Source organism: Scyliorhinus torazame, chromosome 2, assembly GCF_047496885.1.
Source record: "Scyliorhinus torazame isolate Kashiwa2021f chromosome 2, sScyTor2.1, whole genome shotgun sequence".
Lineage (NCBI taxonomy): Eukaryota > Metazoa > Chordata > Chondrichthyes > Carcharhiniformes > Scyliorhinidae > Scyliorhinus > Scyliorhinus torazame.
This window is the reverse complement of record NC_092708.1, coordinates 153,088,035-153,212,206: the sequence shown is the minus strand read 5'-3', so window position 1 is coordinate 153,212,206 and position 124,172 is coordinate 153,088,035. Positions and strand designations below refer to the sequence as shown.

At 48.6% G+C, this 124,172-nt stretch overlaps 1 protein-coding gene and 1 long non-coding RNA gene across 2 annotated transcripts; one reads left to right on the top strand and one right to left on the bottom strand.

Annotated features, from left to right (window-relative positions):
- Positions 1–2,748: 2,748 nt before the first annotated feature.
- On the bottom strand, positions 2,749–20,760 carry nabp1a (nucleic acid binding protein 1a). The gene is made up of 6 exons (XM_072478575.1): positions 20,006–20,760; positions 19,522–19,660; positions 11,936–12,007; positions 9,667–9,751; positions 9,422–9,488; positions 2,749–4,022 (listed from the first exon to the last, which is right to left on the bottom strand). The coding sequence occupies exons 1-6, from the start codon at positions 20,094–20,096 to the stop codon at positions 3,814–3,816; spliced, it is 663 nt and encodes a 220-aa protein (XP_072334676.1). The 5' UTR covers positions 20,097–20,760; the 3' UTR covers positions 2,749–3,813.
- Positions 20,761–22,540: 1,780 nt separating this feature from the next.
- On the top strand, positions 22,541–109,903 carry LOC140392852 (uncharacterized). The gene is made up of 4 exons (XR_011935441.1): positions 22,541–23,498; positions 25,471–25,604; positions 32,927–33,011; positions 109,264–109,903. It is a non-coding gene; the product is annotated as an uncharacterized lncRNA (long non-coding RNA).
- Positions 109,904–124,172: the final 14,269 nt, after the last annotated feature.

The following is a 124,172-nucleotide window of genomic DNA, read 5'->3' as shown; positions in this document are numbered from 1 at the left end:
CTGCAATCAGGAAAAAATACCAGTCGGTATTCCCCAGGGGAAGCAAGGACGCGATCAAAGAAAATTGAGCTTTAATATTAGTAACCGAGAAAGGGGAAGTTAGAACGGTTTAGCATTAACGCCGGCCATTCAGCCCCTTGAATCTGCTCCACCATTCAATTAGATAATTCAAGCCTCGACTCTGCCTGCTGAATTAAATCGCAAGGAGCTCCCCACCAAATGGTGAGGGTTTCATTCACATTTCCGGCGCAAACATTACTTCAGAGCAAGCGCGGCTGCATCGTCCCCGTGCTAGTTGTACTTTCGCCACCCAGTCCTCTCATTGCAATTTCGTTGAGCTATCTTGGCTTAAATATTTTCAGAGGTGAATGAGTAAAAGGCTCGGGGAAGAAAAAGACTGTCTCTCCCTTCAACTGAAGTACCCCCTCCTCCTCAGTATTGTCATTGCCAGGTTTGTCAACAAACCTGGCACCCAATGGTGAGTTTGGATACAAGTTTGTAAAGGTTCAAACACTGAAATTCCAGTCTGTATAAACCCAGTGCCTAGCTCTAATGATAAATATGTATCCACGCGTTTGGCCCCTCCCTCACGACGCACACCCTCCTCCAGTTTTCCTATCCCGCCAGGGGTCACTGCCTCCACTTCTGGCCTGTCAAACACGCCCTATTTGCGCTGCCCCACTATGGGCAGCCCCGCCTTCGGCTGCCTCGGCCCCCAATTCCCTCCCCGAACCGTCCGCCTCGCCCCTCTTTTAAGTTGCGATTTGAAATCTACCCTCTCACTTAAGGTTTTGCTTATATGGATCCATGCCGCTTTTTTGTCTGATCGTGCTCCTGTGAAGGGTGTTGCCCGAGGCATTTTACTCCGGCTAAACCTACATGTGGAAAATGTAACTGGGCCAAGATTGCTCTTTAAAAACAGGGGGGGGGGGAGAGAGAGAGAATGGCATGCTCGTTGTTGTGACTTGTAAAATTGTCATACAATAAGGAAGCGTGAAGTGACAGGAAAGATCATCAGCCCTCTTTGAGGTGCAACTTGAAAAACATTGCGTTTTGCGTCAAGAATCATGAAGCAATGACTGCCGATCCACCAGAATCTATTGGCTGCACTGCGTTTCGCATTTAAAGAACAAGTGCTCCCTACAGAAAGTGACTGATACGTCCAACTGTAAAAAAGAAACACAGATTAAATATTCCGTTGGACAAGTAGCAGGCACTAAAATGTCACCCTTTAAGCAATGTGACGGTGTTTCAGCTGTTCGTCGCTTGTATGGCCGCATTCCCTTGGTATTGGCACAAAGAAAATTGCTGCAACTTTTTTGAGTGATCACCAGCAATGCTCGCCCCGAGCACAACAGAATCAACCAGGATAGCACGGTCACATCTACGTTATTGATGGTGGGTGGGGGGGGGGGGGGGGGGAAAGAGAGGGATAAATGCATAAAAGACGTAGAGGGAACTAAAATGCTGCAAATACCCAGTAGCTCAGTCGCCACCTAGTAGAGAACACAACACTCGGGGTGGGTAGATAGATAGAAGCTTCTCGCTCCCCGATCGGCCTTTCCAGCACTTCCCCGTGTTGCTTCCAATTGCCAACGTAATTAAAACTGTAATTCAACTGTTATTACAGGACTTCCCACAACTTACAGGAAGAAGCACTTCATCAGTAAATCAGTAGAGGGAGCAGGGGTGGGTAAAAATCCCTAACCGATGAGGAAGATAAACATTTAGTAGTAACTAAGGACTCCTGCATTACAGTCTGTACCTTTCAACATCAGTCCTTTCTACGCAAGTGTCTGCTAGTACCAGAAACACTGTACTTCAAACCAACCCAGAGCAGTTGCAGGATATATTGACTTGATATTGCTGACCATTGGAGAATTCCCTTATTAATCATTAACAAATTGAATGTGTAATCCAGACCCTTCAATTTGCAAGATGTTGGGAGGTAATGGCACCAAACGCACATCAGAGGAGCAGAAATGTAAAATACACACGTTTCCAAACAACCTCCCTATCTTGAGCATTGTAATTTAGTGATAAGTAAGGGACTTACTGACTAAACCGATATTGTAAAGCAAAACTCATTAAGTATGAAGAATCAGGCTGGTACATAGAATTCCCATTTCTAATCACCACAGCAATTCAAAAAGTCCATTTGCTGCAATGCATAATTGTAACAGATTAATTGTTTTAAAGAAAAACATTAACATTCATTCAAACTAACTTTTCACCAACTTAACTTGGCGTTTTCATCATGCCAATTTCCCCAGCCACCCACTAGTTTTAACAGCTTCCATAGAAAATCATTCCCAGCAGTTGCTGTAGACTTAGAGCTATTCCAAATTTAGGATTGGTTGATATGGGTTTTATAAGTCAGTCGGGAAAGGTTAGAGGCCTGTTGTGATGTTTGTGCAAATAAGTATAGAACAAACCTGAACTTGGATAATACTGTTTACATCTTCAGAACAGCCATCAAGCTGTAGTCACTGCTGTAATGCAGGCAAGTGTGGTAGCTAATTCACACAAAAATGTAATATTTTGGTTGAGGGACAAGTGCAGTAGGAGCATCACCCAAGGGAATAGTCTTGGCTTCAATTTAGCATCTTAGCTGAAAGATAGTGATGGTGTAATCATGTAATCAAAGTGTAATCATGTAATCAAATATATAGAGTAGGACTTGGATCATAGCTTAAAACTGGACATATGAAAACATTGAGAAAGGCAGCATGGTCTGGAGACAAACAATCATTTCTACAACTAAGCACATTGTAATATCTAAGCATTGTAAATTGCCCACAGGATGTCAGTGTGTGCACATTAAACTAGTGTAAAAACAGACATTTAAATCTGACCTATAAATGAGCAGTTGTACATGCACTGACAGTGACAAACATTTGTGCAATAGTTAAAAGCCTTGCTGTCAGTTCAGCACCAACATTAGAAGTTTCAAAATACCTTTCCTCTTGTGCTTTGAACTAGGACCGTCTTTCTCCTCCTCCCACCACCCAACATATTAAATAAAGGGATTTATGATAGATAAGGTAACAGATGACAGCTAGTTGTGTCTTGGTGGCCATTCCTCAATTTATTTTAGCAGGCTACTCAACAATGATAGATGGGGCAGGATATTCCAACCAAACTCCATCCTGTACCCCTTTCCATCCTGTACTCCTCCAGCAAGGGTCTTTGCTCAGCAGCCAGGAGCAGGAAGCATGTATTTGCTTTCCCGCCTCCTTTTAAACCCAGGAAACAAATCAATTACACCAGCAGATGGACATTATGGTTGAATTCAAAACTATAGATGAAACCAGAGCTCCTCCTCATTCTGTACAGTTAGCAATAGATTTTTTCCAATCACTCACCATATCATGGCAACTTCCACAATGACATTGAAGAAAATCATTCTTAAAAAATTAGTTAAGGATACATGAGCAAGGTTCAACTTATCAAAACTCCTGATGACGGTAAAGGTTACATAATACCTTTCACTACATGCTATCAGTAACATTTGTAATTTTATTGACATTTTTAACCTAAAGTAACTTTTTCCCCACTGCTCTCAAACACATCACCTCTACTTTCACAACTCATTTCAAACCATAAACTCGTAAGTTTTGTGCAGCTTGAACACTGCAAGACATCTCAACTATTGAGGCAATGTTTTACAGTTCAAAACACCACCTTAAATAAGAAGAGGGTTAAAACAAAACAATACATTCAAATTCAGTTATGTAAAAAATCAAAGTGCATCAAGTGGGTTCAAGTAGGGTGTAGAGTTGAACAAGGCTTGATATATACATATGGCACACATCATCTTTTGAATGTTCTACGTGGGTCTCTTCCATTGCTAACAGTGGCGACAGCTGCAGATCCTTGAGCTAGAGTAATTTGAGGCTGACTTATTGGTCCCCGTCCATTGCTTCTTCCACCACCTACAAAGCTGGAATTCTGTTGCTGCTGATGGTTATTGCTGGATGGGGGAAGCCCCCCTTGCAATGACCCACTTTGTGAGCCATTTCCTAAACAAAAATGTTTAACAAAATCCTTTACATATTGAAAATACTGTACATTTTAAACAACTCACTTAAAAAAAGCTATATAAAAATATTAAGGACAAGGTAGCATTGTACTTGAAAAAGCAACATATAATCAGACTGTCAACACTACAGGAAAGTGGATTTCACAATCTATCTTGCTGGTTACATCTTCAATAACTAATAAAGGAAAACCAGTGGATTATATTTGAATATTCCGAAGGAATTAATTAAAGTGCTGGTCATGAGCTTATTCCACAAGATCGGGTGTAGTACCTTTGCAGAGTCTGAGGATTGGTTAGTAACAAGACAGTACAAGTTGGTAATTTGAGATGGCAGGATATAACTTTTGGGATGCTGCCAAGGATCAGTGCTGGGGTCTCAACTATTTACAATCTATATCCATGAGAGAGAAGGAGGGCATTTTCTGACTGCAAGGGATGGAGATCAGTTCAGTGATTGGCACAAGTGGTAGACAATGTATAATGTTGCAAAATATGATTATTTTTGCAGGATGAAAAGCAAATATTTTTTAAACAGAAGAGAATATTAAATAATAGAACTCATTAGAGGGAATCTAAGGTTCATAGATCACAAAGTTAATATGCAGGTTCAGTCAATTAGTAAGTCAAAGGCGGGGTGGAGGGCATGATAGTGAAATGCCATTTGCCACAATTATATTGTCGCTTCAGCAAGACCACACCTGGAGTAGTATGTACGATTTTGGTGTCCACACAAAAAAAAAAGCTATTCTTGGCCAGGAGAGGGATATAACCAAGGTTTGACTTCTTGAATTAAAGCATTGTCCTATGAGCCGATAAAAATACGTGACCGTATTGGCGGAACAATCCATCGTGCAAGTTCGTAATCTGTCTTCCTCCTGCCAAGGCTTGTAGTACACTCATCTTAAGTCACAATGTTGTGGGTTCAAACTCCCAGGTGTTTAGGAATGATGATGCCATTAAATTGTATAAAAATGAGGGGGTCCAACTGAGTAAATGCTGAAAGACTGTTTCCCATGGCTGGATGGTCTGCAACTAAGGGTTCAGGATAAGGGGTCATACATTTTAGGACCGAGGTGCGGAGATAGTTATTCATTCAAAGGGTTGAAACTCTTTGGAGTTCTCTAACCAAGAGTACTGTGGATGCTCAGCTGATGTGTATATTCAGCACAGAGATTGAGACGATTTGGGGAATTCAGTTATGGGGAAAAGTAGAATTTCTGTAGAAGTTCAGCCATGAACTTATTGAATTGCAGGCTCAATGAGGCGGCATGGTGCCACAGCGGTTAACACTGCTACCTCACAGCTCCAAAATCCTGTTGTTCAATTCTGGCCTCGGGTGACTTGTGGAGTTTTCACTTTTCCCGTGTCTGCATGGGTTTCCTCCGATAATCCAAAGATGTGCAGGTTAGGTGGATTGGACACAATATGATCAATTGCCCCTTAAGTGTCCAAAAGATTAGGCGGGGTTACTGGGTTAAGGGGATGGGGCGGGGGCATGACCCTAGGTAGGATACCCTTTCAGAGGATCGGTGCAGACTAGATGGGCCGATTGGCCTCATTCTGCACTGTAGCGATTCTATGCAATGTAATAGGGTTTACTTGTGCTTCTATTGCTTATGCTATTTTAAATATGTTCTACTCAGATTTGTCACTACAAGAGTGAGTAACTTTTTTTTTTTTTAAATCATGTTTTCCCAAATCAAACAGTTTAATCAAGAAAGATGTTCAAAAGCTTACCACATTCAACCGGACACCAAATATTGTACAGAACAAATAAAATTATACCATTTCAGTATGCAGGTAAACAAATATCCAACAGAATCTCACCAGCTTCACATTAAGCAAACTGTTGCACAGTAATGCAGGATAGTTGGTGTAAGGATTCTGCCCAACAAGGGCAATAAAATGAATGGTTGGAGGTTTTTTATTTTTTTAAATTCAGAGTACCTAATTCATTTTTTCCAATTAAGGGGCAATTTAGCGTGGCCAATCCAACTAGCTTGCACATTTTTGGGTTGTGGGGGCAAAACCCACGGAAAAACGGGGAGAATGTGCAATCTCCAGAGCTGGGATCGAACCTGGGACCTTGGCCCTGTGGGAACGCAGTGCTAACCCACTGCGCCACCGTGCTGCCCTAGTTGGAGGTTTTTTTTATACTTCCACAAGTTTAAAAACAACCTGAATATTGATTTGACTGGTTTTTCAAAGAAATGAAGACTTGGTTTTATATATTATACAAATTATGACTGCCGGTTGTCTTTTACAGTTAACGGGAGTACATTTTAAAAGTATTATTTTTGTAATGCAGGAAAATATAATAGCTAATTAGCTACACAGCACACACTCACAAATAACAACCACCCCTCTCAAAATAGGATATTTTACATCCAAGAGAAGGCCTCAGTTTAAGGTCTCATCTGAAAGATGCGTTTATGTGGAGATGCCAGCGTTAGACTGACAGTAAGAAGTCTTAAGACACCAGGTTAAAGTCCAACAGGTTTATTTGGAATTACTATTTGGAAGATGCATTGCAGCACTTCCTCAATATTGCACTGGGATGTCAGCCTTGTTTGTGCGCTCAGGTCCTGGATTGGGATTTGAACCCAAAACATTGACTTAAGATGTGTACTATTAAACCAGCCTTGTCAGGAGAAAGACAGATTACAAACTTGCACGATGGATTGTTCCTCCAAAATGGGCAGGTACCCCTTCATTCAGGTAGGTTTATAGTGGTCACAAACAGGATCACTGTGCTACTTGAGGCACTGAACAGAGGATAGTTATGGTACATAAAAATGGATGACAACTCAACTCCTGATTTAGGACAGCATACCAAGCATATACTCTCCTCCTCCCCATGACAGTAACACAATCAGAAGACTAACTTTCCTCATTGTATTTTTTTTTTTAAATTAGAGTACCCAATTCATTTTTTCCAATGAAGGCACAATTGAATATGGGCAATCCATCGATCTTGCACATTTTTGGGTTGTGGGGGCGAAACCCACAGAAACGGAGAGAATGTGCAAACTCCATACAGACAGTGACCCAGAGCCAGGATCGAACCTGGGACGTCGGCACCGGGAAGCAGCACTGCTAACGACTGTGCTACCGTGCTGCCCTAAGTTTCCTCATTTTGATCAAAAATTGTCAAGTATTATTTTCCATAGCAAGTCACTTGCATGACTCCTTCATAAAGCTCAAAAACCAGTTGATTTACATACCATGAAAAGTGAACCCTGCAGATCAAGATGCACTGACCAGAACCATGATACCAGGAAGTGGTCTACCTGAACGCTTGATAATCAGCAAATGAAACATTAAAGTTTACCACACTACCAAAACAGTGCAGCAGATTTCTACAGAGTTCTTCCTCTTGCCACGAGAGCTGATGACATGTGTCTTTGAGTTTCCTTTGACCTTCCAAAGTTATGATAGAAGATTGGAATAAACCTCAAACAATACAACCTTATTTTAAAAAATTAATGGGGGGGGGGGGAGAAATAGAATGATTCTTCAGTATTTATTTTGTGGCATCTATTTGGGGGACAGGACAGAAATAGAGATAGAGATAATGAAATGTTAGCTATTATGGTTACCAAATTTCCACTGGTCTTAATGGACAATTTTATACAATTACTTCTAAACTTGTAATGTGTTTAATGTTTTCACACCTCAGGAAAGTGAGCATTTTGCAGCATGGGTGTAGCTCCAGCAACACAAGAAACTCAACACCATCCAGGACAAAGCAGCCCGCTTGAGTGCTACCACTTCCACAAACGAGGGATCTCAAGATTCAGCATAACTTGTGTTTGCATGGCAGCATGGTGGTGCAGTGGTTAGCACTGCTGCCTCAAAGGGCTGAGGACCCGGATCACTGTCCATGTGGAGTTTGCACATTCTCCCCATGTTTGCATGGGTCTCATCCCCACAATGATGTGCAGGGTAGGTGGACTGACCACGCTAAATTGCCTCTTAATTGGAAAAAAAAGAATTGGGTACTCAATTTTTTTTTTTTTTTTTTATAAACTGGTTTGCATTTGATGCCCCCATTTCCAAACCCAAGTGCCCCATTTTCTCCCTCAACACATCTACTGCACTATCATCTCATTTAAAATCAAACTTAACCAAGTTAGTTGGACAATGACTTCTTCAATTAGCTCCCCCCACTCCCCACAGCCTTGCATGTTCCCTAAAGTTCTTTTTGAAATCTTTCATTTCCTATCAGAATGATGGAAATGGAGTCCCAGTCATCCCCACTTGCTGCAATTCTTCCTCATTCACCCGTATCGCTTACCCAGAACCATAAGTGTCCACTAGTCCTTCTACTATCAGCTAATGGGAACAGCTTTTGTCTACCCGATCTAAAATCGGTCAGAATTTTGTACTCAAATCTCCTTGCACCAAGGAAAACAACCCCAGCTTCGCCAACCCATATTCAAATAAAACATCCCCCACCCCTGGAATTATTCTGGTAAATCCCCTCTGTACCTTAGAGAAGCCCCACATCTTTCCTAAAGAGTAGTGACCAGAACGGTGCTAATACTCTAGTTCTGGCCTAACAAGAGCTTTTATAAATATTCAAACAAAACTTCACAGCTTTTGTATTCACTGCCTCTATTTATGGCAGCCAAGATCTCATTCTTTGCTAACTACTCAATATATCCTGCCACACTAAGTTTATGCATATGAAATTCCAGCTCCCTGCTGACTTTAGAACAATATAGCCATTTAGTATATACTGCCTCTCCCTATCCCTACAGCCAAAATCTATCACCTCTCACACCTCATGTTAAATTCTCTGTCCCTTGTCTGCCCACTCAGCTAACCAATATCATGCTGCAGTCAATTGGTAAGCTCCTCAATCAGCCATATCTCCAAATTTAGTATCACCAGCAAATTTTGAAATGTTACAGTTTTCAAGTATCCCATTTAGTTATATCAAAAAGCATTAGTTCCAACACTTAAGAAATAACATGGTCTGCCATCTACTAGTCAGAAAACCAACCATTCACTGGAACTTTCAGTTTTTAAATCATTTATTCCAAGTTGACATTGTCCCATCCCAATTTCATGTGCCTCAACTTTGTTAAACAGCCTTGTGCTACTTTGTCAAACACTTTAAAATCCATAGACAACATCCCTTCCTTTCCCTTAAAAATTCAATTAGATATTTTCATAACTTATATTAAAATATATACTTTAAATTGCTCAGTTTACCTAGAACAAATATTTTAGGAGCAAAAAAAAAATACACATTTTAGCACAGATGGAAAGCTTTACTGCAGGACAGGCGAATTCAGAATGTGACAAGACTGAAAGAGGAACATACACAAGTATGTCAGTTTTATTCAAGAGTGATCTGCATTACAAGCTTACCTGTTTGTATCTGTCCATTTGCAGTCAGTTGACTAGGAGGAGAATTGTTTCTATGTTCACTTTGTGCCTTGATAAAACATTTAAATATTAATAGAACATAGAATCACAGAGACAATGGGGAATAAAAGCCCCACAATAAAATAAAAAAGTTGAATTAAATTAATATCCCCCGTATTTTTAAAAGTTAAGAAACAAGGACTGTTAAGCCAACTACACATGCTTTCAACAGTCCTGATGCCACTTACAACTTTGTTTGTTTGGTTCAGCTGGTTGAGGTAGTCTGGATTTGGTTCACTAAAGTTGGGTACTTCTGAATATACCATACAAAACCTAACAGCAAAGTAAAGAAAATATTAAAATATTAACTCTGCTCAGTGAAATATCCATCTTCGTTTAAAATAATTCAAAAATATATTTGTGAAAATAGTTGAGCGATACAGAGATGGTTAGTATCACTGCAATTGATTGTATTGACCAGACAGGGAATGAAGTGGAAACGAAACACATCAAGATACTGTGACAAAGATGTGGTCAGAGAAGCACCGACAAAGTAGCATAATTGTTCAGCCCCTTAACCAGCACCTCCGGAGCCTCGCGTGGCCAGAACTAGGAATGGAACGGGTCAGATGTGTTCTCACCAACAAAGCAGATAGAGGCACCAGTCACTTCCTGCTCCTCATTCATTTGCACTATTGTCCAATCTCTACATCCTCCCCCACTCAACATGCCTGGTGAAAATGGGAGCTGGACAGCTTTCCTCAGATTACAAATTATACAAATATGACTTGTAGCTATTATATGGAGATGAAAATATTCACCTCCATGAGAACACATCTTTGGCAGTTAAATAGAATAATTCAATGGGGTGGGGGAACGCTCAAAACAATTCGCCAAAACATCCGCATTCCTACAGATCAAATCAAATTCTACTTTAGCTCCTTAATCTATTACAGGAAAAGTTCAGATTCCACAGGATTAAAATCTGCATCATGTAATATGATCCCAACACCAATGGAGAAAATGATTCAGACTTGTCTGATGTTTTATTACTAGCCTTGCCTATTGCCTCTTTCACAACGGGGGGGGGGGCGCGCAATATATTAACATGGATAGGGGATTAGCCAACAGAACAGTCAGGATAAATGGACCATTTTCAAGTTGGCAAGCTATGACTTGTGGGAGTGCCACAGGGATCAATGCTGGGTCCTCAACTATTTACTATCTATACCAAATGATTTAATTGAAACGACGGGAGTGCATTGTCGTCAGATTTGATGATAGAAGGACAGGTGGGAAAGCAAGTTGTGAGGAAAAGAAAGAATAAGAGACACTATAGAACGCTGCAATACAGAGGGATCTGGGTGCCCTCATACAAGAAACAAAAGGTAGCATGAAGGTGAAGACAATAGGAAGGTAAATACAATGTTAGCCTCTATTGTTAGGGGAGGGTGAAGTATGAAAGTAGGGTAGCCTTGCTACAACTTGAGGCTTGTCTCAGAATTAAATTGCAGAACAAGGGTTGATAAAATAATAATATGGGTTATTTGCAGATAGAACCGTGTACAGGCAAGGTTAACTCGGCAGCTAAGTATAGTACATCGGATCTCAACTGCTGGTGCTCGGCAACATTCCTCTTGAGGTGGCAGTAATTAACAGTAGTACAAGATATGGTCCCTTAGTACATATACCTCTTAACACAGGACCACACCTAGTGTACTGTGTGCAGATTTGGTCTCTTAATTCAAGGAGGGAGATACTTACATGGAAGGCAGTTGAGTAGGTTCATTAGATTGATCCCCGAGATGAAGGGTCTTTGAGGAAGGGTTGAGACTATTTTCACATGAATTTAGGAGAGGTGATCTGAATGAAGCATACAGAATTCGGAGGGGACTTGTCAGGGAAAGTGCTTTTCCCCTCATGGGGGGCAACCTAGAACTAGGGGACATAGTTTCAGAACAGGTGTTGCCTATTGAGGCGAGGAGGAATTTCTCCAAGCGATTTGGAGTTTGAGCCACCAAATATATTCAAGGCTAAGTTAGACAGGTTTCTCAATGACAGGGGAGCTGAGGATTTACAGGGAATTGGCAGGAAAGCAGAACTGAGGCAAGACCAGAGCAACAATAATACTGAATGACAGAACAGGCATGAGGGGAGAACAACTTATGTTCTCAATAATATTATATTGTATAGAATTCTCTTGTCAAACAATAAGCCTTTCTGGCAACCCAAGTTGATGTAAGAACAGATTGCAAAAATGCAACAGCAGGAGCACTATGGGGAACAAATGTGTGAAGGAATTCTTTAGTCTCCTCAATCTTTCCTATCCCAATTCCATGCACTCTCCTGAAGAAACTATAATCTTGCAGGTAAATCTATACTCTACTCTTATTATACACCCAAGAGCTGACTGTTGAGAGCATCACAAGATTGATGCTGGCCCTCACCAGTCCATAAGAATGAATTGGAGCTGAGCTATTTTCCTTGAATTTCCTTATGCTGTGTCATTATACTTACTCTCCTATTTTTTGAAGATCACCACCTCTCCCAGTATACAGCGTCAGGCAATTTTTCCACATTGAAGCATAACTGAACAAAGAAAGGTCATGGAGAAAGTTTGCAAATTAAAATTATTTTTCAAATTCAGATACGCCGTACAACTGTAAAGGAAAACATTTAGCAGCATCACTATATACAGAAGGCTTTTCAGTGAAGCCAGTGACTAAAATAAAGTACTTTTCTCCCACTACAATTTATACGCAGTTACATAATTAAGTGCATACTATTACCACCTCCTGCCACAGGATGGCAGGATAGTCTAATCGAAAAACTCAAAATTACAGTCCAGGCCTAATCTTGTCTTTTTTTCCCAAATCCTCTTCAAGATACAGCTTCAAGAAACAGATACAGCTTCAAGAAACAGATAGATGTAGTAAAATTCAGCCCAAGCTCAAACCATTTTTTGTTTTAGATTGAGCTGTAGCCTTAGAATAAAAAATGCTTTAAGGGCAACATGGGTCATTGAATGTTCCTGTATGCTTTAGTAGCCTGTCATTTCAATTGTGCAGCTAAACAACATATTATCCATAGCTAACGTAATCTTATCACAAAATAAAAGACTCATTTTGGTTTAATATTCTACATTCTCAAACCTGTTTAATGTGCATAATGTCTTCAGTCTATTATTGAGCTAAGCTTCCTAATAGCAATGAACACAAATGGATGAATAAACACAAAAGATTTTAAAATGCCCACCTGCAAACGGGTCAGAATTACCATGTCAGTCAATAATTTTAATACTTCAAACCAATACTTCAATGTTCTATGTTCTATAGTGTAGATGGGCTTTAGAGTGGTTTCACAGGTCGGCGCAATATGGAGGGCCGAAGGGCCAGTACTGCGCTGTAATGTTCTATGTTCTAATATATTTTTGTGCTGACCAAGGCAAGGATTGATTTTTTGGATCTGTGCTACACAATCTTATGTACACTGCCTGTAGGAGGAAACACCATTTTTTTGCACCCAATGCCAAAGATTCAGACAATTTGTCGCCAGTCCTTTAAAAGATGGAATTCCTTATCGCAAGCTGTGGCAGGTTTGTAAGGACCAGAGAAGCGTTCGAAAAATAGGAAACGGGGACAGGTCAGTGACTAAGCTCTAGTTAAGGATTACGACTAGAATATACAGATTGGACCACACTGTAACCTTCTACACCATAATTTCCATTGGTGCAGTTCTACCAGCACCCTCAGATGGTCGTTCTTCAGGTATACACTTGAATCCAGCGGCTAATCTTCTTGTTGGGATCACAGGTTATCGTGTCCTTGACCATTTATGGCCTGCACCTAAAGTTTGAAGAACAGGCCAGGTACATCCTTCGACTTTAAAATACTTATTTGTTTGGAACTCAAGATCAGCTAGTCATCGGATCAATATGGCTTGTTTGTTTCAGTAGCTTCAAGAAATTTGTAAATGTACAGCAGTCTTACTGCAGCCCAGATATATGAGAGTTGACATTTGTGAACTCAAATAATTTAATCAGTTTCACTTGGAATCTGAAAAGCCTCATCAGGTACAAACTACAGACAGGTCCACATTTAAAATCATTAAATCAAAGCATTCTAAAAATTAGAAATCTTAAAATAAATACACACAATCAACCACTTTCAATTTTGTTGCATATGTGTATTATCCGATCTGCTAAGCCCCTTCACTGAAGCACAGTGGCTATAAACCTTCCTCCAAATGTTGACATAAGTACTACCTTCATAGTAAGGGCAGCTGAAACACCCAAATCAATGATAACCACAGTACTGATCAATGAAGATTCCTTCTTTGAAGGCATAATCTTAAAAGTCCTCTCTTCCCCCAACAGTAGAATAAAATGAGACTTGCATCAAAATCTGGTATAGAAATTAGCTCTGGTCATTAAAGTCATTCACAAGTTTAACTCGAGTAGTAGTTTAACTCGAGAAGTAGAGAACCTAACATTATTAACCGCCTACTTTAACCATGCAATTTTCTTTTGGGACTTGAAAAGCTGCCAAACATCAGAAAGACTAATGTGCCAAATTGAAGGGCAGTGAGATAGGAAACATTGTGACTTGTTAACACTGAGACGTGTAAACCACACACTCACCAAGTGACGTCAGGAAGTATCATTTCCTGCTTCTCCCACACATCTTGCCTCATGCTAAGAGATATGGCCTTCCCCATTCAGACTAAAAAGGTTGAAAGTAGATTAGTACAGGAAAACAAACCTCAAATGCTGACACGGATCCCACTGATGTGGAATCTGCCAGGTGTATTGCACAGTAACAACTGGCACTAGAACAAAAAAAACCTGATCATAGGCTGCTGATTTCAAGCTGCGTTGGTGAATGATTGATGTACTTTCCTCATGACCTGTCACAAGGCAAACCATCAATGATAAGAGGAGAAATATGTAGATCCTACAAGCATAAAAGTACTGCCTTATACACCGGATACAACAATGACTGAAGGGAAAATGGCCCAGTGCACCATCCAGCTTAGCCAGTGATGCCAGGTTCATTACAATATATATGCACCCCCGACCTCACTTGAGCCACTAGATCCAGGGAGAGACAAAAAAAAAAAAAAAAAAAAACAGGCTAATTGGATGGGGTAGGGAGAGAACTGGTCTGCAATGTTGCTCAAATGGTGGCCTCTGCAGCAAGGCACATCACAAAAGGATACTTCTGCCCCTAGACAGAGCTTTTTTATATTTTTTACAAAAAGCGGATGACTGTATTAAACCTATATACGCACAGAGCCGAGATTATAACTGCAGTGATAGCTGGTGCTTTCACGTTTATGCAAACAGTTGAAGTCTGTGAACTCATTTGCCAATATTTTCTATTAGAAAGACATAGCAGCTGGTGGAGAAATATTATTCTCATTCTGAAGTTACAAACAAGTCAGAACAAAATGCTGGCAAGTATTTGTCAGATGGCCAACCATTCACTTCTAGATCAGAACAAATTTGTACTGGAAAGTACTGGAAGTTAACCAAACGGTAAAATCAACTTTAGAAATTATTGTGATTGTTCACTGATTTGGCAGAATATCTGAATGCTTAAACACGTGGTTTGATAATCTATAATCACACATTCATCTCAGAATGGGACAGATTTATATTCCAGCATGTTTTCATTCAATATAGATTTCAGGTGCTTCAATTTCTCAACTGAATTTATTATCAAGTAATCTGTGCCCCAGAAGTCCCTGTGCTTGGGGCCAAACATTATAGAGCAGCTTCTGCCACTCAATTTGTACAGTTTCAGTTGCAAGAACAGCTTCGGTAGTGTTTTCAAATGGGGGTGCAACATGTTTCAGGAATGGATGATGCACTCCTTTGACATACTGACCGGTCACATCTGGATCCGGGGTTTGAATGAGCTCATTTATCCACAAATTCTCCTTTACGATGCTAAGGTGTCATGTGAAATGTGTTTGCAATCTCAACAGTTGACTAGCTACAAGACTTGGCACAAACCACCTAAAGTTCAGTATGTTTTGACCACCTCAGGGATATAAAGATTAGTGTGAGAAAGATCTCTTAAACTTGGTTAAGTTACTTTTAGCACAAGTCTGAACATCGATGGGCCGATGACACGGTAGCACAGTGGTTAGAACTGTTGCTTCACAGCATCAGGGACCCAGGTTAGATTCCCGGCTTGGGTCACTGTCTGCGCAGGGTCTGCATGTTCTCCCCGAGGGATTCCTTCAGGTGCTCCGGCTTCCTCCCACAAGTCCCGAAAGACACGCTTGTTAGGTGAATTGTTAATGTAAGGCTAAGATTATAAAATGGACACCTAATAATACTTACCTTTATTAGTGTCACTAGTAGACTTACATTAACACTGCAATGAACACAGTGGCACTGTGGTTAGCACTGCTGTCTCACAAGGTCCCAGGTTCGATCCCGACTCTGGGTCACTCATTGTGCAGTTTGCACATTCTCCCCATGTTTGCGTGGGTTTCACCCCAACACAAAGATGTGCATTGTAGGTCGATTGGCCACGCCAAATTCCCTTAATTGGAAAAAAATGAATTGGGTACTCTAAATTTATTTTTAAAAACATTAGAATGAAGTTAGTGAAAATCCCCAAGTCGCCAGGCTCCGCGGGCCTGTTTGGGTACACCGTGGAAGAATTCAGAATGTCCAATTCACCCAACAAGCACATCTTTCAGGACTTGTGGGAGGAATCTGGAGCACCCGGAGGAAACCCACGCAGACACGGGGAGAACGTGCAGACCCCGCACAGACAGTGACACGTGCCTGCAATCGAACCCGGGGCCCTGGCGCTGTGAAAAAACAGTGCTAACCACTGTGCTAGCACGCAATTCTATGATCAATCTTGTATAGTGCTTTCCATGCAATTCAAAACAAAGTGGGAAAGAAATGTTATAGTAGGCAGTACAAAAAATTCAGGGACAGTGCTAGGTGGTCAAAGGGTTCAGAGTATGGGTCACGATGGGTGATGGTGGATGCAAGGAGGCAGCACAAGTAGATCAGTATCAGAACAAAGATAAATGCCACTACTTAAGAGATTGAAACGGCCGGGTGAAATTGGATGGCTTCCATCCTACCAAGAGAAAGATAGTGTTCACCCAAGATATGATAAGGCAGGTAGCAATTCAGTGCAACACAGGCTGTGGTTCAAACCTTGTTGACAAAATAACACTTAACTTCACAATGCAGAAATTGGCCATCCAGTTGAGGCAGAATTGCAAATAGCCATAACTCTTTCGCCCCTTAGTGTCCAAAAAGGTTAGGTGGGGTTACGGGGATAGAGCAGGCGTGTGGGCCAGGTTGGGTGCTCTTTTGAAGGGTCGGTGCGGACTTGATGGGCCAAATGGCCTTCTTCTGCATTGTAGAGATTATATGATTCTAAGTTTATTCCACTGTTTATGTTACACAAACAGCATTGCATCCTGAGCTTCAATTTGTGTTTGGAACTTGCTGGATTCGCACATCAAACACAAATTAAGCACAGCGGAAAGAGTACTTAACAGCATATGGACCCCTTTTCATTATGGCATAATTCCAGCCAACCCCTCAGTTCAGAAAACAAGAAACGTTCGAGTCTCATTTAACCATGATGCATGTTCTTCAGTTTTTCAAACAAAAAGTTAATTTCTTACTTTTACCTTGTCTCACAATCTAATCTTTTGTTCCTTCTCCTTCCCTTTCTGGACCCAATTTGATTAATTCACCCTACCCATCCAATCTGTCAGTCCTGTTGTTTTCCCCCTCAATCATTATTTCTCAAGGAGATAGATCTTTGGTCCCATCATTCGATGAGATCCTAGATGCCCTTGCCCTCACCATGTTCGAGTCAGCTTGAACTTCCAGCAACTTGGGAGCTAACTGGAATCAATTCCCCACTCCAGCATGATCTGGGGACTTGTAATCAAGGTGGGAGATAAGGTTACACATTATCGGTAACATGGAAGTCACAAAGAGAAGAAAGGGGCTTGGTAGTTAGCTAGAGATGATAATGGAAAGAAGTGGTCATCATTTGAGATGCATTTTCTACATTGGGATATGTAGGAATAGAACCAGCATTGACACAGGCAGACCACACAAGACAAGAGTCGCAGAGAAATTAGACAAGGTGGGACTTCATGCAACACATCAGATATTGAAGGGTACAGCGCAACCACCAGGTTGAGGAATTCAATAGAGTGCTACCAGTGTCGCAGAAAGAGCTAGGTGATGTGACATAGGACTCTAAGAGAAGATTAGAAAATGTTAGATCTATTACCCCTCTCTTCAAAATAAATCATTTAATCCCCTACCATCCCATCCCCAACTTCACTCATTTTTAGCCAAAGTTCTTAAATCCATTGCCTTTTTGTTTTAAATTCCTCCAGTCAGGTTTCTGCCCCATCACAGTATAGAAACAGCTCTTACCAGTCACAAATGACATTGTGTGTGACCATGGCAAAGGCAAACTTCCCTTCTCATCAATTTGAGATGGATGGCCACACCATCCTCTTCCAATCATCCAACTAGCTCTCACCTAGTTCAATTCTTATCCACTCATAACCAGAGAGAATCACCTGGAGTGGCAGTTCTTCCTGCACTACACCATCATCTCTGGTGTCTTCACCACCACCCCAATCTGTCTCCCCCACCCCACCCCCCACCTTCACAAGGGTTCCCCTCCATTTCTCATCTACATGCTGCACCACGACATCCAAAAGAATAGCAGTAATTTTCACATGTACACTGACACCCAGGTCTGCGTCATCACCACCTCCGATCTTCACTTTTGCTAAATTAGAAGACTACTTATCTGACACAGTGAGTATGTTATCTCCCCACTTGACTACTGCAATGCATTCCTGGCTTATCTCCCTCCATCTACCATCTCAACTGGAGATTATCCAAAACTCTACTGCTAGTTGTGTTAACTCGCACCGAATCGAATCCAGATGCACTAACCTAACTGCCCCATCAGCAGTGTTCACTGACAATGATTTTTAAAATGTTCATCCAGTCTTCAAATCCCTAAATAGTCTCATCCTTCCCCATCTCTAATCTCCTTGTTTCCTAATGCCCCTCAAGATTCTCTTCTAATTCAGGCCCCTTATGCACCCCCAATGGTAATGACACAACTATCAGTGGAAACACCTTCCGTTGCCTCGGCCCAAGTTCTGGAATTCTTTCCCTATAAACCTGCATTTTCTCCATCACAATTCGGTAATTTGACCGAATATCTCGGTGGCATTGTAATGCGCCCATGAAGCACTTTGGAATGTTTAATTACATTTAAGGAGCTTTGTAAATAAAAATTATTGAAGGAGCAGCTGGAGGGGCAGAGATCAAAATTCATGGCATGGCACATTAAGTCACAGTTCAGTTCCCAAAATAACACTATTCAGCAGGAAGTTATGACAACCTAGTCAGAGTTGACTGATCACCAGTGACTGGCAGTAAAAAAAAATCACTTCAGTTCGCAAGTTAAGACTTGCTCATAGTAGCTCACAACCCATGACTAAAAGTTGCACTGGAATGGGAAAACATCTGTCTGTGCTGCGATGCCCATTAAACAGTCTGCCACAGTTGAAGGCATCACTGTTGAATATCTGTACAAAACTGATTCTGGTCACTTGGTATTGTTCAGTTATAAGCTGTTAGCAGCCTAACTTAACTGGATCAAATTGTCATTGGAAATCCCTATTCGTGTTGTGCAAGCCAATGCCATATGATCAAATTCAAAACAATTTTAAACACACTTTCTTCACATGGGTGTCAATTCTAGCCCAATATCTAAAAGGGACTCTATTCTGGAGGGAGTCATATAATACTCAGCCAGCAAAATGACACCTCACCCCACTGGGTGCAGCTGAACCTGCAACACCTACAAACCAGACAGGATTGATCAATTATCTGGTTTTTAAATACATATTTTAAAACGTTTCCCCGAGGTGCCATTACGACTCAACTTCCCTGCTAGTTTGCAACCGTTATTTTTTTTTAATTTACACACACACACATCGAACCATACTGGCCAAGCCCTGTTATTCAGGCACACACTATGCCGCTCGTCAGTTGGCCACAGTCGACGTACCCTCTGGTCAAGCGAATGATATCCCCGGGCTGTATGAGACCTCCAACCTCATCCCACACTGAAATTGTGATGCTGCCAGTTTTGTCGGCTACTTTGCACGACCTCACTTCATGTCCATCTTTAGTTTTGGTAACTCGACCTGTACGGAGCGAATAAAAACCTATAATTAGTTCCAGCAGCATTACATTCAGGAACCTGTCTAGAAGCGGATGCACTTAACTGCACTAGAAGTAAAACTCACAGATAAAATAAAATTGAAGGCGTCCCTTTGACGGGAAACTGATCTCTACCTCCCTAGCACTTTAAGGGGGCTTAAACTGGCTTGGTTCACTTCCCACCGATTAAAAAAACCTCCCATGATCATACTTCCAGAGTGTTGGTTTTTTTTTCTTAGTAAACTTGGATAGAGAACTTGTCATTATTTAAACGATTACATGGTAACTTATTTCTGCTGTTTCAGGGCTACAGCCCCTACCTAACTTACCTATTTCCAGAACAATAAAGATGACATTTAAATTTTTCATTCCTGGCTTAATGTCTTTTACAAATGCGTATGTGTCGTTGGTCATGCTCATGGTGATTGGAAAATACTGCGGGCAGACAGCACAACACAAAGCATCACTCGAGGAGAGGGGGGAAAACAGAGCCTGGCTGGCTGGAGTCCCGGGCTCGGTGTGCGGGAAAGGTAGCCGCTGCTGCCCCGTTTCTCTCACACAGACAAAAAAATGCAACTTCCGCAGATTGCAAGTCCCTTTGGTGACACTACTCGTTAATGCTTCCTACTGACTCATAAAAAACTTCGTTGGTTCCGAAAAAAATAAAGTTAGGGATTTGCATTTAAAATAAAAAGGGAAACTAAGCCTCCAGCTCCTGCTTTTCCCCTAATAACTCCCACGCTTTTTTGTGTTGCGGCGATGAAGCAAACTCGCTCACATATACAGGGATATATACACACACATATGTATACACACTCTTTTAAACTCTTATCTGTGAACTGGCAGCAACTGTTTTTTAATTAACTGGTTAAAATCATGATTAAGCCCGGTGATCAGAAAATTATGAGCCGGGAAGCTGTTGGGACTGCGCCCTGCTCCCACTGTAAGCTGCCTTTTCCCGTCTCACTAGCCCAGCTTCCCGCTACAACTGCCTCTCACACAAAAGCCCACACTACGCAAACACGCGCTCCCAGCGCCTTTTATAGGCCCACGGGCGCATTTACGGCAGTCGTGAAACGTCCCTTGTCGCTACGTGACCCATCGCCCCCTCGGAAAAGGAGGGGCTGAATAATGGCGACCTTTTTAAAAATTAAATGTTGAATATTTTGTCCTGATATCAGCTCCATTGGCATAGTGTCTTTGCTTGTTTCCGACCCCCGGCATCAAAGTATCAGTTCTGGGGAAATACACTTTGTTCCAGAGGGCGCGCTCCCAACAGTTACCAATCAGAGATGGAATACCAGCGGGGCTGCTGATTGGTTACTGAGTGTCCGGATGTTCCAAACCATTGTCTCCGGATTCCAATCGCCTTGGCTGACGTTGCAGAGCCTGACACGTCCCCTGCGGCACAGGCACAGGCTGCCAGCGCTATATGTCCCAGTGCCTCACTCTGCTTATTATTGCAGAGTGCGGGGAGGGGTGGTAAGTCTCTGTACAATGGAAGGGTTGTGTAAGAATCAGCGTTTACCAGAGTAGCCAAACGTTTTAGGTGGACAATAAAGTTCTCTGCGCTGTCATCAGAAAAGATTCATTTTCTCCCTGCTCGGTCGTACGCTTTCCGTAACATTTTTAAGTGGTTAAGTTGGATAGATGTCGCTGCCACATTACAGAACAGACACACACAAAAGACCAAATTATAAGGACCAGGGTTGGCAAGTGACATGAGATCTGTGCAACTTTCCACTGACCATTTTTCATTTTTTAAGATGTGTAATTTCTGATTTTCCTCTATTTTTAGCAGTGTTTCTCTTTCATCAGTTTACTCCGCCCTTTTTCTGAGACATCGGGTTTAATATTCCTCCCCCGCCCCCAGGTGGTTTCTGATGCAGAAAATGTGGCAGGGACATTGAGGATTTCTGGGATTTACCTACTGGGGTAAATATTTTATATTTTCAATATTAAAAAATGCATTTTGGCAGAATACAACCCCTTGAATTAAGTAATTAAGCTGGATAGATGTAAAGATAAAGTCTCCTACCATTCTCTGGGGTGGCAAAGCGGCACAGTGGTTAGCACTGTTGCCTACAGTGCCAACAACCCGGGTTCAATTCCGGCCTCTGGTGACTGGAATTTGCACTTTCTCCCCATGTTTGCATGGCTTTCCTACAGGTGCTCCTGTTTCCTCCCACAGTCTGAAGATGTACAGGTTAGGTGGATTGGCCATACTAAATTGCCCCTTAGTATTCTAAGGTTACGTAGGTTACTGGATTACAGAGATAGGGTGGGGGTGTAGGCCTAGGTGGGGTGCTCTTTCCAGGGGTCGGTGCAGACTTAATGGACCAAATGGCCTCCTGCACTGTAGGGATTCTATGGTTCTTCAGGTTACTTGGGAGCATTGGGTCTGCAGCAGTGGGAATGGTCTGCAGCCCATTAATTTTGGTGTGTAAATAAATGAGGGGGGTAGCTTGACTTGTCCTTTCTTTTCACTGGCCTGTTGTGTGTTCAGAGGGGTGCATTCTGAAGTTATGTTCAGCTTAGCACCATGATCCCGAGAGGAAGAAGAAGCCTGGGAACCTTATGTAGTTCAAACCACTTTCAAATATAGCAACTTGAGAGATTTCACCCTGCTGTTTGCCAAAGATCTTACATTTATGGATAGGTAATTAGTCACAGTCCACAAGGGACCGTAGATGTCCCTTCCCTCTCTATCAGAGAGAGACAATTGTGATATAGCTTATGGAGCACACATCAAGCAAGGGACAGGTGGGGAGGCAGGTACCAACCCCCAAACAGGCATTGAACCCAAGCTATTGGCATTATTCTAAATCACACACCAGCTGAGCATCTGCCCTCCCCCCCCCCCCCCTCTTGTATTTGTATTTCTTTAATATATTCGTTCGTGGGGATATGGGTATTGCTGGTAGGTCAACATTTGTTGCTATTCCTAATTGCCTTTTAGAGTACTCCCCATTATTTTAACTGCTCAAAAAGAATCACATGTCTATCATCTTCAGTTCCAAAGCAAAGTCATATTGGGCTTAAAACATTAACTCTGTTTCTGTCTTCACAGATGCTGCTGACCGGCTGAGCTTTTTCAGCACTTTCTGTTTTTATTTCAGATCTCCAGCATCCTCAGGTTTTTTTACTTTCATTATGCCCTTGGGAAATGTCTGATATAGTGCCCTTCAAAAACTCAAAACACTTAATGACTAGTTAATCATTTTGGGAGTGTAGTCATTGCTGTAATGTAGGAAACATGGCAATCAATTTGCGTATAGCAACATGTCGCAATCAGCAATGGGATGATGACCAAATAACCTGTTCCCTTCTAGTGAAATAGGTTGCGGGATAAATATTTGCCGGAACATTGTGGAGTTCAAAAACTGATGGGAGCATTTACTTCAATATGAGGCAGACAGATAAACGTCTCATCCAAAAATACAGCATGTCAGACAATGCAGCACCCTCTCACTGAAATGCTCAGATCAAAAATTATGTGCTCATGTCTTTGGCTTGGGACTTGAACCCACAAGCTTCTGACTCAGCTACCACTCAGTTGCAACTGATATTTCTCTGGAAGAAGGCTTCAAGGTCAGAGGCCAGGAATGCGGCCACACAAGATGCTTTTCGCCTTTGCTGGTGTTAGATGCCATCATAGGGCAGTCTTTCCAGCCCCCAAGTCATGTTAATGGCTGTGGTGTGCCTAGAATGGTGAGAAGGCCATGTCGATTGTTGGTGGGCCAGCTCTGAAAGCAGACCGTGGCGAGGGAAATCGTGTGGATCCGGGATGGAACGGACGGGTTGGTGGTGGCATCGGAGCAGGTGAACAAAGTGTTTGAGGACTTTTATAGGGATTTATATAAGTGGGAGCACCAGAGAATGAGTCGGATATGAGGGAGTTTCTGGAGCGACTGGAGTGGCCGAAGAGGAGGAGAGGGCCGGGTTAACGGAGCCTTTGGGGGTGGAGGAATTGAAGGTAGTGATGGGGAAGATGCAGTCAAGTAAGGATCCCAGTGGAGTTTTATAAGAAGTTTAAGGACAAGGTGGCGCTGCTGATGGTGGAAATGTTTGAGGATCGTAAGGGAATGATTGCCGGAGGCTATGAGGCAGGCATCTGTTTCATTGTTACTTAAAAAGGAGAAGGATCTGGTGGAATGTGGGTTGTATAGGCCCATTTCTCTGCTGAATGTGGATGCCAAGATACTGGTGAAGGTTTTGGCTGTGAGGCTGGAGGAGTGTCCCCAAAAGGTGGTGAAGGAAGATCAGATGGGGTTTGTCAAGGGCAGGCAGCTGTCGATGACCGTGTGGCGAGCGACTGAATGTGGTGCTTTCTCTGGCAGAGGAAAGGGAGTTAGAGATGGTGTTGTTGTTAGATGCGGAGAAGGCATTTGACAGAGTGGAGTGAAGTTATTTGTGGTCCTGAAGAGGTTTGGGATTGGGCCTAAGTTTGTGGCTTGGTAAAAATTGTTTTACAGGTGGGCTGCACGGTGGCACAGTGGTTAGCACCTCATAGCCCCGAGGTCCTGAGTTCGGTCCTGGCCGAGGTCACTGTCCATGTAGAGTTTGCACATTCTCCCCGTGTTTGTGTGGGTCTCAACCCCACAACCCAAAGATGTGCAGGGTAGGTGGATTGGTCACACTAAAGTGCTCCTTAATTTAAAAAAAATATTATACAAGGACCCAACAGCTTGCATGCAGACGAATGATACGCAGTCGGAGGACTTCCCACTATTCCGGGGAACGAGGCAGCAGTGCCCCATGTCCCCCCTCTTGTTCGCATTGGTGATTGAGCCTTGGCAATTGCGCTGAGGGGTTCGGACCTATGGAGGGGAATAGTGAGGGGGTGGGGTGGAGCATTGGCTGTCTCTGTACGCAGATGATTTGCTGCTGTACATTTCAGACCTGGGTTCATTGGAGAGAGACATAATGAGGTTGCTAGGGAAATTTCTGGTGTCTTCAGGGTATAAATTGAATTTAGTGCAGAGTGAGTGTTTTGTTGTGTCCTCTCCAGGTGTAGGGGCGGGAGTGGAAGGGTTGCCATTTAAGGTAGCGACAACTCACTTTAGGTATTTGGGGTGCGGGTATTTTGCACCAAAGCAAAAGGGACAGCAGCCGGGGATCTTGGCCCTTCTGAACTTGTTGCACTGGGCAGCGAATGCGGAGAAAGTGTGGGGTTGGAATAGGGAGATTGGGGCTCTGAGGGTGCGGATGTAGGCAGGTTCCTTTAAGGGTGCAAGGTTGCAGGCGCCGGCGACAGCGCCATTACGGTTCGCCCCGGGAAAGTACTCAGGTAGTCCGGTGGTGGTAGCCACGCTGAAGGTTGGGGGCAATTCCAACAGCACTTCAAGTTGAGGGCAGGGTCGCAGGTGATGCCGATGAGGGAATCATAACTTTGAGCAAGGGAGGATGGATGCGCGATTCAAGGGATGGGAGGAGAAAGGGGTAAAAGAGATGAGGGACCTGCTTCTGGAATGGAGATTTACTAGTTTGGAGGAGCTGGGGTGATGTTTGGGCCACAGTGTGAGGAGGGCTTCAGCTATATGCAGGTGCGGAATTTTGCTAGAAAGGCTTTCCCGAGCTTTCCGGTGGCACCGTCGTTCGTACTCGTTGTTGAAGGAGGTGCTGTCGGTGGGGGAGCTGGAGAGTGGGTTTGTTTCAGTGATCTAAAGCATAGATACATAGAAGATAGGAGCAGAAGGAGGCCTTTTGGTCCTTCGAGCCTGCTCCACCATTCATCACGATCATCTCTGATCATTCAACTCAATAGCCTAATCCTGCTTTCTCCGTTGTTCAGCACCATCTCCGAGATTCTACATATGGAACTGGAACCGGGTCCGCTGGAGGCCATATTCAGGGTGTCGGACATGCTAGAGCTGCAGATGGGAGCGGGGGCAGATGGTCAGCCTTCACTTCGCTGATTGCTCGCAGGTGGGTTCTGTTAGGGCGGTGGTCAGCTTCTCCCCCCAGTACCTCAGCATGGCTGAGGGACCTATTGGAGTTCCTGTATTTGGAGAAGGTGAAATTTGTCCTGAGGGATGGATGAGGGGTTCCACCAGAGATGAGGTTTGTTTGTTTTACATTTTAGAGATATGGCTGCTGTTGTGGGGTGGGTGGGAGTTAGGTGGGGAGGGATGTCTCAGATTTTGTTGTTAAAATGTTGAATAAAAATACTTTTTTAAAAAAGAAAATGGTGTGTCGTCTAAGCCTGAACAAGAGGAGGAGGAGGAGAATGATGGGAGGAAATCGGCCTAATTGATTTCTTGCTAAGTTATGGTTTTATGGTTACTAATTATCTAAGTGGCATTACATTTGTTTCATTTACCCATAACTGTGCCCAGAATTAACCACCGCATTGAGTTCGCCACCTCCAAGCTCTTCCTTGTGTCTCACTATCCAGATCTCATCCTTGCTACCCTCTGTTTTCAAATTCCACCTCAGGGAAGCAATATCCCCAACTTCCTTCACAGCATCATTTCTAGCCTTCACCTCCATCTCCACTCTACCTCCACTTGCCTGATATTTTGATCGCTGTTGACCTGCCCAGTTCTCCAGCATTTTTCCTTTGATGCCCTCAACCTCACATCATATATCATGGGCTTCCATCTCCACTCTTCTCCAATTCAATCTCCCACCACTGAATTCCCAAAGGGAAGCAGCGAAGTCTAGAGTGCACATGATGCATAACTGGCTTTTTAAAAAATGTATTTTGTTACAAACATGTATCAAAACAGGTTACAGCAAATAAGCACCCTGGGAAACATACTTCCCAGCAATCAACTATACAGTCTGTACAGATTTTCCCCCTTTTTCACCCTCCCCCCTCCGCCAGCGCCGAACAGCTCCTCAAACACAGTCACAAACATCCCCCACCTTTTCTCAAACCCCCCTGCTGAGCCCCTTAACTCATACTTTACCTTCTCCAACCACAAGAAGACAGGTCACCCAACCAGGCCGCTACCCCCGGTGGCGATACCGACCGCCACTCCAGCAAAATTCGCCGCCATGCATTCAGAGAGGCAAAGGCCACGACATTGGCCTTCCTTCTCTCCATGAGCTCCGGCTTCTTTGAAACCCCAAATATCAGCACCAAAGGAGGAGTCCACCTCCTCCTCCACTATCCTGGCTAAGACCGTGAACACTCCAGCCCAGAATCTTCCCAATTTTTCGCAACCCCAAAACATGTGTGCGTGATAGGCTGGCCCCCGCCCACATCTCCCACACCCATCTGCTACCCCTGAAAGAACCCACTCATTTTTGTCCGAGTCATATGCACCCTGTGCAGCACTTTAAACTGTATCAGACTCATCCTTGCACAGGAGGAGGTCCCGTTTACCCTACGCAGTGCCTCACTCCATACTCCCCAATTGATCTCCCCTTCCCATTTCTCCTTGATCGCCACCACCCACTCGCCTCCCTGCTCCCCCAGCCACTTGTATCTATCCCCAATTCTTCCCTCCCTTTTCACATCCGGAAGCAGCAGTTGCTCAGCAGAGTATATCCCGGCAACCTAGAGAACCCCCTCCAAACCTTTTGGGGAAAGTCCCTAACCTGCAGATACTTGAACTCACTCCCACTCGGCAGCTCTACCCTCTCCCTTAGCTCCTCCAGACTGGCAAATCCTTCCTCCAAATACAGATTCCTCACCTTGACCAGCCCCACTTTCCTCCACCTCCTGTATACACGATCCATCTCCCCCTGGCTCAAACCCATGATTCTTGCACAGCGGCGTTAACACCGACATCCCTTACACCCTAAAATGCCTCCTCAACTGTTTCCATATCTTCACTGTGGACTGCACCACTGGGCTCCCTGAATACCTACTCAGAGCCATTGACAACGCTGCCATCACCATCACCCTCAAACTAGACCCCTTACAAGATTTCTCCTCCAACCTAACCCACTCTACTCCTTCTCCTTCCCACCACCGCTGCATCTTGTCCACATTCGTGCCCAACAATAAAGAAGCAAGTTTGGCAATGCCAACCCCACCTGCTGCCTCTGCCTCTGTTGCATGGTTCTTCCCACCCTCGGCACCTTCCCCACCCATGCAAAGTCCCAAATGATCGTGTCCGCTTTCCCCAAAAAAGGCCTTTGGTATAAAGATCGGGAGAGCCTGAAAAATAAACAAGGACCTCGGCAATGTTAAGTGCAGTGTATCCCGTCTCACAGGATCCTCCCTGGCCTCCTCCACCAGCTTTGTTAAGTTCCACTTATGGAGCCGCGCCCCTTCCCTCGCTACCTGAATCCCCAAATACCTAAACCTATCCCTCGTTACTGTAAATGGCATCCCCCTAAATTAGCCCGCTGTCCCAGCTCATTCACTGGGAAAACCTCACTTTTCCCTACATTCAGTTTGTATCCTGAGAAGCCTCAAAACTTCCCATAGTCCCTCCATACTCCAACAGATCCAAAACATACAGCAAGAGGTCATCGGCATAGAGCGACATCCGATGCTCCCTCTGTCTCCTCATAATCCCCCGCCACTCCGCCGAACCCCTAAGAGCCATCGCCAACAGCTCTATGGCCAGCGCAAACAGCAACAGCGACAATGGGCACCCCTGCCTCGTACCCCTGTGTAAGTCAAAGCTTCATGAGCTCATATCATTCATCCTCACCCTCACTCTTGGTGCCACATACAGCAACCGCACCCATGCCACAAATCTCGGGCCAAACCCAAACTTTCCCAAAACTTCGAACAAGTACCGCCACTCCACCTGATCAAATGCTTTCTCCAAGTACATTGACAGCACCACTTCCAGTACCAGAGCCCCCGACAGATTCATCACCACATTCAACAGCCGTCTTATATTACTCACAAGCTGCATGCCCTTCACAATGCCTGTTTGATCCTCTGCAACCACCCCTTGGACACAATCCTCCCTGCCAACAACTTAGCCAATACTTCTACATCTGTGTTCAATAGTGATATGGGCCACATTCCACTGGGTCCTTCCCGTTTCTCGGGATTAGTGTGATTACTGCCTGCGTCATCATCTGCGGCAACTCCCCCTACAGTGTTTCATTAAATGAGCCCAACAGATGCGGTGCCAGGTCCGGCACAAATTCCTTATAAAATTCCGCTGGGTACCCATCCGGCCCAGGGGCCTTCGCTGACTTCATACCCCTGATACTATCCTGCACGATGCATAACTGTCTTGGTCACCAACTATGAGCTCTGGCTTAACTACTGTAAATATTCCTACCACTCTATCTCCGCAGTCAAATCCCTTGAGAGGAAAAGGACAATTTTAATCTCCTCCATCACAAATCACTTATTCTGAACTCCTTTCTCAACATAAAAAAAAATACAAATTCTCAAGAGTTCCAAAGCCAATGAGCAGAGTGGACAGAGCACGCCCCTAATCCATCTCCTTGCTTGCTCCAAAAAACAATTCAAATTCGAATTGAATCCAACTCATCGTCCCCACAAGAGAGACGTACTAGATCCCAGCTGACAAGAAGAGGCATTGCACCTGTGGGCTTGATCCTCCACATGATCTTAGCCAAAAGGCTAAGAAGTAAATTCCTTTCTCAACTGCTATCACTTTTTAAACCACGCTAATTATTTTCTTTGTTTCCAAAACTGTACCTATAACCTCAATTATCTCAACCTCTCCCTCCCCACCATCTTTGAAGCTCTGCCCCCAAAGTACTTTGTAGCTTGTCTCCCAGCTGGTTAAGGAAGATCAATCATGATTTTATTGAATGGTGGAGCAGGCTTTGGGATGGTTGGGGCGGGGGGTGGTAGAAGCAGAGGGGGCAAAGGGGGTGATGGCATTTGGCCTATTCTTGTTCCTATTTCTTATGTTATTATCTCTACGCTAGATAGAAACATAGAATATAGTTGCAGGAGCAGGCCATTCCGCCCTTTGAGCCTGCACCACCATTCAATGTGATCATAGTTAATCATGCAAATTCAGTATCCCACTCCTGCTTTCTCTCCATACTCCTTAATGCCTTTAGCCGCAAGGGCCATGTCCAGCTCCCTCTTGAATGTATCCAACGAACTGGCCCCAACAGCTTTCTGTGGTAGAGAAGTCCACAAGTTCACAACTCTCTGAGAGAGGAAGTTCTTCCACATCTCAGGCTGTGACCCCTAATTCTGGACATCCCAACATCGGGAACATTCTTCCCACATCTAGCCTGTCCAGTCCCATCAGCATATTATATGTTCATATGAGATCCCCTCTCATTCTTCTAAACTCCAGTGAGTGCAAGCCCAGTCGATCCAGTCTTTCTTCATAAGTCAGTCCTGCCATCCCAGGAATTAGTCTGGAGAACCTTCGCTGGACACCCTCAATAGCAAGAATGTCATTCCTCAAACTAGGAGACCAAAACTGCACACAATACTGAAGGTGTGGCCTTAAGATTTTGAACTCATTATTGAGTTTGGAAGGCTGTAAAGTGCCGATTCGAACATTGAAGCGCTGGTCCTCAAACTTGCACTGAAATTCACGGAGGCAGTCTAGAAGTTAAGAATAAAAAACGTCCGAGTAGCAGCAGTTCGGGAATTCAAATGACAAGAGACTGCTTGCAGAGGTGTTGCACAAAGTGGTCAGCTAGTCTGCGCTTGGCCTCTCCAATGTAGAGGAGGCCAAATTGTGAACAGTGAATACTGTCTGCTAAGTTGAAAGAAGTACAAGTAAATCACTGCTTCACTTGGAAGGAGTGTTTGTGGCCTTGCAGTGTGAAAAAGGAGATGGTAAAAGTGCAGGTTGAGGAGAAAAGAAGACATGTCCTAAGCACTGGTACAGAAGGTTACACTGGCTAAAGGGATGTGAGGAGATAAAGAAACTGGGGGAATGGAATAGAATCTTTACAGGAGGTAGGATGTGAGGAAGTGTAGTCAAGGCAACTGTGGCTGTCTGTGGGCTTGTAGTGAATATTGGTTGGGAGCCTATCCCCAGAAATGGAGATAGAGAAGTCAAGGAAGGGAAGAGATGGAATATGTGATGATGAGGGAAGAGTAGAAATGGAAGCAAAGACAATGGCATTTTCCAGTTCAGGATAAGAACAGGATGAGGCAATACCACAATCATCAATGTACTGGAGGAAGAGGTGAGGGACAGAGCCTGAATAGGAGAGGAATGGAAAATGCTCCACATATCACACATAAAGCAGGCATTGCTTGGGCCTTTGCAGGTAACCATAGCAACATCTTTAATTTGGAGGGAGTAAGTGGAGTTGAGGAGAAGTTGTCCAATGTGAAAATCAGCCAGATGGAGGAAGGTAGTGTTACGACACCTTTGGCAAGTGCATGGTTAATTTTAGCCCCACTCGTCCCAGGATCGTAACACAAGGCGTATGGTTTGTTGGCTTTCATTAACAGGGGGATTGAGTTTAAGAGCCGCAAGGTTTTGCTGCACCTTTATAAAATCCTAGTTAAACCACACTTGGAATATTGTGTCCAGTTCGGGTCGCCTCATTATAGGAAGGATGTGGATGCTTTGGAGAGGGTACAGAGGAGATTTACCAGGATGCTGCCTGGACTGGAGGGCATGTCTTATGAAGAAAGGTTGAGGGAGCTAGGGTTTTTCTCACTGGAGTGAAGAAGGCAGAGAGGTGACTTGATAGAGGCGTACAAGGTGATGAGAGGCATGGATAGAGTGGATAGCTAGAGACTTTTCCCCAGGGTGGAAATGGCTGTCACGAGACAACATAATTTTAAGGTGATTGGAAGAAGGTATAGGGGAGATGTCAGGGGTAGGTTCTTTACACAGAGAATGGTGGGTATGTGGAATGCACTGCCAGCAGAGGTGGTAGAATCAAAGTCATTAGGGACATTTAAGCGACTCTTAGACAGGCACATGGACAGCAGTAAATTGAAGGGGTGTAGGTTAGGTTGACCTTAGATTAGGATAAATGGTCGGCACAACATCGTGGGCTGAAGGGCCTGTACTGTGCTGTACTCTATGTTCTATGTGAATTAACTGATAATTCATATAAAAATACCTGAAATCTTTGGCCCACGGCTGCCCAATTACTACAGTCACCAGGTTTGTAAGTTTAAACCTAATTACTGCTTATTTATAACTAGAAAACATATGAAATATGCAGGGAATACATTTGGTTAAATATCTTTTAATTTCTGACTACCCTTAACAGCCTCACATCCACCCACACACACAAGACCGACAAACACAGAGGGGAAGGAAAAAGGTGAAAAATAATAACGATTAAAGTCAAAAGATTCCTATTTCAGTCCTTTTTTCAGATGATGAGTTACTTAGTGCACTCTCTTCGTAGTATGAGTGTGGTCTAAAGTTTCTGGCCTGCAACCCATAATGATCTTCCTTGCAGTTAGCAATATTTTACTCATAGCTTTTCCAGGAAAGATTCAGACCAGTATGTTCTGAAAAGAAAGTTATCAGAATCTTGTCGCTGCTTGCATTAATTATTTCTGGAGAGAGTGAGGTATCAGATTCTGAAGAGAAAGGTGGTTCTCACAGTGGGTTATTCGGTGAGAATTAACTGGATATTCCTGGGGTGATTTGGTCAGATTCCTCCATCCAGCCTGCAGAATTGAAATTAAATTGAATGCAAGCATTGTGACTCTGAGAAACATTCCAGAAAAATATCCAATCACCTTCAGTTGCTGGGCAGAACACTGCTTTTTGGGCCACCAGCCAAATCAATCAAAGTGAGTCATCACTCATGCCTTCTGGATTTTCCCTGCTTGAATTAAAGGCACAGGCCATGGCTTCTGCTTGAGTTAAAGTTACAGGTTGCATTAATGTCACAAGACCATTACTCATCCATGGATTAAAATGGCAATAGCAAAAATAAAAGAAAGGGGAAATAGGGGAATAAATAGGAAACAAGCAGGAGGGACCCTTACAGTAGTGGTGGATGGGAAGTTTTCACTGACGTCCATTTACACATAACACTTATGGCTGAACAACAATGGGTGGGATTTTCCAGCCCTTCCTGTCATTTAGGTCTTCCTGTCCCGCTGAAGGCAGGTTCCCCGGTGTCACGGCGAGTGAACAATGCTCATGGCTATTGACTTTGGCCTGATCGGATGTTCCTGCTGGCTGCCAATGGTGAGCCACCTCGGCCACGCATAAACCTGCCACGGGGAGGCGTGGCGGGCGGAGCAGAAAATCCTGGCCAATGTATTTTATTTACATATAGTGGGGGAAGCTATGGCGTGAAGGTCTTCGGTTCATGTCTGCATTTCTAAATGTAGAACATTGCTACTCTCTATCACCTTTCGTAGAAAGTGCAGAACAGAATCTGTTTTCCCGTAGAAATGACAAGAAGATTCCAGGGTAAGCACCCCGGACTGCTATTGCATGCCTCCCGGTGACTGAATGAAGACCAATACTAGAAAAGGTAAGCAAAAGAATATTAACTGGGGTTGGAAATTGAAGAAATGTTTTGGGTGAGCATGGAAAAAATGGCAACAAATGATAATACAGATGATTCAGTGTGGTGGACTATTGCTTCATACTCACAATCCTCTATGCTGTTGACTTGCATATCAAATCAACATCACTGTGGTGAGACGATGCCCAAAACAGGAAACAAAGTTAGAGGGAGAACACTTGTTCAAACCTGTTAGCGGCTGGTTTAGTATGACTTTGGCAAAACCTTGGAACAAGTCATCCATTTATGTTCTTGACTCTAATTGGAGCAGACTCCGAGGAATAGAAGCGAAAGCAAGAATAACAATGGCAAAGCTATCAGAATTTGACATTATTATACGGTAAACCTGACAGCAACGTTTGGTTTTGAGAAAATCTGTAGCTAATCACAGACATCCAGAACTTGCTGTCAGAGATACTTTGCTCTTCATCAGGATGTGCTGTTGAACTCCTCACTAATTGCCTTGGCATTGAAAAGTGTAAACTTAAGGCTGCACCAGTTAGGGCTGGTGCAATCAGGAGTGATTGTTTTTTTAAACAGTGTAATAAATGATCATTACTGAACAATTCATTTTAAAGTATGGTGTCTCATTCCCTCTGAATAAAATTAATGTTGGAGAATTTAGGAAAAAAGTATTTTTTCTTTGCTTTTGTCTATTTTATCTCCTTTAATCACATCTGTATTCCCAATTGTTATTTTTCTTTCTGCACATGATTTAAATCTAGTTTACATATCCGGTTTGATACTTCCTTTTTAAAAAAATAAATTTAGAGTACCCAATTCATTTTTTTCCAATTAAGGGGCAATTTAGCGTGACCAATCCACCTACCCTGCACATCGTTGGGTTGTGGGGGCGAAACCCATGCAAACACGGGGAGAATGTGCAAACTCCACACGGACAGTGATTCAGAGCCTGGGATCGAACCTGGGACCTTGACGCCGTGAGGCAGGAGTGCTACCCACTGCGCCACCATGCTGCCCCCCGGTTTGATACTTCCTGATGGCTTTGAGAATTCTTCAAGCTGATTGGTTGAAGAACTTTGCTATCTCCTGGCTTGATCACATAAACACACAGCTTCCCTGTAGAGCGTACCACACAGTGAGACTGTCAGCAGATTAGGGGAAATTCTCACTGACCGACCCACAAAATCTGTAGGCAACTGTCCGTAATGTGAATGGCATGTGACATTCCTTCACCAGTGAAGGAAAATCGTGCCCATTCTGCATAGATTTTTTGAGAACCTATTCATGAGAAATCTTGATGCTCAAAGTTATAATGAAAACAGCCAATGGGTGGCAGACTGGTTAGCACTGCTGCCTCACAGTGCCAGGGAGCCAGGTTCAACTCCAAGCTTGGGTGACTGATTGGAGTTTGTACTATCTCCCTGTGTCTGCTTGGGTTTCACCCCACAGCCAAAGATGTGCAGGTTAGGTGGATTGGCCATGCTAAATTGCCCCTTAGTGTCCAAAGGTTGTGTGGGGTTGTGGGGCCACAGGGATGGGGCGGGAGTGCACCCAGTTGGTGTGCCCTTTTGGAGGGTCGGTGAAGACTTGATGGGCCGATTGGCCTCATTCTGTTTCATGGTCGGGGTTCTATGAAACTTTACGTGTTGTGGTAGACTCTCTGGCTAGTGGAGGTACTGCAGCAAGGTATAATTACATGGTCATCAGTTTATGTAGGCAATTCCCATTATAAACCGAATGTAGGAATTTATCAGGGAGTATTCTGTATTACTTTAAAATGTATGGGACCAATGCACTATGTGCCAAATATCCCCCACTTCACTGGAACACAGGGCGGGATTCTCTCAGCCCGGGACGGGCCGGAGAATCTCCCGCGACCGGCGCAAATCGGCGTCATTGGCTCCGGCACGGTCGGGGCCCCCCCCGGCGATTCTCGGCCTGGGATGGGCCGAATGGCCGTGTCAAAAAACCCAAGTCCCGCTGGCGCCGTTCACACCTGCTCTCAGCCGGTGGGAACTTGGCGTGGAAGGGTCGGGAGGCGGCCTGTGGGGGGGGGTCCGACCCTGGGGAGTGGGGTGGGGGGGGGGGGGGGGGGGGGGCCTCCGATGTGGCCTGGTCCACTATCGGGGCACACCTATTGGCGGGCCAGCCTCTCTGGCTGGGGGCCTCTTTTCTTCCGTGCCGGCCCCTGTAGTCCTGCGCCATGTTGTGTCGGGGCCGGCGCAGAGAAGGAAGACACCACGCATGCGTGCATTGGCACCGGTGCCACAGCCCATGCACGCGTGACGCCGTCCCCAGTGCGCATGCACGGACCCTGCGGCGCCCAGTTCATGCCATGATCAGCAGCTGGAGCGGCGTGGGCCGCTCCAGTGCCATGCTGGCCCCCTGTAGGGGCCAGAAGTGCTGATCCTGAGGCCGTGTTGATGCCGTCGAGAAACGCGCTGGCGTTTCCGACGGCGTCAACACTTAGCCTCAGGATCAGAGAATCCCGCCTACAGAAATTAGCCTCGACTCCTATGTGTAATGGAAAAAGAGATCTACTGGTATATGTAAATAAAGACAGTATTTAAAAGCACTATGTTTGTGGAGTATCATTTTGGAAGTAAGTATGTTTTTGAACATAAAGACATATGCTCATTCTAGTTTTAGCTTTTTGTAAAATCATCCCAGGGCAAATCTCTAAAGGTGTCAATAATAACCTGCACGAATATGGAGATAAATCTGTATGTGTGATGAAAACACACTTGTCCAAGAAAGAGGAACTGAGTACATTTATAACAGAATGTTAGTTTTGATTGGTTATGGGGAGAAGGCAGGAGAATGGGGATGAGACAAATATCATCCATGATTGAATTGCGGCCTAATTCTACTCCTATGTCTTCTGGTCTTATGATTACCTCCATCCATCTAAAATGACAGCAACGACCTTGCAAAGAAAATCAGTAAAACTGTGGGTGGAAGTTAAACCATATTGACAGGAGTATGGGGAAAGTCTAGGCCTGGGATTAGAGAGGTAGAGCAGGATTAATAAAAATACTGGAGTGGAAGAAAAGCATTAGAAAAGATACATGAGAAAGCCCAAGAACAGAATGAGAGTCAACATTCAAAAAAGCTCGAGGCAAGATTTAAAACAAAATTGGAGCATTATTTGCGTCATGCTATATGACTTTGCAGAAATAACACATTTTTGCAGTGTAAGGATGTCATAGGCTGTTGTGAGGAAGGTAGAATTTATATGGATAGAACTATTAGCTCCCTCCATATAACACAAGATACTTTGGCCTGAATTTTGTGGTCAGTGGTGAAGTGATGCCACTCACCACTCACCTCAAAGAAATCTGCCCACAAAAATCTGCGCTCGGTGGTTAAGATTTCTCCTTTCCTGACATCAGTTTGAATCCGCCATCAAATCAAAAAGATCTCCAAGCATCTGGCAACAGGAATGTCATCAAGTAAACTAAGCAGCCAATCACATTAAAGTAATCTCACAGACAGCAAACCAGGAAGTAAAATGCAATTAATTTCTCACTTTGAATTAAAATTTTACAAAGCGCAAAAATCGGGACACACACAAGGTATTAGGGTAGAAGTCGAAATAGCAAACAAATTTTTTTTCCACAAAAAAAATGAAAATGTGAGGTTTTTCTATCATGGAGAAATTTGACATTCCGCAAATATTAAATTAATTTTTCAGAGACAGGATGGTAATTCAATCATAATTATAAACTGAGCACACAATTAAATACCCAGCTACACCTCATTAAACCTCTTAAAGGGTTTTTTCCAGAGAGATTAATAATGTAACAGGGCAGGTCTCATCAGTTCATTGATTTCTATTTGGATGCAGTCTGGGGGCACGTCAACAGCACACCTGTAAAGCTTAGAATCATTGACATGGACTCCACCTTCGACAACCCATGGGCAGATTGCAGCAGTTGCTGTCAGTCTCAGAGGGGCGGTGACAGTGAATATTGCCAGTTTGACCATCATTACAGTATCTGGACAGGTTGGGCGAGTGGGCAAATCAATGGCAAATGCAGTATAATTTGGATAAGTGTAAGGTTATTCACTTTGGAAGCAAAAACAGGAAGGCAGATTACTACCTGAATGGTTGTAAATTGGGAGAGGGGAGTGTGCAGCGGGACCTGGGTGGCCTTGTGCACCATTCGCTGAAGGTAAGCATGCAGGTACAGCAGGCGGTAACGAAGGCTAATGGTACCTTGGCCTTCATTGCGAGAGGTTTCAAGTATAGAAGCAGGGATGTGTTGCTGCAATTATACAGGGCCCTGGTGAGGCCACACCTAGAGTAGTGTGTGCAGTTTTGATCTACTTCTCTGAGGAAGGATGTTCTTGCTCTCGAGGGAGTGCAGTGAAGGTTTACCAGACTGATTCCAGGAATGGCGGCACTGTCATATGAGAAGAGATTGGCTAGATTGGGATTGTTCTCACTGGAGTTCAAAAGAATGGGATCTCATAGAGGCTTATAAAGTTTTAACGGGACTAGACAGGGTGGATGCAGGGAAGATGTTACCATTGATGGGTGTGTCCAGAACCAGGGGTCTGAGGATTCTGGGTAAACTATTTCAGAGAGATATAAGGTGACATTTCTTCACACAAAGAGTGGTGAGCCTGTGGGATTCATTACCACAGGAAGTAGTTGATGCTAAAACTTTGAATATATTCAAGAGGCGGCTAGATATAGCACTTGGGGAGAATGGGATCAAAGGCTATGGGGAGAAAGCAGGATTAGGCTATAGAGTTGGATAATCAGCCATGATCGTGATGAATGGCGGAGCAGGCTCGAAGGGCAAAAAGGCCTCCTCCTGCTCCTATCTTCTATGTATCTATGTATTACCACTGCAAAATCCAGGCACTTTTTGTGAGCATTTCTTGCACAGAGACCAACAGGCCTGGAAGAGGCTTTGGAGGTCGGTGTCACAGGAACCTCTTGCTCTGTTTGCTCCTTTTTGCAAACTCGTTGTTTCAGCTGTCAGTGCCAGGTGTTGCAACTGTAATGTTTTGAGAAGTGGGACAAAAAAGACACGTGAGCCATCTCGTGCAGCTAGCCGAGGGTGAATTGTGTAATCCAAGCACCATCCTCCTTATCTGTTACTTCCTCAGCCTGCTGCTACAAGCTGCAACCAGAATGAGTTTCCTATATAGAAAACTGCATTCTAGGGCAGAATTTTACTGGCTGCAGTAGCAGCAGGAACAAAGACAGTGGGATGGAAGGCAGGGGCCGCTAAAATAGCAGGGAACTGCGACAGTACAGTTCTCCCAATGCAGTCTTGGCTTCAGGGGAGTTTCACATCAATGGGCAGGCTGCGGATCAGGAGGCGGGCAGGCTGCGGATCAGGAGGCAGGCAGCTGGTTTGGATGTTTAAGGCCCAAATTAGGAGCCACTTATCAGAGCCATCCAGAATTTCCAATTATACTTATTCCTCTGAGGGCGCCTCCATTTCAGGTGCCCCCAAGGTTTCTCCTAGCTGCCTCGCCAGCGCCCGCCTATCCCGAGAGGGCTGCTTAGGCTCAAGATTTGTGACTGGGCTGGCAGCATCAGGAACATGTCTGCTGGCCTTAATTGGGTGACTGGCCTGGTGGTGGCCAATTAGTACGTCGCCTCTGGAAAAATCATTGAGTTGCTCCCACTGCCAGCAAGAGTAGCTTGGAACTCTTTAATCCTGATGGTGGTGAAATTCAGCCCCTAATTTCGATGGCACACCAGCACCTTACAAAACATCTGGAACTAGGAATTAGATTGCACCATTAATGTAGCAAAATGTCCCAGGGTGCTTTACAAGAGTGTATTAGACAAAATTTGACACCGAGTCAGGTTGGCAGGGGTGTAAAGGATAAGGCGTGGGGTAGAGATGTGGGAAGTTTAGGGAGGGAGTTCCAGGGTTTAGGCTGAGGCAGCTAAATGCACATCCGTCAATTTTGTAGTGATTGCGATTGGAAACACACAAGACACCGTGGTTTAGTTGGTCGCAACTTGTCTAAGAGTCAAAAGGTTATGGGTTCAAGCCCTACTCCCAGACTTTAGCACAACAATCAAAGCTGACACTTTAGTGCGCTAGTGAGGGAGGCCTGTGTGGTAGTATGTATTAGGGGTCATGTGGGACTGGAAGCCCTAATGTCATTGGCTGACAGATCCCGGGTCCTGGTTGGCCGTTGACCTCTAGCTCCGCCCTGAAGGCGGAGTATAAGAAGCCGGAGTCCTCCCCCGCAGGCCATTCTACTATCGAGCTGCGGGGGAACAGACACGCTTAATAAAGCCTCATCGACTTCACTCTATTCGTCTCACGGAGTCTTTTTGCTATTGCGCTACAATTTATTAAGCGTGCCTAAAAAGGACTATGGAGCTCAGGATCATCCCGGAATGCCTGAGGATCAGCCCCCACGCAGTGAACGCGGCAGCAGCCTTCAAGCACTGGCAGACTTGTTTCGAGGCCTACCTCAGAACGGCCACCGGCCGGGTCACAGAAGACCAAAAACTACAGGTCCTGCACTCGAGGTTAAGCACGGAGATTTTCTCCCTCATCGAAGACGCGGAGGATTTCGAGACGGCGTTCGCAGCACTGAAAAGTCTCTATGTCCTCCCAGTTAATCAAATCTACACTCGCTACCAGCTCGCGACGAGACGGCAAAGTCCCGGAGAATCGATGGACGAATTCTACGCCGCGCTGCTGATTTTGGGACGAGCCTGCAGCTGCCCTTCGGTGAACGCAAATGAACACACGGACATGTTAATGCGCGATGCTTTTGTGGCAGATATAAATTCCTCCCAAATCCGCCAAAGACTTCTAGAAAAAGAGTCGCTAGGACTCTCAGAGGCACGGGCCCTAGCAGCCTCCCTAGACGTGGCCGCGCGCAATACCCACGCCTACGGCCCCGACCGCGCGGCAGCCCATTGGGCTCCGTACGTACCCGTCGCGACAAACCCACCCCCCCCCCCCCCCCCCCTGGACACCCCACAGGCTTCCGCGGTCCAAACGCCAAGTCGCACCGGGGACGCCCGCTGCTATTTCTGCGACCAGGCGAAACACCCCCGGCAGCGCTGCCCGGCCCGCGCAGCAATCTGCAAGAGCTGCGGGAAAAAGGGCCATTTCGCGGTTGTGTGCCAGTCCCGCGAGGTCGCCGCTGTCCCGGGAGAACAGGAAGCCCTGCAAGCCGTTTACGCTCCCCAACCCCCCCCAGCGCCCCATGTACGACCCGCAGGCGCAGCCACTCTGGGTTCCGACCACCGTGGTCCCGGGAGAACAGGGAGCCCTGCACGCCGCTTACCCTCCCCAACCACCCCCCGTCCCGTCCCCACGTATGACCCGCCTGCGCTACCAATTTGGGTCCCGACCACCGCTGTCCCCAGAGATGAGGGAGCCCCGCGCGGTCCTAACTCTCCCAACCCCCCCAGCGCCCCATGTGCGACCCGCAGATGCCGCCATTTTGGGTCCCGGCCACCACGAGGGGAGGAAGGGCGCCGCCATCTTGGACCACCCCAGACCTGTACGACGCGTGGGGGCAGCCATTTTGTCCACCCCCATCGCCATCTTGTGACCCCCCAGCCATGTGCGATGTATGGGGGCAGCCATTTTGTTCATCCCCGACGCCATCTTGGACGGCAACAACGGACCCCAGTGTTGACGGCTCCACGGGGTTCGAGGAAGACGCTCCACTACTACAACCACGTCTCACTTCAATTACGCTCGATCAAGCTCGGCCCCGGACACTCCAGACGACGACGACAACGGTGCTAATAAACGGCCACGAGACACCATGCCGAGTCGACTCCGGGAGCACGGAGAGCTTTATCCACCCCGACACGGTAAGACGCTGTTCCTTGACCACCTATCCCAGCGCACAAAAGATCTCCCTAGCTGCAGGATCCCACTCCGTACAGATCAAAGGTTTCTGCATAGTTACCCTAACGGTGCAGGGGAGGGAGTTCAAAAACTACAAACTACACATCCTTCCCCAACTCTGCCCCCCCACATTACTGGGATTAGATTTCCAGTGCAATCTACAGAGCCTTACGTTCAAATTCGGCGGCCCAATACCCCCACTCACTATCTGCGGCCTCGCAACCCTCAAGGTGCAACCCCCGTCCTTGTTTGTGAACCTCACCCCGGATTGCAAACCCGTCGCCACTAGGAGCAGACGGTACAGCGCCCAGGACCGGACCTTCATTCGGTCCGAAGTCCAGCGGCTACTAAAGGAAGGCATAATCCAGGCCAGCAATAGTCCCTGGAGAGCACAGGTGGTAGTAGTGAAGACAGGGGAGAAACAAAGGATGGTCATAGATTATAGCCAATCAACAGGTACACACAACTAGACGCGTACCCTCTCCCCCGCATATCCAACATGGTCAATCGGATTGCCCAATATAAAGTCTTCTCCACCGTGGACCTCAAGTCCGCCTACCATCAGCTCCCCATCCGCCCAAGTGACCGCAAGTACACAGCCTTCGAGGCAGACGGGCGATTATACCATTTCCTAAGGGTCCCATTTGGCGTCACAAACAGGGTCTCGGTCTTCCAACGGGAGATGGACCGAATGGTTGATCAACATGGGTTGCGGGCCACGTTCCCGTATCTCGACAATGTAACCATCTGCGGCCACGACCAGCAGGACCACGACGCCAACCTCCAAAAATTCCTCCAGACCGCCAAAGCCTTGAACCTCACGTACAACGAGGACAAGTGCGTTTTTAGCACCAACCGGCTAGCCATTCTGGGCTACGTAGTGCGCAATGGGATAATAGGCCCCGACCCTGAACGTATGCGCGCCCTCATGGAATTTCCCCTCCCGCACTGCTCAAAAGCCCTGAAACGCTGCCTGCGTTTTTTTTCATACTACGCCCAGTGGGTCCCCCAGTACGCAGACAAGGCCCGCCCCCTAATACAGACCACGACCTTCCCTCTGTCGACAGAGGCTTGCCAGGCCTTCAGCCGCATCAAAGCGGATATCGCAAAGGCCACGATGCGCGCCATCGACGAGTCCCTCCCCTTCCAGGTCGAGAGCGACGCCTCCGACGTAGCTCTAGCGGCCACCCTTAACCAAGCGGGCAGACCCGTGGCCTTTTTCTCCCGAACCCTCCACGCTTCAGAAATCCGCCACTCCTCAGTGGAAAAGGAAGCCCAAGCCATAGTGGAAGCTGTGCGACATTGGAGGCATTACCTGGCCGGCAGGAGATTCACTCTCCTCACCGACCAACATTCGGTAGCCTTCATGTTCGATAATGCACTGCGGGGCAAAATCAAAAACGATAAGATCTTAAGGTGGAGGATCGAGCTCTCCACCTTCAACTACGAGATCTTGTATCGTCCCGGAAAGCTGAACGAGCCGTCCGATGCCCTATTCCGCAGCACATGTGCCAACGCACAAATTAACCGCCTCCAAACCCTCCACGAGGACCTCTGCCACCCGGGGGTCACTCGGTTTTTCCACTTTATCAAGTCCCGCAACCTCCCATACTCTTTAGAGGAGGTCCGTACAGTCACAAGGGACTGCCACATCTGCGCGGAATGCAAAGCGCATTTTTTCAGGCCGGAGGGTGCGCACCTGATTAAGGCTTCCCGCCCCTTTGAACGCCTTAGTCTGGATTTCAAAGGGCCCCTCCCCTCCACCGACCACAACACATACTTCCTTAATGTGGTGGACGAATACTCCCGCTTCCCATTCGCCATTCCCTGCTCTGACATGACCGCGGCCACAGTCATTAAAGCCCTGAACACCATCTTCACACTGTTCGGTTGCCCCGCATACGTCCACAGCGACAGGGGTTCCTCTTTCATGAGTGACGAGCTGCGCCAGTTCCTGCTCAGCAAGGGCATAGCCTCAAGCAGGACGACCAGCTACAACCCCCGGGGGAACGGGCAAGTAGAGAGGGAGAACGGCACGGTCTGGAAGACCGTCCTACTGGCCCTACGGTCCAGGGACCTCCCAGTTTCACGGTGGCAGGAGGTCCTCCCGGACGCTCTCCACTCCATCCGGTCGGTATTATGTACGAGCACTAATCAAACGCCTCATGAGCGTCTCCTTGTCTTCCCTAGGAGGTCCTCCTCTGGAACGTCGCTGCCGACCTGGCTGGCGGCCCCAGGACCCATCTTGCTCCGAAAGCATGTGCAGGCACACAAGGCGGACCCGTTGGTCGAAAGGGTTCACCTCCTCCACGCGAACCCGCAGTACGCTTACGTGGAGTACCCCGACGGCCGACAGGACACTGTCTCCCTGTGGGATCTGGCACCCGCCGGCAACACACACACCCCCCCGACACCATTCACCCAACCCCCCCCCTTTCTGCCACCGCCGCACCCCGCGACCGCCCCCTTCCCAGGAGGATCGGTTCCCCTCCCCTCAGGCCCGACCAAGAATAAAGCCCAAGCTGAAACCGTAAGGCTCCCGGAGACGACAACACCGGTACAAGCACCACCACCACCGGGGCCGAGGCGATCGACATGGACGACCAGACCGCCCGACCGACTTGTGGCGTCGATCTAAATCAATATATGGACTTTTCACAAGAACATTTTGCTTTTCTCCCGATACCTTCTGTAAATAGTTGAAACAGGACAAAATTGTACATACTGTATTGCCATATGAATGTTTTCCTCCCAGGACCAGCCCTGTAAACCCTTACCACCATGCGAAGCATCACCCCGCCGGGTTCATTTTTGACAAGGGGTGAATGTGGTAGTATGTATTAGGGGTCATGTGGGACTGGAAGCCCTAATGTCATGGCTGACAGATCCCGGGTCCTGGTTGGCCGTTGACCTCTAGCTCCGCCCTGAAGGCGGAGTATAAGAAGCCGGAGTCCTCCCCCACAGGCCATTCTACTATCGAGCTGCGGGGGAACAGACACGCTTAATAAAGCCTCATCGACTTCACTCTATTCGTCTCACGGAGTCTTTGTGCGCTACAGCCTGCAACGTCAGGAACACCATCTTTTGTATGAGATGTCAAATTACCTGTCTGCTCTCTGACACCATTTCGGAAGAAGAACAGTAGCAGCACTCCTGGTGCAAAAGCAAAATGCCGTGGTTTCTGAAAATCTGAAATAAAAACAGAAAGTTAAAAACACAAAATAGCATGAACATTGATGCAGTTTTCTTAAAGGATATCTTCTGGTTCTAATTTATAACAGTCAGCAATTAAGCATAAAACTTTTCCAGAGGTTGAGACTGACAAAACAGTGCAAATTGCAAAACTGTGCAGGACATTCAGTTGACAAAGGGTTAATAAAAACTTCAGTTCAATGCAAATTAACACCTGAACCATGCATCATGGAGCACAGGTCTCGATTGCCAAGGCTATCAGTTTTTTGCTGGAAAGATGATTGTTAAAGAAGAAACAATGTTTGTTGTCCAGAAAGCAGTCACAGCCAGGATGTGAACAGCCACAGGTGCATCCAGGACATCAGCACAATCCAAATCTCAGGTCAGTAACTAGAAGTCATTGTCAGGGTGTAGCGACACGCAGGATTTCAGGAATCCCTTAGCCTTGCAAAGAAATTCACCTTGATAAGCACTTACTCTTTTACAGAGTGTTGATTCTCACGTGAACGACAACAGCTTTTCCTTGGTTTAGGATAATAGATGAAAGGTCATGCGTTGGAAGGAATTAGATAATGTTATCAATTGTAAGAGTGAAGCAAGAAATTCCACCAAGATTAAAATTATAACCTTGTAGCACACTCGTTATTATCTGTTATTTTACAAAATGTATGCTGTGGATAATACGATGCAATTCTTATTCGTGACAGGATGCAGCTGTTGATTGTTTTGTTTTGGGTTTAGGCTGCAAACGGAGAACTGGAAGTAGCTATGGATGAGATCTGTATCAGATTCAAACCATGCTTGCGACATCATGATTTAATTCAAAGGCCTCAATTTTAACCATCCAAGAGTGCTTGGTGGTGATTGATGCAGAGTGAGGGTGGTTAAAGCCTTTAAAATATTGGGAAAGCTCCCTACCCATTTTTTTAGAGCGGCAGATCTTATGGCATCTTAGTTCCTGAGGAACATAGAACATACAGTGCAGAAGGAGGCCATGCGGCCCATCGGGTCTGCACCGACCCACTTAAGCCCTCACTTCCACCCTATCCCTGTAACCCAATAACCCCTCCTAAACGTTTTGGACACTGTAGCGCACAATGACTTACGAGTGAGACGAGTAGTGATAAAGTCGATGAGGCTTTATTAAGCGAGACTTGTCCCCAGCAGTTCAGCAACAGACTGGAGCTGCGGGGAGAACTTCTGGTTCTTATACTCCGCCTTCAGGGCGGAGCTAGAGATCAACAGCCAACCAGGACCCGGGATCTGTCAGCCAATGGCATCACGACTTCACAGTCCCACATGACCCCTAATACATACTACCACATTCACCCCTTGTTAAAAATGAACCCGGCGGGGTGGTGGTTCGCATGGTGGTAGGGGTTTACAAGGCTGGTCCTGGGAGGAAAATTTCGGGCATGTTACTACAGTTTTAGTAAACTACTATTTACAATATTAGTAAGAAAACATTTTTTTTTTTGTTACAATCCAACAACATTCTTCGTGTCATGCCGATGCCACGAGTCGAGCGAGCGGTCTGGTCTTCCTCGTCGATCGCCTCAGCCCCGGTGGTGGTGCAGGTGCTTGTTCAGGCGTTGTCGTCTCCGGGAGCGTTTCGGTGTTCGTTCCTGTTTCACTCCTGGGCGGGCACGGGAGGAGGACCGATCCTCCCGGGAAGGGGGCGGTCGCGGGGTGCGCCAGTGGTATGGAGGGGATGATCGGTGTCGGGGGGTGTGTGTGTTGCCGGCGGGCGCCAGGTCCCGCAGGGAGACCGTGTCCATTCGGCCATCGGGGTACGCCATGTAGGCGTACTGCGGGTTCGCGTGGAGAAGGTGAACCCTCTCGACCAACGGGTCCGATTTGTGCGCCCGCACATGTTTCCGGAGCAAGATGGGTCCTGGGGCCGCCAGCCAGGTCGGCAGCGACGTTCCGGAGGAGGACTTCCTGGGGAAGACAAGGAGGCCATCATGAGGCGTTTGGTTAGTGGTGGTACACAGCAGCGACCGGATGGAGTGGAGAGCGTCCGGGAGGACCTCCTGCCACCGGGAAACTGGGAGATCCCTGGACCGTAGGGCCAGTAGGACGGTCTTCCAGACCGTGCCGTTCTCCCTCTCTACTTGCCCGTTCCCCCGGGGGTTGTAGCTGGTCGTCCTGCTTGAAAAGTTAGGTTCTGCAGGTTACACTGGAAATCTAATCCCAGTAATGTGGGCGCAGAGTTGGGGAAGGACGTAGAGCCTGTAGTTTCTAAACTCCCTCCCTTGCACCGTTAGGTTCGCAATGCAGACCCCTTTGATCTCTACGGAGTGGGATCCTGCAGCTAGGAAAATCTTTTGCGTACTTGGATGGATGGTCAGAAAACAGCGTCTTACCGTGTCTGGGTGAATGAAACTTTCGGTGCTCCCGGAGTCGATCAAGCATGATGTCTCGTGTCCGTTGATCAGCACCGTTGTTGTCGTCGTCTGCAGCGTCCGGGGCCGTGATTGATCCAGAGTCACCGAAGCCAGCCGTGGTCGTAGTGTCGCGGCGTCTTCTTCGGACCCCGTGGAGTCGTCGATGCTGGGGTCCTTTGTTGTCATCCAAGATGGCGGCGTCCATGAATCGCACGCGGCCGGGGGTGGACAAAATGGCTGCCCCCATGGATCGCACGTGGTCGGGGGTGGACAAAATGGCCACCCCCATGAATCGCACGTGGCTGGGGGGGTCACAAGATGGTGGCGCCCATCCTCCCCTCGTGGTGCCCGGGACCCAAAATGGCGGCGCCCACGGGGTCGCACATGGGGCGTTGGGGGGGTTGGGGAGCGTTTGGGCTATGCTGGGCTCGTTCTTCTCCGGGGATTGCGGCGACCCCCCGGGACCGGCACACAGCCGCGTAATGGCCCTTCTTGCCGCAGCTTTTACAAATAGCTGCGCGGGCCGGGCAGCGCTGCCGGGGGTGTTTCGCTTGCCCGCAGAAATAGGAGCGGGCCCCCCCGGGATGGTCTGGCGCTTTCAACGCGCAAGCCTGTGACGGAGGGTGGGGGGTTTGTCACGACGGGGGTTCACGGAGCCCAAGGGGCTGCCGCGCGGTCGGGGCCGTAGGCGCGGGCGTTTTGCGAGGCCACATCTAGGGAAGCTGCAATGGCCCGTGCCTCAGAGTCCTAACGACTCTCTTTCTAAAAGTCTTTGGCGGATTTGGGGAGAGTTCATACCTGCCACAAACGCATCGCGAATTAGCATGTCCGTGTGTTCGATCGCGTTCACCGGTGGGCAGCTGCAGCCCCGTCCCAAAATTAGCAGCGCGGCAGAGAATTCTTCTAGCGATTCTCCGGGACTTTACCATCTCATTGCGAGTTGGTAGCGCGCATAGACCTGGTTCACGGGACGAACGTAGATGCTCTTCAGTAATGCGAGCGCCGTCGGGAAATCCTCTGCGTCTTCTCTGATGCGGTAAATTTCCGGGCTTACCCTCGAATGCAGGACCTGCATTTTCTGGTCTTCTGTGATCCGGCCGGGGGCCGTTCGGAGGTAGCCTTCAAAACATGCTTGCCAATGTTTAAATACTGCTGCCGAGTTTGCTGCGTAGGGGCTGATCCGCAGGCATTCCGGGGCGATCCGGAGCTCCATAGTCCTTTAAGCTCGCTTAATAAATTGTAGCGCACAATGACTTACGAGAGAGACGAGTAGTGATGATGTCGATGAGGCTTTATTAAGCGAGACTTGTCCCCAGCAGTTCAGCAACAGAATGAAGCGGCGGGGAGAAGCTCGGGTTCTTATACTCCGCCTTCAGGGCGGAGCCAGGAGTCAACAGCCAACCAGGACCCGGGATCTGTCAGCCAATAGCATCACGGCTTCACAGTCCCACATGACCCCTAATACATACCACCACAGACACTAAGGGCAATTTATCATGGCCCATCCAGCTAACCTGCACGTCTTTGGACTGTGGGAGGAAACCAGAGCACTCGGAGGAAACCCACGCAGACACGGAATCGAACCTGAGACCCTGGAGCTGTGAAGCCACAGTGCCAGCCACTTGTGCTACGGTGCTGCCCCAAACACTTTGGTGAAACACTTTGTTAATATATTTAAATCAACCTCTTAAATGCAATTTGGAACCTGGGGCAAAGTTCTCCCCCAACGGCGCGATGTCCGCCGACTGGCGCCAAAACCAGCGCCAATCAGACGGGCATTGCGCCGGCCCAAAGGTGCGGAATGCTCCGCATCTTTGGGGGCCGAGCCCCAACATTGAGGGGCTAGGCCGGCGCCGGAGGGATTTCCGCCCTGCCAGCTGGCGGAAATGGCGTTTGTTGCCCCGCCAGCTGGCGCGGAAATGCGGCGCCGACCGTTTCCCGCGCATGCGCAGTGGGGAGAGTCTCTTCCGCCTCCGCCATGGTGGAGGCCGTGGCGGAGGCGGAAGGGAAAGAATGCCACCACGGCACAGGCCCGCCCGCGGATCGGTGGGCCCGATCACGGGCCAGGCCACCGTGGGGGCACCCCCCGGGGTCAGATCGCCCCGCGCCCCCCCCCCCCCCAGGACCCCGGAGCCCGCCCACGCCGCCTGGTCCCGCCGATAAATACCAGCTTTGATTTTGGGGTTGCTGTCCTGGTGCTCGGAGAGAGGGCCTGAGAGAGCCCCCAGGGGGGCAGTCTCAGTCAGGGTGTCCCACCATTGGTGCTGAGGAGTGTGTGGAGCCGGGTGGGGGTGGTGGGGGTGGGGGGGAATGGTGCCTCCCATAGCCTTGGGGCAGGGGGGGGGGGGGAAATCATGTGTTGCCGTTCTGGGGGAAACCCCAGCCCCTACCTGTCTGGCCCACCGACCACCCATAATTCCCACTGACCGCAGAGGCCTCTGGCCACATGGCTGAAGACTATTATTAATTGGGAATTAGCAATCATAGTTAAGTGAGCACTTCACAACAGTGAAACACCTGGCCAAGGAGACCTGGGGCACAGCACAAATTGTGAAAATGGCAGAGGGGGGAGGGTCGTCATTGGTGGGAAAGCCTCAGATGAAGCAATTGATGAGCTTCATAAAAGAAGAATTTTGACTGCAGGTGAAGGCGATGCACAGTGACTGGATCGGGTGGAAAAGTGCAGGGGGCGACGATCCGTGAGGTGGAGAAGATGGTGTCTGACTGGAGCGACCAGATAGTGTCTTTGGTGGTGGAAGTGAGGGGGATCTGTGCATGTCACTGGTCGAACAGTGAAGGAGCAGGAGAACAGGTCCAGACGACAGAATTTGCGGATTATGGGTCTGCCGGAGGGTGCAGAGGGAATGAGCACCAAGAAGTGCATTTCAAGGATGTTGGCAGGTTGTTGGAGGAGAAGGTGCTGGATAAGGCCCCAGACCGGGCCCATATATCCTTGAGGCAGAAGCCGAGAGCAGGGGAGTCACCACGGGCGGTGATTATGTGGATGTACAGGTTTTTGGATCTAGAGAAGATCCTGAGGTGGCCAGGTCAAAGTGAGTCTGTGACTGGGAGGGTAATCAAGTCCGGATTTACCAGGACATTGGTGTAGAGTTGCGGATTTCAACAAGACCAAGGTGCTGTTGTACAGACGTCAGATTCGGTTCAGGGTATTGTACCCGGCCAGACTCTGGATAATTGATGATGGCCGGGAGGATTATTCTGAGACACCGGAGGATGCAAATTATTTTATAAGTGGGGAGAGCTGAGGGGTGGAACGTGATGGAGGTGGTAAGTCCACAAAAACTGGGATTAATGTTGTTTTGGATTGGCGACGGGGGGAGGTGGGTTTCAGAAGCTGTAAATTTGTCAGGGAAGTAATCGCTCCCCCCCCCCACCTTTTGCTTTTTTTGGGGAGGAGGCTATTTATGAATTTTGGTGTTTTATTCATGTCAGGAGTGTGTTTGTTGGGGTCCCCTGAGTGGTGTTGGTGGTTGGGTCGTTACTTAGGGGGTTGGGAGCCAGTTGCCCAGGCCAAGATGGAGCTGGTGGGGGGAGGAGGGGAGGGTATGCAGGAGGGTCTTCAGGCGGGAGATGCCGTGCTGTGGTGGGGGAGGTGGCTATGAATGATGGCCAGGCTCGAAAGGGGAGGTGAGGGAGGGAGTGGGGGAGGGGGAATGCGACGTGGCAGGATTGGAGGATGAATGTGGCCATCGGCAGAGTGGGGGGCCAACATGGATGGGCCCGGTTCAGAGTGAGATTGAGTGAGGCAGAATCGAAGGGGGAAAATGGCGGATGATAGAGTATGGTGGAGGCTCAAGCCTCTGATAAGAGTTGCGACGTGGAATGACCACGGGTTGAATGGACTGGTCAAGAAGTCTATTTTCGCACACCAGAGATTTTTTTTTTAAATTTGTTTATATTCAAAAATTTTACAGAATTTTACAAACCAATACAGAAAGAAAGCAATTTGCTGCTGCTGCTGACCTCCACTTAACGTTCCGCAAGAAAGTCAAGGAACGGTTGCCACCAGCTGGAGAACCCCTACAAGGACCCTCTTAAGGCAAATTTTATCCTTTCCAAACTTAGAACCCCACATGTCACTGACCCAAGTCTCCACACTTGGGGGTTTCGCGTCCCTTCACATTAACAAGAGCCGTCTCCGGGTTACCAAGGAGGCAAAGGCCAAGACTCCGGCCTCTTTCGACTCCTGCACTCCCGGATCTTCTGACACCCCAAATATCGCTTCCCCCCAGCTCAGTTTTACCCGAGTGTCCAAGACCTTGGACATAGCCTTTGCAAAGCCTCTCCAAAATTCTGTAAGTGCCGGGCATGCCCAAAACATATGGACATGGTTTGCTGGGCTCCCTGAACACCTCACACACCTGTCCTCCACCCCAAAGAACTTGCTCATTCTTGCTGCTGTCATGTGCGCCCGGTGCACCAGCTTAAACTGCATCAGGCTAAGCCTGGCACAAGATGAGGAGGAATTGACCCTGCCCAGGGCGTCTGCCCAGAGGCCCTCATCCAGCTCCTCCTCCCACTTGCCCTTCAGCTCTTCCACCGAGGCCTCCTGCAGCTCCTGGTATATGTCCGATACCTTTCCGTCCCCTACCCACATGCCCGAGACCACCCTGTCCTGTATCCTCCGGGCGGGTAGCAGCGGAAATTCCCCCACCGGCTTCCTCACGAAAGCCCGGACCTGCAGGTACCTAAAGGTATTCCCTGAGGGCAACCCAAATTTCTCTTCCAGCGCCCTCAGGTTAACAAATGTCCCATCTATAAACAGGTCCCCCATCCTTTTCATACCTGCTCTGTACCCCCATGCTAGTGTCCCTGCAAGTCGCCGCCTCCAACCGTTTCCGCGCCGCCCCCCTTCCACTACTACTCATTTACGAATCATGGATATATTCGCTGCCCAATAATAGCTGCAGAAGTTCGGCAGCGCCAGCCCACTCCCACCCCGACTGCGCTCTTAGAACAATCTCTTAACACGCGGGGTCTTGTTTGCCCACACAAATCCCATGATAATCCTGTTCACCCACTTGAAGAAGGACTTGGGGATGAGGATGGGAAGGCACTGGAAGACGAACAAGAACCTGAGGAGGACCGTCATCTTCACGGACTGCACCCTGCCCGCCAGGGAAAGCGGCTGCATGTCCCACCTCTTACAGTCCTCCTCCATCTGATCCACCAGCCGCGCTAGATTGAGCTTGTGCAGGGCATCTGAACTCTTAGCCACCTGTATGCCCAAATAGCGAAAGCTCCTCTCCACCATCTTAAGCGGTAGCTCTCCCAGTCTCTTTTCCTGGCCCTACGCAAGAATCACAAAAAGCTCGCTTTCCCCGACATTCAACTTTTACCCCGAAAAGTACCCGAAATCTTTAAGGATCTGCATGCCCTCCCCCATCCCCTCCACCGGATCCGAAATGTACAGGAGCAGGCCATCCGCGTACAGTGAAACACGATGCTCCTCCCCCACCCCCCCGAACCAGCCCCCTCCAGTTTCTAGATTCCCTCAAAGCCATGGCCAGTGGCTCGATTGCCAGGGCAAACAGCAGGGGGACAGGGGGCACCCCTGCCTCGTTCCTCGATGTACTCCTAAAGTACTCCGACTGCAGCCGGTTCATCAACACACTCGCTACAGGAGCCTGATATAGTAATTTAACCCACCCTATGAATTCCTCGCCAAACCCAAATCTGCCTAACACTTCCCACAGGTACTCCCACTCCACCCGATCAAAGGCTTGCTCCGTGTCCATTGCCGCCACCACTTCTGCATCCCCTCCTTCTGAGGGCATCATGATCACATTCAGGAGCCTCCGCACATTCGTGTTCAGCTGCCTGCCCTTCACAAACCCCATCTGATCCTCACTGATCACTCCCGGGACACAGTCCTCAATTCTGGTGGCCAGGATCTTGGCCAACAGTTTGGCATCTGCATTGAGGAGCGATATCGGCCTGTAGGAGCCACATTGCAACGGGTCCTTATCTCGCTTAAGAATGAGCGAGATCAGAGCCTGCGACATCGTCGGGGGAAGGGTTCCCTTTTCCTTAGCCTCGTTGAAGGTTCTCAACAATAACGGGCCCAACAGCTCTGAGAATTTCCAGTAAAATTCTACGGGATATCCGTCCGGTCCCGACTGCATACCTCCAGACCCTTAACCAATTTCTCCATCTAAATCGGGGCCCCCAATCCCTCTACCCGCCCCTTAGAGAACCTCAGTTAGTCCGAGAATCGCTTCATCCCCCCCCCCCCCCCCCCCCCCCCCCCTGGGGGTTCTGACTCATACAGTTTACCTAAAAGTCCTTGAAGATCTCATTGATCCTTTCCAAGCTCAGGACGGTGTTACCCCCCCCCCCACTTCCCCCCCCCGTCCCTAATTCCCCCAATCTCCCTGGCCACCTCTCTCTTCCGCAGTTGGTGCGCCAGCATCCTGCTTGCCTTCTCCCCATACTCATACACTGCTCCTTGTAACTTCCTCAACTGAGCCTCTGCCTTCCCTGTGGTAAGCAAGTCAAACTCCGCCTGCAGACTCCGGTGCTCTTTTAACAACCCCTCCTCAGGGAATTCCGCATACCTCCTGTCCACCCTATGTATCTCCCCCACCAACCTCTCCCTCTCCATCCTATCCCTCTTCTCCCTGTGGGCCCTGACTGAAATTATCTCCCCCCTGTTAACTGCCTTCAGTGCCTCCCAGACGACACTCACTGAAACCTCCCCAGTATCGTTGGTCGCCACATAGCTTTGGATACTCCTCCGAATCCGCACATAGACCTCCTCATCTGCCAATAGTCCTACGTCCAGTCTCCACAGAGGGCATTGGCGTCACTCCTCCCCCAGCCCCAACTCCACCCAGTGCGGGGCATGCTCTGAGATCACAATGGTTGAGTACTCTACCCCTTCCATTCTCGGGATTAGCGCCCTACTCACCACAAAAAAGTCAATCCACGAGTACGCCTTGTGGACATGGGAGAAGAAAGAAAACTCCTTCGTCCTTGGCCAAGCGAATCTCCACGGGTCCACTCCCCCCATTTGGTCCATGAACCCCCTCAGGACCTTGGCCGCTGCCGGCCTCTTACCCGATCTAGACCTAGACCGATCCAGTGCCAAGTCCGGGACCGTACAGCAGAGGGGTTTGAGAGCGGACGTGATTTTCTTGCAGGAGACGCATATCTGCCTGAAGGATCAGGTTACGCTGAACAAGGGATGGGCGGGACAAGTATTTCACTCGGGATTTCATTCCAAGTCGAGGGTGTGGCCATTTTGTTAAGCAAGAAAACGGGGTTTGTGGGAACCAGGGAGGTGTGAGACCTGGGGGAGTTGTTTGTGGTAGTGAGTGCGGTGTTCGAGAGGATACTGGTAGTGTTAGTCAACATATATCTGCCTAACTGGGACAATGTGAGTTTGTAAAGAAGCTACTGGGGACCCTTCCAAATTTAGACACACATCATTTGATCAAGGGAGGGAATTTTAACTGTGTAATGGAGCCAATGGTGGACAGGTCGAGCTCTAAGTCGATGGGAAGGTCGAGGATGGCGAAGGAGCTGGGAGGGTTTATGGAGAGCATGGGGATGGTGGATCCGTCGAGGTTTAGAAAACTGGGGGGGAGGGGGTGGAGTATTCCTTTTCGCACAAGTATAAGGTGTATTCTCGAATTCAGTTTTTTGTGGTGAGTCGGGCGGCGCTGATGAGGGTGGTAGGGGTGGAGTATGCGGGCATTGTGATTTTGGACTACACGTCGCATTGGCTGGAGGTGCGGCTTAGTTTGGGGCAGGTGCAGAGACCAGGGAGGAGGTAGAATTCGGGACTTCTGGCAGACGAGGCCTTTTATGAGAAGGTGAGACTGGCGATTAGAAATTACGTGGAACTTAATCAGAACGGGGAGGTGTCGGTGTCCATGTTTTGGGCAGCTTTAAAGGCGGTGGTCCGAGGTCAGAATATTTTGTTTAAGGCCTCTTAGAGATAGAAGGAGGAGGGAGGAGCCCAGACCCCTGTTGTACGAGATGGCGGAGGTGGATAGAAGATACTCAGCGGCCCCCCGAAGGAGTTGTGGCAGAAATGAAGAGGTTGCAGGAGTAGTTTTACAGGTTGACGATGAGCAAGGTGGTGGGACTGCTGCAGAGGGCAAGGGGGATACAGTAATAGTATGGAGAGAAGATGAGATGTATACTGGTCCACCAGCTGCGGCAGCAGGCAGTGTCTAGGGAAATTTTAAAGGTAAGGGTGGAGAAGGGGGAGATGGAGTCAGAGCCGGAAAAGATAAACGAGGTGTTCAGAGGGTATTACGAGATGTTGTATAAGGCCGAGCTGGGTGGTGAGGTGGGGATTATGGGATGGTTTCTGGACAGGTTGGAGTTCCCAGAGCTGGAGGAAGGGACGAGGCAGGCACTGGAGGAAGTGCTGGGGCTGAGGGAGGTGATGGATAGTATCAGGGGAATGCAGTCAGGGAAGGCCCTGGGGCCATATGGTTTTCCAGCGGAATTCTATAAGCAGCTAGCGACCTGTTGGGGGATGGTCAGTGAGGCAGTGGAGAGGGGTGAGTTGCCAGCAGCGTTGTCGCAGGCTTTGACTTAGTTGATCCCAAAGAAGGGGATGACCCACTGGAATGTGCGTCCTACAGGCCCATCTCTTTGTTGATCACGGATGTGAAAGTGTTGGCGAAGGTTTTACCGCGTAAGTTGGAGGGTTGTGTGCCAGAGGTGGTCTCCAAGGGCCAAACAGGTTTTGTGGAGGGGAGGCAGCTCTCTAGCAACATTACGAGGCTGTTAAATGTAGTAATGACTCCATCGAGACGGGGGGGGGGGGCATGTGAGGTTATTGTATCCATGGATGCGGAGAAGGCCTTTGACCGGGTAGAGTGGTGGTACCTGTTTGAAATTCTGGATAGGTTTGGGTTTGAGCCGAAATTTGTGTCGTGGGTTTGTCTCTTGCATGCTTCCCCAGTGGCAAGTGTGTGAATGAACAAGATGAGTTTAGGTTGCTTTGGGCTACAGAGGGGAATGAGGCAGGGGTGCCCGCTGTCGCCGTTGTTATTTGCACTGCCGATTGAGCCCTTAGCGATGGCCCTTCGGGGGTCGGCCAAGTGGTGAGGAATTGAGAAGGAGGGGTAGGGAGCACTGGGTGTCGCTGTACGCAGACGGCCTGCTGTTGTTTGTGTCGGACCTGTTGGATAGTATGGGGAAAATCATGGGCCTGTTGGAGAGGTTTGGGGCCTTCTACGGGCATAAGCTGAATGTAGGGAAGAGCAAGGTATTTCCGGCAAATGTGGCAGGACAGGGGATCAATTTGGGGTGCGACCATTTAAGGTGGCAAGACAGCGGTTTAGGTGTTTGGGGATTTAGGTAATGCATGAGTGGGCCATGATGCACAGGTTGAACTTGACACCGTTATTGGAGGAGGTCAAAGGGGATCTCGAGAGGGGGAATACTTTGTACTTGACATTGGCATGGAGGGTGCAGGTAGTAAAGTTGAATGTGCTGCCAAGGTTCCTGTTTGTCTTTGATTTAGGGAGGATTTTTCTCCCTGAGACCTTTTCCCAAAGGGTGGAGGTATTGGTCTCAGAGATTATACGGGCAGAGTAGGTACCGAGAGTGAACAGCGCTCTGTTGCCGAGGCAGAGACAGAAAGGGGGGTTAGCCCTCTCGAACCTGATGTATTATTACTGCGGACTGTTGGTGAGGGGTGGGGTGGGGCGGTGGGCGAAGTGGATCAGGTTGGAGGAGGAGTCCTGCAGGGGATCCAGTCTGAAGGCCTTGGTGATGGCCACGTTGCCATTAGCCCCGGGGAGGAATATGGGGAGTTCGGTGGTGCAGGATACGGAATCAGTTGAGGAGGCGCCCAGCTTGGGACTCGATGCTGGGAACCCGATAAATCCCAGAGGGTGCATGACCAAGTGGGCTTTACAGCTACTTAGGAGTGCGAGACTTGTTCCCACCTATAGTGGGCGGGATCCTGATCGCTACCCCTCGCGAGGCCTGGCGGATCTTGCGAGGCATACTGGCTGTCGGGAAGCCCGCAGGAATACCTTCCCAGCATCTACCAGCTGAGTCATACTCCCGTTCGGGAGCAACATGGCCAGTAGATTGCGCCATAAAGCTATAAAGCCTCAGAGTTTTCAGTCACTTGTTTGACTCTTATTTAGAATAACAAGATATCCGTTCATTCACACTGAACCCAGAATTGCGATTGTAAAATTCAATCAGAAGAAAATGTATTGATTTTGTTGAAGTCTTTTAAAATTTTTATTTTTTTCCAATTAAGGGGCAATTTAGCGTGGCCAATCCACCTACCCTACACATCTTTGGGTTGTGGGGGTCAGACCCACGCAGACATGTGCAGACTCCACATTGCCAGTGACCCGGGCTGTGATCAAACCCCAGTCCTCGGCTCCATGAGGCAGCAGCCGCCGGATTTTGTGGAAATCTTAACACTGGAAATTGAGTTTGAGACCTGGTGGATATGGAAGGATTTAGTGAACAACAGTGCACACTGGCCAGAATTAGTCTAGGCGATGGGGGTCTTTCCCCTAGAGCCAGCGAGAACCCTGCTTCACCTCCTTCGTGGAAGACTTGGTGTAATAAGTGCCAATCAGATACACAAGAGGCAAATTGCAGGCCTTCCCAGGGATGAAGGACACCAGGGGGGGAGGGGGAAATCCCACTCTCTGAGAGCTGCCGGTCAAATATAGGTGAGTAGCTGTCCATTGCACGCAACGTCACAGGGAGCAGTGGTAGCTGCCGACAATGCACCCACCATTGGCCTAGGATCAGCGAGGGACACAGGCCGCATGTGAGTGAGGGCAGATTGGAGTCATTGGGAGGAGATTGTTTGCTGTTGGGAGGGAGGGAGCAGGAGGATCTGAAGAAAGGGCAGCGGGTGGCTTTCAGCGGGCACCCTATTCCCAATGTCAGGCCCCTCAATCAGGCACTGAGTCCCCGACAACAAGGAAGCCCACAAGAAACCCTATAAGGATTTGCTTCTTGGGCACCCCAGGTGGCCATTGTCCTGTCCTCCACTGGTTGCAATAGCAGTTAAACGAGAGGGCATTAATTGTGTGAGCCCTCCTCCCCCAATTCAACCGGGAGGGAAGAAAGGAGGCGGAGACTCCACCCAGCATCCTCCCGCCAGTTTAAATGCTCCCCCATCTCTAAACCCGTACCGGAGGAGGGCATTAACATTCTGCCCACCTATTGTAATACTTTGACTGTGGTTGCAATTCAACCAAATCAATTTAAATGTTTTCGATCAAGAAACTTCTGGAGTTGCAGCAGCTCAAGTTAAGAGTTTCACAAATTAAGCATTTCTGGTAAGTTTTGAAGGGATCTCTGTTAAATGGCCAACTCTAATGTTTATTTAAATTGAACGTTATGTCACTAGATTGAGGAAGGAAGGAACACAACTGTTTCTGGCCTATGGAGTTGTCAATGAACCCCTACTCACCATCATCATCACCCCTATCACCACACACAGTGTTTTGTTAAATATGTGTAAAATACAGACTTGTATGATCTGGCTTTCAAAACTCAAAATTACTGGATGGCTACCTCTAAAGTCAGACTGTCTGATAAAACAGTATTTATATTCATACAGACTGAAATTAAAATTACTGAGACTATCATAACTTTCCCCAACACTCCCTACAGCTTCCAGACATCCTGGAGCCAAGCGCAATAACTCTTTAATCGCTCCCTTAGCCCATTCTGGACTGGTGCTGTCAGATTTTTTTTTTTTAATTCCAATTAAGGGTCAATTTAGCGTGGCCAATCCTGTACATCTTTGGGTTATGGGGGTGAGACCTGTTGTGTTCTCTGTTTAAAGTTGTCCACTTCTGGTAGCATGTTGTGTTCTCTATTTTGCTTTATGCTTGGGTGCATAGTGTTGCATAAAGAACACAAAGCTTTGTTAACAAACAAAACTATAAATTTATTACACAACTAAGATTCGTGCACATTCCTAAAGTAGAAGGTTTCTATATTAAACTATGCTATCTCAAACTAACAGAACTATCAAGTACACAACTGCTCTCTATCACGCCTCACCATCTTCTCCCAGAATCCCCAAGTCACATGATATATATGTGACTGTTCTGTGGTTCCCTCTAGTGGTAAGAAGCATTATTATCAACTTGTTAATTCTTTACATCCCAGTCAATATACATAGAACATAGAACAGTACAGCACAGAACAGGCCCTTCAGCCCTCGATGTTGTGCCGAGCATTGTCCGAAACCAAGATCAAGCTATCCCACTCCCTATCATTCTGGTGTGCTCCATGTGCCTATCCAATAGTTCCTAAGCTTGAAAGTTCCTAAAGTGTCCAATTCCACTATCACAGCAGGCAGTCCATTCCACACCTTAACCACTCTCTGAGTAAAGAACCTACCTCAGATATCCCTCCTATATCTCCCACCCTGAATCTTATAGTTATGCCCCCTTGTAACAGCTACACCCACCCGAGGAAATAGTCTCTGAACGTCCACTCTATCTATCCCCCTCATTATCTTATAAACCTCTATTAAATCACCTCTCATCCTCCTCTGCTCCAAAGAGAAAAGCACTAGCTCCCTCAACCTTTCCTCACAAGACCTATCCGACAAACCAGGCAGCTTCCTGGTAAATCTCCTTTGCACCCTTTCCAATGCTTCCACATCCTTCCTATAATGAGGTGACCAGAACTGCACACAATACTCCAAATGTGGTCTCGCCAGGGTCATGTATAGTTGCAGCATAACCCCACGGCTCTTAAACTCAAGCCAACTCACACAGACACAGGGAGAATGTGCAAACTCCACACAGACTGTGAGCCGGGGCTGGGATCGAACCTAGGTCCTGGTGCTGTCAGGTGATGGACCTATAGATCCCCAACATTCCAGTTAACTGGCAAATCAGCATGTATTCTATGAAATTAAAATCTAAAAATTAGCAATAAAACCATAGTATGATGCAAATAACCCACATGTAATCAGTATCTTATAAGGACAAAGGATGGATTAGGCAAATGGATGAAGACTCTTGCCAGCATTTATTCTTGTTGCCAAATCTATACAGCTCTGCAGGTAGTTTGACTTCCCTCTGCTACTCTACCCTTGGACTCCGAACACTCTGACCTCAGCCTCGTAACATCCAATGAAGCTTAGTGTAAGCTCGAGGAATGACACCTCATCTCTTGATTCGGCATTTCAGCCTTCCAGACTCAACATCGAGTTCAACAATTTCAGATCATAACCTCTGACCCCATTTTTCAGACAGCAGTTGTTGCTCATCATTCCGCTGGTCCCATTTATCGCTCCTCTAGACCAATATATTGTTTCTCTTCTCATCCCATTACAACTCTCTTTTGTTTTGCAGTTTCATCCCTTTTGTCATTTAATCTATCCTCCCTTCCATCCTAATAAGTACCTCCTCATTTCCCCTCCTCTTCTCCACTTTTCCTTACCTCAGTATTTGCTTAACCATCCTCCCACACCATACAAAAGTCCTGCTGATTAGTTCCTTCCCCTGGTACTGGTTCTCATCCTCCAGGGAGGAGGACTGGTTGTGGCTCCACTCGTTGCTTGTTTTTCCACCAAGATGGTTCTGATAAATAAGGCTGCACGAGGTGAGCCTGCTATGCTGATCTGGACGGATCTAGAGGGGGAATCTCTATTAAAGCACATGCTTCAAGTCGTCAAAGGCAGAAAAGGTAGATGAATGAGGCACATGTGCACATTGATGGCCATGAAGGCAGATGAAGGCTTCAATGGGATTTTGCCGCTCATCAGTCATCATGGCTTGTGATGGCATAAGGTAAAGATTGACAACCCATAAAGGTTGCGTGGGTGTCAACTGCACACCAGCTACCTCAGGTTAAAACATGACACGTTCAGTACTCTGCCAGGGACACCATAACACCCCACGGTGATGGATGCGAGGCATCGGAGACGGGGCTGTGAATGCGGAGGTCTCCAGTCACAAATCTGCACATTGATGGTCGCAGATCTCTTGGATTTGGGACCAGAAGTAATTCCCCAGCAGCAGCACCCATGACTGAGCAATCCACTTTAGGACCCAATCTAGGGACGAGAAACACAGGCTGTCCCAAACTGACCTGACCGGGAACATTTACTCAGTGGGATCACTACCCTTTGCAGTCACAAATAAAATGTATTCAAAATCTGTTACATCTCTAAATTCTAGTTCTGATCAAAAGTCACAGATCTTGAGCTGAATTCTCCGTTTGGGAAACTAAGTACCCCACGCCGGCTGGGGACTTTACACCAGATGTTTTACACAAGGAAAACTGGCGCAAAACAGTCAAAGAATCGCCGTTTTGCTGGGGGCTAGCAGGGAGGCAGTGTAGAGCTCCCAGCTCCAGCTGCCGATACGGCCCTGAGCATTTCCGGATTCGGGGGGCGGCAGGCACACGGTGGCAGCCTGCAGCGGCCGCGCGTGCTTCATGGCGGACTCAGCCGTGGACCCAGAATGCAAAAATAGTACCCCCTTTCAGCCGCTCGCGAATGAAGCCCCGAATGAACCCCCCCCCCCCCCGCCCGCGGATCGGCCCTCCCCCGACTGTGGCGGGGGACTGAGTCCGCAGCCGCAACGCTAAGTTTACGACGGGTGAGACCACAAGAGTCCCACGCTATCGGGAACGCAGCCGGTTAGGGACGGCGCTTTTCAGGGGGTGGAGCATCACAAAAGTGGCGCCGCCCCTGATTTTGGCATCATTGTGGATTCTCCGCCATTCTCGCCGAACGCGATTTCGGCGTCGGGGAGCGGAGAATCTCTGTTTCTCTCACCACACATGTTGCCACGCCTGCTACATATTTCCAGCCATTTAGGTTTTCAATTTCAGGATTCCAACATGCTCAGTATTTTGCATTTGTATTTGTTATAGTTTTACTACCTAGTACAAGAACATTTGGGTTCTGGGAACTGGACTGATATCGAAAGACCTCCACATGCTGCTTTTCAATTTATCTCATGTTTCTATGTCGACCAACAGCTGGTGCTCTACAGGTTGACTGGTGAGCTATTGGCTACACTTGGAGCTTGCTAAACATGTTTAGAATTTATTACTTTTTTCACATCCTTTGCAGATTGGACATTCTGTGATTCATAACAGTCACTTCTGCCTGGGCATGCCAGTCCTTATCTGGCAGGATAATTTAGTACTGGATCTTGTTAGTACTGTAAAATGCTTGTATCAATCAAGCCAAAAAAAGTTTTTTTGCCAAAAACTTTAGGTTAAAAAGGGGGGATGCAGTCAATTAAATTACAATGCTGCTAAGGGACACTGAGATGCTTGGGCTGTCCCTAGAAGGGCAGCATGTTGGCACAGGGGTTAGTAAACCTGCCTCACTATGCCAGGGACCTGGGTTCAATTGCAGCCTTGGGTGACTGTCTGTGTAGGGTTTGCACATTCTCCCGTGTCTGTGTGGGTTTCCTCCGGGTGCTCCGGTTTCCTCCTACAATCATAAAGAGGTGCAGATTAGGTGGATTGGCCAAGCTAAATTGTCCCTTAGTGTCCAAGGATGTGAGATTACGGGGATAGAGCGGGGGAGTGGGCCTAGGTGGTGTACTCTCTCGGAGGGTTGGTGCAGACTCGATGGGATGAATGGCTTCCTTCTGCACTGTAGGGATTCTGTGAGAGAGACCATAATCCACCCAAACGTATATGAAGCCCTGACAACCAGGATCAGGCCTACAGGGGCTGGTTTAGCACACTGGGCTAAATAGCTAGCTTGTAATGCAGAACATGGCAGCAGCGTGGGTTCAATTCCCGTACCGGCCTCCCTGAACAAGCGCCGGAATGTGGCGACTAGGGGCTTTTCACAGTAACTTCATTGAAGCCTACATGTGACAATAAGTGATTATTATTATTATTACACCCAGCAAAAAGCAATGTTAATGGAATTAACAATACCATTAAAGAAAGATGGTGGTACAGAGAATTGGCAGCACATCACCACATACGTGGATTTGCTTTAAACGTTAAGGGAATTTAACCAAAAAATTTCTAAGGGCTCAATTCAAAGTCCCATAGCGCTGAACGGCCCTCACCCATGGTGTCCGAGGCAAAGAGGATGAATCCCAAAGCCTCAGGTACCTCGGGAATCTACACATGACTGAGGCTTACTGCCTCACTCTAATATGAGAATTTGCAAAAAAGTGATCCCACCAGCCATAACTGGCGGGATTTACATCGCAACATCTTACAAGATCAAGTTGGATCTCGAGAAGCATTGTGAGCTGGGTAGATCCCGGGATCGGGGTCTCTCAGTATTTATTGGCCAAGCTGTGCCGCAGGAAGCGGTTTTTCAGACGCAGCGCGGCCATTGGAACATGCTCTAAGTATCATTTTGGCTGAGTTTTTCTGGGTGTTTCCTGCCGGTTTTTGGGTGAGATCCACATCGGCATTCACCCACACTTAGTAATTTTGGGGGTTTGGGGAGCTTTCCCCATTCTAGCCACACTTCGACATTTTTTCAAGAGAGGGGAGCTGAACCCGCCAGTGAGACCGGCTGCTCAGAAAGGGTTCCCCGAACTTTACATGAACTTGACACCCATGGACAATGTCACCCCGCACACACATCGACATTACCCCCCCCCCCCCTCCAAGGACCCCGTGGCATAAATGTTTAGGGTGATCGTCACCGGGAGCAGGTGTCCTCCCTCGTTCTCCCACTTTGCCAGGTGTGCCATGATCTGTCGCACTGTCCCGCTGCTCAGCCGGAGTCTTCGACGGCATGCCGGGTCCGGCAGGTACTCGAATGACAGGCGCTGCCGGTATACACGTGAGGCCTCATGCTGAGCCTCCTTTGCAACACCTCTTTCTCCACCTCGGCTCATTGGGCAGCAGGCTCTCCATCAGCAGTTGTTACTTTCTGTTCCGCGGCTGCATGCTCTGCTGCTGCAGCTTCTTCCTCCTCCTTGAGCAGCTCCAGCCCATACAGCTGCAGGGCATCTGCCAGGGCTGTGGTGACTAGCAGGAAGGCCACCATTGCTGGGTGTATTCCAATATCCATTGTCTGCAGGGGCTCAAAGGCCAACATGTTAACATGTTGCATACCCCCCATGCTTATCCAGGTCCAACGGGCTATACAGTGGCCACAGTTGGCACTACGGCTCAACTCCTGCATGTCCACCCCACTCCTTTCTGCACCCCTGGCCCCGTCAGTGGCCAGAGTCGTGGGGACCTCTGGCCCTGACGCAGTCCCTGCTGCCAGGGGTACCGTCGGCTGGCACTGCCCTTGCCAGCGGTATGCTTCATTGCCCCCAGGTCTAGCACCCCTGTAGGGGCTGCAGTGGCCATTGCCCTGGGTGGCCACCTGATGGCAGATGGTGGCAGGTTGGGGGCTGGTGGTATGGCGGAGTCTGGGGTGCAGGGTTGGTAGGGAGGGCGGGGTGCGGGGCAGGTGGTAGTATGGAGGGTGGTTGCGGGGGTGGTAGGGTGCGGTCTGGAGTGCAGGGGGTTGGAGTGATGGGGTGGGGGCACCCATAAGACCGGTGTCACTCTGCAAAACTAGGGGCCAACGTCATGTGTGTGGAGGGTGGTCAGTGGGATGCACAGCACGTTGGCTGTCCTGTAGGCCACCGCAATAGCGATCCGTGCCAGTCCTGTGGCGAGGTCACCCCGGCCACATGGTCCATCCCCTCATCACCCCCCCCCTGGTCCTGGCGCCCCCCCCTCCCCTCCCCCCCCCCACCCCCCCAATCCCCCCCACCCCAGCCAGCCCAGCCGGTGACCGCCACAATTTCGGCATCGGAACCGATTCTACGCTCAATCACGTTTCCCAATTCCGGCATCAGCCGACAGAGAATCCCGTCCATGGCCTAATACTCTTGAGATAGTCAGCGGCTAGTTTATTGAGCAATGTGCAGTTGCTTTTCTTCAGTCTCCAAAAAAACGAGGGTCTCACAGTTTTAAAAGAATCCAAAGAAGGGTGAGATAATTGGCAAAGAGATGCAACTGAATAATAAGAACAAAAAAAATAGTTGAGAACAGGAAAAGGCAGTGATACAGTCCACACGTGTTACCCACTGATAGCTCACCCAATTACCATTGTAAAGACTTCCGGGTGCGGCGATGACCAGCTAAGTCGCACGTTTCGGCAGCTCCTGGTGAAACGGACTTTTGGGCTCTTGATAGGAGCCCCAACGGCAATTTTGACGGCTAAAAACACTGTGCGGTAAACCAGAAGGGAATCCCCCTGGATACGGATGGAAAAAGGAGGAGAAAGTGGCCGGATTGCAGTGGATCCTTTAGAACAGCGGCAAGGAAGGCAAGCAAAAACCAAGATGGCGTCGGAAGGTGGCAGTTTAACATGGGGCCCTGAACAACAAGAGTTCTTGAAATGCTGTGTGGAAGAGCTCAAAAAGGAAATGAAGAAAGAGCTGTTGGCCCCGATACTACAGGCGATCGAAGGGCTAAAGGAGGAACAAAAGACCCAGGAGCGGGAGCTTCGGGTCGTGAAGGCAAAGGCAGCCGAGAATGAGGACGACATACAGGGCCTGGTGGTGAAGACGGAGACGCATGAGGCACATCAGAAACGATGTGTGGAAAGGTTGGAGGCACTGGAGAACAACGCAAGGAGGAACAACCTGAGGATTCTTGGTCTTCCTGAAGGTGTGGCGGGAGCGGACGTCGGGGCATATGTGAGCACGATGCTGCACTCGTTAATGGGAGCGGAGGCCCCGGCGGGTCCGTTGGAGGTGGAGGGAGCATACCGAGTGATGGCGCGAGGGCCGAGAGCAGGAGAAATTCCCAGAGCCATAGTGGTGAGATTCCTCCGTTTTATGGATAGAGAAATGGTCCTTAGATGGGCAAAGAAAACTCGGAGCAGCAAATGGGAGAACGCGGTGATCCGCGTTTATCAAGACTGGAGTGCGGAGGTGGCGAGAAGGAGGGCGAGCTTTAATCGGGCCAAGGCGGTAAAAAGAAGATAAAATTTGGAATGCTGCAACCGGCAAGACTGTGGGTCACATATCGAGGGAGGCACCACTACTTTGAGACGGCGGATGAAGTGTGGACTTTTATTGTGGAAGAAAAACTGGAATGAGCGGGTTATTAAAAAGAACGTTTGAACAGAGTGGTGGGGCGAATGTGGGGGGCAAAGAGGGGGGTTAAAAAGGGGGGAAAGAGGAGTTTTATGTACTAATCCTGCGATGTGGTAACTTTTCTCTCTCCCACAGGTGGTGATGGGGGGAGGAGGGGAGGTGGAGGAGATGGGGCGTTGGCCATTGGGGGCGGGGCCAAGGGAGAAGCATGGGCTTGGTTCCCGCGCTATGATAACCATGGCGGGAATAGAGAAGCAGGAAGGAGGGGGCGTCGCACGGTGCGAGCCGAGGTCACGGGGGGAAGCCGAGGTCGGCCAGAGTTTGCTGACTTCTGGGAGCAACATGGGGGGAGTAATTACGCTAGCGGGGGATCTAGCGGGGGGGGTGGGAGGGGGGAATTACTGGGTTGCTGCTGCTGGGGAGAGGGGGGAGCTGGTCTGGGAGGGGATGGGCGGGGGGGCACCGCCTGGGGGAGATACAGCTGCGTGGGAACCGGGTGAGGAGCTGGAAAAAGGCGATGGCTAATCGACATGGGGGGGGGGTAGGAAGCCCCCCAACCCGGCTGATCACGTGGAACGTGAGAGGGCTGAACGGGCCGATAAAGAGGGTACGGGTACTTGCACACCTTAAGAAACTTAAGGCAGATGTGGTTATGTTACAGGAAACGCACCTGAAACTGATAGACCAGGTTAGGTTACACAAAGGATGGGTGGGGCAGGTGTTCCATTCGGGGCAAGATGCGAAAAACAGGGGGGTGGCTGTATTAGTGGGGAAGCGGGTAATGTTCGAGGCAAAGACTATAGTGGTGGATAACGGGGGCAGATACGTGATGGTGAGTGGCAAACTACAGGGGGCGACGGTGGTTTTGGTAAACGTATATGCCCCGAACTGGGATGATGCCAATTTTATGAGGCGGATGCTAGGACGCATTCCGGACCTAGAGATGGGAAAGTTGATAATGGGGAGAGATTTTAATACGGTGTTGGAACCAGGGCTGGATAGGTCGAAGTCCAGGACTGGAAGGAGGCCGGCAGAAGCCAAGGTACTTAAAGATTTTATGGAGTAGATGGGAGGTGTAGACCCGTGGAGATTTAGCAGACCTAGGAGTAAGGAGTTCTCGTTTTTCTCCTATGTCCATAAAGTCTACTCGCGAATAGACTTTTTTGTGCTGGGAAGGGCGTTGATCCCGAAGGTGAGGGGAACGGAGTATACGGCTATAGCCATTTCGGATCACGCTCCACACTGGGTAGACTTGGAGATAGGGGAGGAAACAGGAGGGCGCCCACCCTGGAGAATGGACATGGGACTAATGGCAGATGAGGGGGTGCATTGAAAAGTACTTGGAACTCAATGATAATGGGGAGGTCCAGGTGGGAGTGGTCTGGGAGGCGTTGAAGCCGGTGGTTAGAGGGGAGCTGATATCAATAAGGGCACATAAAGGGAAGCAGGAGAGTAAGGAACGGGAGCGGTTGCTGCAAGAACTTTTGAGGGTGGACAGACAATATGCGGAAGCACCGGAGGAGGGACTGTACAGGGAAAGGCAAAGGCTACATGTAGAATTTGACTTGCTGACTACGGGCACTGCAGAGGCACAATGGAGGAAGGCACAGGGTGTACAGTACGAATATGGGGAGAAGGCGAGCAGGTTGCTGGCACACCAATTGAGGAAAAGGGGAGCAGCGAGGGAAATAGGGGGAGTGAGGGATGAGGAAGGAGAGATGGAGCGGGGAGCGGAGAGAGTGAATGGAGTGTTCAAGACATTTTATAAAAAATTATATGAAGCTCAACCCCCGGATGGGAGGGAGAGAATGATGGGCTTCTTGGATCGGCTGGAATTTCCCAAGGTGGAAGAGCAGGAAAGGGTGGGACTGGGAGCACAGATCAAGGTAGAAGAAGTGGTGAAAGGAATTAGGAGCATGCAGGCGGGAAAGGCCCCGGGACCGGATGGATTCCCAGTCGAATTCTATAGAAAATATGTGGACTTGCTCGCCCCGGTATTGACGAGGACCTTTAATGAGGCAAAGGAAAGGGGACAACTGCCCCCGACTATGTCTGAAGCAACGATATCGCTTCTCTTAAAGAAGGAAAAGGACCCGCTACAATGCGGGTCCTATAGACCTATTTCCCTCCGAAATGTAGATGCCAAGATCCTGGCCAAGGTAATGGCAATGAGAATAGAGGAATGTGTCCCGGGGGTGGTCCACGAGGACCAAACTGGGTTTGTGAAGGGGAGACAGCTGAACACGAATATACGGAGGCTGTTTGGGGTAATGATGATGGCCCCACCAGAGGGGGAAACGGAGATAGTAGTGGCGATGGATGCCGAGAAAGCATTTGATAGAGTGGAGTGGGATTATTTGTGGGAGGTGTTGAGGAGATTTGGTTTTGGAGAGGGGTATGTTAGATGGGTGCAGCTGTTGTATAGGGCCCCAATGGCGAGCGTGGTCACGAATGGACGGGGATCTGCATATTTTCGGCTCCATAGAGGGACAAGGCAGGGATGCCCTCTGTCCCCATTATTGTTTGCACTGGCGATTGAGCCCCTGGCGATAGCGTTGAGGGGTTCCAAGAAGTGGAGGGGAGTACTTAGAGGAGGAGAAGAACACCGGGTATCTTTGTATGCGGACGATTTGCTACTATATGTGGCAGACCCGGCGGAGGGGATGCCAGAAATAATGCGGATACTTGGGGAGTTTGGGGATTTTTCAGGGTATAAATTGAACATGGGGAAAAGTGAGTTGTTTGTGGTGCATCCAGGGGAGCAGAGTAGAGAAATAGAGGACCTACCGTTGAGGAAGGTAACAAGGGACTTTCGTTACCTGGGGATCCAGATAGCCAAGAATTGGGGCACATTGCATAGATTAAATTTAACGCGGTTGGTGGAACAAATGGAGGAGGATTTCAAGAGATGGGATATGGTATCCCTGTCACTGGCAGGGAGGGTGCAGGCGGTTAAGATGGTGGTCCTCCCGAGATTCCTCTTTGTGTTTCAGTGCCTCCCGGTGGTGATCACAAAGGCTTTTTTTAAAAGGATTGAAAAGAGCATCATGGGTTTTGTGTGGGCCGGGAAGACCCTGAGAGTGAGGAAGGGATTCTTACAGTGTAGCAGGGATAGGGGGGGGGGCTGGCACTACCGAGCCTAAGTGAGTATTATTGGGCCGCTAATATTTCAATGGTGAGTAAGTGGATGGGAGAGGAGGAGGGAGCGGCGTGGAAGAGATTAGAGAGGGTGTCCTGTAGGGGGACTAGCCTACAGGCTATGGTGACAGCCCCATTGCCGTTCTCACCGAGGAACTACACCACAAGCCCGGTGGTGGTGGCTACACTGAAGATTTGGGGACAGTGGAGATGGCACAGGGGAAAGACTGGAGCCTTGGGGGGGTCCCCGATAAGAAACAACCATAGGTTTGCCCCAGGGGGAATGGATGGGGGATATGGAATGTGGCAAAGAGCAGGAATAACGCAACTGAAAGATCTGTTTGTGGATGGGAAGTTCGCGAGTCTGGGAGCGCTGACCGAGAAATATGGGTTGCCCCAAGGGAATGCATTCAGGTATATGCAACTGAGGGCTTTTGCGAGGCAACAGGTGAGGGAATTCCCGCAGCTCCCGACACAAGAGGTGCAGGACAGAGTGATCTCAAAGACATGGGTGAGGTATGGTAAGGTGTCAGATATATATAGGGAAATGAGGGACGAAGGGGAGACTATGGTAGATGAACTAAAAGGGAAATGGGAAGAAGAGCTGGGGGAGGAGATCGAGGAGGGGCTGTGGGCAGATGCCCTGAGCAGGGTAAACTCGTTGTCCTCGTGTGCCAGGCTAAGCCTGATTCAGTTTAAGGTATTACACAGGGTGCATAATACTGGAGCACGGCTCAGTAAATTTTTTGGGGTGGAGGATAGGTGTGCGAGGTGCTCGAGAAGCCCAGCGAATCATACCCATATGTTTTGGTCATGCCCGACACTACAGGGGTTTTGGATGGGGGTGACAAAGGTGCTTTCAAAAGTAGTAGGGGTCCGGGTCGAACCAAGCTGGGGGTTGGCTATATTTGGGGTTGCACAAGAGCCGGGAGTGCAGGAGGCGAGAGAGGCCGATGTTTTGGCCTTTGCGTCCCTAGTAGCCCGGCGCAGGATATTGCTAATGTGGAAAGAAGCCAAGCCCCCGGGGGTGGAGACCTGGATAAATGACATGGCGGGGTTTATAAAGCTAGAGCGGATTAAGTTCGTCCTAAGGGGGTCGGCTCAAGGGTTCACCAGGCGGTGGCAACCGTTCGTCGAATACCTCGCAGAAAGATAGATGGAATGGAAAAAAGAAGGCAGCAGCAGCAGCCCAGGATCGGGGGGGGGGGGGGGGGGGGAGGAACCAGAAGGACTCTCAGGGTTGTTAATATATACTGTATAATATGTATAGGTCGTTGCTACAGATAATTATACATTGGACTGTTAAATTATATTTTTGGAGAGTGTTACTTGTGATAAGGCAGTTGCCAATTAGGGTTAGTTTTCATTTTTGTTATTTATTATTGATTCATTCATTTTTTGTTTATAAAATAGGTCATTGTTATTTGTGTTGTTATAATATTGTGTAAAGGATGCACAATGTACTGTGTTGGTTGACCAAAAATTTTCAATAAAATATTTACAAAAAAAAAAAATTACCATTGTAAAGTGTGCGCTTTAACAGCAGGTACTTGTAGGTTGCTTGGCTGCAAGAGCCATCAGAGCTGATCCTACTCACATCATCCTCTTCCTTGATGTTCACTTTCAGCAGGTGTCAATGGATAGCAGTTAGGAGCAGAAACACTGGCCAATTTTCCTCTCCCGAACAGAAGCTAGTGCCAGCATCCCGAACCCTGCTACTGGTAATGTGCTGCACCTGGACCTCTGCAATTTACTGAGTCATGAAGACAGAGAGCCAGAGTTTCCTTGGCTGTTAACACTTTAACGATGTTTCCTTTTCTCTATCGCAAACAAATCTATCTGTAATAAATACTTGAGTTTTAAGTGGATGTGGCTCACCTACATATTCGATAATTTCACTGAGCTTTTACATTTATATAAACGAGGCTGATGAATAGCAGGAGAGGCCGAAAATGAGAAAAGCAGCAGGTGCCAAACAGTTTGCGATGTAATCAGTCCTTCTGGCCCTACGGTCGAGAGGTCTCCCAACTACCCGCTGGCAGGAGGCACTGCTCGACGCCCTACACTCCATTAGGTCGCTCCTCTGCACGGCCACGAATGAGACCCCTCACAACAATTGTTTGACTTCCCCAGGAATTCTACCTCCGGGGTCTCACTTCCACCTTGGCTGACTGCTCTGGGACCTGTTCTTCTCCGGAGGCACGAGAGGAGCCATAAAACGGACCCCCTGGTCAAGAAGGTCCGATTACGACACGCCAACCCCAGTTACGCCTACGTTGAGTACCCCGACAGCAGGCAAGATACGGTTTCCCTCCGGGATCTGGCACCCGCTGGTTCCCCCACTACAGACGCCCTTTCCTGCGCCGCTCCCCTGCAGGACCCGGCACCCTCTACAACACACCCCCACCCGGCCCCACTTCCCGTTGGTGGGCATATACCGCGCTGCCCTCTACATACCCCACCGGCACCGCTACCCCCGGCCCCACCTATTCCCCCTGTACCCCGACCCGGACCGAGGCTCCGACCACCGTGCTCCCGGACGTACCCTCAACTAAGACGTCCGTGTCCGCTGCACCACCGCCCAAGCTGAGGAGGTCGATAAGGATGAGCAGGCCATCGAGACGAATGGACTTATGATGGCACTTCACCCCTGCCGGACTTTTTTTTAAAAAAGGGGTGAATGTGATGAACGGTTACTGTAATACTGTACCCTTGTCATCATGTAAGGTGATGTCCCCTTTAAAACCGGGCTTGGAACCCTGAGACACTCCGCCTCTGGCTCCGCCCATCTGGGAGCCGTATATAAGGGGCCGCCTTGTGGGCGGCACCTCTGTTAGCACACGTCTTAGCAGCAGGCTAGTTCTTAGCTTATTAAGGCCTTCTTTACCGTTTATTCTCTAAGCGTCGTTATTGAGGGTATAACAGGGGTGAAACCCACGCAAACATGGGGAAAATGTGCAAACTCGGCACAGACAGTGACCCAGAGCCGGGATCGAACCTGGGATCTCGGTGCCATGAGGCAGCAGTGCTAACCACTGTGCCACATGCTGCCCTGCTTGTGAGCAAAGATTTTTTTTAATAAATGTTTTTTAATGGGTTTTTGAACAAAGGATATTTACAGTTATGTACATACAATAATATATATATATATATAGAAGAGAAGAAAACTAATCTAATAAAAATAAACTGGTAGGATATTGTGCACTAGTTCAACAACAGCAACTTTACATTTAGCAATATGTAGGGGGGGGGAAGGGAACAGGGGAGGTACATATACATTTGGGTGCCGGAGAAACAACTACAGTAGTTATGTCCAATACAGAGAGGGCAATACGAGCATCGATCTGGTGTTGGTGTTGTTACTTGCTTCTCACGGACGGCTTTCGCTGCCGTTGACGTCTCACGTTCACCCTTGCTCTCTGTTCCTGTGTTTGCCAAGTTTGTTATCTTGTGCTCTCCTTCCGGCTATCATTCCCTCTGGTTCTCCTCCATTGTTCCCTGTCTCCTCCCTCTTCCCTCTTCCCCCCCACCCCCTCCATCCCCTTCCTCCCTTCCCTTCTCCTGTGGTTCGACTTTTTTTTCTCTTAGTTTTAGCTGTCTGGTCCCTCCCCACCCCTGGTCCATCCCTCCTTCTCATGCTTTGCTACGTTCCCCTGATAGGCCTCCTCCGGGCGCACCCACTCAGCTTCTGGCTCCTTGATCCATCCCCTTATTCGCTCGGCCGTCGCTGCCCAGTGGTAGAATTGTAGGTTTGGGGGGCCAGCCCCCTCCAGATTTTGTTTTTTGAAGGACCTTCTTTGGGATCCCCGCATTCTTCCCCACCCCATACGAACACCTTGATTAGTTTGTCTAGTGCTTTGAAAAAGGTCTTGGGAATGCGGATCGGGATAGATCTAAGTAGGAAGGGGTACCTGGGCAGTACATTCATTTTGATCGTCTGGACTCTCCCCGCGAGGGAGAGTGGGAGTGTGTTCCATCTTTGCAGGTCCTTTTTTACTTCCTCTGTCAGACTGGTGAGGTTCCATTTGTGGATCCCTTTCCAGTCATGGGCTATTTGGATCCCCAGGTAGCGGAATTTGTGTTGGGCTTGTTTAAGCGGCAGTCCCGTTAGTGCTGCCCCACCTACTTGTGGGTGTACCGGGAAGATCTCGCTTTTGCTCATGTTGAGTTTGTAGCCCGAGAAGGCACCAAACTCTTTCAGGAGCGCGATGATTCCGTCCATGCTGCTCTGTGGGTCCGAAATGTAGAGGGGCAGGTCATCTGCATAGAGTGAGACTCTGTGCTCTCTGCCTCCCCTTTGGATCCCCCTCCAGCTTTTTGCTGTTCTGAGCGCGATTGCTAGTGGCTCGATCGCTAGAGTGAACAGCAGCGGGGACAGTGCGCATCCTTGTCTGGTGCCCCTGTGCAGCTGGAAGTATCGGGAGTTGGTGTTGTTTGTCCGTACGCTCGCCATGGGAACGTTGTATATGAGCTTTACCCAGGAGGTGAACCCTATTCCAAGCCCAAACCGTTCCAGTACCTCTATGAGGTACTTCCATTCGACTCTGTCGAAGGCCTTTTCTGAGTCCAGGGAGATGATCCCCTCTGGCGGCTTGTGAGCAAAGATGGCTTCTCACCTCTTAGGCTACCCACAGAAGCTCTTCTGCCAGGTTCCCGATTTTCAAATAGAGTACTAATTGGCGCCAGCGTGACTTCTTACTGGCGTCGCCGCTGAATCATAGGAGGTTGTAGGTCATGGGGTCAACCCGCTAACTATATAGAAATAGGGCTTAAGTGGTGATGATTGGTAACTCCCATGCTAAGGCGGGATCCCACTGTCGTGTTCTCCCTCTCCATCTGCCCGTTTCCCCGTGGGTTATAACTGGTCGTTCTGCTCGAAGCGATGCCTTTGCTGAGCAGATACTGACGCAGTTCATCGCTCATGAGCGATGTACCCCGGTCGCTGTGGATATAAGCGGGGAAACCGAACAGGGTGAAGATGCTGTGCAGTGCCTTTATCACGGTGGCAGAGGTCAAGTCGGGGCAGGAAATGGCGAATGGGAAACGGGAGAACTCATCGATAACGGTGAGGAAATACGCATTGCGATTGGTGGACGGGAGGGGCCCCTTGAAATCCATGCTCAGTCGCTCAAAGGGCCCTGAGGCCTTCACGAGCCGAGCCTTGTCTGACCGGTAGAAGTGCGGTTTTGCACTCTGCACAGATCTGGCAGGCTCTGGTCATGGCCTTGACCTCCTTGGTTGAGTAAGGTAGGTTGCGGGACTTGATAAAGTGGACGAGCCGGGTAACCCCCGGGTGGCAGAGGTCATTGTGGATGGCTTGCAGGCGGTCCTCCTGCGCGTTGGCGCATGTGCCGCCGGACAGGGCACCTGGGGGCTCGTTGAGCTCCCCTGGACGATACTTGATATTGTACGTGTAGGTGGAGAGTTCGATCCTCCACCTCAAAATTTTAACGTTTTTTATTTTGCCCCATTGCGTGTTATCGAACATATAGGTGACCGACTGTTGGTCGGTGATGAGGGAGAACCTCCTACCGGCTAGGTAGTGCCTCCAGTGCCGTACAGCCTCCACAATGGCTTGTGCCTCCTTCTTGACTGCAGAGTGTCGAACCTCGGAGGCGGTGAGGGTCCTGGCGAAGAACGCTACTGGTCTGCCTGCCTGGTTGAGGGTAGCAGCCAAGACGATGTCTGACGGATCGCTCTCTACCTGGAAGGGGATAGTTTCGTCCACCGCGCGTTTTGCGGCCTTGGTGATATCGGCCTTGATGCGGTTGAAGGCCAATCGAGCCTCAGCCGAGGGGGGAAATATGGTAGTCTTTATGAGTGGGCGGGCTTTGTCTGCATATTTGGGGACCCACTGGGCATAGTAGGAGAAGAGCCCCGAGCACCGTTTGAGGGCTTTGAGGCTGCGGGGGAGGGGGAGTTCCTATATGGAAATAGGGCTTAAGTGGTGATGATTGGTTTCTCCCATGCTAAGGCGGGATCCCACTGTCGTGTTCTCCCTCTCCATCTGCCGCGGGTTATAACTGGTCGTTCTGCTCGAAGCGATGCCTTTGCTGAGCAGATACTGACGCAGTTCAGTCGGGGCCGGGACCTAGGACCCCGTTTTCGACGACATAGCCGAGGATAGCTAGCCGGGTTGTGCGGAAAATGCATTTTGCCTCATTATAGGTCAGGTTAAGGGTTCGGGCGGTCTGGAGGAACTTTTTGAGGTTTGCGTCATGGTCCTGCTGGGGCCACAGATGGTGACATTGTCCAAGTACGGGTATTGTGGTGGTATGTATTAGGGGTCATGTGGGACTGTGAAGCCGTGATGCTACTGGCTGACAGATCCCGGGTCCTGGTTGGCTGTTGACGCCTGGCTCCGCCCTGAAGGCGGAGTATAAGAACCTGAGCTTCTCCCCGCCGCTTCATTCTGTTGCTGAACTGCTGGGGACAAGTCTCGCTTAATAAAGCCTCATCGACTTCATCACTACTCGTCTCTCTCGTAAGTCATTGTGCGCTACAGGTATGTAGCCCGCAAACCGTACTGGTCCACCATTTGGTCCATCGCCCTTTGAAAGACGGAGACCCCATTTGTGATGCTGAAGGGGACCCTGAGGAAGTGGAAGAGCCGGCCAGCTGCTTCAAAGGCAGTATAGGGGCGGTCTTTTGGTCGGATGGGGAGCTGGTGGTAGGCGGATTTGAGGTCGACCGTGGAAAAGACTCGGTATTGGGCGATCCGATTTACCATTTCCGCGATGTGAGGGAGGGGGTACGCATCAAGCAGCGTGAAGCGGTTTATGGCCTGGCTATAATCCACGACCATCCATTTCTTATCCCCGGACCGGACTACCACCACTCTCCAAGGGCTGTTGCTAGCCTCGATGGCCCCCTCTCCCAGTAAACGCTGGACCTCTGACTTGATAAAAGTCATGTCTTGGGCACTGTACCGCCGGCTCCTGGTGGCGACGGGCTTACAGTCGGGAGTGAGGTTCGCGAATAGCGAGGGGGTTACAACTTTCAGTGTCGCAACCTGCATACCATGAGGGGGGGCAAGGGTCCGCCAAACTTCAGTGTCAGGCTTCGGTGGCTGCACTGGAAATGCAGTCCGAGCAGCAGGGGGGGCGCAGAGGTGGGGGAGGATATAAAATTTGAAACGGGTGTATTTGGTACCCTGGCTCGAGAGATCTGCGATACAGTACCCCTTGATTTGTACCGAGTGGGACCCGGTTTGGGTCGCGGGATGGGTGCACAAGGAGCAGCGCCTTACCGTTTCTGGATGAATAAAGCTCTCCGTGCTCCCGGAGTCAAAGAGGCATGCAGGGTCGTGCTCGTTGACTTGGACCTTCATCATCGAGTTTTGCAGATGTTTTGGCCGAGTTTGGTCAAGGGTGATCGCTCCCACTCGCGGGTAGTCCGAGTCCTCAGCCGAGTCAGACTCGTAAAATGGCCGCCGCCGTCGGCTGCACGTGCCGGTTCGAGAAGATGGCCACCGACAAGATGGCCATTCCCATAATTCACCCGAGGCGGATGACGCATCAGAAGGGGGCGTGTCGGGTCGGTGCGCAGCCGCATTGTGAGGCCTGCGGGCCTGAGAGCCTGATTTTCGGGCCGGCTGTTCTTTGTTCTTCTGGCTCCTGGGCCTGGCCAGGCAGACCCTCGCAAAATGCCCCTTCTTCCCGCAGTCGCTGCAGATCGCGGAATGGGCTGGGCAGCGTGGGCATGGGTGCTGGCCCTGCCCGCAGAAGTAGCACGGTGTGCCCCAGGATGAGCGGGTCGCTGCGCGGCGCAGGCCCGTAACATGGCAGAGTCTGAGGAAGTCCGAGGGGGGCTCGCAGAGTCCGCAGGGTATGTACCCAAATTATGTCGGGCCACCTCCAGCAAGGAGGCGAGCGTTAGCATGTCCTGGAGGTCTTTTGCCCCATTTTCGAGTAGCCGCTGCCGGATGTAGGTCGAGCGGATGCCGGACACGAACGCGCCTCTGATGTGCAGGTTCATATGGGGTTCCCCTGTCACATCCTGATGGTCACAGTCCCTGGCAAGGGCGGTGAGTTTTTCAACGAATTTGTCTCGCGATTCCCCCGAGCGCTGCCGGCAGGTAGAGAGCAGATGCCTGGCGTGTACCTCGTTGATAGGTTTGACGAACCGCTTACGGAGTAACTCGACCACCTCTTCATAAGTAGTCGCCTTTTCGAGCATGGCGGAGATTCTGTGACTCGCCCGGGCGTGGAGTAGACGCAGCTTGCGCGGCCCCAGGATGGGGGTCTCTGAGGAGTCAAGATAGGTCTCGAAACATCGGAGCCAGTGTTAAAAAATTTATTGTGCCTCCGGTGTCCGTGCTTCCAGGTTGAGCTTCTCTGGTTTTAGGCCTGCATCCATCCTGATGTAGTTTAGCTTACTAAATTGTTGTACTCTCAATAACGACGCTTAGAGAATAAACGGTAAAGAAGGCTTTAAATAAGCTAAGAACTAGCCTGATGCTGAGACGTGTGCTAACAGAGGTGCTGCCCACAAGGCGGCCCCTTTACGGCTCCCAGATGGACGGAGCCGGAGGACGAGTCCCCCAGAGTTCTAAGGGGACATCACCTTACATGATGACAAGGGTACAGTATTACAGTAACCGTTCATCACAACCCCCACTGCCCAAAGATGTGAAGGTAGGTGGATTGGCTACGCTAAATTACCCCTTAATTGGAAAAAATGAATTGGGCACTCTAAATTAAAAAGAAAATCTTTGCTCACAGGCACTGAGCCTGGGGGGGGGGGGGGGGGGGGGGTGGCTGGGCTTCCCGCTCCAGTGTTCGGCAGGGGGTGGGGCCCCTCAGCTGGGGGGGGGGGGGGGTGTCACCCTCTGCAGGGGTGGGCTGCCATGGGAAGGGGGAAAGCATGCGCAATGGGGGGCAACTGCACACGGCTCCACCATGCCAACCCCTGGATCATGTGTATCCGTGTGACTGAGCTCGTGGCACTATTCTGATAAAGAGCAGGGAATTCTTTCCAGTGTCGTGGCCAATAATTATCCCTAAACCAATATCACTTTTTTAAAATGTAATTACCATGTTGCCATTTGTAGGGATTTGCAGTGTGCAAATTGGCTGGCACATTTTCTACATTACAATGGTGACTATGCTTCATGAGTACTTCATTGGCAGGGAAGTGCTTTGAGATGTCCTGAGGTCATGAAAGGTGCTATATGAATGTAAGTCTTGCCTATTTGTTTCTCACTCACCCTGCCATGTGTTCCACTACTCTCACTGCAGCTGTGAGGCCAGTCAGTCAAGGTGTTTCTCGATTGCCGCAATGCTGCATGTGAGACCTGGCTACTGGCCCTGGCAGACTCCCCTATCATCAGGGTCAGTATGGTCCCTAGAGCCGAGATTCTGAAATGCCACTCGGCACTGCTCCAGTTGGAGATTAAGCTGACATTCTGACTTCCCTCTGTCCCCACTGGTCAGTGCACAGCGTTAAAGCTTTGCTGTGCCAGCCAGCACCAACTGTTAACAAGAGATGTTCCTGAGCAACTGCCACAGGACATGAATCAGAAAAGTACCCTGATTGGCCTTCCCTCTACTCCGTCCATGTGTAGCCTTGACCTTTTGTGGTTGGCTCAAGCCTGCAAGTTCAGATTGCATAGAACGTATGGAACAAAACAAACCATTTGGAACAGCTCATCCATGCCAATGTTTCAGTTCCACACAATGGAACAGGAGTAGACCATTTAACCCTTTAGTCATTGATAAATTAATGAATGCATGATCTCTCAATGCCACGTAATTGCACGCTGACTCTTTTTATCCAGATAAATAATGATAAACCAAAGCCTGCCAGGGTCTCACCTAACTGAGTTAGTCATCAGCTCCAGAAAATTGCAACTCTAACTGTATCATTTATCCAAAGCCTTAGTCAGTTATGAGTCTATGTTCCCTTAAAATAAATTCTCAGTGGTACCAGTATCTGATTACTGATTGCCCTGCATCAGACTGACCAAGATTAAATGGTTAATTTTTGAAGACATATTCAGTTAATAAGTATAATGGAACAGCTGATCCCTCTCCAATTGTGAAGTGTTGAATGTGTGATGGATTCAGTCTAAGTGTCTCTGAACCAGACCTTTGAGCAATCCACATAGACACAGGCTTTGTATAAACGATTTATGGGGTGTGTGTACACTCTCCCTGTACAGGCACAGACCGTTTCCTAAACCCAAGTTAACTTGACCTGAGATTGACTGTGCAGGGAGATAGCTGCGGTCCTTCGCCAGCTCAAACCAAAGTGCGCATATCAATGAATCTGGCTGGCTGATCAGATTAATTGACTGTCCTGTGACCCCAGGCTTGTCAAGCCTGCTGTAGTTTCACCCATCAAATAATTAACACACATCTGCAGTTGTGGAATGCAATGCTCGCTGTTGACTTGACCAGCTGCAGTGCAGCCAAAGAATAGCAGTGCAGTGATCCGTGTTTAAGAATAAATAAACTGTTCTGAGCTTTTAAGTGCTGAACACGCATATTTCCAAATATCATATTTCTGATATCAATGTAATCCTTTGCAGTGCAGTAGTGCCGTGTGTATCATATAATTTCAGTTGGTAGGTTATCAGTGAGCCGTTTAAAATAGGAAATCTTATACTTGGGTGCAACCAATTTCATTATTAAATAAAGTGGACCTGAGGTTGGGGATTGTGGTGAATGTATTCACCATAGTATAAGCTGTCTGTGTAGCACTGTGGCCCAATGTTAATGTGATCTCCTTACAGGTATTGTACTGGAACCCGGTGGGCTCCGCCTCTAGCTCCGCCCCTGCTCGGACGGTATATAGACCGGCCGCCTGGGGGCGGTGCTCATTTGTGCAGCAGGCACAGGCAGGCAAGTTCTTGGTTAATAAAGCCTATGTTCACTCACTCTCATTGTCTTGCAGTGAATTAACGGTACATCAATTTATTAACCAAAGACATCACGATGGAAGCCGCTCTAAAGCCTGATAAACTGGAACTCGACGCACGAGCAGCATAAGCTAAGGAAAGCTTCTCCCACAGGCTCCGCTGTTTTGGGGCCTACCTCGACTCCTTCGAAACGCCTCTCTCCGATGCTCTCAAGCTGCGCATCCTCCATGGCTGGGTGAGCCACCGAATATCGGGTATGATTCAGGACGTGGCCACGTACGAAGTGGCGGTCGCGATCCTAAAGAGACAGTTCGTGAAGCCCATGGATGACGTGTTCGCACGGCACCTCCTCACTACCTGCCGTCAACGTGCCGGGGAATTGCTGGACGAGTACCTAGAGAACCTGACGCTACTCGCCCGCAACTGCAACTGCAAGGACGTGACGGCCGATGAGCACATGAAGCTGATGATCCGGGACACCTACATGGTTGGGGTCCAGTCTAACTACATCCGGCAGCGAATGCTGGAAAACGGGGCCACTGACCTACAGGTTAGGTGGATTGGCCATGATAAATTGGCCTTAGTGTCCAAAATTGCCCTTAGTGGCCAAAATTGCTCTTAGTGTTGGGTGGGGTTACTGGGTTATGGGGATAGGGTAGAGGTTGACCTTGGGTAGGGTGTTCTTTCCAAGAGCTGGTGCAGACTCGATGGGCTGAATGGCCTCCTGCTGCACTGTAAATTCTATGATTCTATGACACGGTAAAAGTAGCCACCTCATTGGAGGTGGCCTACCAGTGCCTCAGCGCGTTACCGGCAGACCCAGCGAACCCCTCATGGGCACCACCAACACGGCCATCACCAGACCCAACTACGTCTCAGGCCTGTGCCGCGCGGCTGCCCGTGCAGCCCGGGGGACCGTCGTGCTACTTCTGCGGGCAGGGCCAACACCCCCGGCAATGTTGCCCAGCCCGCTCCACGACATGCAGCGACTGCGGCAAAAAGGGACATTTTGCCAGAGTCTGTCTGGCCCGATCCAAAGCCCCGAAGTCGAAATCTCACCAGGCCTGATCCACGGACTCACAGACCTACAGGGTCTTGGTTTTTCAGAGAACGATGGACCGAATGGTGGACCAGTACGGGTTGCGGGCTACATACCCGTACTTGGACAATGTTACCATCTGCGACCACGATCAGCAGGACCACAACGCTAACCTGCAGAGGTTCCTCCAGGCCACCCAATCCCTCAACCTCACATATAACAAAGAGAAGTGCGTTTTCCGCACTACCCGACTAGCCATCCTCGGCTATGTCATCGAAAACGGGTTTCTGGGGCCCGACCCCGACCGCATGCGCCCCCTCATCGAACTTCCATTTCCCCACAGCCCCAAGGCCCTCAAACGCTGCCTGCGGCTATTCTCCTATTATGCCAAGTGGGTCCCCAACTATGCGGACAAAGCCCGCCCACTTATCAAAGCCACGATATTCCCCCTGCCAGCTGTGGCCCGCTCAGCCTTCAGCCGCATCAAGGCAGATATTGACAAATCCGCAATGCACTGGGTGGATGAGACCATCCCCTTTCAGGTCGAGAGCGATGCGTCAGACGTCACCCTGGCCGTCACCCTCAACCAGGCGGGCAGGCCAGTAGCCTTCTTTTCTAGAACCCTCCACGCCTCCGAGATTCGACACTCCGCTGTCGAGAAGGAAGCACAAGCCATAGTGGAAGCCGTGCGGCACTGGAGGCACTACCTAGCCAGTAGGAGGTTCAGCCTCGTCACCAACCAATGGTCGGTCGCCTTCAGGTTTGACAACGCACAATGGGGCAAAATAAAAAATGACAAAATCTTGAGGTGGAGGATCGAGCTCGCCACCTATACTTACGATATCAAATATCATCCTGGGAAGCTCAATGAGCCCTCAGATGCCCTGTCCCACGGCACGTGCACCAGCGCGCAAGATGATCGACTTCGGGCCATCCACAATGACCTCTGTCACCCGGGAGTCACCCAGCTTACCCACTTCATTAAGGCCCGCAAGCTGCCCTACTCCACCGAGGAGGTCAGGGCCATGACCAGGGATTGCCAAGTCTGCGCAGAGTGCAAATCGCACTTCTACTGGCCAGACAAGGCCCACCAGGTAAAGGCCTCCCGGCCCTTTGAGCACCTCAGTATCGACTTCAAAGGGCCCCTCCATTCCACCAACCGTAACATATACTTCCTGACCGTCATTGACGAGTACTCCCGCTTCCCCTTCGCTATCCCATGTCCCGATATGACCTCGGCCGCCGTTATAAAGGCACTGCACAGCATCTTCACCCTGTTCGGTTTCCCTGCATACGTCCACTGTGACCGGGGCACCTCTTTCATGAGCGATGAGCTGCGTCAGTACCTGCTCAGTAAGGGCATTGCCCCGAGCAGGACTACGAGCTACAACCCGCAGGGAAACAGGCAAGTGGAGAGGGAGAACGCGACGGTATGGAAGGCCGTCCTTCTTGCCCTTCGGTCAAGAAGTCTCCAGATTCCCCGCTGGCAGGAGGTCCTCCCCAACGCGCTCCACTCCATTAGATCACTCCTCTGCACAGCCACGAACGAGACCACTCACGACCGTTTGTTTGTCTTCCCTACAAAGTCCATCTCCGGGATCTCGCTTCCATCCTGGCTGATGACTCCGGGACCTGTCCTTCTCCGGAAGCATACGAGGAGCCATAAGACCGACCCCCTGGTCGAGAGAGTCTAGCTGCTGCACACCAACCCCCAATATGCCTACGTCGTGCACCAAGACGGACGGCAAGACACGGTCTCCCTCCGGGAACTGGCGCCCGCTGGTTCCCAGGCCAACGTGTGTCCCCCCGGCACCACCACCTATTGCCACCCCCCGAATACCTTACCCCCCCCCCCCCCGGGCTCCTGTACTGTCCCGAGCCTACACTGCCGCCATCCACCACCCCCTGCCTCCCCCCACTCCTCAACCGTCGCTGACACACCGGACCGAAGCTCCAGACAACACGCTCTCGGAGTCATCAACTGCAACGCCCGTACCCGCTGCACCGCCAGAGCGGAGAAGGTCCAAAAGAACAATCCGGCCTCCAGACAAATTGAACATATGATAATCCCACTTCACCTCCGCTGGACCTTTTTTTGTTAACAGGGGGTGAATGTGGTGAATGTATTCACCATAGTATAAGCTGTCTGTGTAGCACTGTGGCCCAATGGTAATGTGATCTCCTTACAGGTATTGTACTGGAAACTGGTGGGTTCTGCCTCTGGGTCCGCCCCCCCCTCGGCCAGTATATAGAGCGGCCGCCTGGGGGCGGCGCTCATTTGTACAGCAGACACAGGCAGGCAAGTTATTGGTTAATAAAGCCTATGTTCACTCACTCTCATCGTCTTGCAATGAATTAATTGTACATCAGGGATGGAGTAAATTGCAGTTACAAAGTGTAAGTACCAGTTACAATGTGTAAGTAGCAGTCCAGAGATGTGCAGGCTTGATAGATTTAAGGCCTTTTAAAAGCTATTACGTACCACACTGGGAAACCGAGTTAGATACTGGGCCCACGGTACGGGTAGAAGAGTCCGACACTATTAATATTGATGTCCTAGAGGTGGCCCTGTTGTTTGACGAGGGTAACCTGTGCTGAGAAATGAGAAAAGGATAATAGAGGTGGCAAATGCCAAAATGTCAGTTAGGAATGATAAGATTTGGACTAAGGAAGAGTGTCGTGGATTTAGATTATTCCGGATCTGGGGCGAAAATCGCCGGGGACCGGCGTGAATCCCGCACCCGCCGGTTGCCGAATTCTCCACCACCGGAGATTCGGCGGGGGCGGGAATCGGGCCGCGCCGGTTAGCGGACCCCCCGCGATTGTCCGGCCCGGATGGGCCGAAGTCCCGCCGCTAAAATGCCTGTCCCGCCGGCGTAGATTAAACCACCTACCTTACCGGCGGGACAAGGCGGCGCGGGCAGGCTCCGGGGTCCTGGGGGGGGGCACGGGGCGATCTGGCCCCGGGGGGTGCCCCCACGGTGGCCTGGCCCGCGATCGAGGCCCACCGATCCGCGGGCAGGCCTGAGCCGTGGGGGCACTCTTTCCCTTCCGCCTTCGCCACGGTCTCCACCATGGCGGAGGCGGAAGAGACCCCCTCCACTGTGCATGCGGGGGAATGCCGTCAGCGGCCACTGATGCTCCCGCGCATGCGCCGCCCGGAGATGTCATTTCCGCCCCAGCTGGCGGGGCACCAAAGGCCTTTTCCGCCAGCTGGCGGGGCGGAAATTCATCCGGCGCGGGCCTAGCCCCTTAAGGTTGGGGCTCGGCCCCCAAAGATGCGGAGCATTCCGCACCTTTGGGGCGGCGCGATGCCCGACTGATTTGTGCCGTTTTGGGCGCCAGTCGGCGGACATCGCGCCGTTTCCGGAGAATTTCGCCCCTGATAATACTCTATTACTAACCTATGCCCTAGATTAATCTAAGAGGGAAACCTGTTTTCCTGCCAAGACTTAGAATAGATCTCACGAAGGGAGAATGCTTTTCCGGGTCTCAGACAGTTAAACAGGATTTCAGTTACTTTCTATAGGGAGAGTTCAGATTCATCACTCATAACTAAATCAATACCTCTTGAGGTCGTGGGTCCTATCGCCTACTTAGGCTTCCTAAATGAGTGTCTAGGAGATCAACCTCGAGTATGATTTTAATTAAAGTATCTTTATTGTGAAAATACTACCAATAGATACATACTGAATTGCAGAGTTAAAGTATAAGTGGACTAAACTGTCCTTCTAGTTAGCTACTAACATACTAACTTCTCTCAATCGAATGAGATATCTAAACATGGAAAAATCCTTAAAGCATCTCTATCAGTTTCTAAGTACATTTTTAAGAAATTATTGCAAAACCATACTTACAACAGGTTTTGTCCGACGAGACAAGCTTCCTAAGAACAGAACTGACTCTCGCCCTAAGAGGGGGTTCAGGATCAGAGAGAGAGATACTTCTGCTAAAATGCCTTCTCTTTTTATACATTAAACTTGCTTATCGGTTCAGGAAGGCATTTGTTACCTTGCCATTTATTGTGAGTTAATTACCTATAGTCAAATGGCTAATTGGATATACTATCACTGATAGATCTTTTAATGGTTGTGGTGTCTGTGTAATTGTCCAGGGTTCTAAGATATATTGGCAAGGGAGGCACCGGTTGGTGCCTGCCTCTTGTCAGGGTGACACCCTCTCCAGATATCAAAACAGACACTTTTGTGAAGGCGTTATTGTAAGTGTCCAAAGGTATAGCTTGAGAAAGATTTGTGTATCTATTTATCTGGAGAATTCCCTGTCCTTATATTTTGAATACTTCTCGGGAGGGGAGTTTGTCTCAAAGGATTTATGGTCTATCGAAGAAGAGCCTTTAATTGTTTGATACTAATGAGTCCTTGGAACCAGCTTGGAGTCTCTCCCATCAGGTGGTAACCTCTATCTGACCTTTAGCTGGAGTGGTTTTATTCCATCTTGAATTAGAATGCTGTTTGTATTACTGCCTTATTTTTAATCCAAATTCTGCGGTGAATGTGATATCCATTACAAGAGACTTAGTTGCTAAAAACGCAAGTCGTTAAATATGAGGGGTGTAAGGATATTAATAAAATATTCTGTCTACGACCAATATACAAGTTAGTGATAAGTGGAGGGTATTATTGAAGGCTGAGGAAAGGTTGGCTAATGGGTGGTTGTCAGGTAGAGCAGGAGGAGGAGGTGCAGGCTCGTGTAGATGGAGTTGTGGAGGATGATCTAGGTGAGGATAGTGGAATCCCATGTAGGTGCATTCAAAGGCTTCTCCCAGTTAAATTTCCAAGTCATCGAAATCTAGATGAACAGCTTGGTGTGGCCGAGAAGTTACTGGAAGAAGGGAGGAGCAACCAAGAGAAGAAAGCAAGGTGTGTCAGTCTTTTAGAAAGCATCACCATTGAGCTGATTAAGGAAAGCGAACCAGAGAAAACGAATAAGAATCCCAAGAGGCAGAAGACTCCATTTGAGAGTAGCAGTAAGATCACCAATAGAAAAAAGTGTCTGGCCTCTAAAACGGTTAGATTTAGGGAAATGCAGACACTCTTTTCCAATGACCGTAGGAAAATAGCTAGGTAAATCATGGGTGCCCCATCTTGAAGTGCCCGCTCAGTAAAACTGAGCTGGAGGAGAGCGTTAGGCAAAAATTGTCATCGCCAAATAATATAGAGAACCTAACTAGATTTACCAGATATAATGAGAGCAGGCAGTACGGCCCTCTTACTGAGCCAATCACAGGGAGGGAAATAGATGGAGCCCCAGGTCAATGGATAAAAGCACGGCAGCGGGTCCCGATGGGATGAATGTTGAAGATATTTTAGATATCCAGGTAGCGTACCCAGAAAGGTTACCCAAACTGCTATCCCTGTGGTTAAAGTCAGGTTCCATACCGATGGCTTTGAAGAAAAGACATACAGTCTTAATCCCCAAGACAGAAGAGTTGCTGAAACTCATTGACAACTGGTGGCCAATAACAAACGGCCTGGTTTGTTCAGGCTCTGTATTAAAATATTAGTGAAGAGGTTGAGCGACGTCATGGGAATTAGCCCATGATAGGGGGGCAATCTTGATAAGTAAAACAATTTGCTTCCAGATGGAGAGGGTGGTATCGGGCCAGTGGGGTGGTAAATTATGGTGAAGGGCGTGTTGGAGGGTTAATGCCCCAACTTGGAATGACGTGGATTTTATGAAGAGGATGGTGATGGCTACTCCGGACATGGACACGCATCAGTTTTCAATCTGAAAGTGGATCGTTCCAGACCAAAGTCGCTGGATTATTCAGGGATTGTGATTTCCGACCACGCTCCGCTCCTGGTTGATGTGGTCTTGGACGGGGGGCTAGCCCAGCGGCCGGGGTGGTGTTTGAATGTTGGACTGCTTGCGGATCTGGGTTTCTGTGTGAATATGGCCAAGGTGTTGGACGAGTACATAGAGTTTGGTAAGAATGGGGAGGTTTTGCCCTCGGTGCTATGGGAGGCTCTGAAGGCAGTGGTGAGGGGAATGCGATTGCTTACTGGGTGCAGATGGATAGGAAAGCAAGGGAGAAGTGGCAGTGGCTGGTGAATAAGATATTGGAGGTGGATGGGAAATATTTGAAGGACCCGACTCAGGAGCTTTTGGCCGGCAGGAAGCTGCTGCGGGACAGTTTGATCTGGTGTCCATGGATAAAGAGGATCGGCAGTTGAGACAGGCAAAGTGGGTAGCTTATGAGTATGGGGAAAAGACCAAACCACCTGTTGGCGTGCCAGTTGAGGCAGCAGGTGGCATCCCGGGAGATTGTTCAGGTTCGAGCGAGGGGGCAGCACGGTAGCATTGTGGATAGCACAATTGCTTCACAGCTCCAGGGTCCCAGGTTCGATTCCGGCTTGGGTCACTGTCTGTGCGGAGTCTGCACATCCTCCCCGGTTTCCTCCGGGGGCTCCGGTTTCCTCCCACAGTCCAAAGATGTGCAGATTAGGTGGATTGGCCATGCTAAATTGCCCTTGGTGTCCAAAATTGCCCATAGTGTTAGGTGGGGTTACTGGGTTATGGGGATAGGGTGGAGGTGTGGACCTTGGGTAGGTTGCTCTTTCCAAGAGCCGGTGCAGACTCGATGGGCCGAATGGCCTCCTTCTGCACTGTAAATTCTATGAAATCTATGAGGGAGGGGGTGGGACGAGTTGGTGTCGCCAGCGGAGGAGGTGAATGGAGTGTTTGAGGCGTTCTATAAGAATGTATACAGCTCAGAGCTGCCGGGGGATGAGTCGTATATGGTGGAGTTTTTGGAGGGATTTGAGTGTCCCAGGTTGGAGGAGGAGGAGTCTGAAGGTTGGAGGAGCCTTTGGGGATGGAGGAAGTTCAGAAGGCGATTGGGAGTAAGCAGACGGGGAAGGCACCAGAGCCGGATGGGTTCCTGTTGGAGTTTTATAAGAAGTTTGAAGATTGGGTGGTGCCATTATTGGTGGAGGCATTTGAAGATTTGGTAGCCCGGGGGTCGCTCCCGGAGACGATGAATCAGGATTCATTCTTGCTCCGATTGAAAAAGGTCAAAGACTCGGTGGTGTGTGAGTCACACTGACCAATCTCATTGTTGAATGTTGATGCAAATGTTTTGGCGAAGCCGCTGGCACTCAGGTTGGAGGGGCATCTCCCATAGGTTGTTGGGGTGGATCAAACGAGTTTTGTTAAGGGTAGGTGATTGTATTCCAGTGTGCAGCGACTACTGAATGTGGTATTGTCCCAGGCAGAGGAGGGAGAACAAGAGTGATTGGGGCTTTAGATGCAGAGAAGGCCTTTGATAGGGTAGGGTGGGGGTACCTGTTCGGAGTGTTGGAGCGGTTTGGGATTGGACCTAGGTTTGTGTCGTGGGTTAAGTTGCTGTACAAGGAACAAAGGCCAGTTTTTGGATGAACAATGTAAACTCGGGTTATTTTTGGTTGTTTAGGGGCATGAGGCAAGGGTGTCCTATGTCCTGTCTCCTATATGCATTGGCGGTTGAGCCGTTGGCACCGCCTCGAGGAAGTCAGACAAATGGAGGGGGTAATGGAGGGGAAGGAGCATAGGTTATCTGTATATGCTGATGACCTGTTGCTGTACATCCAGGTCTCGGTTTCCAAGAGGGGGACGTAATGGGGCTGCAAAAGCAATTTGGAATTCTCTGGGTACAAATTGAATCTGGAAAAAAGTTAATGTTTTCTGGTCACTCCACCGGGGAAGAGATCTAACTTGGGGTTGTTGCCGTTCCTTCTGACGTGTTCTCATTTTAGATAATTTGGGGGAAGGGCAGCACGGTGGCGCTGTTTAGCACAGGGCTAAATCGCTGGCTTTGAAAGCAGACCAAGGCAGGCCAACAGCACGGTTCAATTCCCGTAACAGCCTCTCCAAACAGGGGCCGGAATGTGGCGACTAGGGGCTTTTCACAGTAACTTCATTTGAAGCCTACTTGTGACAATCAGCGATTTTCATTCATTTCATTTCATTCATTTCAGTGGTTAGCACTGCTGCCTCACGATGGCGATGTCTCAGGTTCGATCCAGGCTTTGGATCACTGTTCGTGTGGAGTTTGCACTTTCTCCCCGTGTCTGCGTGGGTTTCACCCCCACAGCCCAAAGATGTGCAGGGTAGGTGGATTGGCCATGCTAAATTGCCCCTTAATTGGAAAAAATTGATTGGGCACTCTAAATTTTAAAAAAAGGGGCAGGATTCTCCAACCCCCCCCCCCCCCCCCCCCCCCCTCGATGGGTCGGAAAATCGCCGGGGGCTGGCGTGAATCCCACCCCCGCCGGTTGCCGAAGTCTCCGCCACCAGAGATTCGGCAGGGGCGGGAATCGCGCCACGCCGGTCGGCGGGCCCACGCCCGCCGATTCTCTGGCCCGCGATGGGCCGAAGTCCCGCTGCTGGAATGCCTGTCCCGCCAGCGTGGATTAAACCACCTTTTGACTGGCAGGACAAGGCGGCGCTGGCGGGCTCCGGGGTCCTGGGGGGGGGGCGCGGGGCGATCTGGCCCGGGGAGTGCCCCCACGGTGGCCTGGCCCGCGATCCGCGGGCGGGCCTGTGCCGTGGGGGCACTCTTTTTCTTCCGCCTTTGCCATGGTCTTCACTATGGCGGAGGCGGAAGAGACCCCCTCCCCTGCGCATGCCTCGAACCGCTTCGCCCGGCGAAGACCTTTCGGCTCCGGCTGGCGTGGCGCCAAGGCCTTTCCCGCCAGCCGGTGTAGCGGAAACTGCTCCGGCGCGGGCCTAGCCCCTCAAGGTGAGGGTTTGGCCCCTCAAGGTGCGGAGACTTCCGCACCTTTGGGGCGGCCCGATGCCGGAGTGGTTCCAGCCACTCCATCATGCCGGGACCCCCCGCCCCGCCGGGTAGGGGAGAATCCCGCCCAAGATAATTTGGGGGCACAGGTGGCCCGGGACTGGGTGCGGCTACAGAAAGTGAACTTTACAAGTTTGGTGAGCAAGGTTAAGGCAGACCTGCAGAGGTGGGCCAGTGTCCCTCCGTCTCTGGCTGGGTGAGTGCAGTCGGTAAAGCTAATATCCTACCAAGGCTTTTGTTTTTATTTTGGTGCCTTCCGGTGTTTCTACCTAAGGCATTCTTTCTGGGGTTGGAATGGCTTATTTTGTCAATCTTTTAGGTGGGTAAGGAGGCGAGGATTCGGAAGGTGGTCCTGCAGAGCGGCCGGCAGTCAGGCGGTTTGGCACCACCAAACCTGATGCAATATTACTGGGTGGCGAACGTGGAGAAGGTATTGAGTTGGTATGGGGGTCAGGAGGAAGTCTGGGTGAAGATGGAGGATGGGTCATACAAGGGGACAGGGCTGTAGGCATGAGTGACTACCCAGTTTCCGTCCTCTACTGGGAAATTTCCGGGGGACCCGGTGGTGGTGGCCATATTAAAAATATGGAGGCAATTACGGCAGCATTTTAAATTGTGGGCAGGGTCGAAGATGGTTCTGATTCAGGATAACCACCTGCTCGAGCCTGCAAGATTGGGCGCCAGGTTTAGATGTCGGGTGGATAAAGGGGTGGTGGTAATTGGGGGATTTATTCCTGGAGGGGTGGTTTGCGAGTTTGGAGGAGCTAGCGGAGAATATGGTGTTGCGCGGTCCAAAAGGTTTAGTTACTTGCAGGTTAAGGATTTTGCTAACGGTATTTCTGACCTTACCGGTGATGCTGCCATCATTGTTGTTGGAGAGGGACTTGTCGTTGGTGGGGGCGGAGGAGGGGAGTACTTCAGCAATTTATGGGGGAATTCTAGCAGAAGACGTTGCATTGCTGGGAGGGAATTAAGGAGGACGAGTTGGGAGCGGAGGTGGGTAAGAGGTGTGTTGTGTAGTCCTACAGAGGGTGAATGCCAGGTTGTCCTGTGCGAGGCTCGGGCTCATACAGTTAAAAGTGGTTCATCGGGCAAATTTAACAAGAGTTGATTGTTTGGGAGCTGCATGATAAGTGTGAGCATTGTAGGAGGTACCCACTGAATCATCTACATATGTTCTGGGCATGTACTAAGCTGGCAAACATCTGGGGCTCCTTCTTCAGCATCATATGGGCGATCGTACAAACGGAATTAGAGCCTGGTCTCCTAGAGGCCATTTTCAGGGTGTCGGACCAGCCGGAGCTGTAAACGAGGGCGGGGTCTTAGCTTTCGCCTTGCTGAATGTTCACAGGCAGATTCTGTTGCAGTGGAGGTCAAATTCGCCAGCCGGTGCCTTGGCGTGGTTGGGGAATTTCATGGAGTTTTTGTACCTTGAGAAAACTAAATATTCACTGGGAGGCTCTATTGGGAGGTTTTATATGGGGTGTCAGTCTTTTGCCATCACATCAGGGAGGGGGAGAGGTATCTGTACACTGTGTTCCAGGAGGCAGTCACACCCTTTAGATTAGCTACCTTGAATTGGGCTGGTGGTCAGGGACAGGAGGGTGCAGCTGTGAGTGGGGCAGGTAGAGGGATCCAGTCTGTAGCATTGCAGGAGCTTCAGCCCTTGTCCCTGTCAAACAGGTTTGATATTCTTGCCTCCTGCGTGGATGAGAGCGGGGATTGCAGGGAGGATGAGCAAACTGACCACAGCACCATGGTACAGGGAGCCGTTCAAATGGGGGGAGAGAAAATAAATTAGTCGTAATTGGGACATTATAGTTCGAGGCATTGGCATTGTTCACTGTGACCAGGATCGAGAATGCCGAAGGCTGTGTTGCCTGCCTGGAGCTCGGGTTTGGGATATCTCATCTGGGCTGCAGAGGCATGTGGAGTGGGAGGGTAAAGATCCAGTTGCAGTCGTCCACGTAGGTATCAACGACATAGGTAATTTGGATATTCTGAATTCTCCCTCTGAGTACCCGAACAGGCACCAGAGTGTAGCAACTAGGGGATTGTCACAGTAACTTCATTGTAGTGTTAATGTAAGCCTACTTGTGACACTAATAAAGATTATTATAGGTAGAACAAGGTCAGAAGTTCTGCTAAGAGGGTATGAACAGCTAGGAGCTAAATTAAAAAGCAGAACCAAAAAGGTAATAATCTCTGGATTTCTACCTGAGTCACGAGCTAATTGGCATAGGGTCAATAAGAATAAGGAGGTAAATGCGTGGTTCAAAGGTTGGTGTGGGAGAAATGAGTTTGAATTCATGGGGCATTGGCACCAGTACTGGGGAAGAGGGGACCTGCTCCAATGGGACGGTCTTCACCTGAATCATGCTGGGACTAGACACCTGACTAATCACATGACTAGGGCTGTAGAAAGGGCTTTAAACTAAATAGTGGGGGGGCGGTTTCAATTATGTGGAGAATTAGAAAATCCAAGTTAAAGAAGAGGGTAGAGGTGCAGGTTAATGACGAGGACTTTAAACTAGTTAAAGGGGCCGAGGGCTTAGGAGTGGTTAATAAAGTTTCCAGACCACGTAATAGAACAGAGAGTATAAAAGCGGCAGGAATCTAACTTCAGACGGAGAAAAAACAGGGACAAATATGAGAAGGGACGTGGACAATATAGGACTGAGGGTGTTGTACCTAAGTGCACACAGTATAAGGAACAAGGTAAATGAGCTTGTTGTACACATTGAAATTGGCAGGTATGTTGTTGTGGGCATCACAGAGACGTTGATGCAAGGGGATCAGGACTGGGATCTAAATATCCAAGGATATGTGTCCTATCGAAAGGACAGACAGATGAGTGGGGTTCCATATAGGATCAGAAGGCACAGAATCTGTGTGGGTAGAGTTGAGGAATCGCAAAGGAAAAAAGACCTTGATGGGAGTTATGTACAGGCCCCTAGCAGTAGTCAGGATCTGGGGCCGAAAATAAATCAGGAGATAGAAAAGGCATGTAAAAAAGGCAATATTACAATAATCATGAGGGACTTCAATATGCAGGTGGACTGGGAAAATCAGGTTGGTAGTGGATCCCAAGAAAAGGAATTTGTGGAATGTCTGAGAGATAGGTTTTTGGAGCAGCTTGTGACGGAGCCTACTAGGGAATAGGCAATTCTGGATTTGGTGATGTGTAATGAGGCAGACTTGATTAGGGAACTTAAGGTGAAGGAACCCTTCAGGGGCACTGACCACAGCATGAGAGAATTTACCCTGCAGTTTGAGAGGGAGAAGCTGGAGTCAGATGTAACGGTATTACAATTGAATAAAGGTAACTACAAAGACATGAGGGAGGAGCTGGCCAGAGTTGATTGGAAGGGGAGCCTAGCAGAGAAGACTGTGGAACAGCAATGGCAGGAGTTGTTGGGGGTTATTCGGGAGGCACAACAGAAATTCATCCCAAGGAGGAGGAAACATGCTAAGGGGAGCACAAGGCACCAATGGCTGATGAGGGAAGTCAAGGACAGCATAAAAGCAATAGAAAAAACATATAAGGTAGCGAGGATTAGTGGAATCCAAAGGATTGGGAAGCCTTTAAAAGTGAGCACAGGACAACTAAAAAAGCAATAAGGTGGGAGAAGATGAAATATGAGTGTCAGCTAGCAAGTCATATAAAAGAAGATAGGAGAGTTTTTTTCAATATATAAAAGTTAAGAATAGGCAAGAATAGGCATTGGACCATTAGAAAATGAGGCTGGAGAAGCACTAATCGACAATGGAACTGAATAGTTACTTTGTATCAGTCTTCACAGTGGAAGACACCAGTGGGATACCAGAATTTCATGAGAATCAGGGGGCAGAGGTGAGTGTAGTGGCCAACACTAAGGAGAAGGTTCTGGGGAAACTGAAAGGCGGATAAATCAACTGGACCAGATGGACTACACACCAGGGTTTTAAAGAAGATAGCTGAGGAGATTGTGGAGGCATTGGTGATGATCTTTCAGGAATCACTGGAGGCAGGGAGGGTCCCAGAGGACTGGAAAATGGCTAATGTAACACCCCTGTTTAAGAAGGGAGGGAGGCAGAAGACGGGAAATTATAGGTCGGTTAGCCTGAATTTGGTCATTGGTAAGATTTTACAGTCCATTATTAAGGATGAGATTGCGGAGTAATTAAGATGTGCATGATAAAATAGGACTGAGTCAGCATGGCTTTGTCAAGGGAAGGTTATGTCTGACAAATCTGTTAGAATTCCTTGATGATCTAACAAGGAAGTTAGACAAAGGAGAACTAGTGGACGTGATCCATTTACATTTCCAGAAGGCCTTTGACAAGGTGCCGTATGGGAGGCTGTTGAATAAGTTAAGAACCATGATGCTAATGGTAAGATACTGCCCTGGATAGAGGATTGGCTGACTGGCAGAAGGTAGAGAGTGAGGATAAAGGGGTCTTTTCAGGATGGCAGCCGGTGACTAGTGGTGTGCTTCAGGGGTCGATGTTGGGACCGCAACCTTTCACAATATACATTAACGATCTGGAAGAAGGAACTGAGGGCACAGTTGCTAAGTTTGCAGATGATACAAAGATCTGTAGAGGGACAGGTAGTATTGAGGAAGCAGGGGGGCTGCAGAAAGACTTGGATAGGCTAGGAGAGTGGGAAAAAGAGTGGTAGATGGAATACATGTGGAAGAATGGAGGCATAGAGTATTTCCTAAATGGGAAAAGGCTTAGAAATCAAATGCACAAAGAAATTTTGAAGTCCTAGGTCAAGATTCCCTTAAGGTTAATGTGCAGGTTCAGTCGACAGTTAGAAATGCTATGTTAGCATTCATGTCTAGAGGTCTAGAATACAAGAGCAGGGATGCACTTCTGAGGCTGTATATAATTTTCTTGTCAGATCTCATTTGAGCCCTGTATCTAAGGGAGGATGTGGTAGCCTTGGAGGGGGTCCAGAGGAGGTTCATAGGAATGATCCCTGGAATGAAGAGCTTGTCATACGAGGAGCAGTTCAGGACTCTGGATCTGTACTCGCTGGAGTTTAGAGGATGAGGGGGGGGAATCTGATTGAAACTTACAGGATACTGCGAGGCCTGGTAGAGTGAACTTGGAAAGGATGTTTCCACTAGTAGGAGAAAATAGAACCTGAGGGCACAGCCTCACAGTGAAGGGATGATCCTTTAAAACTGAGATGAGGAGGAATATTTTTCAGCCAGAGGGTGGTGAATCTGTGGAACATTTTTTCCGCAGAAGGCTGTGAAGGGTTGGGGGTGTTTTTTCTTTTGGGTGTTTATTTGTTTTGTATATCAAAAAATGGTCAATAAAAATATTTTCAATCACAAAGAAAAGGAAATCTGGTTCATTAACCTGTTAAGGAAAACAATCTTCTGTCCTTGCCAGATCGGGCCTACATGTGACTCCAGACCACAACAAGGTGGTTGACTTTTAACTGCCCTCTGAAATGGCCTAGCAAGCCAAAACAAGTGCTGCCTTACCACCGACGCCCACATTTGATGAAGGAATAAAGAATAAAAATGCGCTGCCCAGGGAAACGTGATCGTTGATCTGTACTCTCTGCTGCTCTCAAATAAAGCACTGCAATGTTGGTTTGAAGGGGAGAATTGATTAACAGCCAGGGTTCCTGCTCTTGAACGACCCCGGATGGAAGAGCATTTATTCCATTTGCAATCTTGCCACTCAGCGAGGAACAGAGTGACCTTAGCTGTGGTACCTTCCATGTCCCATAGCCTGTCTTCATAAAAGTCACATGATTCCATGGTTGGGAGCGGGTATGTTTGATTTTCGAACCGAGGTCAAAACCCAGTTCCACCAGGATATCACGCAGTATAGACAAGTCCTTTAAATTCTGGCCATTTCTAGACCTCAACCTCATTTATTTAGAACAAGTGAACAACTCCCTACCTTAATTGGTGCCCCAGTGTAGCTTGCTGGATTTTGACTGACATGTTATAGGCCAGCAGCAAGCTAAGTCCTGAGAAGGGGGCTCATGATCGTAAGGGTGGGGCTGGAGCAGCAGTAGCCGGATTATTTTTATTGGGTCTGGAGAAATACTCCTGGCGCCACAAAAATAATTTAAAACGTAAATTTCTTTGGTCTCTTTGACAGCATCGGCAACAAAATTAGTCAGAATAAGCAGGGCACATGGGCCAATCCAGTTGCTTACTGATTTGCATATTAAATGGACTTTAGCCACCCAACAACTGGCCCTTTAAAAAATATCAGCAGCCAAAATGAGTGGGACAGGACCCATTTTCAGACCATTAGCCTTTTTAGTTGGAGAACTGCTTTCATATAATACTAAAGGATACTTGAAGGTGGGGGGAGATGGTGGAGACTGAATAACAAAGCAATTTGAAGCACCAGACAGTAAGCCATCATAACGGCACAGTGGCACAATAGTTAACAATGCAATCTCAGAGTCAGGGACCCAGATTCAATTCCGGCCTCAGATGACAGCCTATGTGGAGTTTGTTCATTCTCCCCATGTCTACGTGGGTTCCCTCTGGGCCCTCCGGTTTTCTTCCAAAGTCCAAAGATGTGCAGGTTAGGTGGATTGGCTAAATTGCCCCTTAGTGTCTAAAAGGTTAGGTGGGGTTCCTGGGTTATGGGGACAGGGTGGGCCTGATCTTAGGTAGGGTGTTCCTTCAGAGGGTCGGTGCAGACTCGATGTACCAAATGGCCTCCTTCTGCACTGTAGGGATTCTATAAATATTGCATCAAATTTCTCTCAGTTATTGTCACAGTCTTCAGTTCTTTTTCCACGTAGATCCCAACAACATAAAAACAGAAAGCTTTGATTTACAAGTTAGCTGTGGCTCTTGACAGAATGATAATTATACACATCTTAAAAGTGTCTCCTGTTTGAGCATGCCCACTGCAGCATATGTATCAACCAATGGTTGTCAAGGTAACAAATATACCCAGCAGATTGCATCACTGCAACATAGTTTTATTTGAGACCATGTCCCTTCAAGTAATGCATTTACAGCAGTCAATGTTAATGGGCACAAAAGTTTATTTTTTATTTATTTTTGTTTTCAAAAAATATACTTTATTCATAAAATCTATCATAAACATTACAGAACATTTTTAATTGTCTTGACTGTACATTTCCATCAGAGTTACACATTCCCTTGACTTTCTTCCATTCAATTTTGATAACCTTACACACATATCGCTCTTTACGTTACAATTCCTTCTTAAACATTTACATTGTCATGTTTCTTTTATGCATTGGAGCGTTAATGACCCAGACCAAGGGGGGTTTACACTGTTACCCGCCCCTCGGTGTACATTTGCTGGTAAGACCTTACACAGTGGTCTTTCCCCATTGCGCCTTGGCGGCAGCTGCCCCAAGCTTGAGTGCGTCCCTCAGCATGTAGTCCTGGACCTTGGAATGTGCCAGTCTGCAACATTCGGTCGAGGGCACAAAATGGCATGCACGAGTTAACAAACAGGGTACACCAATCAACCAGCTCATCTGCTGGAGTGTACCCTCTGATACCAACAGCCTGTAATTACAGCTGGGGATAATTAAACACCATTTGCTACACTCCTGAGGCAAAGACTTACATTTGATCATAAGAACTTACTCAAATTAGCTCATCGTCACTGCTTGCAAATCATTGAACAGGGTGAGTCATAAATCCATTTCATGTCCTTTCATGCAAATTGGATTACCAAACTGTAGGAAGCAGACAGTAACTAACACTCCGGCAATCTATATGATGCAATTATTGGTTTGTTCTCCAGGGAGCATCTCAAATGATTACAGTATCTGCAATTGCTTTCGCTCAAGAAGAATTCAGAACAAGTGTCACAGATCTGCACGGGTGCTGAAATAAAAGAGAGTCATGGGATTAGGCATTTCACAGGCAATCATTTAAACAGAGGAAAGTAAATATGTTTTCTTCATATGGAACAAAATAAGGCATTTGAACAAAATGTTTCCAATTTCACAATTGTAAAGTTCTCTGTTTTATACTTAAAATTGCAAACAATACTCCCCCGTGTTGTTATTGTTTATATTGTTCCACCTTTCCCTCTGACCAAAGTTGTCAGTCTTTGCGATGATGATCTTGAGGAGAAGCAACTTTCTTTTGGTGGTTGTTGATATATCTCAGTTGATTTTCAGAACAATTAGTATATTATTATATTAGTTTCAAGATTGAAGTACTCCAGAATCTGGGACAAGCAGTCTTGTCCTCTCAATGTTCTCCCTATCTCTTCCTGCTTGCTGTTATAATGTATTTAGAATTGATGAACATGTGGTAGCCTGGGGCCTGAGACTGAAGTGGAAGGTTTCCTATGTGCAATTGAATCATAAACCTTTTGTTTTTGAGCAGGTTTAGAATTTAGTTACATATATCTCATAAAGGCAATCTGCCCCCAGGGTTTCAGGATAGGAGATATTGCTTACTATTAGCATAGTCAGTGACCTTTTCCAACATCTACTTATCTGATTCACACTGCTCGTTTGATATAATTTCAGCTATATGCAACAAGGCATGGCCAAATATAATATTTGTATTTCCTGTGTCCATCTTGATATCTTTACTGTTTGGGAAATAACTGAGTACTTTCCAGTCTTCCAGCCGTATTTGGGATCTGCGGGCTTGGTGACATTTTGTAGTCAGCAGTGAAGGAATGACGCTTGCCATTAACTATGTGAACAGCTGCCTATAGATATTTTTGTGGGCTTTTGAGTGGAGAATTGTGGCCCAAATTCAGCTGCGGAGATGGGATCAGAGCATGTGGGATGGCCGTTTCCCATTACCCACTGGCTTGCTGGTTTGCTGCTATGTCCCTCCCTCCAGGCCATTTTTGAACAGGCGGAATCAAGGAGGTGATGCCGGCCCACCCGCAAGAGGTGGGTGTACAATTAGGCCGAAGTTGTGAAACGCCTTCACGGTTCATGAACATGCCCCTGCAGGTGTTGATTCAAGCAGTGAAGAGGGTCAGAGTGAAGTATTTTTCCCTAAGAATGGAAAAGAGGAGGCTGAACTAACCTCACCAAGCAGGCGTATCTTCAAGTTGCTGAGGAGGGAGCAGCAGGTTTGTGCGATGACAAGGATCTGAGTCACAAAATGTTCGATGGACTCATGTGGTTCGGCACGGGGTTTGTCCTGTCACTTCCCGGCATTCTCCTGCACAGCAATGCTCTTATTGACACCTCTAGCTATCTCACACATTCCTTTCTCTCCAGCCTCTTCTATAAATCTCCATCTCGACAGACAGCATTCACCCTCGACCTATTGCCCTGTTACTCCCATTTCTCAAGGTCAGCCTTTTCATAAATTTGCTTGGCAGTGGGTTCAAATCCCAATGCCGCTGGTTTGCTAGCTTATATATATTGGTTCTTTTAAATGGTTGCTCCTCTTTTCTGTGCACTGAAATGTCAGTATGTGAAGTTGGGCAATATCAAAAATGAACTGGTCTCTTCACCTCGCCATGAAAATTATTGTCGTACTCATAGATAAGATCAACCAATTCAATGCACATGTTCATCTCCTGATGTAAATTGAATTTAATTCATTGTTACTGAAGCCCTTCATTTCCCTCAGGCTGAGCTCCATAAATGTCTAAATGGTGTATGATGTTCATGGCGGTGTTCCTAGAATTTAATCTGATCAACTGCTCAGGATAGCAGTGAGGGCAGCACGGTAGCATTGTGGATAGCACAATTGCTTCACAGCTCCAGGGTCCCAGGTTCGATTCTGGCTTGGGTCACTGTCTGTGCGGAGTCTGCACATCCTCCCCGTGTGTGCGTGGGTTTGCTCCGGTTTCTTCCCTCAGCCCTCAGTCCAAAGATGTGCAGGTTAGGTGGATTGACCATGGTAAAATTGCCCTTAGTGTCCAAAATTGCCCTTAGTGTTGGTGGGGATGTTACTGGGCTATGGGGATGGGGTGGAGGTGTTGACCTTGGGTAGGCTGCTCTTTCCAAGAGCCAGTGCAGGCTCGATGGGACGAATGGCCTCCTTCTGCACTGTAAATTCTATGATAATCTATGATAAATTATGTATCAGGGTTAATGCTTTTAGGACCTCTTTCCCTGTGAGGACTTCTCTTCTTATTTTTTACATTCATTTGGGTGGAGAAAACAGGAAAAAGTAAATCTATAATGGAGTAAACACTTTCCTCCTAGGGGTACTGAGTATAAAAACAAGGTAGTTATGTTAAACTTTTATAGAATGCTGGTCTGGTCTCAACAGGAGTATTGCATCCACTTCTGAGCCCCACACTGTAGGAAGGATGTGAGGGCGCTAGAGAGGGTGCAAAGAAGACTCAAAAGAATGGGTTGAGAAACTTTAATTATGTGTATAGATTGGAGAAGTTGAGATTGTTTATCTTGGAGAAACAAAGGTTAAGAGGAGATTTGATGGAGGTATTCAAAATCAAGAGGGCTCTGGCCAGAGAAGATAGGGAGAAGCTGTTCTCATTGGTGGAAGGATCGAGAACCAAAGAGTACAGATTTAAGGTAATTGGCTAAAGAAGCAATGGTAACATGAGGAACTTTTCCACTCAGCAAGTGATTAGGATCTGGAATGCACTACCTGAGAATGTGGTGGAGGCAGGTTCATTCAAGGAATTCAAGAGGGATTTGGATTATTACCTGAAAAACAAAGAAGATACTGTGCTATGGGGGAAAGGTGGGGAAATGGCACTAGGTGCATTGCTCCTTCAGAGAGCCAGTGTAAACATGATGGGTTGAATAGCCTCCCTTTGTGCTGTAATCATAGTGATTCTATACCTTGAAAGTTGATTAAAATAGGAAAAATCTTGGTCATGAGTCCTGCCTGAATAATTACTCAGTGATTACTCACTACCAAGATGGATAATTACATTCTCAGGTGTGTATTTAACCATACAGACTAAAAGATGCCAGGTTCAACCATCACATTATGCTCTCAGCTGACTCCAGTTGGGATGGTGGTATCAATGATCTCGATTGCGGCTCGGGAGTAGCATCCCTACCTCAAGTCTGAAGGTTCAAGACACACCACAAGGATTTGAGTGCAAAAATCAAGCTTGACACTCCAATGCATTGCTGTCTTTTGGATAAGACTTTAAACCCTGTCTGCCCTTTCAGGCAGACATAAAAGAACCATTGATGCTATTTCGAAGAGCAGCTTAATTCTCCCTGACACCTTGGCCAATATTTAGCCCTCAACTTACTTCACTAAAACAGACAGCCTGGCCACTCTCATATTGCTCTTTTTTAGAATGTTTCCATTTTCTATTACAGTTGTGGCCACAATTCAAATGCACCTCATTGTCTGTAAAGTGCTTTTGGGACACACTGAAAGACATAAATCTTTCTCCCTTAAGCTAGGGAAAAATGATCCATTGTTCCTAATCCTGCTTGTCAGGTAGTGCAGCAACAAGGACAGGATTGAGCATAGCAGGAATGCCAACCTAGGTCAAATAGCTTGCCAAGACGCATCAAGCTGAATTCTCCTGCTGGCACTGGGAACCTGAAATTGGGACCATATGCAGGGTTTACTGTCAAGGCTCCCACTGGCGCAACTTCATGTGCAGCAGACTCTTGATTGTCTGTCTCTGCATTTTCCATATAATTGAGGATGGCAGCGGGTTCCTGAAACAGGAGCCCCAATGAGTGGGCCTTCAATCCAGACCAGCCAGCAGTCTTATTGGAAGTGGTGGGTGCTGCGGCATGGATGCCTCTAAATGGAAGCCTGCTGAAAATTTAAAATTAAAGAAGGTCCATAGTTGTTAGGTTCATAATTGTGGAGGAGAAACCCATCCACAGGAATGCTTTCGGCCTCAGATGTGGCTTTTTAGCACTTCAGGCTCATTCATTGGTCCTGTGAGAGGAGGCACTGATAGCCTGAGGGCCTACTGCCAGGAAGCCCTGCCCTCAAGGTGCTGATCGGCTCCGATCTCAACGGAGCCCAGTCTGACACTGGCAGCTTTTGAAAATAGCCTAATTGGCCTAATTGGCAGCCACTCACAAAAAGTCCAAAGGGCTGTTGGTATGGAAGGGTACTCCAGCAAGGAGTCACTGTCTTCAACAGGGAAGGCATAAAGTGGGGGAATTAAGAAAAATCATATTTAATTAAAAGAAAACGTGTACAATGGTGTGAAGTGTAATGGGGGCGGGAGTTGGGGGGGGGGGAACGGTGGTGTTGTACTTCCCATGTTTTCATGACTGTTGGGGTAGGTTGCCTGCCTTCAGCACACATCAATAAACCATGCACAAACACAATGCACAACTATAGAGCAGTGCTAACCACTGCGCCACATGCCGCCCTCATCATTCATTTATTATTGGTCACAAATACATTTGAGAGGGTGATGCTGGTACACCAGAAGGCACGTTTTCAGAGCTACCCCAGACAAGTATTTTTTGAAGTGCATGCACTGTAAATAATTGGAAATGCCCCAAAAAATCCCACACCTGCATATACCAAAAAGCCTCCCCCCGTGGAAACCCAAATTTCCCCGTCAACTCCTCCAAGCTCGCACGAATAGGCCCTTCATTTTCACCACCCTCAGCTCCTCCGAGCCCTGAAACCCAGCATCCAGTCTCGCTGGCTCAAACAAATTATTCTCTCGGATCAGCATCAGCCTCAACCCCACCCCTAACTTAAAATGCTGCCGAAATTACCTGCATATCTTCAGCATGGCCACCACCACCGGATCACCCCAGAAGCGGAGCCATTGCCAGCACGCACAACTCCGACCCGACCCCTACATGAGCCTGCCTCCAACCTTACCCACATTGCCTCCAGCTCCCTAGCACAGCCCCGCACCTTCTCGACAATAGCCTCCCAATAAAAATACAGCACATTTGGCAGAGCCTGACTGTCACCCCCTCTGAAGAACTGCCTTCCGAACCCTTGCAACCTTATCTGCCTAGACTAATAACAAAATCAACCGTTCCACCCCATTAAAAACACTTTCAGCAAGGAGACCGGTAAACAGTGGTTTTGGCCAAAGGTGGTATCATGACTGGCATAGGCTTGGAGGGCCTGTTCCTGTGCTGTATTGTTCTTTGTTCTTTGTTTACCGCCTGCATTCGGCCTGCCAATAATCGGCCTACCTCAACAAATCCGCCTTGACCCAGCCTACCAGGTTTGTAAAATTTTATTTTAAAAAAATATATTTTTATTAAAGTATTTGCAAATTTTTATAACAATAACAAAAACAATAACATTGACATGGTAAAATAAACATTTCCCCACCCGACCACATCTTCTCACACCACAACCATCTAACACCTATCCGCCTGCCCCCCCCCCCCTTTGGAATGCTGCTTCTGCTGACATTTTAATTTTCCCCGAGAAAGTCGACGAACGGCTGCCACCTCCGAGAGAACCCCAGCATTGACCCCCTCAAGGTAAACTTTATTTTCTCCAGCTTGAGAAACCCAGCCATATCACTGACCAAAGTCTCCACACTCGGGGGCTTTGAGTCCCTCCACATTAAAAAGATCCGTCTCCGGGCTACGAGGGAGGCAAAGGCCAGGACATCGGCCTCTTTAACTTCCTGAACTCCCGGATCTTCTGACACTCCAAAGATCGCTACCTCTGGACTCGGCACCACCCAAGTCCCTAGCACCGTGGACATTGCCTTCGCAAACCCCTGCCAAAACCCTCTGAGCTTCGGGCATGCCCAGAACATGTGGACATGGTTTGTTAAATTAAATTTATGGAGCCGGGTCCAATCCCGAGCCACCTGAACCTACAGATACCTGAAGTGAATAGTCACGACATGGGAAATCCCCCCAAGTCAGCTCCCGCAGGCGGGGAGACCAAAATGACTCGCTCTTCACCAAATCCCGAAAAAGCCCCAAAGCGCTTAATCTGCCCCATTATAACCCCACTGTGGGAACCGGGTTGGAAATATTCAACGAAAGGCCTTCAGCATACAGGAACACCCTATGCCCCCGGCCCAATATCCCCTCCATTTTTACGAGCTCCTCAACGCAATGGCCAAGGTCTCTATCATCAACACAAACAAAAGGGCGGACAGCGTTCCATAATGCAGCTGAAAATATCCCGAGTTCACCTCATTCGTACGTACACTTGCCTTTGGTTCCTTATACAACAATTTAATCCACGCCACAAACTCAGGTCCAATCCCAAACCCTTCCAACACTGCAAACAAATAACTCCACTCTACTCGAATGTGTGGTGCTTGCTGAACGTACTGCTTTCCCCATCTCCACTGGATGCCTTCTCCACATCCAGCGGAGATGGGAAAGCAGTCCGTTCAGCAAGCACCGCACATTTGAGCACAACTGCCTACGCTTTACAAGCCCTGTCTGATCCTCCCCCACCACCTGTGGGAGGCAATCCTCCAACCTAAGCACCAACACCTTGGCAAGAATTTTGGCATCCACATTCAACAGAGATATTGGCCGATATGACCCACACTCCATCAGGTCCTTATCCTCTTTAATAACAGCAAAATAGATGCCTGTCCTATCAAATCCGGGAGTGCCCACCGAGCTACCGTGTCCTCAAACATCGGCACCAACAGCAGCACCAACCTATCCAAAAACGTCTTATAAAACTCCACTGAGAACTCATCCGGTTCTGGTGCTTTACCCGCCTGCATCTTCCCTACCGCCATCCGAACCTCCTCAAAATCCACTGGCTCCTCCATCCCTGCCCTATCTTCCTCTCCCACCAGAGGACACTCCAGCACCTCCAAAAACTTCCTCATATCCGATTCATCCCTCGGGAGCTCCGGCCTATACAACCTCTTATAAAATTCCTCAAATGCCCTATTGACCTGTTCTGGAACAGCCACCAGCCCCTCACCTAATCCCGGGCTGGAACAATCTCCCGGGAGGCTATCTGGCGGTGGAGCTGTCCCGCCAGCGAGCGACTGGCCTTCTCCCCATACTCGTATATCACACCCTTCACCTGCATCACCTGGCGTACCGCTTTCGCTGTGGACAAATGTTCAAACTGCATCTGCAAGGTCCCTTCTAGAGGCGAAAGGTTCCGGAGTGGGATCTTCTGCATACTTCCCATCCACCTCCAAATTTGTGCCTACCAGCCGCTGCCTCCCTATCCACCTGCGCCTCATATGAGATGGTTTAGCCCACCTGGAGATGGGCTGGTTTAGCACACTCGCCTAAATCGCTGGCTTTTAAAGCAGACCAGCAGCACGGTTCAATTCCCGTACCGGCCTCCCCGAACAGGTGCCGGAATGTGGCGACTAGGGGCTTTTCACAGTAACTTCATTGAAGCCTACTCGTGACAATAAGCGATTTTCATCTTTCATGATCTCACCCCTTACCACCGCCTTCAACACCTCCCATACCGCCGACTGCGAGACCTCCTCATTTTTATTAAACCTCATATAATCATCGAGCACCTTTGCCATCCTTGCACAAATACTTGGATCACAAGCAGCCCCACATCCAACCTCCACGCCAGCCTCAGTGCAGACCTCTTTCCCAAGACGACATTCACCAAGTGCAGGGCATGATGTGAAACAACGATCAGCAGGTATTCAGCTTTCCTCACCCCTGACAACAATGACCTCCCCATAATAAAGTAATTAATCCTTGGGTGTACATTATGCACTGGTGAGAAAAAGGAATACTCTCTACCCCCTGGGTGCACGAACCACCACAAATCCGCTCCTCCCATCTCCTTCATTTAAAAAAAAAAAATTTAGAGTACCCAATTAATTTTTCCAATTAAGGGGTAATTTAGCGTGGCCAATTCACCTACCCTGCACATCTTTGTGTTGTGGGGGCGAAACCCACGCAAACACGGGGAGAACGTGCAAACTCCACACGGACAGTGACCCAGAGCCGGGATCGAACCTGGGTCCTCGGCGCCGTGAGGCATCAGGGCTAACCCACTGTACCACCCCATCTCCTTCATAAACACTGCCAACACCCTCACCCCCCTCCCCACCCCATAGGGGTCGACGAGCACGGCTTAGATCGATCCATCTTCAGATCCAACACCATATTTAAATCCTCCCCGATGTACCGTCAATTAACACGAGACGAGAAGGGTGAAACAATCGAGGTTTTATTGCACAAGATGTTGTGCCTTTTGCAGCTGGAACCAGAATGGGCGCAGCGCAGGAGAGCATACACTTTTATACACCGCCTGCTGGGAGGAGCCAGGAGGCTAGGATTTACTGGGGTACCTGTAATACAGGGGCAGTACCGTAATACATGTAATGTGTTACCAGTGGTGTTTACCACATTCACCCCCTGTTTAAAAAAGAGTCCGGCGGGGGTGAAGAAAATCGTTACAGATTTAGTCTGTCGGGGTCTCTGACCCTCCGCTGCGATCGCCTCAGTCCTGGTTGTGATGTGGGCGCCGACGTGGTCACCTGTGACTCCGGGAGCGTGTTGTCCTCTTGCTCGTCACCCCTTAGTGGATCCAGTGGGGGGACGGATCCTGCTGGGGTGGGGGCTGCGGTGAGGTTCGCTGGTGGGAGGGTGGGTGGCGCAGGGGTGAATGAGGAAACCGGGGGGGGGGGGGGAGGGAGGAGTGGTATCAGTTCGGGGGTTGTGGGTGAGGACCCAGCGGGTGCCAGGTCCCGGAGGGAGACTGTGTCCTGTCGCCTGTCGGGGTGTGCCACGTAGGCGTACTGCAGGTTTGCATGGAGGAGGTGGACTTTTTCCACCAAGGGGTCCGACTGATGGGTCCGCACATGCTTCCGGAGGAGGACGGGTCCAGGAACTGTCAGCCATGTTGGGAGCGAGACCCCGGAGGTGGACGTCCTAGGGAAGGCAAACACACGTTCGTGAGGGGTCTCATTAGTCACAGTGCAGAGGAGTGACCAGATGGAGTGGAGTGCAACGGGGAGGACCTCCTGCCAGCGGGAGACTGGGAGATTTCTAGACCGAAGGGCCAGACCGTCCTGTTCTCCCTCTCCACCTGCCTGTTTCCCCGGGGTTTGTAGCTGGTGGTCCTGCTCAAGGTCGATGCCACCAGGAGTCGGCGGTACAGTGCCTAAGACATGACTTTCATCAAGTCAGAGGTTCAGCGGCTACTAAAAGAAGGGGTCATAGAGGCTAGCAACAGCCCTTGGAGGGCACAAGTACTGGTAGTCTGCTCCGGATAAAAACAACGTATGGTGGTGGACTATAGTCAGACCATAAACCGCTTTACGCAACTCGATGCGTACCCACTTCCCCGCATAGCAGAAATGGTGAACCAAATCACCCAGTATCGAGTATTCTCCACAGTCAACCTAAAATCTGCCTATCACCAACTCCCTATTCGCCCAGAGGACCTCCCCTATACGGCTTCGAATCAGCCAGTCGACTCTTCCACTTCCTCAGGGTCCCTTTTGGCGTCACAAACGGAGTTTCCATTTTCCAAAAGGCGATGGATCAAATGGTGGACCAGTACGGCTTACGGGCTACATAGCCGTACATGGACAACGTCACCATCTGCGCCCATGATCAGCAGGACCATGAGGAAAACCTGAGGAAGTTCCTCCAGACCGCCCGGGTCCTCAATCTGACATACAACAAAGAGAAATGTGTGTTCCACACAACCCGGCTAGCCATCCTCGGCTACGTCGTGGAAAACGGGGTCCTGGGCCCAGACCCCGACCGCATCCGCCCCCTTAAGGAACTTCCCCTCCCCCGTAGCCTCAAGGCACTCAAACGGTGCCTGGGGCTCTTTTCCTATTATGCCCAGTGGGTCCCCAGATATGCAGACAAGCCCGTCCGCTCATTAAGACCACGGTTTTTTCCCTATCAGCTGAGGCTCAGTCGGCCTTCAGTCGTATCAAGGCCAATATCATTAAGGCCGCCATGCACGCGGTGGACGAAACCATTCCCTTCCAGGTAGAAAGCGGCGCATCAGACGTCGCCCTGGCTGCTACCCTCAACCAGGCGGGCAGACCTGTAGCGTTCTTCTCTCGAACCCTCACCGCCTCGGCAATTCGACACTCTGCAGTCGAGAAGGAGGCACAAGCCATAGTGGAGGCCGTGCGGCACTGGAGGCACTACCTAGCCGGTAGGAGGTTCGCCCTCGTCACCAACCAACGGTCGGTCGCCTTTATGTTCGATAACGCACAACGGGGCAAAATAAAGAATGATAAAATTCTGAGGTGGAGGATCGAACTCTCCACCTACATGTACAATATTACATATCGTCCAGGAAAGCTCAACGAGTCCCCAGATGCCCTGTCTCGCGGCACGTGCGCCAACGCTCAGAAAGACCGTCTATGGGCCATCCACGATGACCTCTGCCACCCGGGAGTCACCCGGCTTGCCCATTTCATCAAATCCCGCAACCTACCTTACTCCACCGAGGAAGTCAAGGCCATGACCAAGGCTTGCCAGATCTGTGCGGAGTGCAAACCGCACTTCTATTGACCAGACAAGGCTCGCCTGGTAAAGGCCTCTGGGCCCTTTGAGCGACTAAGCGTGGACTTCAAAGGGTCCCTCCCATCCACCAACCGCAACAGTTATTTCCTCACTGTCATCGATGAATTCTCCTGCTTCCCCTTCGCTGTCCCCTGCCCTGATATGACCTTGGCCTCCATAATCAAGAAACTGCACAGCATCTTCACGCTGTTGAAATGAAATGAACATCGCTTTTTGTCACGAGTGGGCTTCAATGAAGTTACTGTGAAAAGCCCCTAGTCGCCACATTCCGGCGCCTGTTCGGGGAGGCTGGTACGGGAATCGAACCATGCTGCTGGCCTGCCTTGGCCTGCTTTAAAAGCCAGCGATTTAGCCCAGTGTGCTAAACCAGCCCCTCATTGCCCTTGTGGACCTTCTCAGCTCCGGTGGTGGTGCGGTGGATACGGTCGTCCTCGGTGGTGGTATATCCGGGATTTGGTTTCCCCGCTTATATCCACAGCGACCGGGGTACATCGTTCATGAGCGATGAGCTGCGTCGATATCTGCTCAACAAGGGCATCTGGCTCGCCCACCGACGCCCCCCCCCCTTCTACTGAAGCTCCCCTCCCCGGCTGTCGACTCCGACAGCACCCCCGCATAGCGCCGCCCCTCCCCCCAGCCGGCGCCGGCACCAATCACCCTAGTCACCCCGGATACCCCCCCTGCTCCAACGCGGGCAAATGCTCAGACAACCGTGCTCCCGGATATACCACCACCGAGGACGACCGTATCCACCGCACCACCACCGGAGCTGAGAAGGTCGACAAGGGCAATGAGACCACCCAAAAGACTGAACTTGTAATGCCACTTCACCCCCGATGGACTATGCGTTTTTTTTAAACAGGGGGTGAATGTGATGAATGACATCTGTATACACATGTACCTTTAATGCGTAGGCCCCTTTAAGACCGGGTTTGGAACCCTGGGGGACTCCGCCTCTGGCTCCGCCCCCAGGGAACTGTATATAAGGTTACGTTCAGTAGGCAGCGTGCAGTGAGCACACTTCTCGGCAGCTGTCTGGTTCTCTGGTAATTAAAGCCTTTAAATCATCAATCTTCTTCCTGAGTCGTAATTGAGGGTATCTCACTGATATAAAGGGAGACACATCTGGCCATCTTCATAGGAAGATTGAGAGGGTATTAAGACATACATGTGAATGGCCAGTGCTAGGTGCAAGTTCCAGACGAGTAGTTAGCAGACACCATGATAACATGCTTTGTATCAGATCGCTCTCTTACCACACGAGACTCAATAAACGATTTGCAGTGTTTGGTGGATTCCTTTGTAAAGTACAAAGGACCAAACACAACATGATACCACGAGTGCTAAAGATTTAAAGATAGCGATGACAGTGACAATGTTAGGCATAGGGGCTGGTTTAGCACACTGGGCTAAATCGCTAGCTTTTATAGCAGACCAAGGCAGCGCGGGTGCAATTCCCACACCAGCCTCCCCGAACAGGTGCTGGAATGTGGCGACTAGGGGCTTTTCACAGTAACTTCATTAAAGCCTACTTGTGACAATAAGCGATTTTCATTTCATTTTCATTTCATTTCATTTTTCATTCAGCTTGAAGACCAGTCTGGTGAACTGCAACCTGAGGTGACCCAATGTGTCAGAAAATGCTGAAGCTCGAGATGGATGGACTGAGGGCCCCCCACCAGCTTCAGATATCCGGTAACGTAGGTGAGAACTGGCGGCTGTTCAAACAGCAGTTTGAACTTTACGTTGTGGCCGTGAGCCTACAGGCCCTGCCTGATGAAAGGCAAATCACGTTGCTGCAAACAGTGGCAGGTCCACAAGTGCTTGGACTGTATAACTCGTTTGTGTTTGGTAATGAGGAGGATCATAAGAAATTTGAAGAAGTGATGAAGCACTTCGATAAGCATTATTCCGCAAAGAAGAATAAAACGTTTGAGCATTACATGTTCCATGTTCATACACAGAGACATGGCGAATCATTTGACAGTTTTGTCACAGACTTGAGGCTGAAGGCCCAGTCATGCAACCTCAGCGACCTGAAATCATCGTCAATCCGCGACAAATCGTCTTTGGTTTACTTGATGATAAGCTTCAGGCGATATTATTGTGGGAGGAAGATTTGATGCTGGAAAAGGCAGTGAAGATTTGCCAGGCGAGTGGGGTAGCTGCACAAAGAATAGGCGCACTCTGCTCAAACAATATTGATGCCAACTTGGAAAGGAAGCCAGCGCCATTAGTGCTGTGATGCACGTTATGAAGAAACGTGGTCTCAGTACGGGTGGCCATTTTAAGCGGGCGACATGGTACAGACACACCATACAGTCTCTGGACCAAGGCCATGTCACCTGTGACTCGGATATAAAGGGGGACACATCCGGTCATCTTCAGAAGAAGATTGAGAGGGTAATAAGACATATATGAATGGTCAGTGCAAGGTGCAAGTTCCAGAGGAGTAGTTAGCAGACTCCATGATAACGTGCTCTGTATCAGATTGCTATCTTACCACATGAGACTCAATAAAAGATTCTGGTTTGGACAGATCAAAGTGTTTGGTGGATTCCTTCATAAAGTACAAAGAACCAAATACAACATTTGGCTCTAATTCCTTGTTTCTATTGGTGATCTCACACACAGTGACGTTTACTAAATTACTGGCACTCATTCATACACAAAGGTTTGTGGATTTTTTCCAAGAAATTGCAATCTTTGTTAATGCTTCACAGTCAACTCCACTCTGTATCTGATGGAAAATCCAGCTAGCAATTATCTGCTTCATTTGAAAAGTACAAAAATAGACCCAGAATGTCTGTATACTTAAACATAATTTCCACCCATCGCCCAGCTCACAGGAGGTTAGCATTTTCAATCTGATAACAATGGACAAAACAACAAAATCTTATTTGGTAAACCTCCCTGTAATTTTGAACATTGGTAAAATTTAACTCTTACACACATGGACAACTCAATGTCAAGTTAATAAATGTTACACTCCAGAATGTCCTCTTTTAAAAACAATTACATGGGTTGAATTGACTGCCTCGTGACACGGAAAACGCAAACCGCAATCGAGCGGAGAATCATGCGTCTGGCCAAAATCGTTGTCCATGCCCGGCGCTGATTCGGGAGCCATACTCTGGTTCCCCCTCGGTGGCGATAATGAATTTTGCGTCCATGCCGGCGGGGACATGCAATACTGTAATTGCACACATTTAGATGTATTTAGCGTGTTTGACCCAGGGCAACAGCAGAGCGCACCCCAAACAAAGGACACATTCACAGTGGCCTTTGGCACCCTCCCTGGCACACTGCCTCTCAGGGTAGAGGCCTCACCAGTGACACTATCAGATAGCCCACTCGGCAGAACCACCAGCTGTCTCCATGCCCTTCCTGCCCAGCACTCCCCTGCTCCCATCCATCCTGCCTCCGGACAGTTTGTCACTACCTGTGTGTCACACCCAAGACCCACCTCATACTACAGCTCTACTCCCAGCAGACACACACATCCATGCCTCACCCCTTTGTGTAGGACCTGCCCACACATAAGCCTCGAAGCATGGAGGTGATAGGTGGCACAGTTGTTAGCACTGCTGCCTCACAGCGCCAGGGACCTGGGTTCGATTCCGGCCTTGGGTTACTGTCTATGAGGAGTTTGCACGTTCTTCCTGTGTCTGCGTGGGTTTCCTCTGGGTGCTCCGGTTTCCCCCTACAGTTCAAAGATGTGCAAGTTAGTTGGATTGACCAAGCTAAATTGCCCCTTAGTGTCCAAGGTTGGCCATAAAATATTGCCCAAAGCTTAGTTGGGGTTACAGGGATAGGAGCGGGGGATTGAGCTTAGGTAGGGTACTCTATCAGAGCAAGGGCTGGTGCAGGCTCGATGGACTGAATGATCTCCTTCTGCACTGTCGGGATTCTATGGTGGCACATAGTGACCCTCTTCATGGCACAACCAGGTGCCACCCTGCTGGCAGGTTAACACACAGCCCACCCAATGAGGACACAGTAGGCTCTACTGGGGGAACAGAACAAGGGCCGCAGAGTTTATTGCTGACACTGGTTGCGGCAGCCACCAGTACCCCTGTTGGCAGAGACGGGTCATGAGGCTCGAGGCTCCCCGGTGTCACTCACTGATGGGGGCAGGGGTGCAGATGGGAAGGTAACATAATGGGGGTAGGGGGAGTGGGATATGTGGAGTTTGGAACTGAAGTGAAACTCAGGGTCACCGTGAAGCCTGTTGGATTTGGATGGGCAAGAGAACACTTTGTTGCTGGCATGTTTTCTCTTTTCTCCCCCAGCAGAGGATAAATTTCAGAGTGCAGCCAGAAAAGCTCACCATCTACCAGGCCGCAGCTTTCATTGGATATGCACGGAGGCTGGAGACACATGGCCTGTCGAGGGGAGGATCCTGCACAAAAGGATCCTGCCTCAGAAGAGCAGCCAAAGAGAAAATGCTGGAAAATCACAGCAGGTCTGGCAGCATCTGTAGGGAGAGAAAAGAGCTAACGTTTCGAGTCCAGATGACCCTTTGTCAAAACTCAGAAGAGCAGGGCCAGCCTGGTCTGATGGTGATCGTGCAGGACAAAAGGCAAGGCACATGGTGAGATCTTGGGAAGGAGTGGTCTAGGGAGAGGGGTGACTCACTTGCTATTGGGACATCACTTCACATTGAGAGCTCACTTGGTTGCTGATTCCCACCTTGGAGTTAGCCTCTCCAGCACTCCATGACTAACTCCACCACCCTATGCTCCATGGTGGTTAGAGCCCTGAGGTCCAGGACACCACCCTCCGGTCTACTCCTGCTCTCTTCTGTTATGGACCACCTTTTCCTAAGGGACACATAAAGGACATGGTGAGGTGCATGGAGGAGATTTACACAGGGGGTTTGTAGCTGGTGGCATGTGTGTGCAAGGCACCTGGCCAAAGAGGGCAACACAGGTGCAGGGTGGAATGTGAGAGAGATGCAGGCAGGTGGGTTTTGAGTGGCCTCTTGGGAATGGGGGTGTGATGTGAGGAGTGAGGGACTGGAGTAATGCCAGGGGAATAGAGGTGGTGGCTCACCGAGCTGCCCTATGGAGGTCGTTCAACTTTTTCTGCACTGTGTGCCCGTCTGCCTTGTGAAGCTGACAGCGCTAACCACCTCGGCCACCTCAGCCCAGGCCCAGTTGATGAGTGTGCCCCGCCTCTCCTCCACTGTATCCACATTTGATTAAGCTCTGACTCTGTGAACCCCAGGACCGTTCTCCTTTGTGCAATCGTCTTATCTGGAATGAGAGAGTGTGGGGAGTGGAGTGCTTATAAGCAGCTCCAGCTCGTCAAGCTCTCCTGCACCAATTCCAGCCCCAGCGAATCCGACACCGACGGAATGAGAATTGTTCTAGATTCACGTGGGCAGAGTGCTAGCCCATTACCATGTTCCAAATTGCTCTCTGAATAGCGCCTCCAACGGGAACGTGAGCCTCACGCAATTCAGTCCTGGCGTCAAAATTATAGCAGGATTGACCAAGCATCCAGCTGATAGTTTTTCAGTGACAGAGGCAGCCCGCCAGCAGAATTTTCTGGTCTCGCCGTTGTCAACAGGATTTCCCATTGACTGCACCCGTCGTCGCTGGGAAACCTGAGGCGGAGGTGCGCCGTCGGTGTGACCAGATTATCCCACCGATGTGAACCGCCAATAAATTCCGCCCTTAGCCTCCCAAATGGAGAATTTCAGCCCATGTTTCAGCTTATTCTCTGAACTTAAGTTTGTGGTATTTAAATGGTTTCATTTTGGGAATGAGTGACCCATTGAATTAGAATACATAACTGGGATTTTTCCCAATTCGCCATTAATTGACGGTCCATTTTCACCCACTTCCTAGTGGACACAACACCAGAGGGTAAAACTGTCAAGATTCAATCAGAAATCACAGGAAGGTTTTCGGCAAATCTAATGTAGGAATCAGAAAATGTTTTGTGCTCTTCAGACTCATAGTGGTGACAACCAGGACTTCTTCCCAAAGCACAAAGTTAGCATCACCTGTGATGGATATCACATTCGCCGCAGAATTCGGTTTAAAATAAGGCATTAATACAAACAGCATTTTAATTCAATGTGGAATAAAACCACTTCAGCTAAAGGTCAGGTAGAGGTTACCACCTGATGGGAGAAACTCAAGCTGGTTCCAAAGACTCATTAATACAAACAAATCAAGGCTGTTCTTTTGATAAACCATAAATTCTTTGACAATACCTCTTTACACCTATAGGTAGTCAAAACATAAGGACAGGGAATTCTCCAGATAAATAGATACACAACTCTTTCCCTAACTATACCTCTTGACACTTAGAATAAAACCCTCACAAAAGTGTCTGTTTTGGCATCTAAAGAACATGACAACACTGAAAAAAGACAGGCCTCCATGCGAGTCCCCCTTGCCAATATATCTTAGGACACCTGACATTTACACAGACCCTACGACCATTAAAAGAGGCATTAATGATAATACATCCAATTAGCCATTTGACTATAGGTAATTAACCAACAATATGTGACAGGATAACAGATGCCGTCCTTGACCAATAAAGGAATTTTCATGTATATAAAGAAAAGGCATTTTAGCAGAAAGCTACATTCCTTCTTGATGTGTTGGGTGTTCTGGATCACATACAGGTCACCAACACTTGAAGTAGTGCAACACTATTTTATTAAAAGGTTAACTATTTAAACATACTTGAACTGTGGGTAAATACGATACTAGCTTTAACTAAAGACCTTTGCCTTGTCCTAACCAGTTGATGCACTCAGCACATGGTGAATGTCTGTGTTGCAGACTGTGAGCTCTGTGCTCCTAGCTAGCTGCTACTCGAATGAGCGGGAACTCTGATGCCCCCTGTCTTTATAGTGCGTGTGCTCTCACTGGTGATTGGTTGCGGTGTTGTGTTTGTTGATTGGTCCCACTGTGTGTCCATCAGTGTGTGTGTGTGTCTGCACCATGATATACTGGAGTATATTATGACACTTCTGACCCCCCCTTATGGAGTGAGAGTCGAAGCTTTGCGCAAGTCAAGGAGACACAGCCCGGGTGAGACACATCCAGAGTGGGAATTTTGAACTTGGTAATTTGGTACAGTGAGGTAATTCGGTGCAGAGTGGGAGAAGGTGCTTTTTCCCTACTGTTTTGTTCTCTCTCTTTCTTCTGGCCTGTAACTTTTAATCTGCAAGGAGAGAACCAGAGAGCATCTGAGACCCTCGGAAGGTAAGTAAGTGATTTTTATTCATTTGTACTTTTATTACCTTTTCAAATTGTATGTGGGGTGGGGGGGGGGGGACTGAAGTGGCATCACAGTAAAGCTGTCATCTGATTGGCTGGTTGGGAATCTACACTAAATTTAAAAAAATTAAGCATTGTTAAACTAATTAAACATAATTACTTATTATTTAATTATAGTTTAGAGGGGTATATAAGCCAGAGATCGGAGAGTACTGTATTTAGCTTTCACATTTATAGCACAAATCTAGTGCTCGGAAACATATAGTTAACAGTCACTTTTTAAAAAGCTTTTAAATTTAATTTACTAATTAATTGACGCAATGTCAATTAGAGGGGTGCTGTGCTCTGACTGTGAGATGAGGCAGGTCCGGGAGGCTTCCAGCGTCCCGGATGGCTTCATTTGCAGAATGTGCACCCAACTGGAGCTCCTCACAGACCGCATGGTTCGGGTGGAGCAGCAGTTGGATGCACTTAGGAGCATGCAGGTGGCGGAAAGCGTCATAGATCACAGTTATATAAATGTGGTCACACCAAAGGTGCAGGCAGAGAAATGGGTGACCACCAGAAAGGATAGGCAGTCAGTGCAGGAATCCCCTGTGGTTGTCCCCCTCTCAAACAGGTATACCCTTTGGATACTGTCGGGGGGGATAGCCTATCAGGGGAAAACAGCAGCAGCCAGAGCAGAGGCACCATGGCTGGCCCTGATGTTCAGAAGGGCAGAAGAGCAACAGTCATAGGGGACTCTATAGTCAGGGGCACAGATAGGCGCTTCTGTGGACGTGAAAGAAACTCCAGGATGGTATGTTGCCTACCTGGTGCCAGGGTCCAGGATGTCTCAGAACGTGTAGCGGGCATCCTAAAGGGGGAGGGCAAACAGGCAGAGGTCATTGTACATATTGGTACTAACGACATTGGCAGGAAGGGGCATGAGGTCCTGCAGCTGGAGTTCAGGGAGCTAGGCAGAAAGTTAAAAGACAGGACCTCTAGGGTTGTAATCTCGGGGTTACTCCCTGTGCCACGTGCCAGTGAGGCTAGAAATAGGAAGATAGAGCAGATAAACACGTAGCTAAACAGCTGGTGTAGGAGGGAGGGTTTCCGTTATCTGGACCACTGGGAGCTCTTCCGGGGCAGGTGCGACCTGTATAAGAAGGACGGGTTGCATCTAAACTGGAGAGGCATAAATATCCTGGCCGCAAGGTTATCTAGTGTCACATGGGAGGGTTTAAACTAGTATGGCAGGGAGGTGTGCACCGGAGCAATAGGTCAGAAGGTGAAAGCATTGAGGGAGAACTAGGGAATAGGGCCAGTATGGCTCTGAGGCAGAGCAGACAGGGAGAAGTTGCTGAACACAGCGGGTCTGGTGGCCTGAAGTGCATATGTTTTAATGCAAGATGTATTACGGGTAAAGCAGATGAACTTAGAGCTTGGATTAGTACTTGGAGCTATGATGTTGTTGCCATTACAGAGACCTGGTTGAGGGAAGGACAGGATTGGCTGCTAAACGTTCCAGGATTTAGATGTTTCAGGCGGGATAGAGGGGGATGTAAAAGGGGTGGCGGAGTGGCGCTACTGGTTAGGGAGAATATCACAGCTGTACTACGGGAGGACACCTCAGAGGGCAGTGAGGCTATATGGGTAGAGATCAGGAATAAGAAGGATGCAGTCACAATGTTGGAGGTTTACTACAGGACTCCCAACAGCCAGCGGGAGATAGAGGAGCAGATAGGTAGACAGATTTTGGAAAAGAGTAAAAACAACAGGGTTGTTGTGATGGGAGACTTCAACTTCCCCAATATTGACTGGGACTCACTTAGTGCCAGGGGCTTAGACAGGGCAGAGTTTGTAAGGAGCATCCAGGAGGGCTTCTTAAAACAATATGCAGACAGTCCAACTAGGGAAGGGCCTGTACTGGATCTGGTATTGGGGAATGAGCCCGGACAGATGGCAGACGTTTCAGTTGGGGAGCATTTCCGGAACAGTGACACAATTCAGTAAGTTTTAAAGTGCTAGTGGACAAGGATAAGAGTGGTCCTAGGGTGAATGTGCTAAATTGGGGGAAGGCTAATTATAACAATGTTAGGCGGGAACTGAAGACCCTAGATTGGGGGCGGATGTTTGAGGGTAAATCAACACCTGACATGTGGGAGGCTTTCAAGTGTCAGTTGAAAGGAATTTAGGACCGGCATGTTCCTGTGAGGAAGAAGGATAAATACGGCAAATTACGAGAACCTTGGATAACGAGAGATATTGTAGGCCTCGTCAAAAAGAAAAAGGAGGCATTTGTCAGGGCTAGAAGGCTGGGAACAGACGAAGCCTGTGTGGAATATAAGGAAAGTAGGAAGGAACTTAAACAAGGAGTCAGGCTGGCAAGAAGGGGTCATGAAAAGTCATTGGCAAATAGGGTTAAGGAAAATCACAAGGCTTTTTACACGTACATAAAAAGCAAGAGGGTAGCCAGGGAAAGGGTTGGCCCACTGAAGGATAGGCAAGGTAATCTATGTGTAGAGCCAGAGGAAATGGGCGAGGTACTAAATGAATACTTTGCATCAGTATTCACCAAAGAGAAGGAATTGGTGGATGTTGAGTCTGGAGAAGGGTGTGTAGATAGCCTGGGTCACATTGAGATCCAAAAAGACGAGGTGTTGGGCGTCTTGAAAAATATTAAGGTAGATAAGTCCCCAGGGCCTGATGGGATCTACCCCAGAATACTGAAGGAGGCTAGAGAGGAAATTGCTGAGGCCTTGACAGAAATCTTTGTATCCTCACTGTCTTCAGGTGATGTCCCAGAGGACTGGAGAATAGGCAATGTTGTTCCTTTGTTTAAGAAGGGTAGCAAGGATAATCCATGGAACTACAGGCCGGTGAGCCTTATGTCAGTGGTAGGGAAATTACTGGAGAGAATTCTTCAAGACAGGATCTACTCCCATTTGGAAGCAAATGGACCTATTCGTGAGAGGCAACATGGTTTTGTGAAGGGGAGGTCGTGTCTCACTAACTTGACAGAGTTTTTCGAAGAGGGCACAAAGATAATTGATGCAGGTAGGGCAGTGGATGTTGTCTATATGGACCAGTAAGGCCTTTGACAAGGTCCCTCATGGTAGACTGGTACAAAAGGTAAGTCACACGGGACCAGGGGTGAGCTGGCAAGGTGGATACAGAAATGGCTAGGTCATAGAAGGCAGAGAGTAGCAATGGAATGGTGCTTTTCTAATTGGAGGGCTGTGACTAGTGGTGTTCCGCAGGGATCAGTGCTGAGACTTTTGCTGTTCGTAGTATATATAAATGATTTGGAGGAAAATGTAACTGGTCTGATTAGTAAGTTTGCATACGACACAAAGGTTGGTGGAATTGCAGATAACGATGAGGACTGTCAGAGGATACAGCAGGATTTAGATTGTTTGGAGACTTGGGCGGAGAGATGGCAGATGGCGTTTAATCCAGACAAATGTGAGGTAATGCATTTTGGAAGGTCTAATGCAGGTAGGAAATATACAGTGAATGGTAGAACCCTCAAGAGTATTGAAAGTCAGAGAGATGTAGGTGTACAGGTCCACAGGTCACTGAAAGGGGCAACACAGGTGGAGAAGGTAGTCAAGAAGGCATACGGCATGCTTGCCTTCATTGGCCGGGGCATTGAGTATAAGAATTGGCAAGTCATGTTGCAGCTGTATAGAACCTTAGTTAGGCCACACTTGGAGTATAGTGTTCAATTCTGGTCGCCACACTACCAGAAGGATGTGGAGTCTTTAGAGAGGGTGCAGAAGAGATTTACCAGGATGTTGCCTGGTATGGAGGGCATTAGCTATGAGGAGCGGTTGAATAAACTCGGTTTATTCTCACTGGAACGACGGAGGTTGAGCGGCGACCTGATAGAGGTCTACAAAATTATGAGGGGCATAGACAGAGTAGATAATCAGAGGCTTTTCCCCAGGGTAGAGGGGTCAATTACTAGGGGGCATAGGTTTAAGATGTGAGGGGCAAGGTTTAGAGTAGATGTACGAGGCAAGTTTTTTTACACAGAGGGTAGTGGGTGCCTGGAACTCGCTGCCGGAGGAGGTGGTGGAAGCAGGGACGATAGTGACATTTAAGGGGCATGTTGACAAATGCATGAATAGGATAGGCACAGAGGGATATGGACCCAGGAAGTGTAGAAGATTGTAGTTTAGTCGGGCAGCATGGTCAGCACAGGCTTGGAGGGCCGAAGGGCCTGTTCCTGTGCTGTACTTTTCTTTGTTCTTTGTTCTTTGTAGTTCTGTTCTTAAAAGCTTGTCTTGTCAGACAAAACCTCAGGCTTTGTAAATATGGTTTTGTTTAACTTCTTAGAAATGTATTAAGAAATTGATAGGAGATACTTTAGGATTTTCCATGTTTCAGATATCTCATTCTATTGAGAGAAGTTAGTGTGTTAGCAGATAACATAGGACTGTTAACAATTTATATTTTAAACTCTGCAATTCTGTATGTATCGATTGGGAGTATTTTTTATAATAAAAATACTTTGATTAATATTATTAATCCGAGGTGGAGATGGTTAGCAATTTCAAATTCCTAGGGGTGCACATCTCCAAAAATCTGTCCTGGTCCACCCACGTTGACGCTACCATCAAGAAAGCACAACAGCGCCTATACTTCCTCAGGAAACTAAGGAAATTCGGCATGTCCACATTAACCCTTACCAACTTTTACAGATGCACCATAGAAACCATCCTATTGGGCTGCATCACAGCCTGGTATGACAACTGCTTGGCCCAGGACCGCAAGAAACTTCAGAGAGTCGTGAACACAGCCCAGTCCATCACCCAAACCTGCCTCCCATCCATTGACTCCATCTACACCTCCCGCTGCCTGGGGAAAGCGGGCAGCATAATCAAAGATCCCTCCCACCCTGCTTACTCACTCTTTCAACTTCTTCCATCGGGCAGGAGATACAGACGTCTGAGAACACGCATGAACAGACTCCAAAACATTTTCCCCACTGTTACCAGACTCCTAAATGACCCTCTTATGGACTGACCTCATTAACACTACACCCTGTATGCTTCATCCGATGCCAGTGCTTATGTAGTTACATTGTGTACCTTGTGTTGCCCTATTATGTATTTTCTTTTATTCCCTTTTCTTCTCATGTACTTAATGGTCTGTTGAGCTGCTCGCAGAAAAATACTTTTCACTGTACTTCGGTACACGTGACAGTAAACAAATCCAATCCAATCCAATCCAATTATACTGTATAGACTCACTCTCAAAGTCTAAACTCCTCAACACTCATTTAGGAAGTCTTAAATGACTAAGGACCCACGACGATAGAGGTAAAGATTTAGTTATGAGTGATACATCTGAACTTTTCCCATGAAAAGTAACTGAGATCCTGTTTAACTGTCTGAGACCCGGAAAAGCATTCTCCCTTCGTGAGATCGATTCTGAGTCTCAGCAGAGAAAAGATTTCCCTCTTTTGTGGGTTAACCTAGAACATAGGTTATTAATAAAGTATTACCAGGTCCGGAATAACCTAAATCCTTCACACACCTTAATGAATGAAAAGGTGAACAATTTTGTAAGAATGCTGGTTCACATGAAGCAATTTTGTCTGGAGTGGTGGTTGGCGTATCAGGCAGAACTGCAGACCTTCCGGGCACAATTAACCATTTATGGTTCAATAAAGGAGGAGTGGGCCCATCGCGGGGGAGGGGAAGTGGGAGGAGGAGAAGGGGAGGGAGAAGGGAGGATATTTTTCCTCAATCAGTTGCAGCTAACTCTGCAACCCAGAGCCAAAATGGACAAGGTGGTTGCGCTGACCAGCAGTGGGCAGCTTACCAATGTTCCAGTAATCGGCATGTTTTTAGCTGTTGAAACCCTGGTAGCACACATGTGAACACTTGGGGGAGTTCCAAAGCCTTGTCACTGTGACCTGCCCATAAACTGGAGTAGCTAAATAAATAACGTGGCTACAACAGCAGGTCAGAGACTGGGTATTCTGCAACAAGTGACTTCTCTTTATATTCACAGGATGCAGCCATTGTTAGTGAGGTCAGCATTTATTGACTATCCCTAAATCTCCTTGAGAAGCTGTTGGTGAGCATATTCATTACAACCATTTCAGAAGCTGTTAAGAGTTAACCACATTTCTATCGGGATGGAGTCACATAAAGGGCAGACAGAATAGGGAGGTGCTAGAATCTCTTCCTTAAAGGACAGTAGGGTTTTTACACAACCTGGTGCTTTTATTGGCACCATTACTAACACAAAAATTTAATTCCAAGTATTATTTAAGTAATTGAATTTAAGTTCCTGTTACAACCCCCACGAAGATCGCGGGGTGTTGATTCACAGCGCCAGAGTCCCAAGTTCGATACCCGTCTTGGGTCACTGTCTGTGTGGAGTCTGCACGTTCTCCCTGTCACTGCGTGGGTTTCCTCCGGGTGCTCCGGTTTCCTCCCACAAGTCCCGAAAAACGTGCTGTTAGATAATTTGGACATTCTGAATTCTCCCTCCATGTACCTGAACAGGCGCCAGAATGTGGCGACTAGGGGCTTTTCATAGTAACTTCATTGCAGTGTTAATGTAAGCCATCTTGTGACAATTAAGATTGTTATTATTATTATTATTATCCGGTTCTCCGTGACCTCCATGGAATACAAACTTTCCCGGTAAATGGCCGGGCTTCCTCTTAACAAGGGGAGCTTTCAGAGTATAAAAACCCGGATGTGGGTACAGGTCGAGGAGGCAGACCCTTCGGGGAGTGGAGAGTTACTGTGTATAGAGAATAAACCAGTACTGTTGCATTCACCCTACCATTCCATGTGTATTCCCTCTGCGCGCATTCTACAGCTCCCAAGCTGCTGTGTGGGATTTAAACTCTTGTCTGTATCAGTCTAGGCCTCTGGAGTACTAGCCCAGTAATATAACCATTATGTTACCATACCTCAGTACCCACTCATCTCTAGACTCCTCAGCACCTACAAGTTCAAGATTCACTGCAGCAATTCACTCAGGCTTCTTCGAGTCCTAAAACTGTGATCTCACCACCAAGAGGAACAAAGGGGGAGCGACATGGTTCTTCTCCAAGTCACACACTGGGCGGGATTCTCTCAGCCCAGGCCGGGCCTGAGAATCGGCGGGACGGGCGCGAATCGCCATTGGCGCCATTGGCACCGGCGCAGTTGGCGTGACGCCGGTCGGGGGCCACTCTACACGGACCCCCCCCCCCGGCGATTCTCCGCCCGGGATGGGCTGAGCGGTCGCGCACAAAATCCGAGTTCCGCCGGCGCCGTCCATGTGTGGTCTTACCCGGCGGGACCTCAGCATGCACCCATCCGGGGGCGGCCTGGTTTGGGGGGGGGGGTCTGACCCCAGGTGGGGCCTCCGCTGTGGCCCGGCCCGTGATCAGGGCCTACCAATCAGTGGGCCGGTCTCTCGGGCTGGAGGCCTCTTTTGTTCCGTGCCGGCCCCTGTAGCCCTACGCCATGTTGCGTCGGAGCCGGATCGGAGAAGGGAGCCACTGCGCATGCGCTCATTGGCGCCGGTGCCATTGCGCATGGGCAGACCTGCGGTGCCCATCTGATGCCGGGATAAGCAGCTGGAGCGGCGTGGGTCGCTCCAGTGCCGTGCTGGCCCCCTGTAGGGGTCAGAATCACTGCTCCTGAGGGCATGTTGACGCCGTCAAGAAACGCGACAGCGTTTACGACGCGTCAACACTTAGCCTCAGGATCAGAGAATCCCGCCCATTATTCTGGCTAGAAAATATCAATCCTTCATCGTCACTGGGCCAAAATCTTGGAGCTCCCTATGACAACACTGTGGCAGTACATTCATCCACACCTTTAGTAGTTCAAAACGGCAGCTCACTCTCACCTTCTCAAAGACAATAAATGGGATAGGCAATAAATGCTGGCCTTGCCTGCTGCTCTCATCTCACAAATAAATTGGTTAAAAAACATTTGTGCCATGCTACCCCAGAAGCCTCGGAGTGGGGGAAGTTTTCAAAGTTGCTTCTCGGTGAGGAACATGGCTTGAGTGCAATGTGACCGATAAACAATCATTATCAGACCCTAACGTCTGTGATTTAGGTAAGAAGGTTAACTGAGCATGAACAATAGCATAGTAAACAAATAGCCTAAGAGACACATTTATACAAGGCATTGGAAGGGAAAGAGGCAACTAATAGAGTCATGTGGGTCATTGCTCAAAACAGAGCTCCCTTGGTGTATTTATAACTCAACAGCAAATCAATCAGATCATGCACCATACTGCTCTGGTTTTCTCAATTCTCCTCGGTCCTAGAGCCCAACATTGTGCCTTTTCCAACTCTTTATAGTCTTTGTCGGTTAATGGGACATGTTTCGACAGGAAGAGAATGTGCACTTCATAAGGCAAACAGAAACTACAAATATATGCTGATTTTTCTGTGATTAACATTCCCACACATATGAGATACCTGATCGACCAAGACAGAAATGTACTTGTTTTTGGTGCTCGCTGATATAACTGAAATCTAACTGGAGGATCCACAGCAGCTGTATGCATTTTTCGGGCAAACCTAACTGCTGATCATTAGGTGGCTCTTCATTTGCCTGTGAATTACATGCAGTGTTAATATATGAAAAACTGTTTTAACATTTCGATTTTATCTTCCTTGCTCTAAAAGCATTCACTTCAGCATCTATTTTCACTATCAAAAACCTAAACTAGGCCGCATCTGATTTAATAAAGAGGTCAGTGAGAGCTCTGTGTTGCTTCTCTTCCATAACTATTCCACAGCTTCCTTATGTGAAATCTAAACGGAAAGTAAAACTCTGCACACATGCCACTGTGGAGAGTGGAGGGTTTCTGCCGGCTTTGCGGCTTTGTTGCTAGGACTTGCCGGGGAACGATACAGGGATAGTCCCAGGAGTGGCCTTTTAATTAGCCACCTCTGACCAATTGAGTACAGCAGGTAAGTTCCCAGTGCTGCTGGTTGTGGTAGTCACCACTAGTGGCATATTATATGTATTGCGGCACTGCCCGTATATTAAGGGTACAACGGTAAATCCCTGGCTGCTGGCTCCACCCAGCAGGCGGCGTATAAAAGTGTGTGCTCTCCGATGCTGCAGCTCAATAAAGCCTCGATTGTTCCACCTTTCTCGTCTTGTGGTAATTGACGGTACATCAATTTATTGAACAAGATTTTTTAAACGATGGATCTCCGCATCAAGCCTGATCGCCTGCAGCTGAGCCCTCAAGCAGCGAATGCTACGTCCACCTTTGACCACT

Bases quoted from the DNA above. Each gene is read 5' to 3' on its own strand.
- nabp1a (XM_072478575.1), bottom strand. From the start codon at position 20,096: ATGAGCATGACCAACGACACATACGCATTTGTAAAAGACATTAAGCCA. The intron at 9,752-11,935 runs GTAAGTATAATG...CTTTGCTGTTAG, and splicing joins GATCTTCAAAAAATAGGAGA to GTTTTGTATGGTATATTCAG. The intron at 4,023-9,421 runs GTAAGCTTGTAA...ATTTTTGTTTAG, and splicing joins AAATGGACAGATACAAACAG to GAAATGGCTCACAAAGTGGG.